The sequence below is a fragment of the Antechinus flavipes genome, chromosome 6 (assembly GCF_016432865.1).
Source record: "Antechinus flavipes isolate AdamAnt ecotype Samford, QLD, Australia chromosome 6, AdamAnt_v2, whole genome shotgun sequence".
NCBI classification, from domain to species: Eukaryota; Metazoa; Chordata; class Mammalia; order Dasyuromorphia; family Dasyuridae; genus Antechinus; species Antechinus flavipes.
This window is the reverse complement of record NC_067403.1, coordinates 16,933,517-17,059,169: the sequence shown is the minus strand read 5'-3', so window position 1 is coordinate 17,059,169 and position 125,653 is coordinate 16,933,517. Positions and strand designations below refer to the sequence as shown.

Here is a 125,653-nt window from a genome sequence, read left to right as displayed (position 1 = left end):
TGTGGTAGTATTTGTTTGTCCATGTTCTGTTAAAGGTAAACTAATCCACCCTTAGCAAAGTGACAATTCATCAAAATGTCCTACATCCTCCTCTTATATTTTTCCTGTCTTCAGACATTCAACATTTTCTCACTAACCTCTCTACACCCAAATAGAAAAGATTCTGAATATTAGTCATCTTCAAGCAGACATTTACACCAAAAGCTTCTCTAACTTGCTATTTAAATCAATTAACACTGGCAAAACTGAGGAAGAGGATGAAAGTGGACCTCTTAAGCAATTATATGTCTCCTGGACATATCAGATATTCTTCTCCATTTTTCCTGAAAAAAAGATTTTCTAGAAGCTAGAGTTACTTTGACTGGAAAAGTTTATGTTCTGCCCTGACTTTTCCTAGAGTCTAAGAATATGGAAGCTGCCATGACTTTGCACAAGCTCGGCAGACTTCCTCTCTCCAAGACTTTCCTTGAACCTTTTCTCACTTGAGTAGAGCTCAGGCTTCCCTCCTTGCCTTTGATTTTACCTCTTTGTTTTTTCTGCCCCTAAATTCTTAATGTTGCCATTATTTCAGGTGGTACTTAATGAAATCTCGGTATCATAACTCTTTTTGTGATGTCCTTAAACACATTTCCTTATGTCTTCAATATTTTTTTTTTGGAAATGAACTTTATGACAGCAGTTTCTATGCAAATAAGCATGTCCTCATCATTTCTTGGGCTGGAAATAACAGCGGGCAACACAGTCCGGATTCTTTCAAACAGTGTACCTCCTCCCTATAGCACAATAGGAAGATCACAGGATCAGAAGGTTAAGAGCTGGAAGGACTCCAGAAGATCATCTGATTCAATGCCATTCTACAGATGAGCTCCAGAAACTGGGCCAGTTATGCCCAATGAGAATATAGAAATGGACCAAGCTGGTCTCAAGCATCAGGGCTAAACCACTTTGATGGAGACTGGAAGATATAAGGCTATTGATAGGTTGGAGCTCATTTTCTCTAAAGGAAGAGTTTCTCATTAGATGGAACAGTAACTGTTTTGACCTGGAAGGAAACTGAGATTATGTGATTTGACAGCTGGAAGTAATCTTCTTCTAGATGTAGGACCCAATAGTGGAGAGGCAGCCATGGCAGAGATCACCAAGACAATAGAGATTTAGTCTAAATGAAGGATGCAAATGACCACAGTCCATATCCAATCCCAGTCACCTTCCCTGTACTCAAACCATAAGGATCCCTCTTCAGGGGCTCATCATTTATAACAGCCTCCTAGGATTTTTTTTTTTTTAATCTACCTCCCTTCAATCTGACAACCAATTAGCACTTACTAAGCACCTTCCAGGACCTAGGAATTATTAAACTCTGGTAATACAAATCTAAAAGTTAGAACTAGTAATAGAAATCTAAAAGTACCAACTCTTCTACAAGGAGAATATCAGGGAATAGTGTCTAGGGAAGGGAGCTCTGATCTACAGAATTATTGAGTAGAATAATAGAGTAGTAAATTGCTATGTTTTTTCCAGAAGCAATGTCAATATTTCTTTTTCTCTTAACAAAAGATAGAAAGGAGAGGGAAGTTTGTGCACAGTGGTACTGGAAATATACAAATAACAAATCAACAAGATTTGTCTTGAGACCCTGATATCTTGGTGGATGATGACTGGATGAAATAAAACAATCCGGGGCTGGTTAGATAGAGTGGAATAAGGAATGACTCCCTCAACCTCCAATCTAGGACTTCTTGTTCATCATTCCTGAAGAGGACTAATGGCACCAAGAGGATGTCTTGACAGGGATTCAAGGCAACACTACAACCACCTCCCACCCCAGTCACATCTCAAAATTGTGAGTTAACTCCATCATCCACACAGCTGCCATGACTATATCCTTCTCCTGCTCAAAAAATATCTAATGACTTTAGGATAAAATATAAACTCCACTGTTCTTTAAAATCCTGCAAAATCTGGTGGCCACCTATCTTTCTAAGATGATTCCACTTGACCTTGCCTCTTATAAACTATAATAAATGTTCTATAATTGTTTTCTGATGAAATGATTAACACCTCTAATGAGACTTGTGAAATTAAAGGATATCTGTTTTTTTTTTTTTTAACTTTACTTTTGTTCCACGTTAAAGAAATGGCAGATCTCTTTTTTGGGAGTTACAATAAAAATTCTATAATAAAATGTTCTAACTAAATCTGACTGATGTTCCCCACACACATCAGCCCTTGTCCTACTTTATGCCTTTACATCAGTTCTCTCTCTCCCCTCCCCCAACACTCCCATGACTACAATAATCTCATCTCTCTCCCCTCCTCCCCCCACCAAAAATCCCATGATTATTCTCATTCTTCACTTCTGTCCCCTGGAAATCTCCAGCTCACTTCAAGGCTCAGTTCACATGCCAACTATGTCAAGAAACCTTTCTTTTGATTCCCCCAATCTTCATTATCATCTTCAAGACCTGTGTACTGTTCCCTTGAAAATGCTGGCTTAGTGTCGGGAATGATCTCATTTTTGTATTGAAATCCCCAGCCTTTAACAGAATCCCTATCACATAATAGGATCATTTATTTTCCTTTTGTGGATGAAGCATCCGATGCCCTGAAATATTCAATATTCTCCCAAGGTCACACAACCGGTTAGGGGCAGAATTACACTAGATTCCCGAGTTTCTGCTATTAGTTCTGAACTTCTGGAGGATGGTAGGTGGCCTCTACAGGGATGGGGTCCATGAATTTAGTTTTTTTTAAAAATGATAATTGGATTTCAATAGAATTGGTTTCCTTTGTAATTCTACATATTCTGTTTTATGTAATTAAAAACCTTATTCCAACAAGTGGTCTACAGGCTTCACCAGTGCGCTGAAGGTCAAGAAAGCCTACTCTCAGAAACAAAGTCAGTGGTCATCCTAAAGACTAGCAACTTGAAGAAATGAGGAGATAAAAACACAAATCATCAAAAGTAGTACTTTTGAAAAAAGAGAATGAGGCGGGTATTTCGTACAGAGAGCTTTGACTTTAGAATTCTTGGGAGGAGATCAGCTTTGGGTGTAAAAACCATGATGGCACCACCTGATTACTCTGTCAGCTCCCAACTGGTGGGGTCTCAAAGGAACTAAGGCTGATAGACTTCATGAAAGATCAACCATAGCACTCGAGGAAACAGGAACAGAGACCATAGCATGGCCCAGCAGATAGACTGGATTTCAAATCCTGACTCATTTTACTAGCACCACTAAGAACTCAATTTTCTCATCTATATAATGAAGATGATAATAGTACCTACCTTCTAGGGTTGTTGTGTGGAGCAAAATCCCCAAAGTGCTATCATAGTCAAATGACGCACAACAAAATGAGCAGAATTGCACATTTACCACACGTATGAAGACTATTCCCAAAGTCTTAGTATGTGTTTAAGCTATTAAAAGTTTTAGGAAGTACTGAGATTTGGAGTACATTCTGTATTAAAATTATTAACAGAATAGGAAGAAAAATGGTATCAAAAATGGCAGAAATTCAGATAGTTCCAGATAAGGTTATGGGGAAGGAGGGGAGAAAGCATTCTTTTTTTGTTAATTTGGTTCTGATCTATAAAAGGCTAAGAATTTAGGGCAAGTCTCTCACATTTTATGGCTTTAAAAAAAAATGATGTTATTATGTCGTATTGCATTACTTGCCATCTAGGGGAGGGGGTGGGGGAAAAGGGGGTGGAAATTTGGAACACAAGGTTTTCCAAGGGTCAATGTTGAAAAATTATCCGTGCATATGTTTTGAAAACAAAAAGCTTTAATCAAAAAAATGAAAAATGATGTTACTCTATGCTTATAACAATTTTCTTGAAGAATCAACCACAAGTTTTGAATTTTCAAAATTTTTATCTTGGCAGATCAAATTTAGGGAATAGCAATATACAGCAAATATATATTTTTAGCCATAATGATCATACTTACCTGCTAATCCTTGGAACTGCTTCAGTGATGATAAACCTCATAAATCATCTTAAATAATTCACGCTTTACAAATAAACGACTCATTAATGATCTTTGGATATAATTTAATGAAATAGTAGGCAAGCTACAAAAAAGTGTACATCTATTCAGGGGCTGTTTTTTGATGAAATGATTAATCGCTCTAATTTGAGACTTAATTGTGAACCTAAGGGATATCTGTTTTTTACTTTGTTTATCTACTTTTGTTCCGTATTAAGAGAAATGGCAGATCTCTTATCTGGGGGTTAAAAACAAAAAATGCCTTTTCACATTCAACCACAATCAAAATGCACCTGCTTACACACTGCACGATTTTCTAGCTCTGAACAAAAGGACAACTTGCATGTACTTCTAGTTCTCTCGGTGGCTCCGCTCTGGACGTGAACATAGTTAGCTGAGACACCGCCAGAGTTAGCCATGCTCCTGGTTCTTTCATTCACTTGAGCGCACTCCTTGTGGAGCTCCAAGGCAGCAGAGTTTGGGCTAACTGACTACAGCAGCACCAAGTCTCCTGACCAGGATGAGGAAGACAAGAGAAGTACAAAAAAGGCACCTCATTTTCTCCAGAGATTTTTCAAATTGAATGAGGGAATGATATGGAGATTATCGTATTTGTCCTCTGACAGTGGAATTCTTTTAAGGGTGAAGTTAAATAGAGAAGGATCGATCAGACCCCCTTTAAAAAGAGAAGTTGATGAAAATATGGACAAAGAGTTAAAATTCTATTTTCATTTAAGGCAGTTTCCGATTCAAGTTTTTCTCTGGCTTTGAATGAAAGCCAATTCAAAAGACAAAATAATACATTATCTGGAGAAGAATCTTTAACCTGATGTAAGAGAATCATCATAGGAGCTACATTAGCTCTCACAGAGTTTATTACAGTATTTTCATTACTTATTGCATATACTGTTACATGCCCTCTACGGATCAGTATTTATATGTATTGATACATATATACATTATGCACACGTGAGCATCTCTCCATATTATCATGAAAATTCTTTCTCTTTTGATGAAATTCAGCAGCATGCAGTGCAACATTTGATGTGCAAAGCTATTGTTTTAGAAAGTGAAAAACTACTTGGGTTTAACTGCAAAGGGAACATGATCTTTATTGGTTGATATGCAGAGGTTAATTTTGGTTTTATGCAGAGATTTGCATAGTTCATGATTAGTTTCTAATGAAAAACTAGAGGTGTGTTGTCAGTGACCTGGGAGAAGATCAAGTGACAGTAGCAAAAAGGAAAATTTGAAGAAGAGGCATGACTTTTAAAGTGGAAAGATCAGCGAGCACGGCCTGAAACAAACAAAAAAGAAATGTCAAAGAGAAGCCTTTTAACCCCATGACAAAGAAGACAACGACAAATGCCGCAGCAGCGACGTAGCGGTGTCAATAATCATCCCAGATTGTCTTCTTAGCGCCCCGATTTTTAATTATATTTTTATTTTCAATTATTCATTTTATCATTTATGATTAATAATTTATTTTTAATCGAATCACTCCAGTTAAATGACTCTGTACTATTTTGATTTTTTCTTCTTACATTCTTCCATTTCAACGTGTATGCAAAAAGCTGAGACGCTGTCAGGAAGAGAGCTGGACTTTACCCCAACTTGAAATATACAAGATAGCAAGAGTTTATAAGAGGTCTAATATTTCAGTTTGTTTCTATAAATAAATGCTCATTATGAATCCTCATCCCGTTATACTGGTATAAGGAAGGGATGACTTTAAGTGAATCATTCTGAGGCAACAATAATATCTATTCAATTGTAAGACTCATATATATTCACTCCCTTTAACTAAAGGTAGAACGATAGCTAGTGGGAGGATAGAATTTATATTTCTATAAAATAATAGATTTAGTAACACTGTGACTCACAATTTCAAATCATATTGACATATAAAATATAGCAGAGGAAAACGCCATTAAATAATTGGCAGAGAATTTTTTTTAAATTGATGGAAAACAAGTATTACCTATGTGTGTATATACATCTATGTATATATAAATATACACATTCAATTCAATGCTATAGCCATAAAGTTGTTTACTCATCCCACGGATATAATGCACTCATATGAACGGCAACAACAACAACTGGAGGGTCAACAATGATATTAGGAGCCATATAATGCTTACGATATTATCACGTGACACTATCGCAAGAGGCCCTTAATCACGGAATGAAGAAGGCTTAAGTATTTAAATATGCTCTTGAGATCAGACCTTTCGGTTTTATGTAAATTTAAAAAATGAAACAGTAATAGCACACGCTTTATGCATCTGAAGCTGAAATTGCTCTGGTTGGCAGTATTTCAGAACGTATTTCTATCTGCTCTCGCCTAAGTGAAACTTATCCTTACTTCGGCCGCCGCCAGCGATGTCACCTCCATCAGGTTTACTGCTCGGAAAGCAAACACGGCAGCTGCCAGAACTGCAAAAGAATGCACAGGGTTTTCAACTGCTGACCTATTGATCAGTCCAACATATTTACCTCGATCAAGCATAGACTTGCCCTGTTTTTAAATGAGAAGACTTGACAATTTATTCAATCTAATTCCTATCAACTGTTTCTTTTTTTCCCAGAATTTTCTCTCCTCCACCCACTGCCCCCTTAAAAAAAGCTCATTAAAGTTAAATAGGAGAGTGTCATTTCTGAGAGTTCAGGTTCTCTCATATACCTCTCTCTTTCAATCAAATCATCTTTTTTCCATTTAAATGACTATCTCCATAAGGTCATCCTGGTTAATCTCTAAATATTAGAAACAAAACAGAGGAAGGTCTCTCCAGCGCCCAGGATGGATCCTCTATGGAAGATTTATTTAAAAGATGAGGAGATAGTTGCACAGAATGCAAATGAGTGGAGAGGTTCTGATTGGCACAGGTGGAGGGAGCGTTCATCCCAGTAAAGCTACACAGGAGGAAAATATTAACAAAAAAGAGAAACAGAACCAATAATTTCCCTAATAGGATTAAATTTTAAGATGCCCTCATGGCACTTATTTTTAAAATCTAAATGATCAAAAGCTTCTTTAATAAGCCCTTCAAAGTGTTACATACTTGCTATTTAATATTTAACTAATGAAAAACAAAGACATTTTTAAAAGCATACTATTTTTTCATTTTCTTTGTGTTTGTGTTTTCTTTTACAATATGATTGATATAGAAATTGTTTTGCATGATTGCACAAATATAACATGTATCAAATGCTTACCATCTCAGTGATGTTGGAGAGAAGGAAGGGGGCAGAGAATTTGGAACTCAAAAGGTTTTTTTTAAATGTTAAATCAAAACAAAAATTTGAAGAATGAAGGCGAGTGAACTAAGGCAAAAACAGGTATGTTTTGTATGTAAGGTATTTTAACTGATATAGACAGGTACAATCTTAGAAGAACATATTTATAAATATGTTGTAAAACAACATGAACTATGTGCTAGGATGAGGAAGACCGGTTGTTCTTATTCAGGGTAAAGGACAGTAAGAAAAAAACTGTTTTGTTTTAGAGTAGAAGGCATTTCTTGCTATTTTCAGACAAAAGGATAACCCAAAAGCAAAAGAATAGTTTTTAAACTTTAAGACTGTAGAAAGAATCATGGTTAGAAGTTGGGGACAGGCCCTGGAAAAAGAACTGAGCAATACTGCCAATTGAGGTATGGCGGAGAGCTTCTGGGTTCTAGAACTGACTCTGGTGAACTGATTATGAGCAGATCATTTCATTTTGGGGGAGCCTGAGTTTCTTCAGCTGGAAAGTAAGGGGACTGGACAAGATGACCTAAGTTCTCTTGAAGGTCTCATTTCTATGACTTCATGGCTAATGATATACCATGACTAGGATCTGAATGGCCCAATGAGAAAAACAACATCTTAAAGAGAGGGGAGCTATTGTTACTAAAGAGATCTGAGGATCACTCACAAGAATTAAGTTTCTAAAAGTGAGACACATCTCACAATGTTGGGGAGAAAGCCTTTTCGGTCTGACTTAGAGGGTCCAAGTCTGATGGAGAATAAAAGTGATCATCTGACAACACAATGGACATGTTACAATCAGTTTTTTAGCTTCAATATGCAAGAAACTACATTTTAAATTTCTGACAATTAGGAGCACAGATTCAAACACTACTGCCAATACTAATGAATTTTCTCTCCTCCTAGTTCCCTGCTTCAGAGCCTTGGGGGATCCTTCATCCTCTTCACTGCATCTCTGCATCTGTCCCGTCACCAACGTGGCCTCTCAATGGGCTCTGGGTCCCAGCTCTTTCCCTTGGACTTCTCTTCCACTTAATTAACAGAACAGACTTGCTGAAGCTTACAGACTACCCTGTCCACCCCTTTCAAGAACTCCCGGGGTTCTCTGCTGCCTTTGAAGCAGACAGACGGCCCTGCCCGATTCATTCTGTCCTCTTCACTTTATGAGGCTTCCTGCCTTTGCCTAAAGCTCAATATGCCATCTCCCACCTCCAAGCCCTTGTATATGCTGCTGCCCATGCTTGAAGTGTACTTCCTCCTCACCTCTGCCTCTCAAACCCTTAGCTTCCTTTGAGTCTCAGTTTGGGGGTCACCTCCTACTGGGGGCCTTCCCTGATCCCCTTAGTAGTGAGTGTTCTTTCCCTGTGCAGGATAACTAATAGAAAGTTCAAGTGAGCTATACTTAGTGTGATTAAAATAAATTGAGGAGAAAGACATTTTATAAACTGAAAAGAGAAGAAGTTAGACTTTAGAGCCACTGAGCACTATTATGCTTACAAAAATATCGAATTATTAACTTTCTAGGGTCAGTCTCCTGAATCCCATTTTTGGTCAGTGGAGCCCCAAGAGCACCAGGGAATGGGCCTACTGGGTTCTGTTCCTCTATTGTTGCTAAATGCCAGCCACAGAGGCTGGACTGGCCCATGAATTCCCTTTGTCAGAGCAGGAAGGGACTTTAAAGTGGAGGCAATTAACCTTTTTCCAAGGTAGGAAGGCAAAAAAAAAAAGCAAGGGCAGCTCCCCAAGTGACCTCAGGTCCCAAAATGCTTATGTGCTCACAATCTTTATTTATCTTGGTGTCACATCACAGAATTTCCTTTTGGTCGGCTGTAATGCTCGGACTTCCAGCCTTTCTTTGGAACAGCCCTGCCAGCCACAGGGCCAAGATACACAATTTCTCATATTTTTCTGAATATTTGTCAACCAAATGAAGGCCGGCCCTTATATGAGAGGGGTGATTCTCTTATTTCCTTTTGACTTTACAAACTACACTCATTCTTTTATCCCTAAATAACTATATCATTAACACTGTTTGGATACTTTTCTTTTAAGCTAATTCATACAAATCTTGGATTCTGAGAATATCAGACTCTTAGATGATCCAGTCCAATTATATCATCTAATTGGGGAAACTGAGGCACAAGGATTAAATGGCTTTCCGAAAGTCATATAGTGAGACAGCAGAGTGAAGGCTAGAACTCTATCTTCCAGACTTGTATTCAATGCCCTTTTTACTATAACACAAGAAAAGCTCTGGATAAAGTCTTCAAATTGAACCAGACTCCTAATATACTGCTATTTACTCAAGGGCTACACTATAATCAATAAGGGTTCACATTTATTTATTCATTAAAAACTTATATTAGAAGCAATACTAATCAGCACCATTTACCTAAAATAATTCATTCCCATGTATAGCTGAGATCTAACATGAGGATACTCTTGTTATTTTCAGTCCTCATTTTCAGAGCTCCCAAGAATTTTCCATCTCAATTTTTTGAAAAGCAAATGGGAAATTGGGATGGGAAAGGCAATGTTAAATTGGTTCCTTCTCTCCTTGGAAGTGAGAGATTATGTGTTCCAATCTCCTATACAACAGAATAATTCCTTCTACAAGATCTCTGATAAGTGGTTATCCAGCTTCTACACCAATGTTTCTCATTGGAGGGAATTTGTCACTTAATTCATTAAATTTATGAACAACTCTGATCATTAGAAAGGTCTTCCTTATATTGCAGCTTCCTTTGAACTAAGAACTTCAGAACCCATCTGGAGTATATCCAAAGAAGGAAAGGGATTAAGACAGGAATGGACAGAGGGGCCAAAGGAGAGCATAATGGCTATCTTTAACATTTAAAGAGCTGTCTTACCAAAAAACAAAACAAAACAAACAAACAAAAAACCAGCTTGTTTTCTATGGGAGAATCTATAGGGAGGGAGATTTTAGCTCAATATAAAAAGGAATTTTCAATGCCATGGATGAAATTCTTTTTCATTTTCAGATGTCTTAACAATCCATCTGTCTATCCATCCAGTGAGGCTGGATGATTTTGCACAGTTTTCCCTCATTTAAATCTAACCCACATGTCAAGAACGACACATCCATCCATTCATGTATATACATATCTATCCACACATGAATGTATATGCACATATATGTATATATATACATATATATGTATACAGACACATATAGATATATATTTATACATATACATATAAATGTGTATACACGTACTTATACAAAGGCCATCAGTAGTTTCAAAGCTGTGGTTGGTAAAGGAATACAGATAACTTACTCTTTGAAAAATTAATTTTACTACAACTCCTCCTATAAGAAACTGTAATTCAATAAAAACACTGTTGCCATTTTTTCCTATTTTTTCACGAGAAATGCTATCCATACATTGGAAGATGAAAGAAGAGAAAAAAATTTAAAAGTCTCAAGACTGCTTCCCAAAAGCTATTTATTTGGAGGCTTAGAATTTTTGGAAGAAAGGATGGGGTGAAAAAAAAAAATACATTCTTCATAGAACTATCAGATTTTAGAACTGGAAGAGACCTTAAAACTCACCCAGTCCATTCTTCTCATCCAGAGAGAAGCAGCGGGCCTGGCCTAATGGGCTTATTAACGGCAGAGCCAGCAATAGAATCACCTGCCCAAATTCCCCAAAGACCCAGATTTTTGTACTCTATTGTGTTCTTTGTGTGGTGGCTGTTGGGCACTTGATTTTCCTGATGATTCCAATTCCATCCCGTCCCAGATCTATTTAGCACAAGTGAAGCAGTGAAATCTAATTAACTGACTACCCTGTGATAAAGCTGTTTCTTCCTTCTCCTCTCAATTTCTCATGCTTGCATACATGATAACTTTGGGGTAATTATGCCAGTCCCTGACACATACACACATGAAACCCAAGATGTCGCATTAGTTTACTGTTAAATAAGGAATATCCATGAAAGACAGCAAGATTTTAGTGAGGAGGATAAATAAATACGCACCCAAAGCACCTGGGCAGTACAGACTGCACCATTAGAGAAAGAGAAAGAGTTTGTCAGTATAAACTAAATGCTGCAGAAAAGACATATTCCTCAGGAGAACAAGGGGGCCCAGCTTGGATGCTGGAGCCACAAACTCTCAGATAACCAGGGACAGCTGGGAAAGGAGGAATGGCAGAAGGGAGGGAGCCCTGGGCCTCAATACACCTGCTCCCACACTTATATGATTACTGGCAAGTCTTAACACCTCACTTTTCTCAACCATAAAATGGGGACAACAATATTTGCCTTATCTATCTTACATCATCGTGAAGAAGGCCCCTTGCAAAATTTAAAGTTCCATAAAATGTGGATTACTATTATTACCTGGATCCTAGTGGCAGGAGACCTCTCATATAACACAGAATCATAGAATCTCAAGCTTCCAAAGAGGCAATCTAGACCAATTTTTGCCTGAAGAGCAGTTTCTTATAGAACAAACCTGAAAATGGTTATATAGCTTCTACTTGAGGTCCCCCAAGGGTAGGAGAACACTACATTGCACGCTACCCCCAAACCCAGTTGTGCCTTTAAAGAGCTTATACTTAAATAGAGATATAGAAACATGATCTCAAATACAAGGTTAAGAGGAGAATACAAATAACTAGGGGAACCAAGGAACACTCCATGTTTAAAAGATCTGAGTTTCCTTGAAGGAAAAGAATTCTTAAGGGTTGAGATTGAATATTTCAGACATGGTGAACAGCTTCTGAGTCAGGAGATACAATGCAAATTTGAGGGAACATGGAAAGATAGGCTGGAAAAGACAATGGAGTATGTGCCAAGTGAAGATTTTTGGGTCAGGATACTGACATTATTCTGTCTGTGCAATCAGATTATTCAGCAATTACATGGAGGACAGTTGAGGAGATGAGAAGCATGGATACTGTGTAGAAAGCACTATGCCAGGAGAGAGATGGCAAGATCTTGTAGCTTAGTGAGTGAGGGATAAGGAGATGGTAAAAGAAATGTAATGGAGATAGAATGTCGAGTAATAAAACTGAGCAATTTCAGTTCTAAAATCTCTATTTTTTGATAGTTTAAGAAACTGGGCTGTCCATAAAGGGAGGCCCATTAGCCTAATAAAAAATGATAAATCCTTGACAACTACAATAAAATAATTCTCAATTAACTCAACAAGAGTGAATTGCTGTCACAATGAAATAGTAAGAGGAAATAAATAAGAGAACTACTTTTCTGAGGTACTGAGTTGACCTTTACCCTAAGCCCTGAATTCTTTGGTACAGGGAATGAATATTTTGCTTAAATGATGGAAATAATTAAAAACAAGCTCAGATATCATAGGTCAGAGAATCATAGAACTAGAATGTAAAAAAGCATGTTAAAGGTCATCAAATCCAACCTTCACCCAAAGTATAAATCATGCTTCTAGTGTTCTTGACAGATAGCTATATGTACCATACTTCTAGTGTCCTTGGAAGATAGCTATATGGACCATACTTCTAGTGTCCTTGACAGATAGCTATATGGGCCATGCTTCTAGTGTCCTTGACAGATAGCTATATGGATCATGCTTTTAGTGTCCTTGACAGATAGCTATATGGACCATGCTTCTAGTGTCCTTGGAAGATAGCTATATGGATCATGCTTCTAGTGTCCTTGGAAGATAGCTATATGGATCATGCTTCTAGTGTCCTTGGAAGATAGCTATATGGATCATATTTCTAATGTCCTTTGCAGATATGGCTGCTACTTGGATATGTTTAGTGAAGAACTACTTACTATTTTTCAGAGTAACCCATCACTCGAATAGCTCAAATTATTGGGAATTTTTTCTTTATGTTGTTAGGAAGTTGGAGTTTTTTTGAGGGGGGGAGGAATGAGGGGCAGATTTTATTTGAATATTGAATAAAAACCTGCTTTCCTATAATGAAGTTCTTAAAGGTTCTTTAAGAATGCCTTTCTCGTTAAAGTCACTGCCACTCTTGATCTTAGTTCTGTTCTCTGATTTTAAGTTGAACAAATCTAATCCTTAGTCCACATAATAACCCTTAAATATTTGAAGACATATTTATCCTAATTATTTTTTTCTCCAGGTTGCACATTTCTAGTCCTTTCAAACAAATAAGTTATCATTTGAAATTCTATCACCATTCTGGGTCACCCACTTGTGGATTCACTCTAAATCTGTGGTTTCCAGAAAGGAGTAAGACAATGCCTATGTGGTCTCACCAGTTGAGTGAGAATTGCATCTCTTTCCCTCAAGACACTCCGCTCTGAGATCTCATCATGGAGATATCTGGATTCTTGAAGGTTCTGTCATGAAAGTGTCAACTCTGGCAGGTACCATAAAACTGGAGAGTCTCCAAGAGCAAGATCAGATGTCTCTTTTCCCCAAGACCCGTCTCGCCAAGCTTAGAGAGGTTCATCAACAGACTGGCAGCAAAGTGATACATTTTTGGCCCCAGAAATGCTGGGAAACTTGTACTAAATTACCAGGTCAAGAAGGTAGCACTCACACAGTAAGGAAATCACAGATTTAAAAAAAAACATTTAAGAAAGAGAATGTGAACCTGCTTTCTATCAAAAGAGCCTTGATCTTTTACATACCGATTGTTTTATAGCCACATTTTTTTCTATCCTTTATCGTCTCATCTTCTTATGACATTTTCTACTTCTCCTATATACTTCTAAAGGTAATTTTTAAATGAAGTGAACAATTTTATCCCTATTCAATTTAATCTTAATATTTAATAATTTATTTTCAGTCAATTAAACAAATATTGATATCTACTCTCACTACGACAGATGAACAGAATTTTAAACCCAGAAGGGGCCTAAGAGATCACATAAGGCAAATTTGTTTTACAGAGGAAGAGAACGCAGGTTTGAAGATTGGCTCAGATTTGAAAAGACAATTAGGATCAAAGATGGAACTAGAATCTAGATTTCCTGCCTCTTCTGTTACAAATCTTTTTGTTATGCCATGATTCTGAATAAAATGCTGTAAATGTTTGCAGATGGGGACGTACTGTTGCAGTATTTACTCAACATAAAGAAAAGGATTATTCTTTTTTGGATACATATGTTTTACAAATAGACATTTCATATTACCAGCAAGAATTTCCAGAGAGTTGTATCCTAGGATTCTATCCCATAAAAGCAAAAGCTGGTCTGTAGCTAGGTAACCGGAGAATGCACGTACCATCCACTTAAATGATATACGAAGTCTGTAATGAAGAGGAAAAGGAACAAAGTGTCAACTCTATTTCTCTTCAAAAAAATTTAAATACTCAGAAAAAGACCAAATCATTCAATAGTTAGGAATATTCCTTGCAAATATATCTAGCAATTAAGAATGCAACTAATCTCTAGCAGACAGTAGAACTGCATAGTTGAAGAATTCCATACCATAGTATTATAATCTGCAGGATTACATTATTAGGAGGTTGAAAAGTACCAGCTAAGATTCCTGGGTCAGCCATGAGAAATTCTCCTTTTATTGTCTACTTTTTAGATTATACTGATTAACAAATGGAGGGTGAATAAAAAACGAAATGCTGGAGGCGAGCCATAATGAAATCAGATGCCATCTTGTCTGTGACTGTCTCGATTATTCCAATGATAAAGAGCCCTTCCTTCACCATGCCTTCAGTCATCCTGGGCTATAAACTCAACATCAGCTCTCACTCCTCAACCTCATTCATTAGCAGATCAAATCAATGGTCAAACCTTGTGATTTCTATTTCCACAATATGGTTTTCCTCTTCTTTTTTCCTTTCTTAACTTTCTTAACTTTCCCTACTCTTAACTTAGAACTCCCACTCCTAGTTGCTTGACATATTGCAAGTTTCTACCTAGTCTTCCCTGCTTCACTCCAGTCCATCATCTACAAGACTGTCAAAATAAACATTTCACCCTCCCCAGTTTCCCCCTTAATAAACTCTAATGGCTCCCTATAGTCCAAGGACCAATATAAACTCTGTTTTGCATTTAAAGCTCTTTACAATGTGGTTCTAAACGACTTCTCCAACCTAAGTAGACATAACTTCAGTTCATCTTCAGTCAAAATTTCCTCCTTCCTATTCCTCATGCATGACACCAGTTTCCATGACTTTCCATTGGTTGCTTCTTAGGTCTAAAAAACACATCCACCTAACTGCCACCTCTTAGTATACCTCATTTCCTTCCAGATTTAGTTCAAACTCATTTCCTGATTCTTCTCCACTTAGTAGAACTTTTTGTTAAAAAATGCTTTCCACTTTCTCAATTCTTCTCTCAGAGATATACTTATACATTTTACATATATATATTTGATCCATCCATCTGTCCATCCATCTATCCTTACATGTTATCTCCCTTATCTAAATTTTCTCCTTAGAGAAGGGATTGTTAGTACTAATTTTCTAACCCCAATTACTACCAGACTAAAAGCTTCTTGAGATCACAGATTGAAACATATCTTATCTTTGAATCTTCAAGACCTAATGAAGTACAGTGTGCTTAACGAACATTTGGTAAATGAAATAATCAATGTACTATTATTCAAACAATTTGAAGGAGTCAAACTATATCAAAATAGGGTGAATACATATTTCCTTTAATACATCATAACAAATTTTACTCTTCTTTAGCTTTGGTTAATCAGAATATCATAGTAATCTGAACATCACACTTATCATTCAGTATTTGTTTCCACAAAAGGTTTCCTCATTTATGGCAAATATCTTTCATCATGAAAAGAAAATATTTTATTGTTGTAACTCTGTTACTAGACAGGAAATTTCTGATAAAGAATGTATTAGATATGTATAAATCCTTCTATAAATTTTCAGAAGATTTTCAAGGTATACTTTATTATTGAATAGTTATTCCATTTAACTTAATGGTATATATTTCTATCTTGAAAGAGTTAAATCACCTCAAAGTATTTTCTTTTCCGAAAAACTCACCTTAAGCACCACTTCTGCATCAGACCTTTCCTAGTGCTCCCAGTGCCAGGACCTTCCCTACATGGTATCTATTTTATATAAATATTTAAAGTACACTTATAAATAAATGTACATATTGTCTCCCTCATTAGACGTAAGCTGTTTGAGAATGGGAATGGCTTTGCTTTTGCCTTTGTAGCCTAGCATAATGTCTTTCACAGAGTATATGTTTAATAAATATTTTTAATTGATAAAATGATTAATGTGGGAATGTTTCCCTATTACTAAGAGAAAAATACTCACGGTTGAGCTCCAATTTCCCGTAGATGGTAAAAGAGTTGTGGAAGATGAGTTTGAAGAAGTGTCTCAAACAGGAAACACAGTGAAACAATACCCTAATACAATAATAATCCATTAAAATATAGTTATAGTACTTGAATTATTTCAAGTTCACAATGAAAAAAATGAATATCAATGTAAATATCACTTAATATTCTTAATTTAAGCAGCAAAAATACAAATGGCAAATGTCAGTAAATCATTTAGCACATTGAACAAACATGAAATTTCATTCATCTTTTAAGTCTCTAAACAGCTTTTCTTATATGTCCCAGGATATCTCATTTTTGACACAAGGGTCTCTCTATTCAATTAGTTCTATACCACACAAATAGGAAAAACATGATTACACAGAACAAAACATTATTTGGCCCGACATGTAAGATTACTGAGGTCACAGAGAAATTAGTTTTTTTTTCTGGATACTTGCCAGTTTGTGGGCATTTCCCTGTTGCCTTCCCCACACCCTTTGCTGTCTCCCTCTATAATGGCTTTCCCCTTCTGTTGCCTCTCTTCTAGGGAAAAATATTTCCTGTTGCTTTTCCCACTCCTCCTATAATGTGCAACCTTCCCTTCTTTCCCTCCCTTACTCTGTCACCCCACCAGGAAAACTATTTGTTTGGTAGTCATTAAACATGCCTCTCTGAATAACCAATAAAAAAGAAGAAAGTAATATTGATATAGCATAAGCCACAACATAAAAGTGGATTCTTTAGGAAAAGTATATAAATAGATGCCTAGATCAAAACTCTGGCAGCTTAGCACTCTGACTGACTCTGCAGGGGAAATTTTGAGTTTCTACAGAAAAAGAGTTGTTCCAATTCCAAATTCAGAGGATTCACTGCAAGCTTGAAAAAAAGGCAACTCCCTGCAAATTCTCACCCTAGGGAAAAAGAATGGTTTGGACTCTGGATTCAGAAAAATTCTGAATTTTATAAAGTAGAAATGTGTTTAACACAAGAGTACACATGTCCGACCTATTTCAGAATGTTTGCTCTGTTGGGGAAGGGAAGGACAGGGAAAAGCGAATTTTAAAAACTATCTCTACATGTAATTGGGAAAAACAAATTCCATTGAACTGGGGAGAAGGGGCCAGAGAATGAGTGGGCCAAAGTAAGCTGAAATAGCCAAGTGACAGGAAATCTAAGAACTAGTCATTATCATTTTGGCGGGAGAGAAGGGGGTAGGTCCAAGGAAATAGTAATTACACAGGCTGCTTTGAACCCTGACATACAGAACTGTGCAGGGAAATAAGGGAAGAAAATTTCAGGCTGCCTCGAGGTAGAAGATAAGAAGAGAGATTTTATGAGTTTGACTTCCACTCCAGATAAAAGGAAGAAGAGCAAAATCAAGTGATCCAAATATTTTCTGTCCTAAGGTGCTGGGCAGAATTGCATTCTTTACAGCTATGCAATCCTAGAATCATTTCATAATTGAAAGCTTTAGTTTGGAATAAAACAGTCTAAGATTAAGATTGTATAAAGATATTTATTTAACTCCTCTCCTACCTCCCACAAGCCAAAATGCTTGTGATTAAAGGAAATGAATAAAGAGCAGATAATTCAATATAAACACCTTCCTCAGGTACCACGATGGCTCATTAAATCAAATAGAAAAATCTTTTTTTGGTCCCTCACATGTGAATTTTATTTAGCATTTCAACTGTATGGTCAAAACCACCTCTATAAGGGTTAAGGAAGCTCAAAAAAGATACATTTCAAAAATTAAACAAAAGGCCTGCTCATTCTAGTTGTTAGAAGAGACAGGGAGACAATAGTAATAAAGATAAGGCAAGGACCAAAAAAAATGGAGAGATTTTTTAAATGCTATGCTCTATTTACTTTTTACTTGTTTCTAAAACTTTAGCAAAGCTAAGGGAAAACATTTAAAATTATGTGGATAACTAGTCAAACTATGAAATCATGAACTTGGAAAACAAGTGACAAGTAATCATTTCTTTACCTATCAATAGTATAAAATGCTTCATTTTCTACAAAATCAAAAAGGCCAGTACACACGTGGCAAATAAAAGTGGCTACTTTTACATTAAAATGATTTTTTTACAGAACTTTGAATTTACTGTCACATTTCAATACATAAAAGATGATACTTCTCTAAATCTAACTGATGATTGTCATTTTTTCTAGTTATTCATAAAAACACTTACTTATATTTCTTTTTTCTTAAAACTACCCCATTGTCCTGATTTTTTTGCCAAAATTACTATAATCTGTTATTCAATATCACTACTATAATCTGTTATTCAATATCACAATTGAATGTGTAGTTTTATAATATTATTTGAATAAGTTTACATAAATTAAAAGACAATCTGCCACTACATAATCTTCTAATAAAAAATTACAGATATAAATTAATTTGACTCAATTTCTAATGAACTTACAGAATGATGAGAAGAGATGGAATGGAGTCTGAAGAAAAAACGCACATACATCTCACGGAATATCTGATACAATTTGGAAGGTTCATGGTACAGAAAACAAAGTGGAGCAACTGAAAGGATAAAAAAAATTAATTGACAACATTGCAAACTATTAAATTAGTTTAATGAATAAAAATGCATGATGAATGCAAGTAATACATATATTCCTAGTATCTACACTCATCAAGAAGTAACAATCATAAATATGTCTAATTATGACCTCTATTGTTTTAAATTTTAGACTCTACTATTTTAAATCCACTTGCTGGATCTGAAGCACATGTTAAAAGTACCCATCTTGGTCTGGCTATATTTGGGTTTTCTGCCATTAGGAGATTTTAAATTGAAAAAAAGCAGAAACAAGGCGTGAGCTAAATATGATCTAGACTTCTAAAATCATCACATCTAGACATTTTTTAGAGGACATTTTCAACTTCAAACAAACTCTTAAGGAACCACAACCACAACAACAAAAGATAAAAATAAAATCATCTATAACTTTGTATACAGGATGACTGAGAGCATCCTCATTGCTCTCTAAAGGAATCAGATTTGCCTTCTAGCATTTGAACCTTTTGAAAGAATAAAGAAAAAGTTCAAGATTTCAGAGGAAAGTGGCATAGGCCCATAGAGATTCAAAGATCCAAGTTCCTCTAATTATTGAGATAGGAGTTCCACAATAATAATACTTAGCATTTATGGAATATCTACTGTGTTCCAGGAACTGTGCTAAACTCTTTACAAATATCTCATTTGAACTTAAAAAATAAGACATGCTGGGAGACAGATGTCATTATTATCCCCATTTTTCAGTAAAGGAAACTGAGACTGAGAGAAATTCAATGCCTTGCCCTGGGCCACACATTCAATAAAGCGTCTGAGGCTGGATTTGAATTCAGGTTTTCCTAACTTCAGACTCAGCACTCTATCTGATATACCACATACCTACATACAGTATGAGAAGATTAAACCTAGTACATTTAAATTTTCATATAGATGATTTTTGCTAAGTTCTTAGAATTTTTAAAAACCTCAAAAAGATGATTTAAAAATAAATGTTTAAGAACTAGCTTAGTTTAGAGAACAGTACCAAGGTCAGAGAGCTGTTTTCAAACTTGCCTAACAACAAATCAATTGTCAAAAAGAAGCTGGAACTATTTAACAAAGAAAAATTGAATGTTTTTTCACCTAATATAAAATCACTGCACAAGGCAGAGAAAGGCATGGTAGACAGATATATGTGAGTTTAATTTTGTACCAGCACGTCAAGAAGTTGTAATTTTAGATGCTGGTAAGAAAAAAAAAATGTAACAAAATGATTTTTGAGATTTAAAAATCTTTCAAAGTGTCATAATAAAGATTTTGGGAATAAAAACAGTAATCATCTCGTGGCTCATGAATAAAAACTGAATTCAGAAGATTTACTAGCTTTAATAAAATAAAAATTACTCATATTGTCAATGATGTAAAATTGATTGGTAAGAAGCTCTAGAGCTAGTCACTAGTGGGTCATAGCTAAGAGCAGCAAGAGATGGAATGAGTTCATCAATCAGTCTCCTGCCTTTCTTGATTCTTTTCACTTTTAAAAAATGAAAGGGAAAAAATGATAAAATATAAAATGCTTAAAGCAGGTCAATTCCATCTCTCTGGAATTAAGAGTAATTTAGTCGGATGATTCTGTTTACCAAAACATCACAAGAAAACCAGTGTTAGTAACTGTCATTTTAAATTATCAGAAGGATTAGGAAAAATAAAGACAAACTAATTTTAGGGATAAATTTCTAATTGAAAATATAGTTATGGAGCTGATAAGCTACCCACCAAATTCATAAAAAAGTAAAGGATAAAAAAAGATGCTAATATATTCACTAGCTATTCTACTTCTATTTATTTTAGTCAAAATTAAGTACTATTTATTAAACATTTTTTAGGTGTGCTACATAAATTAGAAAAGATATGGTCGGTCCCATCCTCATGGACATCCTAATGTAAGGAAATAAGTTGAATGAAGCATATGTACATCAGATACATTAGGATGGAGCTCTGTATGTGCCTTTTTTTCTGTTTTGCTTTTTAAAGATTCAATTTCATTTCTGTAGTAAGCATCTAACTTCTTCAGATATTGACATTTAATCTTACGGTCTGAAAGTTTTTTGTTTGTTTGTGTGTTTTTTTGCTGAGTCAATTGGGGTTAAGTGACTTGCCCAGGGTCTCACATGGCTAGGAAGTGTTAAGTGTCTGAGGCCACATTTGAACTCAGGTCCTCCTGATTTCAGGGCTGGTATTCTATCCGCTGTACCAACTAGCTGCCTCATTTTGAATGTTTTTAAACTATCATTTAGTGAATAAATGCAGAAAAAGAATTTTATATGAAATTAGAAAAATGCAACTCCTTTCCAATATATGTAACAGAGGCTTAAGGGATCCACTTATGTCAATATTTAAAACAGGAGATTAATTTGTTTATGATTTATATGCTAACCTACTTCTAAAAAAGAATTTAAAGCAGCAAAAATAGTAGAACTGTATTATGTTTCATTAGGAACAGACATAGGAATAGAAACTGGACTTGTGTTTTCATTGCTCCAAAGGGAAACTGACATACATTATTTTTTCCCATCAGTTTTAAATTAATCCTTTCCTTTGGAAAGTGATTTTTAAAAAAAAATCTTAAAATTATTTCACTAATCTGCATAAAACAAAGGGAAGATGGGTTGGTAGAAATTAGGAAAAATTATGGATCATCATATTTAAAAAAAAAATTAATACAATTGTATTGTTTTCAGGTTCATAGTTTACCTAAAACTAATTGTAAAGTGGGCACTCTTTAGTATATGGTGTTTTTAAGAATGATAATATACATAATTAAAATAAATATACAGATAAATGGATTCTGCTAAATAGTTGTGGATATTAGAAGTTTTTCTTAAATGCTTTGAATATAATTTCCATTAACTTCTTTTTATATAATGACAAATTTTGAATTAATGGGGTATCATTTACTTTGGAAATACTTAGAATTATTTAATTTCATGGCATCAACCAGTGCCTTTATATCATCTAAATGAACAAAATCAAATGTTTCACTGTAAAAATATTTCAAATCAATTTTCATGATGCAGATTAACTTCATGCAACAGAATATTAATTTTAACTTTATGATTAAAGGACAAGAATATAGATTTAATCAAGACATATTATTGTCTTAATTTGTTTTTAGAAAATGGAAACACATTAGAATTTCTTTATAATTCTATCTGCTATGGAGTTGTGGTAAAAGACGGGTTCAAATGTCAATGCTGTAGCACCACAAATTATTATGCAGCTTTACTATTCATTCCTGAGACCAGAGAAGACAACAATAACAAATTGCCTCTGTGTGTAACTTGAATGTTATCTGCTATCTATTGAAACATTAGTTTTAAATGCTTTATATTTACATTATCAACCTAGATTTTAATTTTAATTTTATTTAATTTTCCTACTTTAGCCGGTTTTATTTTGAGGGGGGAATAAAATTATTAAGATGTATTTATTTTAATAAATTTAAGCCATACCACATGCAGAAGGAACACAGATCATGGAAATTAACTGGTTGTTGATCAAGCTAGATTTTTTAAAATATTGAGCACTATTGAAAGTAAAGTAAAATATTCAATGATTTATGAATTTTTTTTTGCCAGAACCTATGAAATTCTCAGACAGATGATTAAAACCACCCCTTAGAATGTATTAGTCATGATGAATTCCAAATTTTAAAACTCCATGCCAGAAGCACCTGACAGGCTTCCTCAAACTGTCCCGTTTGTCGCTCCAAACAGGGCCCAAAGCTCATTAGCTCCTCATTCATCATCTGCTGGCTTGGGGTGACAGAGTGGCCCTCCAGCCTCTCTTCACACGTACTTGAGGCTGACTGCATACGTCAGTGTGACAGATGTAGCACATACCAACAGCCTAGGCAAATCAGGAGGTCAAACCTGATGCTCTATTTTCCATTTAATGCTTCCTGGTTCATTTATATTTTTAAAATTTCCTGGTGTGAATGGCTCTCAAACTCCAGAATCTTGAGTCATATTATTCACTGTGTATTAAAACTAAATCTTAACATTACACACATACTATTTCTACTAACAGAATTCAAAGTAAATGTTAATTTGCTAGACAACTAGTATAGCTTCTGTATATATAAAACTATATATATATATGTATACAACTTTTATATATATAAAATAAACAGTTGTACATACTTAATATATAACAAAGAAAATGAACCGTTAGTTTATTTTTTAATGAAACACACAAACAAACATGAAATTGAAGATTTAAAACCTATGTAGCATGATTAACTAGCCAACTATATAAGGTGGGGAGAATAAATATGTTGGTAAAAGCAACATATAAATCATTCATTTAAAGCCCAACTTACCATACATTGAAAATCCATGGAAAGGGATTACACCTATAAAATAAAAATGACAGTCAGTTTAATAACAATGCTTTCATGATAAATCTCTATTAGATCCCATCCTAAAAATATAATGGCATGTTGTATATTAATAATAAAAATAATAAATTTTAAGTCATTAAGTAGGGGCTGCTAAGTGGCACAGTGGATAGAGTCCTGGGCATGCATGGAGTGAAAAAGACACTTAGTAATTGTGTGATCCTGCCTCAGTTTCCTCATCTGTAAAATGAACTGGAGAAGTAACAAAGTATTTCAGGATCTTTGCCAAGAAAAGCCCAAATAGGATCACAAAGAATAAGAAATGATTGAAAGGAATGAACAAGAAGTCATTAAATACTGTAAAAGGTCCTAGAATAGGATCATATTTAGGAGATGTAATATCAGGATAATATCAAGAATACTGTTTTACAATACTTGCCCTAAAATTTAAAAAAAGGACTAAGTAATTTGAATCATAGAAAAAAATATAACACAAAAAGTATTTTGTACTAATTATGTAATAGAAGTGGTTTGGTCTAGTGGATAAATGGCTGGCCTAGAAGTTAATTAGGAGTTCAAATCCCCTTTTGATACATAATGACTGTGGAGAAGTCACTCATTCTCACAGATCCATAACATATGGACTTCTTGGTCTACTGAGGCTAAAAACAAATGATCACCTACTCGACCCTGCCCATTTTTGGTTGCAGCCTTTTTACAGTTTCCACCAAGTTGTCAACATGCCCCTGATTTTTCACCAATGTTTCTTTGGTCAACATTTCAAAATGGCGGCATGGTGAATTTTCCAATTTCTCTGCAGTCTTACTGACTTTAATCTCTCATCTGACTTGTGCCACCCCGTCCCTAAAACAGTATTCTGATATGGCAATTTGCAATCTTTTCAGCATCTCTTGTCTATAAAGCTCTCTGGCTTATATCTTATACCTGGTGATTTTTTAAAAAGCTTTTTATTTTCAAAATATATGTAAAGCTTCAATATTCACCCCTGCAAAAGCTTATATTCCAAATTTTTCTCCCTTTCTTTTCCCACCATTCCCCTAGACTGCAAGTAACGCAACGTATGGTAAATATGTGCAATTCTTCTAAACCTATTTCCACATTTATTGTGCTGTACAAGAAAAATCAAAAAAGGAAAAAAATGAAGAAAAAAGCAAACAACAACAAAAAAGGTAAAAATACTATATTGTGACCCAAATTCAATTTCTGTAATTCTCTTTCTGGATGCAGGTGGCTCTCTCATCACAAGTCTATTGGAACTGGTTTGAATCACCTCACTGTTGAGAAGAGCCACATCCATCAGAATTGATCACTGCATAATCTTGTTACTGTGTACAATGATCTCCTGATTCTGCTCATCTCACTCAGCATCAGTTCATGCAAGTCTCTCCAAGCCTTTCTGAAATCACCCTGCCTATTGTTTCTTATAGAATAATAATATTCCATAACATTCACATCTGGTGAATTTTTTTACCCTGCATTATTTCAAAATAATTAAAATTTTAAAAAAATTTCTCCTTTTGAAAAATAATTTTATTTAGAATATAATCTAACAGTGCTTGAACTTTGGTTTTATACAACCATTACCTTTTTTTCTCTCTCAATCATACATACATATGCTTGTATATGTACATATCTACATATATACATGTATAAGTACTTATAATTTTTGTTCTAGTTCAAAGGATGGTTGCTTTTTAAAATTAATACATTTTGAGTATTTTAGTTATATTAATGGTGTTTGATATCACTAAGTCATATCTGCTTATATAGATTGTATTTTATAGTATTTTTATATGTGTGTCTATGTATATTACACAGAGTAAAGAATAATTAAACTTAACAGGGAGAAAAACGGGGCTAAAAATTAAGAGATAGAGCTAGGGTAAAATACAGATAGTAAATAGGGAAAGCTGGCTTTCTTTTCCTTTTTAGTAATAGAGAAAAAGACTAGGAGAAGTAGATATAAGGAAAGTTTAGTGAAATAAGGACAAATTAGGATCAAGCATAATAAGAGGGTTACAATATAGGTTGGGAAAGCTTATTTTAGAATTTTAAAAGTAAAATTTTGAAGTCTTAAAACTAGATTTTTAATAGGATAGCTATATGGCATAGAGAATAAAGTGCTAGAATCAGGAGATCATTATATACCTCAACAACAATACTGTATGAGGATGTATACTGATGGAAGTGGATCTCTTCGATAAAGAGAGCTAATTCAGTTTCAATTGATCAAGGATGGACAGAAGCAGCTACACCCAAAGAAAGAACACTGGGAAATGAATATAAACTGTTTGCATTTTTGTTTTTCTTCCCAGGTTATTTCTACCTTCTGAATCCAATTCTCCCTGTGCAACAAGAAAACTGTTCGGTTCTGCACATACATAACATATTGTATCTAGGATATACTGTAACCTATTCAACATGTAAAGGACTGCTTGCCATCTGGGGGAGGGGAAAAATCGGAACAGAAGTGAATGCAAGGGATAATGCTGTAAAAAATTACCCTGGCATAGGTTCTATCAATAAAAAGTTATTAAAGAGAGAGAGAGAGAGAGAGAGAGAGAGAGAGAGAGAGAGAGACCTGGAGTCAGACTTATCTTCCTAAGTTCAAAGTTCAGACAGTTGCTTGGACAAGTCACTTCACCCCATTTGCCTTGGTTTCCTCATCTATTAAATAAGCTTGAGAAGGAAATGGCAAATCACCCCAGTATCCTTGCCAAGAAAATCCCAAATAGGGTCACAAAGAGTCGGATATGATTGAAATGACTGAACAACAAAGACTTTTAATATGAGACTGGCTCTTGAGTAATGGCATTTCAACTTGCATAAAATGAAGTAAATCAGGTTTGTGAGTGAATTACAAAGATAAAACTTAATAACAGAGAAGATGAGAGGATGATTTAGTAAGAAAGATATTTTATGTGGTATTTTCTAATTTTGAATTTCATCTACTTTAAGATTTCTTTTTTGATAAGTAATACTTTTGTAGCTTTTATCAAAAGAATCTCGATTACAAGGAATCAAATTCATATTCATCCTAACATATTTAGGAGTTTTGCCTTTCTTCAGATGTATGGAGGAGAACAGTATCTCAAAATAAGTGTCTACACCAAACATATAAAACTTAAGGCAAGATTGGTCGGAAGATACTGAATACAAGAAAAAATAATTCAAGAACATTAGTGTCCATTAGGAAAAAACCTTTCTGGATGAAGGCCAGGTAACTGAAATTTAACTCTTAGATAACTGAAAGTATGAGAAGCAGAGAAAAAGTTTTTTAAAAACTGCTTAGGACTATGACTATATCTGAAATAAAAGAAATCATATGCCAAAAATAATTAGGTGGTGTGCAATTTAAGGATTCAATGAATTCTTTGCTCATAATAAGGTGTTTAGATCAAGGAGAAATCTGTGGCCATTAAAAGAAATTGTTGTAAAAACAACAACCCTGTAATTTGCTATTCCTAATATCCTTTCAACTACATCCCCTAAGTCCTTTGACATTATATGAATTTTGAAGCAAAGCACAGAAAATCCTTTGTATTTTTGGTTTTAATCTTCTCAGGCTTAATTCTGTGAGTTTCTGGTATTTGACTTAGGAAAAATAGACGCCTTTTTAGATGACTAATAGCTAGCATTCATATAAGGTTTGCACAGCACTTTACATAGGTTATCTCGTATAATCCTCCCAAGTCTGGGAGGTAGATCTTATTACTATTCTCATTTTTCAGATGAGGAAACTTAAGTCAGATAATGTCCAAGATCAGCGAGGCACGTCCAAGAAATGTCCAAAGTCTTCCGGGGTCCAGATGAAGGGCTCTGTCCCCCGGATCCCATAGCCGCCTCCTTCAGAATATTTTAAAGTGTGTTATGCACTTTCCCGTCTTCTTACACAGAGAACACTAAACAGAATTTAGCTTTTTTCCACATCATGCAGTCAGTTTCATCAGGCGGGGAGCCGTGGACTACTTTCATCATCGTAGGCTTTTTCAACTTTTGTTCGGATCTGGAGGCAGAAGCTGGGGGTCCACTTACTGTGACCTTGGACAGGGGTTTTCATCAGTCTCCCCAAGGGGATGAGGAGAGACTTTATTTGGGGAAGTCCCCGGCACTCTCGGAACCCTTTCCTGCCGGGGTGCCCAGGATGAGAACCCTTTTCCCTTTCTATTCTGCTCAGTTTGGAAACTAAATAAAGGAGCTTTGGGGAACCCTACAGAGTGAGCAGGCTCTCTTCCTGAGAACAGTTCTCTCTAAACTCTCTAAAAATGTGGATGAGAGCGAACTGTTTATTCCCTTTCTCAGCCACATTTTCAATATGGCCCCAGAACTTTGGAAGCCAGATGTCAAAGGTCATTCAATATTGACACTCCAATACTTTACGGAGGTCAGCTCCTCCCCCTTAAACATTAATTCCCTTAGTGTACAGTGGTGACGTACTTATTTTTACATTGTCTTTTGCGCCTCTGTCATTGTCACTTCCGACCCCATCCCTTCCCTTCCTCAGGTTGTCTCTTTGGTAACAAGGAAAGGCAGAAGCAGTGGAGCCCGGAGCGTGGCTGTGCCAAGGAGACACGGGCTTCCCGTTTCCTTCCTTTGCCCTTCCCATCCCGCTTCCCAAACTCGGTCCCGCTCCGGGAGGGCCCCCCTTTCCCCCCCCACGACCCTCAAGCCTTCTCCAGCCCGGGTCTTTGGTCAGTAACCGAGCTCCATTCATCCACGATCTCAAGTGCACCACGGCGCCCCCTAGCGCTGCCGGCACATGGAAGTCTGCCTGCCTGCCTGCCTACCCGTCTGTCCACTCTCTGCACGGTATGGCGCCCCGCAAGCGGCGGGCAGCACTTGGAGGCCTGCCTGCTCACTCTTTGCATGTAGAGTGTCCCCTAGCTGCGGCCAGCACACAGAGGCCTGCCCGCCCTGTATGTAGTATGGCGCCCCCTAGCAGCTGCTGGTACGTGAAGGCCTTCCTGCTCTCTGCTCAGCGTCGCGCCCCCTAGCGGCTGCTGACATATGGAGGCCAGCCTGCCCACTCTTTTCGCAGTACGGCCTCCCCCTCGAAGCAGCCAGCACATGGAAACCTACTCGCCCTACACACACCACAGCGCCCCTTAGTGGCTGCCATTGCAGGGTGCCTCTATGCACCCAGCTCTCTACGCAGTACGGGGCCCCCTAGCAGCTGCCAGCATGAGGGCCGCCTGCGCTCTAGATTACAGCGCTCCCTAGCATCCAGCTCCAGCGTGCTTGCCCGCTCTCTGCGCACTGGCGTGCTTCCTAGCGGCTGTGGGCACATGGAGGCCTGCACGCTCATCTTCTCTGTGATATGGCGCCCCCCCTAGCGGCGACCAGCACATGAGCCCTGCCCACCCTCTGCACATCATCTCACCCCTTGCATCTATAGGCACACTGAAGGCCTAAGCCGCCAGCCCATGGAGGTCTACTATCCCTCTGTACACCACGGTGCCCCCTAGTGGCTGCCAGCTCTAGGATGCCTCTATGCACCCAGCTCTCTACGCAGTACGGGGCCCCCTAGCAGCTGCCAGCATGAGGGCCGCCTGCGCTCTAGATTACAGCGCTCCCTAGCATCCAGCTCCAGGGTACTTGCTGCCCTCTGCGCACTGGCGTGCTTCCTAGCGTCTGTGGGCACATGGAGGCCTGCACGCTCATCTTCTCTGTGATATGGCGCCCCCTAGCGGCGACCAGTACATGAGCCCTGCCCACCCTCTGCACATCACCTCACCCCTTGCAGCTATAGGCACACTGAAGGCCTAAGCCGCCAGCCCATGGTGGTCTACTATCCCTCTGTACACCACGGTGCCCCCTAGTGGCTGCCAGCTCTAGGATGCCTCTATGCACCCAGCTCTCTACGCAGTATGGGGCCCCCTAGCAGCTGCCAGCATGAGGGCCGCCTGCGCTCTAGATTACAGCGCTCCTAGCATCCAGCCCCAGGGTGCTTGCCCGCCCTCTGCGCACTGGCGTGCTTCCTAGCGGCTGTGGGCACATGGAGGCCTGCACGCTCATCTTCTCTGTAATATGGCGCCCCCTAGCGGCGACCAGCACATGAGCCCTGCCCACCCTCTGCACATCACCTCGCCCCTTGCATCTATAGGCACACTGAAGGCCTAAGCCGCCAGCCCATGGTGGTCTACTATCCCTCTGTACACCACGGTGCCCCCTAGTGGCTGCCAGCTCTAGGATGCCTCTATGCACCCAGCTCTCTACGCAGTATGGGGCCCCCTAGCAGCTGCCAGCATGAGGGCCGCCTGCGCTCTAGATTACAGCGCTCCCTAGCATCCAGCCCCAGGGTGCTTGCTGCCCTCTGCGCACTGGCGTGCTTCCTAGCGTCTGTGGGCACATGGAGGCCTGCACGCTCATCTTCTCTGTGATATGGCGCCCCCTAGCGGCGACCAGTACATGAGCCCTGCCCACCCTCTGCACATCACCTCACCCCTTGCAGCTATAGGCACACTGAAGGCCTAAGCCGCCAGCCCATGGTGGTCTACTATCCCTCTGTACACCACGGTGCCCCCTAGTGGCTGCCAGCTCTAGGATGCCTCTATGCACCCAGCTCTCTACGCAGTATGGGGCCCCCTAGCAGCTGCCAGCATGAGGCCGCCTGCGCTCTAGATTACAGCGCTCCCTAGCATCCAGCCCCAGGGTGCTTGCCCGCCCTCTGCGCACTGGCGTGCTTCCTAGCGGCTGTGGGCACATGGAGGCCTGCACGCTCATCTTCTCTGTAATATGGCGCCCCCTAGCGGCGACCAGCACATGAGCCCTGCCCACCCTCTGCACATCACCTCGCCCCTTGCATCTATAGGCACATTGAAGGCCTAAGCCGCCAGCCCATGGTGGTCTACTATCCCTCTGTACACCACGGTGCCCCCTAGTGGCTGCCAGCTCTAGGATGCCTCTATGCACCCAGCTCTCTACGCAGTATGGGGCCCCCTAGCAGCTGCCAGCATGAGGGCCGCCTGCGCTCTAGATTACAGCGCTCCCTAGCATCCAGCCCCAGGGTGCTTGCCCGCCCTCTGCGCACTGGCGTGCTTCCTAGCGGCTGTGGGCACATGGAGGCCTGCACGCTCATCTTCTCTGTGATATGGCGCCCCCCTAGCGGCGACCAGCACATGAGCCCTGCCCACCCTCTGCACATCACCTCGCCCCTCGCAGCTATAGGCATATGAAGGCCTCATACCCACTCTTTGCGCAGTACAGCGCCCTTAGTAGTGGCCAGCCCATGGAGGTCTACTATCCCTCTGTACACCACAGTCACGGTGCCCCCGAGTGGCTGCCAGTTCTCTACGCAGTACGGCGCCCCCTAGCGGCTGCCACTATATCTGACCTGCTTGCCCTCTGCCCACAATGGCGCCCCCTAACGGCGGCAGTGCCAGGGTGAGCTTGGAGCAGTCCCGACTCACTCTAAATCACTTGGCGATCCATGGAGAGGGTCTGGGTCTTAGGTTTGCATTAATAAAAGGGCGGAATCAGAATGGGGGGGGCGAGGCTCCTTATAGAAGCAGAGGAGCAGGCGCCCCTCTCTTTATAGGGCAGGGCCTGAGGGGTGAGGGCCTGAGGGGTGGGGCCCGTCCAATTCCTCTCTAAATAATGAGTGTGTGTGTTTCTTGTCCGGCCTCCGTTTCTTTTGTTTGTGCAAAAAGCTTCTCATTTCCACACAGACATCTACGCGCCTTCTGTGCCCTCTTGTAACCGGGTCTGGCTAAGTCCTCCCTGCATGTACGCAAAGCTGTACAGGGGCTCGTTTCCCCTTTTTTTTGGGGGGGGAGAGGGGGACTGATGTTTTATATTCAGATCAAGTCCCCATTCAGACCTCGGGACATGCAGTGTAAGTTGTTGCTCAAAACTTATTTTCTGTCAAACTTTTTCTAGTTTTCCCGGGTTTTGCCAACCAGGGAGTGTTTCTCCCCGCCATGGATGTTTTCCAGCTAAACAAAGGACTATTTAGTGTGACGGTGTCAGAGTCCGGGCTGTCGCCCTGCGCACCTGGCCGGGGCCACCGGGAGGAGAAGGAGCTCCCTCCCACCCCAGCCCGCGGCCCGAGGCAGTTTGTTTAGCTTCTGACCGATCTTCAGACTAAGCTGCCGATGGGTGAGCGCGGGTCCCAGAGCCGCACGGTCCCGTTTCACTTCCTATTCAACTTTCTACTCCAGCTCTGGGGCCTCCGCCAGCCACAGCACGTTTTCTACCTCGGCTCTGGGAAGAATCAACAGAATCATCCTTTTCGTTATTCCCGGAAAAGGGCTGAGGGAGGAATTGGCCACAACGTGGGCTCGCTGGGACACCACTTCCATGGCCTACGATGCCATATACTTCCACACTTACATCCATCCACGTATCCATATCCATACATCCACATGCATGCGGGCACCTCCCCTGTGGGAACTTTGGAAACTCTTTGACCACCAAGACTGCCTCATTTTATAACTGGAGTTCCAGCCCTTAACATGGTGTCTGGCACAGAATAAGCACTTTATAGATATAAGTGTTCATTCACGGTAATTTGATGGATAGAGCAGATTTTCAAATTGTTTTGTGTTACTATGATTTTCACTACATAGGTGTGATTCAACCATGCCCAATAACATCGCTGCAATTCATTTCTTTAAAAGAGTGTTGTATGATAAGATTTATATGTCTCCAGCAGGTCTGGATCTCAGAGCGGCTTCTCTGGACAGGATCTGTCCTCTCTTTTCTCCTTCTCTCCTGGATGGAAGATTTTCATCTAGACCACGCCCACTAATTATGGGTGCCCAGGGTTCTATCCCAGGCCCTCTTCTCTCCTCCTTTTACTTGTCTCCCTTGGTGATCTCATTAGTGCCCATGGTTTCAAAGACTATCTCTATACAGAAGGATCTCAACTGCATCTTTCTCCCAAGTTCTAATCTTTCATCATTAACTGCCTTTTGAACATCCGACAGGCATCTCAAATGCTCGGTGACCCAAACAGACTATCTTTCCCCACAAACGCTTGCCTCTCTCCAACTTCCCTATTATGCCCCCCATTATCCAGCTTTCCAAGCTCAGTGATTACAGCTCCTTCATAGTCAATGTGTTGATAGATCTCATTGAGTTTACCCTCACAGACTCTTTTGTGTATGTCCCCTTTTCTCTTATTCATGGAACTATCACCCTCGTAGAGATTCTTCTCACTGATGCAACTGCGGAAGCCATCTCTTCTTTCAGACAATCTTTCATTTCTGTCTCCTCGTCATTTTACAGTCATGTCCAGCTCTTCATGACTCCCCTTGGAGTTTTCTTACAAAGATGCTGGAGTAGTTCGCCATTTCCAATGAGAAAACTGAGGCAAGCAGGGTGAAGTCTTGGGCAGAATCATCCAACGAGTAAGTGTCTGAAGTCAGGCTGGGATGCAGGAAGATGAGAATTTCAGAGCTAGCTGGCCCAAGTCAGTCAATCACCTAAAGTGCTAAGTACTGGGCTAAGGGTTGGGATACCAGGCAGACAAAACCAAACCCCAAAGCAAAGCAACAATGATTACAAACAAAACAAGCACGGTCCCTTTGCCCTAATGCCGGCCCACACAAAGGCATCCATTCATAGAACTCAGTCAGTGGGAGGTAGTTGTCCCTAGCTTTCAGCTCATCATCTCTGGCAATGTTGTCTCTGCAAATGATTGGAAAGAAGGGATGGCTTTTACAGCCCTTGGGTCAGACATTCTTCACCCACGTTCTAAAAGACCTCACGGTCTAATGGAGGACGCAAAATGAGAATAACTACTTAGGAGCCATGTATAAGATAAATTGAGAATAGTTCCAGAGGGAAGACAAGGTTTAGAAGGCCTAGGGAAAGCTTACTGCGGAGATTGGGACCATAATGGAGGCAAGAAGCCAGCCAGGGAACCAAGAAGCTGAGGTGCCAACAGCAGGGCTACAGATGGGAGACAACCAGTGAATATGTTGGGAGTCAGGAGATAAGGACCTCCGTCAAAGAGTACATGTGAGGGCTGTGCCAGGGCTGAAAATGCAGGAAGGGTGAAAGGCTTTAAAAGACAAACCAAAGATTTTGTGTCTGACTGGAGGCAACCAAGATGCTGTTGTGTATTAAATGGCGAGTCACAGAAGCTGGACTGGGGCAGAGAAACCAACCATGACGCTACAGAAATAACGAACAGGTAAAGAGGGTCTTCTCCCCAGGGCGTTCCAAGTTAGAAGGAAAGAAGGTCAGGACCTGAGTTTTGTCATGGCGGGGATGAGAGGGTAAGAGTGAGGAGAACATCCCGCTCTAGCTGCATGCTCTCTGGGAACTCCACAGGCCCTCATTTGCCTTTGTTTTTAAATATTGGATTCATTTAGCTGCTCTAGAGGCCATAGTTCCCTTTTGTTGTTAAGATCTTCCCTATTGGTTTATTTTAGGCTCAAGGTCCTTAACTGCATTTTCTTCTTCCCAAGATCCTGGGTAATTTCAAGTGTTTCCCTTTTATATTACTCTGGTGTTCATTTTCTATTCTTATCACTTTGATTATGATTTCTCTGGACTTTGAAGCCATTCAGCCTCCTAGAGCTGTAGTGCTCCCTGCCTTGACTGATTTCAAGGCTGGGCAGGGATCGGAAATGACAGAGCTGATGTTGGGACGGGGGCTTCAGGCAGAGCTGGGAGATCCATGTGCAACTGGAGCACTGTCCTGTGCCCTCTGTTCCACGACTATAGCACCGAGCACTTCCATGCTGTCTCCTGGGCAGAACATAAGCTTCTGTTTTGGGGTTAGAATTGATTTCTCTTGCAAGCTGTGGATCTCCTTGTGAAGCCTTGCCCAAACATAGTGGGGCTGGGAGGGCAGGTGCCACAATGAGTACAGGGAGAGTTGGGGATGAGCTGTCTCTGCTGTTAGCTCATCAGATGGGTTCCTTGCTAAATTTCTTAGTATCCTAGACCAAGGCTTATTAAACTTTTTTCTGCTTGTGATCCCTTTTCACCGGAGAAATTTTTACACAATCCCACATAGATAGATACATAAAACAGATATGTAAGTCAAATGTTTTCCGATAATAAATAATTTCACAATCCCCACATTCAGTTACATGACCTCATCTGGGATCACAATCCACAGTATAGGAAGCTTTCTCCTAGACTTGGAGATATCTGAAACTGCTTTATGTCTTGTGTATAATTCCTATTTTGGAGAGCTCTGATGTCAGAAAAATTGCCTAGTCCTTTATTTTGTTGGTCATGTGACCAGGAAATCAGCAACAGATTTCTAAGGAGTCTTTCTGCCTCAGGTCTCTCTCAACTCAGCTGCCAAAGTGATTTTCCTGATGAGCAAAATTCTCCAAAGCTCTCTACTACTGGATATAGTAGAAGGACAGTTATTCCTCTGCTTTGGAAACTAAAAATTCCCTACAACCTTCAGGATTAAAAACAAACAAACAAACAACAAAAAAAACCCTATGCTTGGCATTAAATCACTTAATAAACTGACTCCTACCTACCTTTACAATCTCCCTCTATTCTATAATCCAGTCACATTGGTCCATGTGCTGTTTTCTATCCTTTACTGACTGGTGACCATATCTGGAATGCTCCTCCCCCTCCTTACTTCTGTGGATCTTCCCTGGCTTCCTTCAAAACTAAGATTGAATCCCACTATTTTTTTCTGCCAGTGTTTCCCAGGCCCACTCCATCTTGCCATGTTTCCTTCTAGAATTATTTTCCATTTATACTCTATATGTTATATTTTGTGGAAGACTTTCTGAAATAATTTTATTGAAATAATTATGAGATTGGGACATTTTTGTTTATATAATTAATTGTTTTCCCAATGCTGAGTTATTCTTGCAAACTTGGTACAAATCCAACTTGGTTAGAGTTGTGAATTGTTTGGATCTGTTGCTCTAATTTTTCTGCTAGGATTTCATTTGAAATATTTGTCTCAGTATTCCTTAGTGACAATGGTCTATAATGATCTTTCTTGGATTTTGCCTTCTCTGCTTTAGGTGATAGAACCATATGAGTCCTACAAAAAGAATCTGATATTATGTTTTATTTCTCAACTTTAAAGAATAATTGCAATAATACAGTTTTGGTTTTCTAATAATTTGATAGAATTCACTGGTAAATCCATCTAGATCACTGGGTTTTTTTTAATTTATGAGTTTCTTTATGACTACTTTTGATTTCAGTCTTCAAAGTGAGTTTAATATTTCCAAATCAGGATCTCTTTATTTAGGCATTTTATATTTTAATAGGCGGTACTCAATTTAAGAAAAAATCTCTAAGTTGCGCTATCATACCTTATGTATCATAGAAGTGCTAATTAAATATGCCTTGCCAAACTAAAAACTTCGGATTACTCCCTCCCTCCCATTTTCTTTGCTCATATATGTGAGGCTGAATTATCCAGAAAAAAAAAAATGAAACTGTAATTAATTAACGAATCTGCTACAAATTTACGTAACATAATATCAACCACATCCTTATTCAGCAATGTAATCTTTTATTACTTCGTGACAGATTCTCTTTCCAAGTCACTATGGCAGCTTTTCTAAATTTTGTCATCTTTTCTCAAACCTCTCAATGTCCCTAATCTTCCCCTTTGATAAGATCTCACTTTGTTACCAAATTAAAGCAGTTCACAATTTTTTGTCTTTTCCTCATTTATGCACATCACATCTCACTGACCCTCCCGGCCCTACTATATTCTACCCCTCCAGTCTCCAAAGAGATGCTTCTTCTCATTGCCTGAACAATTGTCCCCTCTAAGAGAAGTCCAACTTTTCCTGACATTCTCAACAAACTCTCCTCATTATCATCTCCATTTTAGGTACTGCTCCTTTCCTGCTACTTGCAAATATGCCCATTATTTCCTCCCTTAAAAAAAAACCCTTGCTTGATCTGATCTACTAGCTATCATATCCCCTAAACATCTGTTTTCAACTAAACTCCTGAAGTTGTCTCTAACCTGTGCTCCTACTTCTGCTCCTCTCTCCCTTTTCTAAATCCTTCACAATCTGGCTTCCAAGCTTACCATTCGATTTCTGTCTCTGTGTATGTCTGTCTTTCTGTCTCTTGCTCGACTGTCTCTTTTTCTTTCCCTCTCATTACCAAGGAGCTCATGATTGATAAGTTCTGACCTTTTCTCAGTCCCAACTCTACTTTGCAGCATTTGTCACTATTATCCCCTCCTCCTAGATACTTTCTCCTCTCTAGGTTTTAGTATTACTGTTTTCTCTTGGCTCCTCTCTGACTCCAGAACTCCTTCACAATCTCCTTTGCTGGAGATTCAGGAGTATTCTGTCCTTTTGTCCTGGGTCTTCTCATCTCTCTCAATCAACAATCTCATCAGATCCTTTGGGTTCAATGACCTTATCCATGAAAATGTCTTCAGAACTCTATACTCACCCTTAGTCTTCCTCCAGAATTCCACTTCATCATTAGCTATCTTTTGGATACTTTGGATACTAGAAGAATGTCCTTCTAGGCTTTTAAAATCCAACAACTGCAAATAAAAATTTATCTTTCCTCCAAAATTCTCCACTCTTCTGAGTTGAACTAATACTGTTGAAGGCACCAACATCCTTCCAAATGTCTCAAAATCTAGGAGTCAAGTTCAAGTCCTCACTAGCACTCATCCCATATCAGTTTCCAAATCTTGGAAGTTTGCATCACAATATTTCTAGTGTTAAGTCCCTTCCCTTTCCTCTAGATTACAATGATAACCTTCTAATTGGTCTCCTGGCATTTCAATCCAGCCTCTACAAAGATGCCCAACTTATTTTCTGACATGAAACATGTCTCTCCACTCACCATACCCAGATACTCGGTAAACTTCATGGATTTCTATTATCTCTAGGATAAAATTATGGAGTATTTTGTTTAGAATTTAAAGCTCTGTACAATCTGGCTCCTTCCCCCTTTTTTAGATGTACATTTTACAACTTTCTCAGAGTGTTATTTTCTAATGTACTATTCTTCCTCCTTATTACCCTGATGAAAATCAATACAAAGTCCTGGTAGAGAAGATAAACATCCTCATATTCTTTTCTAGATAATTGTATTTATTAACTGTACTTACATTTCTATTATTTGAGGTATCTGAAAATTAATTTGTTGCTCACTTTTGATTTTGTTTGTAAGCATGCTTTAAATGTTTTTGCATTAAAAGTCCATCCTTTTCTTTGGTAATTTGATTCAGGTTTTCAGGATAAATTCATTGTAGCTTAAGCTCCTTTGCTTTTCATTTTTTAATTCATTTTCCTGAATTATTGTGTTTGTAGAATAATCTTATTTGATTGTAATTGTCTTTCTTTTATATTTAAAATCTTTCATCTGGCTCCTCACAAATTGTTTTTGTTTGTTATTGAAGTAGTAAATTTTCCTTTTCTTGTGGAAGTCTGTGATTCTAATAATCAATGATTTATTGTCCAAATCGAAAGCTTTGGACAACTTTATTGAAAATTATTTCGTGAAACATGGCATTCAGGTTTTTTATTTGCTTTGTTCTTCTGAAAGACCTACAGTGCTTAAAAGTTAGCTTCATTTATCGTGATATTAAGATTAATAACTTTGGCTTCTCAAGAATCTAGATTTTTTTTTTAACATTGTTAGCTTCTGTTCCTTTTCTGCCAAATTTACTTCCACCTCAATATTTGGTCTTCCTGAATTCTCTATTTTGTAAAAATTTTTCATTGTGTACACAATTCTTTTTGTGTTTTGTTTCCTCTTAAAATTCTGCAATATGTTTTGAATAGTGATTTAAATTATTTTCTAATTTTTTTTAAAAAAGTTTTATTTCTGTCTATCTTTGATTTGGACTTGTTATTTCATTACACAGGACACTTTGGGCCAATGAAAATCAGTACATATGCTAATAGGTCGGAGAGAACTGACCGGAGCCACTGAGCTGCTAAAATGCTTTCCTAAGGCCAAGAAGGCAGTAGGTATCAATGGCAGAATTTAAATCTAAGTCTTCTTGATATTAAGATCATTTTCTCTTTCCTCTGCTAGGTAGCCTCCTTTTGTTTCTTTTCTGGAACTTATGTTATTCAATTATTTCTGGGCAGTTCTCAGCGTTTTCTTTGCTTCTCAGGTAATATGACTTCATTTGCCTTCATACTGCAATAACTATTCAATATACTTCGTGATCCTCTCCTGAATTCTCTGCTTGTCAGTGAGGATTTGTTTCAGATTTTTTCCCTTGAACTTCTGGTCTTTCAACTTTGGGTTATTCTTGCCATTTGTGTCTGGTTTCCTTTCTGACTCCTCAGCCCCTTCCCTTACACTTGGTTTCAGCCACTGGTAGTCTTTAGTTTCTCCATATCTAGGGATGTCAGGATAAGTCAAACTTGGATCCTTACCCAGGGAAAATTTAGGGGGGGGAGACAAAAGGTAAAAGGGAGCACAGAAAGGATCTGTTTTTGCTTTGTTCTCAACCCCCTCTTTCTTTCTTTCCCTTCAGGCTCTGCCTGAGTGTTATAATTTGATGATATATTGTTTTGGATTTTTCCTAATAAGCTTATCTTTAGAAGTCCAAGTAGTACTTTGGAATAATCTGATTAGCTCACAAAGTAAATATTTAATTTCTAAAGAGGACTACATTTAATATGTCACTATTGCTATATTTGATCCTGTCTAAATTGAAGTTTTTATAATTACTAGCTTAAATCTAAGTCCCCCCCCCCCAATTAGAATAAAGGCAAAGAACATCAAATAGCAATTGAATATGATAATTAGAGCATGACGTTAATGAAGCCAAGGTCATGAATCTTATGCACCAGTAGCTTTCCAGAAAGAAAAGATTTTATTTCATGGATATAGACTACATTTAATTTTTATCTCACAGATAGACGTTCTTGTCAAATGCAGAAAAAATGAATAGGTCAATATAAACCTCTTACACTAATTGAAAAATCAATTGTACTCTATTATGTCATAGACAGTGAGGTAGAAACATAATCTTGATATAAGGCTACACTTTTTAAAAGAAGTATAAATCAGCATAATCATCTTTTTCATTATAAAACATTGTAATATTTCTTTCTTCCACTAGAGGAAGCAATAGTATAACTCTTACCATTTGGTGGATAAAAGACAGCATAATCTTCCATTCCTAGTTTTCCTATAAAAAGACCACAAAGATATTTATACAATTAAATGGGGAGGAAAGGTACCTATTTGATTCACATGTTTTGTTAATGTTGTTACAATAAAACTGCATTATTTAGCACTTGGGAAATCTTTTGTACAAAGATATAGAAAACTTTTTTTTTTTAATGAAGTCTGAATAAACACTAGAAGAAGTGTTAAAAATAATTAAAACAAATGCTTTTTTTTTACTATCAGCTACTTAAGAAATATAATATATATATAGTCAACAAACTTGTTACATATCATTTTCATCAATTTAATAAAGTTTCTCAATTATGAATTCTTTCAAGCAATATTTCTTGTTTAATTTGATTCTGGTGTAATGTACTTTAATATAATAAAGCTATATTTCCTTAAAATATTCTCTAATTAAGATTTCTGCCAATACCAAGTAAGATTCCTCCCAAATTATTAGAGATTAGGAAGTTTAGCTGTAAACTTAGACCCTATAAAAATTAATACTTTAAAGTTCTTTTTACTCAAAATCTTAAAATATTACCTCTCTTGACAATGATAACAGAGCCCCAATACCCATAAAATAGTTGGTGGTAGTTGGAAATAAGTCAACAAGTATTGCTTAAGTACTTCCTATGTGTTTAAGACCTAATAAAAACTATAGAGAACAGAAACATAACAAAATGTGATCCTTGCCTTAAAGATGCTTCAAGAGATAGACATAATACATAAGAAATGTAAGAGATTAACAATACATTATACAATTAATATTTCAAGGAATTGACGGTGTCACTGATGTAGATATTCCCTCCATTGGTGCAAACTGTATCCTTTTCCAATCCTTTCATTCTTATCCATGCCCTCCCATAACTTCTCCATAAGGGAGTATCCCACTGTCCCAAAGATTATTCCCGAGAGTTTTTCATATTTCATGGATGTTAACAGTCATTAAGACTCTCTACCTGCTATCCTTCACCCCTGCTAGAAGATTTTTTCTGATCACACTTTTCCAGGATGTTATCTTTTAGGCCATTTCCTATGGAAAAGTCGTCGATGATCTGTTGATGTCTACTTACATGAATCATGTATTTCTCCCCTGTCTTTCGAGTCACTTGCAATTGATTTTTTTGAGGTCATGGTGTCACCACAAAAACAACACCAGCAAAAATCATGATGATCAGATTACTTTTCCTCCCTGAGACTATGATTGCAGGGAGGAGCAAAAGCCAATGGAAGGAACACAGTCCCAAATGTGGACATTTTGGCTGAAGGAGAGGCCCAGAAATAAGAGTGAACAGAATGTGTTTGAAGAACAATGAGCAGGCCCTAGTTTAACATGGAAGGGGAGTATGACTTATGGAAGACCTTGAACACCGGGATTATCTTGGATTTAAGACGTTTATATATAGCAATCTATTATCAATTTTTGAAGAAAGGAGTGACATGAAGAAAAGGGTAATTTGGAAGAAAACAGTCAAAGTTTAAGCACTTGCTACATGCCAAACATTGTGCTAGGCATTTTACAAATACTATCTCATTGATTATTACAAGTCTGGGAAGTAGGTCCTATTATTATTTCCATTTTACAGTTGAGGAAACGGAGGCAGACATGGGATAAATGACCTGGTCAGGGTCGCACAGCTAGTCTGAGATCAGATTTAAACACAAGTTGCTACAGGGCTACTGCTCTATCCACTGTACTCCCTAGCTACATCTAAGTATTTGCTTAAAAGCAGGATATTTATATCTAAGAGGCGTAAGTGGTGAGGGAGACAGTAATCCCTATGTGAGGGGATGTCGGTCTGATCATACAAAACAAATACCAAGCAATGCTGGTGGGGCCGGCTTTGGCAGCTGCGGGGACCAAGGAGAGCTAGCAAGAAGGACTGACAAAAAGAATTAAGATGCTCTTTATGGGAAGGGAGAAGGAAACAGCTTGCCCACAATTTCTGAGATAATAAGGATTAGATAGCAAGACTACATATACATATACATGTGTGCCCTGTGGACAGTTGGGCATACAGGTCAGAGGTCAAAATGAGACACAGACTGAACGGTCATTAAAATGCAGGGTGTGATTTAAATCATGATGGAGGTAGAGCTATTTAAAAAAAGAAAAACAAAAAGACAACGTATTGAGCTTAGAGATATCATTGCAATTAAGAGAAAGAAGAGTTAGAAAGGGGAATAAGAATCTAATACCAAATATGGAGGGTTTTAAGAAATGGGATCGATGCTCTCAAATGCAGCAGAGAAAGCTGAGACGTCACATTCCCTCTTGTTGGAAGGCTGAACCGTGAGAAGTGTGATACTCAGGGCTGAGAATGTTACAGGGGAGATTTCTTTCAGGTAGAGGTCATACTGGATAACCACTAAGTTCCCCTTCTGGGTCAAATTCTGTGAATCTGTGAGAGGAAATGTAGCCTGATAAACTGGCCCCAGGTTTTAAACCACAGTTTCCTTTATTCCATTTAGGACTTAAATTCTTCAAGCCGATTTTTTGACGAGAAATAGTAAAAGGGACATTAAAAAGGAAACACAAGAAAATTAATTTTTAAATTTTAACAGGAAATAAAGCTTCTGTGTTTTTTAAGGTATTTCAAAGGCAGAGACTTAATTAAGAGTAAGAAAATGAATCCATATAATTCTAACTATTCTATTAAAAGCTAAATAAGAACTTTAACCACAGTAAAAATTTCTGATAAAACTAGAAATCTGCAAAAAACACAATTTTTGATAAATCAGTACAAGATGAACCATAATTTTTTAAGCCATTAAAGCTTAAGTCTTTTAAAATTTTCTCTTTATGTCAATTACATTTTTACCTCTTATGTATGACTTTGGTGGTGAAGCACTATTGTAGGCAAAGTGTCCTAATACAGATGTATCCCGGGAGAAACATAGTAATACCTGTGGAGAATATTGGAAAAGGAACAAGTTAATCCTGTATGTTATTACTGGAAATCATATTTGTGAAAACAGAATCCTTGCCCTGTACTGCAATACTTGTAGTAGTTTCCAATGGTTGGGTATGGAAGTGGTCAGGAGCCAAAACCAGTTGCTGTTGTTGTTGTTGTTGTTTTAAATAATTCACAGAATTGTTTTATTTTTAAAGTTGGACTTTTTTTGGATATATTTGTTTTTATGTGACTTTCCTTTTTTAAATCATTCTTCCAATTTCCCTACTCAGAAAGATATTCCTTGTAACAAAAAATTAAAAACAACCAACACATCAACCAGGTCTGAGATTATACGTAATGTGATACCCAGAGTCTCCCACTTCTTCAAAGAAATGAGGGAAGTAATTTTTTCCCCCTTATCTCTTCTTGGAAACCAAGTTTGGTTATTATAATTGCACAGTATTCAATTTTGGATCTTTTTTGCCATTTTTCTCATTTATATTAATTATTGCATATACACTTGCTTTCTTGATTCTGTTTTATTCTACCCTGTATCAGTTGTAGATATTTTCTAGGCTTGGTTGAATAATTCACAGAATTTTAAAGCTGAAGGGGACCTTAGAGATTTTTCACCGCACACCATCAATTTCATATGACTTCAGTTTTATCATCTATAAAATTAAGAGTTTAGGTTGGAGAATCTCTAAAGCTCCTTCCAGCTTGAATATTTTGTGATTCTTTCCTACCCACCACTTTAATAATGGCAAACACCCCACAGGCTGGTAATAATTCATCACCAGATTAAGTAATTTACTCGATCCTAAACATTTTACTTGTAGATAAAACTTGAGAAGACAGTAGTTGCAAAAAAAAAAAAAGTGAAAATGGATAGCAAACTTCAGAAATAATTGAAAAAAATGCTTCAAATAAATGCACTTCAAATAATCCCACAAAATCCCACAAAAATTAGCCAGTTCTACCCCCAATAAAGAAAAGATCAGCCACGATATTCTACTGTCTTTTCAATTGGTATTACTGAATTACTAAATTAAAAAATCCAAATACACTTGGTAATCAACAATAATAAGCAGAATGAAAACAAGTTAGTGGAAATGACAATTATTCTAACTTTCAGTTAAAACCATCAAAACAATCTTTCCCTAAACAGTCATTTATCAGAGGAACTCAGAAGTACTGGTTGTTCCACATTAAATTCTCTGCAGATTATCAGTTCTGATTAGTTTGATAAAAAAATTACTGTAGGTACTGTTTTTTAGAACTTCTTTCCCTATATGTAACTAAAGTCATATGAAAAGAAAATAAAAAAGGATTACAAAGGAGAAGGGAAATATAATGGATTTCTTTTATATACAAAGCTTTTGAATTTTTTTGAGATTTCTATCTGCCCTGACTTCTTTTAGACTATTTCCTTGGCTACCAACTCTGGAGTCACCATTCCACTATCACATAGAAGAATTCAGTGGTAAAGTACTTGGCAAACCTCCAAGTTCTATGTAAATCTTAGCTATAATTTGGGATAGGATTAGACCATTTAATAAATAATCTTGGTGTAACATAAAAGTGTTAAGTCAAGAGTCAGTCTGGGAGGTGGAAGCCAATTCTCAAACTTTGGAGCATATCATTTAACTTCATTAAACTCTGATTTCTTAATTTGTAAAAATAAAAACCTTCCTGTCTTATGAGATTGCCATAATAAGGCATTGTACATGAGTGACTATTAACACTGACAAAAAACTTTACGTATTTGATTAGTTGTTCATGCACCTTTCATATCCTCTGAACTAATTAAAAGATCTCTGAGATCAAAGACTTTATTTCTCCATCTTTTTACTCTGTATTTCCCTAATACAGTGCTCTGCACAAAGGCATACACAGTAAATGAATTCTACCAAAGAAAGAATCAGTGAATGAAATACAATTTTAAAAAATCATAGACATTCTAAGTGAAAAAAGATCAGAATTAAAATCAGAAGATTTGGCTCTGAAATTTATCAACTATATAACCATGATTGATTACTTTAAGTTTTCTAGTCCCTAAAGCCTTCTTTATAATGAAGATAATAATATTTATATTGCCTACCTTACACAAAGATGGATATCCTTTATAAACCATAAAGCACTAGAGAGATGTAAGCTATTACTACTATCCTTCCTGTACCTCTCTCCTCCTAAGAATCTGTAATGCAATAATACTTAGTGGTTCAAGTCCATCTTTTTCATTCTGGCATTCAAAGCTTTTATTCTGGGTTCCCAATTAATCTAATCATATTTCCTACTCTTCTGCCAAATGGCAGAGTCTCAAAGAAATTATTATTTTTCACTAACACTTTCAATCCTACTTGCATCTTTCCTTGTGCTATCTTTTGATAAGTCACTAGCCTCTTAGGTCATTTATGCAGAGTCTACACCCATCTTTCAGGACTTAGAAGCTCTGCTTTTCCAAAAATTTCATTCCACACCGATTTCTTTCTTTCAATATTTCCCTTCATATTTAAGGTCCAACAAGGCACATTCCTTAGAAACAAGGGTTCTTAAGCTTTTTGTGTCATTAATACTTAGACAGTCTAAGTTCTAATAACCTTTTCTTAGACTGTTTTTAAATGTATAAAATACATATGATTATGAAGGAAATAAATTATAATGAAATAGTTATCTTAATTTTAAGTTTATGGACCACAGTTTCAATAACTCTGCTTAGAATATAAGCAGTTGGTGGGGCGGGGGGGAGGGTAAGCCAATTAGTTCTAAGAGTCAAAAGATTTTTAGAACCAAGTCTGGACAAATAGGAGGGTAATCATGTATTGCTTTTGAAATAAAGTCTTTGATCTCAGGGAACATTCAGTTAGTTCAATTACTTCATCTCAGGGGATATGAAAGAGGCACAAGTGACTATTTAAATACATAAAGTTTGTGGTCAATGTTACTAGCCACTCATGTATAATATCTTATCATGACAGTCTCAAAAGACAGGAAAGCATTATTACTTTTATTTTTATAAATGAAGAAAATCAAAGGTTAATCAAGTTAAATGAAACCAATTTGAAAAATGGCCATTGGATCACAGTAGGCCTATAGAATAATTATGTTGTTATTTTTGTGTAGTTTTAAAACTGGCTCTGAAGGAACTTCCAAATGCATAGTTCAAAAAAAAAATGGGCAATGGCCATATCTTTGAAAACATGTGTAGACTATTGACAAGAGAAATGAAAATTAAAACAATTCTGAGGTACCCCTTCACATCTATCAGAATGGCTAAGATGACAGGAAAAGATGATGATAAATGGTGGAGGGGATGTGGAAAAAGGAAAACATTATTGGTGGAGTGATGAATTGATCCAGCTAATCTGGAGAACAATTTGGAACTGTCCAAAGTGCTATAAAACTTTGCATTCTTTTGAGCCAGCAGTGTCACTCCTGGTGAGATCATAAGAGAAAAAGAATCTTCAGACCAAAATATATATATATATATATATATATATATATTTGTAGCAGCTTTTTTGGTGGTGGTAAGGAATTGGAAATTAAAAGGATGTCCATCAATCGGAGAATGGCTGGATGTGAAGGTAATGGAATATTATTGTCTTATAAAAAATGATAAGCAGGCAGCTTTCAGAAAGGGCTCAAGAGATTTACATGAACTGATACTAAGTGAAGTGAGCAGAACCAGGAGAATAAGGTACACAGCAACAGCAAGATTATGTGATCATCAACTCTGATTAAGACTTATCTCTAGACTGTATCAATAGACTTAGGATGAGAAATGACATCCACATCCAGAGAAAGAACTGTGGAGACTGACTGCATACTGAATGCAGACTGAAATTTACTATTTTTTCCCTTTTTTTGGATTTGTTTTTTTCCCTTTTGTTCTGATTTTTCTTTCACATCATGAGCAATATGGAAGACTGTACATGTGTAATCTCTATCAGATTACTGACTGTCTTGGAAGGGGGAGATAGAGGGAGAAAAAAATTGAAACTCAAAATCTTACAAAAGTGAATGTTGAAAACTATCTTTACATGTAATTGGAAAAAATATTATTGAGAAAAAAGTCTAGATTTTAGAAGAAAATTACTTTAAAAGTCAATGTTCAATTCAATAAATTTCTTAAGAATACTATGTTAGGAAGTCTCTACTTTTACATCCAAATGGAACAGGATAATGGAAGATGGAGGGTGCTATGATATGTAACAATTTTGATTTCTAATGGAGTTAGCATAAAGAGAAAAGTGTACAAAACAGATCCTTGGAGATCATCCATGTTTAATGAGTGGAAGATAGATGATAATCCAGCAAAGAAAACTGAGGTTTAGTCAGATGTGTGGGAGGAAAACTACAAAGAAGTAATATCACAGAATCAAAAAAGGCGGGGGGGGGGGGGGGGGGGGGGGAGGGAGGGGGAGATGGTTAATGAAAGCCGAACTGAAAGATGACCATTAGATCAAATATTAATAACCTTACAGAAAGTAGTTTGGATATAGGGGTGAAGTGGATTTCAGAAGAACGCAAGGAACTGAGAAATAACATTTAAAGAAACGGGAGCAATGAACGTCAACAATCTTTTTGAGGAGTTTTATTACAAAAGGCAAAATAGGTACAAGGATGATAATTTGAAGGAAGTGGCAGGATCAAGAGTGTATATGAAGGATAAAAGCAGCTTTGCATTTTGGAAAACAGAAGTAAAGGAGAAAATAGAGAAACAAAGATTGAAGATGGGAGAGAAGGGGAATGACCAATAGGATCTTAGGCATCTTATATCCCAAACCTTATCCCAATGGGACAAAAGATTATTTACACAAAATCTGTAGTTTTCATTGATATATTATTTTTGTTTGCACGAAATACTTCCTGAACTAAGAAATTAAGGATTTATCCTTTTACCTTTAGATATGGTATTATAGGATGTTCATTCTCCCAAAAACAGTATATAAATCTTCTCTGCATGACTTTTGGACACTCCTATATAATAGTGGACAACTGGCTTATCAAATCAAGGTTAGGCTCCTACTCGTGAATCTTCCTGATACTGTACTGATTTTTAATAAGTTAGGAATATTGTTTATCATAAATTAAGTGTATATACCAACCAAAGGATTTTTGATTACCTATTCTTTTCTTAACTAAGTACAAATAAAGAGACTTTTGCTTTAACTCATTTATAATCCTCTGAAGAAGAGGAATAACTTGAAAGTGCTCCCAGAATCTAGTAGTCAAACTCCTTCATTGTATAGATGAAATGAAGCCCCCCACCCACCCAATTTAAGTGACTTGTCCCAGATTACAAGGCTAATTAATAGCAATGAGGACTAGAGCCACTCTCTCCTGTCTCCCAATTCAATGTGCTTTTTGCAGTAGTACTCAAATATTAATTTGTATATGTGTATTTTGATACTTTTTTAAAAGTTAGCTGACATTTTATTTATATTTATTACTTATATACTTATTTAATCTTATATTATTAGTGCATCTCACATACTATCATTTGTTTTTTAGCATTTGATTGTGGTCTACCTTATGTTTTTTTTTTCTGAAGTAATTTCATGTTTAGTTTTATCTCTTCAATAATACTATGGCATTGTTTAGAATAAGAACACACAACCAAATCTCATTTATTTAGGTATCAGAATTTGGACAATATTAACAATCTACAATACAAACCTAGAAGGGGAAAACATGGTACCTTAACTTGGAGGAAAATAATTGCTACAACCAATGGTGCAAAAACATCTCTTAAGAACGACAATTCTTTAAGAGTGGCTGAGGAGACCCTGAAGGACAGCAAGAAGTGAAAAAATGGCAGTGGAGGGAAGGTGAAGAGATAAGTGATAAAAAGAATAAAGTTTACATATATGTATGTATGTATGTATGTACATGTGGAAAGAGGCAGACAGAGACAGAAAGAAAAGCAAAAGCAGTTTGATATTGTATATTATCAGTCTCAATTGTCCACATACCCATCATTATCTTAGAATCACAGAATGGCAATGCACGAGGAACCCTCGAGATTATTCAGTCCATTGGCCTTATTTTATAAATGAGAAAATAGTCCAGAAAAGGTCATGTACCTTGTCTGAGATCATATAACTATGAGTTAGAGGTGCACTTATACTAAATCCAGTGATTCTACTATAGGACCCAGCTTTCTTTCCAGTGCTCTGTACCACATACCATTTCCTGCCTCCATGCCTTTGCACAGGGAGTCCCCACACGCCTGGGATGTACTTTCTCTTTACCTCCACATCTTGGAAAACCTAGAATCCTTAAAAATGTAGATCTAGGGCCATTTATGAGGGCTTTTCTGATTCCCCAATTAGCAGAACCTTTTTACTTGATATATCTTTTGCATATACTGATATATCAGTGCCTATTTTATGCAATACAGAACATAAGCTTCTTCAGGGGGATGTAATGGGCTGAGGCGCAGGTTGATGCACTGAGGTCCCAAGCACATGAGGCTAAATAGTAATTGGACCACACTCTATTAATATATAAGCTTGGAGAAAGAATGGCCCCCACCCACTCTTTGTGCAAGTCCTGATGTGTTGTATAGGAAATGACGATTTTGGTGGGTGGAAGCAGGGGAATGGAAAAGGAAGGGGAAGGAGAGACTGCTAGCATTGCAATTGCGACGGCTTTTTAGCTCAGATCTCTCTCTCTGCTAACTGGTTTCCTGTCGCAGCTGCCCATATTGCTATCGCAATCCTTCTTGCCCATATTGCTATCGCAATCTTTTTTCACCTCTTCACTTCAATAAAGATTGAAGATTTTTCCCTTAACCTGAATTCCTGACTCAGGCTGATTTTAAATACGCGGTCATTACAGGGGGAGACCTTCATTTTTGTTTTTGTATTTCTAGCACTTAGCACCTAATGGGTGCATAATAAATGCTGAGAGTTTGATGTTCATGATGATATCCCTGAGTCATTAAGGTTAAATTAAGCTAACTGCTATTTAATATCAATAGAATGTATGATACATTTTAGAGACTGCCAAAATTTTAAAAATATCTGTGTATGTCATTAAAATAACAAGCTTCTGTTGTCTAAATAATTTACTCATGTTTGACAATTCATTTTGAATGAAGAACAAATGAGGCATTCATATTTGGAGATTATAAATTTAGAGCTGGAATGGACTTTAAATATCCTCTAGTTTCACTTCCTCATTTTCCAAATTAGTAAACTGAGGTCTCTGCAATCTACTCACCCTAAACATAACTTATAAAATCCTAGACATACAGCAGGGTCTTAAAGAATATGAGATTCAATTTAGTGTTTTAGAGAGCAAACTATAAGGGAGGAAAGTGAAAAAATAAAAGCAAAAAAAAAGGAATTGAGAAATTAAAACAGGATCAAATAAAAAATGGAAACAAATATTAGGCAAGAGACGTGGTGATGTTTCTCCTGAAGAGAAAAATGTCAAGACTGGAAGTGTAGAATACAGAAAGAAAAACTCTGAATAAATGCTATAATACAAAACCATGAAATCTAGCAAACTGATTTATTTGTCTTTGGGTAGCCCGGATTTTCCTTTATGCTGCAAACAAAGGTCTATTAGGATGACCCTGACTTACTGTACTGTCATAAGATGCAGCAGAGCACTTCAGAACAATTTCTGTGACAAATATCAGCTTTCAAATGAGCAAGATCATGGGAAGGGGCAACAAATAGAACCAGAGGAATTTTGTTTCTGATCTTGAAAGAGTAAGTACTGACACTGTGAGCAGTGTTGAATGTTCAAATTAATACACATCAGTGAAAATTTGGAAATCTAAATCATTGATGAGAATTTAGATTCATTCAGAGTATGAAATTATACTTTTGTTTTAAACAGCCTCCAATGTCTTAGTATAGAGGAATTCCTTAACTTAATAGTGATTTCCTTTCATCATTGACTAAACTACATAGAAAACAGCATATATCAAATTGCTACTAATTAAAAGACCAACATATTGGGCATAAAAAGTATTTAAAGAGCAAGGTGTGGAATACAATTTTTTTTAAAAATATTTTTTTAAAAAAGATTATAAAAAGTAATTCTGGGCTCTGGAGGCCATAGAGATAGTAAGGCTATCAAGGAATCATACCCTATGCAGCTTGCTGCCCTCATTCAAGATCCCCGAGAGCAAAAATCTGTCTTTTTCTCTTTGCATCCCAGGGCTTGGCACGCGTTAAAACATTTCACAAATGCTTTTGCTTTCATTCATTCAATTTATCTTCCAGAACATTTATATACATTTCTCATTTCTTACTAGTATTAAAAGAGTCTTTCTTTATTCCCTTTCGTCTACTGTTAAACAACTGAAATAATCGATTAATACTCATTCTCATTCCTCATTCTCTTAAACTCTGACAGAATCCGTGCCATTCTCCAGAAACTGTTCTCAGATCACCAGCAACACCTTCCTTGACACCTTTTTCAGGGCTGCTGACTATTCTTTCTGCTGCACACCTGCTCTCAGCCACATCGTACCCTACGCCTTCCTCATTTCCTTTATTGACTCTTCATCCTTTTCCTTCCCTAAAGATCCATCCTCACTTCTAACCTTATGTTCCCTTTGCTTTGGCACTGACATTCCCTTCCATGATGTGACCTACAACATCTATGTCAATGATTTCTAAATCTTTTGAGCTTCCAACTTTTTATCCTCTATCTTTTAGCATGATCACTCTACATGGAGAGGCCATCACCGCCTCAAATCTGTACCTCCTCTACTAACCTTATCTTTTCCTTCTAAATCTCATTTCCTTTTTCACTCTTTCTGCCAGTAGAATTATCATTGAGAAGATTCTTATGTTTGTAACCTTTCCTCAGCCTCCCTTCCCAAGTTCCTGTATCTCCAGCCTTCACTTCCTCTTAATTCACATTATAATCACCACACAGCCCCCACACTTCAATTCAGTTCACTTGCACATCACGCCATTACCTCTCTGATGTCCTGGTCAAGAATGAGGGACAGAAATCCACGACTGACTAAGAACCTATTTTTATGCACTTTTTACTAGCAAGATTGCTACTGGCTTTTGCTTCTCACTCCTCACTGAGACAATCTGTCTTTCATACCACAGAGTAAAAAAAAAGTTGGTTTGTTTTTGTTTTTGTTTTTTCACTCAGAGATAAAATCATTGAGAGAGAAAGTAGCCAAATACGTTGAGGTCTGGATCTAATATCAGAAAGACAAAGATACAAATTCTATTTCAAACTTTTAAAAATCAAGAAGGCACACGACTTTGTTGAATCTCAGCTTTGATGTCCTCATCTGTAAAATAGAGATAATCACAGCACATCTCAAAGGACCAAATAAAACAATGTCTGAAAAATGATTTGTAATTTTAGAGGACGTCAATAATTATGATTATCATTTTCATGTCACCACTTGCCAAGAAGTCTTTAGTGAAGTCTTAATTACCTACTGAAAGAAGTTCAAACTCCATGCCTGCAGTCTGATAGCACTCTGCTTTTTTGCCCTCACATCATGTCCACCAAGGGGGGATGTGTGTATAAGTCTCTGCTCTGAACCCACATTATGCTTTTATGTCTCTTGGCCTTTGTTCATGTCACCACCTCTGCTTGGAATGGCCCCTCTTCCTTTTCTTCATCTGGATGAATTTCTTTCAAATCTGCTACCATATCTAAGAAGTTCTTCTTGATTCTCCTGAAGATTTCATTTTGAAATTCTCTAATTAATTTATTAAATATCCCTTATTATAGCATATATCAATCGACCATCACCTAAATTTCGTACCTACTCAACTGACTAGCATAGTGCTTGCACACAATAGGTATTTAAGAAATATATCTGCATTACAGGTTTTCTAGAGTGTTTTGCTTGAGAAAAAGAGAAATATGTTACCTAGAGGGACAACTCAGTGATAAACCTAATCTGCCAGTATTTCTATTGTCCCAAAGTCAAAGCAGGGAGGATGGTAATGATAAAACCCAGCTTCTTAAAACTATGGATCACAAACCTTTATAGGGTTCTCATAACTGAATATGGGGGGTTTGCAAAATTATGAATTATCATCAGTAAAATGTTTAATTTGTATACTTATTTTACAGTGTCATGCTCACTGTCATGCAAAAATTTCTCAGAGGAAAGGAGCCATGAGTGGAAAAATTTTAAGAAAACCTTTGATAAAGGGCTAGTCCACAAGTGATCTATCAGGTAATTTGAGTATGCTGTGTTCTGGCATGAATAACAAGATTATTAATCATTGCTGTATTGAACAAAAGCCCAATTATTTTACTTGTAAAGATAAAATTATAGCTCTAGTATAAATTTGTAGGAAAAATAATTGCCAATAACATACATATCTACTTTTGTCAAGAGAAATTTTCTTTAATCATTTACCAATTAAGCAAAGATTATTCTTTAGTTCAGTATTAGTTATTTATAGGTGAAAATTTCCTTAATTTTTAACTGGAGCACTTCAGAATTATAAGACATTTAGTATGGAAAGAGAAAATACTGTACATATAGCATAAATACACTTAAAACTTCTCTATTTTGCTAACTGAACTACATTTTCTTCACTAAAATATAGTAGGAGAAAGTAAAAATTATTTAAATAATAAAGGTCATATAAATGTGAAATGAAAAAAAAAGACCTAATTAACTTCTTCATTAGTAGAGAACTTATTCTACATCTTTTATTTTCTAGATTTCCAAACATATTTGGAAAATGGTCAAAGGACTGGTTGTCAGGAATGGTCCCCTGCTCACCTCCTCCCCCAATACTCAGCACACTTTTTGTTGCTATTGTTGCAAAGTTCACAAAGTCCAGTGCTTTGGGTTAAACAGAACATTTAACGCTATTGATGGCAGTGTCAGTACTCCCACCTGCAAACTCAGGGGAATATTGGAAACAAAATCCAGAAACAAGAGACTTCTGCTGGTTCCTACTTCTTGCCTGATTTAGTATTCGATCATCTCTTATCAATGCACCTGTAAGAAAGAAAAAGAGGCGCCAGAGCTAGGATGCATTTGGACCTCTGTCAGTCTATGTTCATGGTCATTGAAATACTCACAAGGCCTCCCTCCTCTCATGTGTGGAAGAGCAACAAGAACACAAAACTGGGCACACAAAAACTCCCCATGTCACTTCCTCTAATTTTTTTTCTCAAGACATTAATTCCTTCCAAAAATAGTTTACAAACTTTAGACAGCGCTCCTACAGGATCTTGGAGCCATTTAGCTTCTGGACAAGCATTCACTAGAAACCTGAAAATGCTAATGTATAAACTACCTAATTTTCTTTTTGAATGAAGGGCACCAAGAGGAGCTATGTCAACAAGTTTTAAAACTGAGCTTCAATATAAAAACATCTGATGAAATTCAGTACTGTATTTATGTCACGTCAATTACTTATAAGCAAAAATGAAATATGACTCATTAAAACTCAAAACCTATCAAATTAAAGATTACTCAACATTAAACAATTGAAAAAATAAATTAGTTTGATAAAACAACAATACTTGATTATATTGAATATGTATCTTCTAACTTCACTATTTCCAAAGATATGTGCTTTCAATGACGTTGGTACTCCTTCCATTACCAGAGCTCTTCATGCCATTATATATGGTTTCATTGGCCTTTGTGGCCAAAAGTTTGAACACATGTGGCCACATATTTTTGTCATGAGCCACTTGGGATTTAGGATAGCTCTTCATTTAACAGTTGGACCTATATTTATTTAAAATCCTAAATATCACATGACAGTTTATCTTAAATGTTTTCTATGTGCGTACAAGGAAATTATTAATTTCCTTATTAGAAAGAAAACATAATAAAATTGTTAAATTTGTCAAAATGTTAACAAAGAAGTAATATTAAAAGGCACATATGAAGAATTATTAATATACATGCATGTATTAATGTATATAAAACTACATATTATTATAATATAATTTTACTCCTCACCCATGGACTGGACAGGAAACATTCTGAATCGACATTTTATTTCATATGAAATATAAACCATATGAAAGTTCAGAGGAGTGATGTGGTCCCCATCACAGTAAGGAAAATCATTATTGATTTTTCATATTGATAATTTCATATTCAGAAGTATATTAACAGGTATGACTTTTCAAGAGGGAGCCTGTAAATGGTAAATAACAAGCTTTCTTCTGCCTTATCAGTTATATTAAATTTCAAATTAAAAAAAGAATAGGCATTACCTAATGGTAAACATCTGGTTTTCAATGTATAAGTTTTTTTTCTGAGTGAACGAGGCTAAATACTAACTAAATAATGAATAGATGTAATGATAGAAAAGTGATTTCTTTAGTAAGCATTCATAGTTCTACAAAGTTCATAGAGGGTAAAATCAGCATATTTGAATCAACTTTCATTTTAGATTAATTCCTCAGGATTAGATTCCACACTAATATTTATTTAGGGGCCATTCAACCAAGAAAATCAATATATACGTGGGCACTAAAGTCTGAAAGCTTTAAGGAATAAGTAGCATGATGCAATGGAAAAGGTGTGGAACTTGGAATCTAGGCCTTAAATGTAAATCCCAAATCTATCCTTCACTACCCATGAGACCAACCCTCAGCAAATCATGTCACCACTTGGAACCTCAATTTTCTTAATTATAAAATAAACAGCTTAAATTCAAGAATGTCCAAATTCCCTTCTCATTCTAAATTTATTATCCTAGGATAAGTGCAAAAAATATAAACTAAGGCACACTTCTATAGCACTTATTGTCAATTATACAAATCTGTTGCTTCATTGCTTCATCTGTTTCTGTTACCTATTTTAGTACATATTCTATCTTCTCAGTTGGATTGCCTGAGCTCCACAGCAAGGGCCATATTTAGACTTCTTCGCATCTCTGGTACCCAGTGCACTGTATTTGTAACACATGTGGCACTGCAAGCACTAGCCAAGTACTTATTTTACAATATTCTACTATTCTATTTATTAGGTACCTTCTGTGTGATAGGCACCGAAGACATAAAAACACGAGAAGAGTCTCTGATCTCAGTGAGTTCACAGTATATGGGAGGAACAACATAAAACAACGATGTACAAAGTTCGCACAGCATAAACTGGGGAAGAGTATGGGAAGCAAGAGACTCACTTTACCAAGATTTCTTTGCTTGAAGAAAGTCAAGGAAAGAGTCAGAGACAAGGAGGGAGAGTGTCCCAGGAGTGGCAGGAGAGGGACACCCCATGAGATTGTGTGTCCTGTAGGTGACTGGCTTGGGGCTGAAGTGCTGGCTCATAGAGCACATACAGGGGAATTGGGGGAAGGACTCGGGAAGGTTGGAGAGAGACACAGTTACAGAAGACCAAAGGCCAAACTTTTATACCTGATTCAAGAGGAATTTACTGAACAGAAGAGGGACAGGGTCAGATCACCAGGGAGATCTGTTTGACAGAAGGCTGGGAGTGGTCCTGAGACAGGGACCCCCGGCACAAACCTAGGAATGGCACAGGATCTGTGCCGGGTGGTGGAAGGGCCAGGGAGAGAAAGGGGGGCAATTATGAGATGCTGCTGTTGTTGTTTGTCCTCGTCTCCTGCCTCACTTTCCCCTCCAGAGCCAGATTTAGATCAGGAGGATGGATATGGCCCTGGATGCAGGGGAAGACCTTGGCCTTCTGATAGTCTTTAACGGATCTCAGTTTGACTGAGGAAATATCCTCAGGTAGTTAAGGCCAGGGAGCAACCGAGGCAAAAAATGGCCTCTTTCACCTTGTCCAAAAAAGGAAAAAATAACTAAATAAACCTGGAAGGGGAAGGCCCTCAAAGCTTCTGGCCAAAACAGAAATGATGCTATTTACATTCCCTCTAAGTCAATCAGGTCCCAAATGGTGGGGCCCAAGTGGGGTGTGGCCTGGGGCCTACTGTTGGCCAATCTGAGAACCAGAGTGCAAGGTCACCTGCTTCACTTTCCGCGTCAGAGCCATGTGGGCCACTGGCTAGGTACAGATTACAATGGAAGACGCATGCGTGGATATGATATGTGGACAGAAGGAAGGAGAGGTAGGGAAGGAGGGAAGGAGATGTAGCAAAGGTAGTGCTGACAAGATGGGGCAGCTGACTGGATATGGGCAGGGAAAGAGAATGAGGAGTCAGGAATAACAACTTAATTACAAACTACTAGCTTTTTGTTTGAATTGTTCATTGCAACCCTTACCCACCACAAATCAAAAAAGGCTTATTTATGTGCTCTTTTTTTTCTATTTTCATAGTTACTACTCAACTGCAATACTCCTTGAAAGAATAATCCTAATTATCTTAGTAAGTGGTGTCACTTATATAGTGCTTTATAAACAACAGGTGTTTAATAAATATTTGTTTGACTGAAATAACATAACTTCATAATCCTGGTGCTTCCAGACCTAACTGGAAAGAGTTCATCAATTTCAAACTTTTACAGCTACACAACGAAGACAGAGTTGGGGATGGCACAACACGCCATTATTGCTTACAGGCTAACGTTTTAATTTTTTTCCAATTAATTCATTTATCAGTCAACAAGTATTTATTAAATATTGACAATGGGCCTCGATACTATGCTGGACTTGAGATACAATAATGAAAACCAGACAGTCCCTGCTCTTGATAAGCTTATGTTCTTTTGGGGAAGATATCCCCAAATCCCCAAATTTTGATATCAAAAAATTTTCCATCACCAAAATACCATTACTAATGTTGGAACAAGAAAATCTTTCATGTTGATTTTCGTAGATTTCTGAGGCTATATTACATGTTAATTTTATATAATATTGTGCTATAATAGATTATTTTTATTAATACTTGATTTATAAAATACCCTATCATATTTAAAATTTTTCATAAGGGGACAAATGGGACTCAGGAAAACAATAGTAAAGCCATTGTAAATCAGCATTCATCAATCATCCTATTTTTGAGTATAGTCTGTAAACCTTGAGAACTAAAGCCAGCAAAGATTGAATTATACAATCAAAAAATAAGCTAAAATGCTTCCCTTAAATACCCCAAATATGCAACTACTTAGACATTAATTAAAAGGTAAATGCTACCAGAAATTATCACAGAAAGTGTTAATCTTACCCTCACGGTTTTAAGAAAAGATGTTCATATCACTCTATCTTTTTCTTGCTAATTAAGAGGGGGGGAAAGCCGCTTTGTTCTGAGGAAAAGGTATATGGATCTTTCATGAGGGAAACACAATCATCCTATAAATGTATAGAAAATTATTGTGAAGCCCATTTTGGTCTTGTTGAGTTTTTTTGCAACCGGCATCCATAAACGGGCTCGATCTTGGTTCATTTAGTCAGCAAACATTTATTATGTGCCTACTAGATGCAGTACACTATACACCAGAGTATAAGGGGAAAGGACATACAAAGAAGCCCACAGACTAATAGGAAATTAAAGATTATGTAAAAAATTATAATATGATAGGGTAGACAACAATTCGATGGCTATGATGATAAGAGCGATCACTTCTAGTTAGGGAGAAAACGTTAAGTTTCACAGAGCGAGATGGCATTTGAGCTGAGTCTTGAATGGGCAAGAATATCGTCAGGTAGAATCATACAGTAAATGTGTGGAGATGGGAAAAGGTACCCACAGAAGGTACCCGCCACACAAAGTAGCTAAGATATTACTGTTTGATATGACATCATGTGAATCACTGACAAACACTAACTCCATCAGAAAGTGTACAAGGTACAAATTCAGGAAAATTTCCTTTATCTGATATCTTTAGTAGAAATTTTTTCTTGTTCTAAAAGGATAAGGAGAAATAAAATATACACATAAAAGAATAGGCAAACAAAAGTTGCTAAGAAGCAGTATCTTATGATGAATGCCCACTAGTACTAAGACATCCCTTGATCAAAGGAATGAAGTATAAAATGTAAGAGCTTAAGCATAAATATGAGTGATATTAAATTGACTTTAGAAAGAAAAAAGTAGCTTCTTCTATTGGGAAAATCATAAGTATTTCAAAAATATAAACCTACTAAGCAATCATTATTGGGAAAGAAGAAATATTAACTTCAAGAGTGTTTTTTTTTCTTAATAGCTAATAATCTGTGATCAGTATATCCAATCCGTTATTTTGCCTTTATCTCATGAAATAGCATCTTTACTTCTGATATATGATGACAAAGAAAGGAACAATTGGGTTTTTAGGGCCTGAGAGGTTACAAACAATGAATTTTTAAAGAAAAAATATTTTATTTTATATTAAAATCATATGAGAAAATAAGTGAAACAAAAGATTTTTATTTCTTACTGAGATTTAAAAGATACTCAGTGATATGCAGGAGCATCCTAATTAAATAAAAATTGTTTCCAAGTTTTTTTTTTCTTTCTACCTGCAAATAGTATTTACTTTTCAAATTTCATCTCCTGTAGGATACTAGTAATTACATCTTTCTGAAAGATTCTGATTTAGCATCCTTTTCTTCTTAAAAGAAAAAAAAGACACACCTTCCCTAACATCTGTAACTAATTTACATCTAATCAAGCAAAAATTGCCATGTGTATTCTACATTACTTCCATGACATTTAGGCTGACATCCCAATCAAATTCCCATTAGTAAATTTGCATATCTAATCTACTTCTACTTTAAAAGAAAAAATCCATAATCTAGGTAATTCCACATAAAATTAATTTCTCATCTATGATAAAATATTTCAGCAAAGATGAAAATGACCTAGAGATAACCAGTTACAATATCTTGGCTTGCATAATCAGGTGGTAATGATGTTTTGCAAGCATTTAAGGACATTTATCTATTCTATTACTCAGTGAGATATTTTCATGCAGCAATTTCTTTGAAAAGGTTCCTCCAGTCATAAAATAAATGTTCCCTCTGAATTTTGATATTCATTTTAATCACTTGTACCTAATCACATTGTAACAATGATTAATATGTTGACAGTTTCTACCTCCAAGTTCTATTTTGCAATACAAAAAAAAAAATAATAAAAAATTCACTTGTCTGGAGACTTTTTTTTTCCTCCAACTAGTCCTTTACTATGAGCAAAAAATTAAAACATTCCATATTGATAACATTTTATTTGATTATTAAAAAACAAGTTTGGATTTTAGAACTGCAAAATGTTAATGATAACTATCTTTTGAAATGGTACAATTTAAATGCTAGTTGCAACCTGTAAAAGAAAACATTGATTCTTTCTAACTTACCTGATACAAATAATCTTCAAATACAAAATAGTAATCGTCATTGCTAGCTGTCAGCTTCACGTCCTAGAATTAAAGACAGAATGTCCTGAAAAAGCCATAGATCATGTATTTTTTTCTAAATAGGAAAATCATAGAACGAAAACATCACCACAACAGATATACATATTCAAAGGGTATCTCATTTCATTTATTGAAGAAACTGCTAATGAGTTAATCCCCTCTAGCCATTCAGGCAAGCATCTACTCCATAATTTATTGAGAAGCAAAATATCCAAATCACACAGTACCTGGGTTTAGAAGATGAAATTTGAAATCAAGTCTTACAGACTTTAAGGCAAAGGTTTTAAGAGATAGTTATAGCTCATTAATACCTAACACAGTCCTTCTACTTATTTTTGTGTCACTTACAATTTCTAGTCTTTACAGACTGTGAGATTTTAGAATTTGAAACCATATAGCATCCTGTAAAAATATTGAGAAAAAGTAGATAGGTCTTTGCTTTAGGAAATGAGCTAGGGATTATTTGAAATACTATGTAACTTCTTTCAGACTGCTCTCTTAATCCTACTCAAGAATCCTACTCATCAATGTCTGTCCAGTACATAGGAAGTCGTTTAATCAAATGTCCAGTCAACCAACACATGATAATTTAAATTACAAGCATCCTTCTTTATAGAATGAGGTTTAGAGTGGTTGTAGATCTTACTTAAGAAGTTCTGTGGCATTCTAGGGCCTGATGTAAACATGATGTCACCTAAAATTAAGAGGAAATGGAAGATTTCATCATCTATACTGTGAATAGTGAAGACGAATATTGATAAATCTACTTGAAGGTCTAATCGATTTTAGTTTCTATTCCACAGTATGAGATGTAATCCCCCATTTAGAGTTTCCTATTTCTGTCAGAAGTTTTACTCATATTTCAGAAAAAATTTACATTAAAATAGTTATCATAACTTGCTGATGTAAAATATTCCATTAAGCAGGTAATATCTTTCATAATATCTCAGTCAATAAAAGAAAAAAGTCTGTTGTTTATGATTGGGAAAACAGATTAGTTACTTAGTTTCTGACTATCGGTTTTTTACTTTTAATCGAGGCCAATCAGAAATTGCTAATGCTCATGATAATTATAATCTTTTTTGTTCCTCCTTACTGATTATAAAAAAAAAAGCTTTATTACTCATCATTTGGCATCCTTGGTTTCTAAGGAGCCTTAAGATCTCATTTACTGGCAATTGCTAGGCTTGCTAATCAATTGATGTGCTTGGATTTTACTGCCTTAAACAATGAATTGATTTTAAAAGTGACAATATGGCATTTCTCTTCCATCTGGCCATGTAACATCTTCCACGGTAAAGGCCAATAACTTTATTAGGTGTCTTTGTCTATTATCATGCTTGATATTGAAGATCAACTATCAGAAGATACTTGATTATATTACCCTTCAATCAGAGGAACAATAAAGTTATTGCTATGATTATACCTGCCAAGAAATCGAGTGTGACTTACAGCCGTATTAATATATTTGCAGAATAAAACTTAATGAAAGATAATGTTGAATGCTGAATTTTGCTCCCCCGAATTAAATAACTTTTTTATGCTCAACAAACAAAGTGTCTGAAATTCTGTCATTCGCATAACTCTGAAGAGATGGTCATTTAAAAGCTTGATAATTTCCTTCCATGTTTTCATTAAAGATACCCCTCCATGTAGTATTACATAAATGTTTATTGTTTTAAATATTTCAAGACATTAGTCTCACTATATCCAGCTAGAGTCTTTGTTTCCTATCTTTATGCTTGATGCATCTTGCTTGGAGGAGCTCAAAGTATGGATAGACTTTTCTTCCACTCGTCGTTTAATGTGACTTCTGGATTCAAGTAGGATGTTTCAAATAGAGAACAATTTTCCATGTAGACATCAGCTATTTTAGAGTTCTCATAACACTTGAAACTATTTCATATATTTTCAGTACCTGAATGTGAAACTGAGTCAAAGACTTTGTGATCATGAATAAAAGCAGTAAAAATATTAGGTGGCCTTGGGCAGCTTACTCAATAATTATCCAATCAATAATTATGTTCTTTAATGCTTGTGACTTGTTGGTATAAGGTGTTTGTTTCTCAATCAATATAGTGGGGGCTTGGGGAAACTTTTTTTAAGTGATACCAGGTACAAATTCTTTGAATAAAGAAAATAAAAATATAATTGGTTGATAATTGTCATTGTTGTGCTCAATTCTGTGGTATTTGATATATGATGCTTTCTAAAAGAAAGGTGGAATTAGTTTATAATCTGAAGGAGGCTGGTAAAGTCTATCATCGATATTTTTCTTTTTCCTTTTTCCTTCCATCTCCTATTTTTTCCACACCAAGAGCATGGTTATTTAGGTTGGATTTGAATCGCACGCTGCAGCTTCTCATCTTTATCTTTTCTTCTAATTAGGTATTGATTTTGATTTTGGTTCAACAAGTCAAGGTGACAGCACTCAGCTTATCACAACAGGATTCCCCTCAAAATAACTGGTTGTTTCCTGACTGAAGAAAAATCAAATCCCCTTAGATTACTGTTTGCCATGCCCAGCATCTGGCAGTCTTTAAAGTCTCTCCAGTTATTTCTTTTTTTCCCCAAATGCACAGCAAGGCGAAATGACCGAGGGTCTCATGAAAAACAGTGACAGTCAGAGGACCCCTGGTTTCAGACACTTCTTCAGACACTTCCTGTGACCCGGGCAGCTCACGCAACCACTAAAGCCTAATATATGGCATTATTGCTGCTTTTGTCACTACAACTACTTATATTACCCCTGTCTCCCATGAAGAAGGTGCTTTGCAAACCATAAGTGATATACAAATGCAATTTGCTCCCATTATGATTTTAATCCATATCCTATCATCTAGCTTCATATCAAAAATCATGCCTTTCAATTGATCAAGAATGAACCACAGACCACACAGACACAGACAAAAGTCAACAATTTACCTTCCTTTCAATATAAGAGTGAATATCAACATGCCACTAGCTGCTACAGCAGACACAAAATAACAATTAAGTTATTTACATCACAACTGTATCTTTCTCATCTTCCCATTAGACAGTAAATTATTTGTAGATAGAGAATCAGAATTTCCCAGCCATCACATTCAAGTAGTTATCATAAGAAAAAAACATAAATTAAAAATGTCTTTATTCAAAGAGAATAATAAAATCAGGTGCCAAAACATAAAATGAAGGCAACGTTCTGCCTGTTATTGATCCTATGCAGTTAAACATTTTCACCAGAAACTTGAATGAAAGTATAGATGGCTTTTTGCCAGAATGATTCAGCAGTTACCTGATAACCCAGATATCTAAGGCAATTTCAATTTGCCCTAAAAGAGGCCAAAGTCATGGCTTGGGAGTTAATAGCTACGATGGTCTTCTCTGATCAGACCATATTTAACTGTGTTAGTTCTGAGCATTGCATTTTAGGAAGAGTGTTGAGAAGCAGAAGAGTTTCTAATTAATCAAGCAAATAAGTAAGCATTTATTAAGAGTCTATGAAGCACTAAGAATTACTCCAGGTACCAGGAATACAAGTACAAAGAATCAAACAATCCTCCCTCCCAAGGACTTTCGATTCTCTTGGGGGAGATACACCTATGTTTACAAAGCATACACAGAAAATGAATATATAAATATTTACAAAGTAATGAAACACAAAGGCGTTCAGGAGTGAGGGCACTAGGGTAGATCAGAAAAAGATTCATGCAGTGGCTGGTGAAGGGTGCTGAGGTTCAGGCATATGTGAGAACCACCAGGAAGACGTGATAGTTATTCCCAAGGTCTGTCACCTGGAAGAAGACGACATTAATCCTGCCAACCAAAACCTTAATGGATTTTTTAAAAGGTTTTATAAGACTGATCTAACCCATAGCATGCTAATATATGTCATTTATTCTGTGGATCCTCAGTAATGAATGTTTAACGATATTAATGAAATGAGAAATAAAATGATTCACTACCACACTTCCTTACCTTATAAATGAGGCTATCCACCAAAAGGTCATGCTGAATCACATTAGATTTGAGCTGCTCATAATACAATAGGTCCTAAAATAAAAGAAACAATTTTGAAATCCAAACAATTCTTTTTTAAGCAGGATCAAACCTTTTGGTAAAACACAAAATTACAAATTATTTATTCAAGCTATCTGACCAAAGTAGAAAAACAATATAGACTGTTGACTCTGAAATTTTGTTTACTTACCTGCGTATAAGTTATATTTCTCCAATTGGACATAAGTTCTCGGAGGGCAGGAACTATTTTCATTTTTCACTTTGCTAACACAGAGCCTTGCACAGAGATACTTAAGTATTTGTTGATTTATATACAAATACTCCAAATCAAGTCCCCCAAAAGTTCCAAATTTGTTCTTTGGGGATTGGGGTATCTGGTCACTTCTCAGGATGGAAAATTAACAGAGAATATTATAGAAGCAGACTGAAAGCACAGCTCTTGTTTAAGATCTGAGGTTTACAACTAGTACTCCTGAAGAAAACAAGAGCTTTAGGTTTTACAAGCCCTAGCCTAAGAAAAACAAAATAGGATAAAGGACAGGACCTGGAGGTACTTAATATTCTTCATCAGGATCCTGTTCCACGGGTTACATGGCAGTCCACAATACTCATGCTCATGTTGAGGATATTTTGAGACCAAATACTAAACTAATGTTAATGGACAGATAATTTTAGAGTAAAATGCGAGATATTAATTATCTCCAGTCTCTGAAATTATTCCTTTTAATGTAGAACAGAGTATTTAAAGGACAGGTAAAGTCTCCTCTAAAGGAACTTTTTATATCTGCCCACAAGGTACAATTCAGATGCCAGAGACAAATACAAGACTGGAAAGGAAGCAAAACACAGTTGGGCCTAGTAGATACTCCATACTCTAGCATGTTCTATCACCGGATCTTCAGCAGAAGATGGGACAAGGAATGATAATATTTTATTTTCAAATCTCAAAACCTTTCTTTTTTTTAATGTTTCCGAAATCACCTCCAACTATGGTAGACGCACATTTAACTAAATAACAAAACGAGTGCTTTTCTACTCCTCATTGCCCCTCCCATCCTTATTTCTTGACTAAATTATTTTATTTTAAAAAGTGCATTGGGCTATAATTCATGTGGAAAAGTCATTTATGAGATATGAAAAATCTGTTTAACAAAAGAAATAGTCTTTGTATTCATGGACAGGACAAGTCAAAATATAATGGTAAGATGGGAGAGGATATTGCTTTTTATAATAAAGAGAAATAGAGTGAAAGATTATTAGATAGATTAATAAGTAACAGGACAACTGAAGTCACAAATACAGAAATCTAAGCGTTTTCATGAATAAATATTGAAGAATTTGCATTAATTTTAAACAGTAATATACAGATTAAATCTAACCAATAAAAGCAACTGAAGGTGCTTCTAGAACAGGGATTCTTAACTTAGGTCTATAATTTGGCTGCTTTTTTTTTTAACTCTCCCATCACTGTATTTTAATATAATTAGTTTCCTTTGTAATCCTGTGTATTTTATTGTATACATTTAAAAGCCTTATTCCGAGAAGGGAGCCATAGCCTTTACCAGACAGCCACCAGATTTCCATGACACAAAAAGAGTTAAAAATACCTGCTCCAGAACAAACTTTTAATAAAAATAGAGGTTCTGAAATAATCATTACCTAGATTGAGAATAAATTTATTTGTTTCAATAAGTATTAATTGTGCTCTATGTTGTGTAGTCTACATAGAAAAACAAGAGTCTCTCTCTTAAGAAATCTACGACCTAATGGAGAAATTTGGGGGAGAGAAGCTTAATTGGAAACTCCTTCTTCCTATAATTCTATAGGTAATCATTCTATAATTTATGGTACTAATGAGTTTCCTGGGAGCACTACAAAGTTAAATTATTTGTTCAGGGTCACACAGGACTTAAAAATGCAAAGAGAGCTCTCTATCAATCATGATACACTGCCTCTCATAGGGGAGATGTGCAATATTTGACATTTGAAATATTTTTTAAAATATAAAAGTAGTAGTAGAGTCACTAGATAGTATCGGAAATTCTTAATTTTTTCACATAGTGTAGTTGCTATACTTCACATCACAAATGAAAGGCTGTACAGCACAATGAAGAGAGTACTGAAGTTGGAAGCTGGAAGACCTATATTCGAATCCTGCCTCAGACACTTACCAGCTGTGTGACCCTAGCCAAGTCATTTAACCCCTCTCAGCTTCAGTTTTCTTATCTGTAAAATGAGGAAATAATAGCAACTACTTCATAGAGTTCTGAAAAATCAAATATATGAAAACGTAAGTAAATGTTTATCATCATTATTAATATCATTAATGTGTATACATTACGGTCTATAGATGGAAAACAGACCATTTACAGATGGAGGAAATCTATAAAAAAGCTGACTCGTCCTAGCCCCAAATGATGAAACCTGAAGAGTTATTCAAAACCATTAGTGCAATTAATTCTGATACTTTAGTAAGCACACTTTTCTTTTTCTTTTTTAACAGTACAATGAAAAACTTTTTCTTGAACTTATTTATAAGTTATCATCTGGAGCAACTATGTGATAAAGACTAATCTTCATAAGTTCAAATTCAACCTCAATCACATACTAACTGTGTGACCTTGAGTAGGTCACTTAACCTGATTTGCCTCAGTTTTCTCCTCTGTAAAAAAGAGCTAGAAAAGGAAATGGCAAACCACTCTAGAATCTTTACCAAGAAAACTACTAAATGGATTCATGAGGAGTTGGACACAACAGAAAAATAACTGAACAACAATACATTCAAAATCCTTACGTGGTTAAAAAAATTAGCCATATGATAAAATTAGCAACTTTGGTTTCTAAACAACTCAAATAATATTAAAAATTAAGATTTTATATACACATGTATATATAATAATATGTATGTATATATATAAGTGTATGTCTATTCTTGATTATAAAAAATAATGTTTGTAAGACTTCTTAAAAAGTGAATAGAAAAGGCACAAATATATATGATTCTTCTCAAATAATAATTTTGATACACTAGTTAAGACTAAAATACAACAATGTAATTTTCCTATAGATAATACACTATAAAGTATCATTCAAGTTAATTGGAGTATCTCTATCCATAGAGAATTTTATTTTGTTTTTCAAAACAATAATCTGTCCCTGCATTTGCAATGCTCCTTTGGTTTGAAATTAATAATAAAGATCACTTTATTAGTTACTTGAAGATCACTGCTAGGAGAGTAACAATTTAACAACAAATCATAAAAATTCTAATCTAGGTGCAAAATGCTTCTCTACTGAATCAACGTTGTAAATGTTTGTAGTGAATTCTATACCATACCTACCTCCTGAGTTCCTATTCATGTGAGGCTGAATGAGAGGCAGGGAGTCACAGACTGCACTGCTATCTGACATCACGGGGCCCTCACAGTGGCCAGACACTCAAGCCTTTCTATCCACTGTCCCAGGCTCCAAAGCAACTATAAAGTCTCCTTTGCCCTCCCAAAGCTCCCCTCCCATAGTACACATCCTCTTCTCTCCCTTCATACCGCTCTGGTCCTACTGCCAATTCTCACCTCGACCATGGTGCTAGCTGTCTTTTAACTGGTCACCTCCCTCAAGCCTCTTGCTCCCATCCATCTGTGGCTGACCGGTGTGAGATGCTCCCAGAGCACAGCTGCTGCCCAGGGACCTAGTTCCCCTCTGTCACTTTGAGATCCAACACAAATTCTACCATTTAAAGCTCCCTTTCTACCTTTCCCGCTTTAGGTATGTCCTATCCCTTAGACAGATGCATTCTACCTCTGGCCAAGCCCATGATTCCTAGACTTTGAGTCCTCATGTGCAAATACAGACCCTACTCTCAGATCCCCTTTTCTTAGTAGCCTCTTCCTTCCTTTGTCTAAGGAACCCATGACTTCAACAAAGAGCAGCAGTGATCAGAATGTGAACTTTGGGGGGATTTTATGGAGGATTTCATTATCCCCAGCATGTCTCCTAACAAAAGCAGAGATCATCAATCCTGATGGTTTGAAGGGTTTCATCACATTCCGGACAAATGTCCTAGGAAGACAACTGTCTTCCCACATGGACACATGATCTGGGAAGATTTCTCTACTGTTATTCAGTCAGACAAATCCCAGCTGCCACCACTCATTTCTTCTTTATCAAACACTTCATGACTGCTCTCCTCCTGACCCCTGTAGATCCCCAAGTCCTGCCCCGGAGGGTATGGTGCTGGATCCTCCTCAGAGTCCACTAGTTCCCTACAGGGCAAGAAGCTCCTTTCTGTTAATGAGCTCCAGTCTCTGGTGGCCCTTCCTCCCTTTCTACTCAGCATCTTATTCTGTCTTTCACAGCCTGGGCCGGGATTTCCTTCTGTTTCTACGGATCCACTGTCTTTGCTTTTACCTTGACATCCTTCTTCAATGTCCAAAGGACAAAGGTGTTCTCTCCAATACTCTGAAGAAGGATGCCCTTGGCCTTTGGGGGGTTGGTTTCTTCCTTAAGGAGAGTTTAGCCTATTCTGTGGCTGTGGACAGCAATGGACATGCATTCTACACGTAACTCAATATGCAGCTTTCTTCTCTGTATCTGGGGTTCTTAAACATGTTTGTATAGTGGGTCTTTTAGCCTATGGAAACCTATGGAACCATCCTCAGAAAAATGTTTTTAAATATATGAGATAAAATTCACAGGATTACAAAGGCTACCAATTGTAATAAAATATAATTATACAAAAAAAAAAAAAATTCACAGATCCCAGGCTAAAAATTCTTGGCTCTATCTTCTTCCCTCATGATCTAGTTCAAGCACTCCTTTCTACAAGAAGCCTTTTTTCTAATTAATTACTGTGTATTTAACAACTTGGTATTTATTCACTTTCTGCACAAAGTTCTACTGCATGTACAAATAAGATAATATTTGAAAAGTGCTTAGCATGATGCCTGATATATAGCAGGAACTTAATATTTGTACCCCTCTGTCTTTTCTTTCCCATTGTTCTTTAGGTATTATTTAATTTTTATATTTGTTTCCCTAGCACTTTTTACGGTGTTTCATACATAGCAGGTATTCAATAAATGCTTATAGACTGATTTTTTGTGTGTGTTTGCCATCCATATTGCCAATTTCCCTTGGGGTTCAGTTATTATGGCTCCTCATCGGTTTAATAAAATATATAGCTATTCTACAACTCTGAGAAATAAATTATCCACTCTAAGAAAAAAACTTTAAGCATAACAACTTTAGCATTGTAATTTTCAGTTTGTGGCAACAGTTTGTCATGCGATTGTAACTATGAACAATTTTATTTTCTAAAAAGTGAAGGTTTTTTTTTTTTTAAGAATTACACACATTGTTTTTTGTGAGAGATACTGACAACTTTTCTTTTTTATTTACTTGAAAGATTATTGGAATATTTACATTTACAAATCATTTGTGTTATTTAGAGACAAGCATTTTAAATATGAAAAACCCTCAAGGTATCTTTACAAGTAAATAACATAATGTAATTAATTTTCTTTTATTCTCTTCCATTTCACTGATATTTTCCTTAATATGAAGGAAAATATTTCCTACATATGAAATATTCTCATTCAAAAGTTTATTCTACACATATGTTCCCATAGGACTTAGCTGCTTTGTTTTGTTTTGTTTTGATTGCTACATGTTTATGCTATTCAAGTTTTTTGAGCACTTTTTTTTTATTTCCTTCAAGAACTATCCCAGCATGTAACTTCCTGCTTCCCCAATTGCTGGTACCATTTCTTAGCAGTTACCTTCCATGTGATCTAGATTCATCCTGCAGATTTTGAATGACTTAATATCACTTCATAATGTTTATTAATTGACTAGAAAATACAACTAATGGTAAATTCCTTGGGTATAAGGACTATCTTAATTTTCATATTGCAGCACTTTATACATATTAGGCATTTAATAAATATTTGTTATAGCAGAATTTTAATATAATTGAAGTATAACAATGTTCAAATTATACATTTATCTTGTTTCAAAATTTCTAAAAGTAACACAACTTAAAACGTTGAAAAAAAATTCTCTCAGAATCAAATAACCAAATATTCCTATTTCCCACAATTGAGCCTTTATAAAATATGTATGTAAAATGAAAAGATAGACTCGTGGTTTTTTCCTACTTACCTCAGGTTGATTAGAAACATTCAAAATAAGGGCCCACAATTCGGCTCGGAGTGCAGTTGGGCTACCTTGTCTGACATACTGTTGAGCAGCAGCACTATCTTGTTCAGCTAAAACTGCCAAAAGAAAAAGAAAATACCATATTAGGATTTCATTAAAAATGCAAAAGTTGATAAATCATTTTGAAATAGATTCTAAATTATCTGGTTAAATAGAAAAGGTTCAAGTGATAAGTGGATTACTTATTGTTATGCCCTAGTTTGGTCTTCTTAATTCAAGAGCTGCTTATTCTTAAAACTGTGTGTATTCCTAAGATCCTATTATCAACACAGTGTAGCTTATGACTTTTTCATCTGAGGGGTTTCCAGTGTGATGAATAATACCCTCCTCATAGCACTCCTACTGTCAAGTTTTTAATTGTTCTGGAGTTCCTATCTTTTATTCTAAATTTTGGTTGTAATAATATTCTCTGCCTAAGGCCCATTCCACTTCTGCAACAATTTAAGGGACTAATATTCAATGAGGAGAGTTTTTAGAGACACAAAGTCAAATCCAATCACGTTCTTTCATCCTTCCTTAAATCAAGTTCCTTTACATTCATGAATTAGAATTCTCTCTTATTTTTTCCTCTTAAGCAATAGTTACCTGCCATTCCCCTTTATCATTTAACTTTGTCAAAAATGTAATCTTATTGCCTTGTTGTTTTCAATGCATTCAATTTCTTTCTGAATATTTCTGGCTCTTTCCCCAACCCACTGCCAGACGTAAGTGAATGGAAATTTCTAAAAGCTACACCAATGAGCAGAAACGATTTAAAGAAGGAACTTTCTCATGACTCAGACTACTACTCAGAATATCTATTTTTTACCCCATGAATAAAATTTTATTAAAAATTAAATTCCTTTCATCTTTAAATTTTTTTTCAAGTTAAGAGTTTTCCAGCTATTGAGAAAAAGTAATAATAACAGATGAAGATACAAGCATATCATTAATTTTATCTAAGAGTACCCATTTCATAGGACAACATAATGCAGTGTAAGGATCTCAACCTTTTTTGGTATCATGAGGGAGACTGAGAAAGCCTATGGAACTGTTCTCAGAATAAGTATTTTAATGTATAAAATGAAATACACAAAATCACAAATGAAACCAGTACTGAGGTACAATTATCAAACTATTGAAAAAAAATTAAGGTTAATGACTGCTAGTTAAAAAAAAAAAATAGAAAAAACTTAGCATAGTGGAAATAGCTCTAAATTCCAAGGCACCACTGATGGCTTATCCAGGTGAGCAGAGGCATGTGAAAAGCTTCTCAAGTCTCAGTTTCCTCATATGCAAAATGGGAATCTACCTCACAGGGTTACTTTGATCAAATTATGATCAAATTGTATATATCTGTTGTTGTTCTAAAATGTCTGCAAATACTAAATTGTTATGTGAATTTTAGCAATCATCATTATTATATTGTACAGAATTAATAAAAGCTATCCTGCTAATAAAAAAGAAAAAAGGTTGATATGCCAAAAAAAACCCAAAAGCCTGTTGACCTCTAATTAAAAAAATTAATGCTAACAAACATGTACAAGATCATCTTCTATTTTGTGTTTATGGCAAAAGTTCTCCAGGATGAAAATGAAATCCTATAAATTAGGTTTTTTTATATTGCTACATTTGGATTTAGGATATAGTATAATATTATTAAATATCTACATTTGGATTTAGGGCTCAATGTAATATTATAAAGTACCTACATTGACATCCCAGATGGTCGTGCTTTAAAAGAAAAATCAGCTACATTAAAATCAGGGAAATGTTCATTAAACAAAGGGGAAAATATTTCAAAAGACACTAATAGCTGAATCAGTTGTTGAGTCTTACATCTGAGAAAAATCATCTGTAACTATTTATGGTTATATCTTCCCCAGATGCATGTGCATAATTTCTATTAACACTAATGAAATGTGTGTGTATCCAAAATAAAACAGGCTTCTTTGATTTTAAAATAAAATTCAAAGGTAGCACGGGTGAAATTATCATCCTGGAGATATGTGTCTGTGCTTTCTATTTCTTTTTTAGTGTTCTAGTTAGGGAGCTTTTCAGCTGTTATTTTTTAACTAAAGCTAAAATAAAAGAATAGCTCTTTTTGTTTATACCCATTTTCATTATTATTTTATTGGCTACAGTTGTATGTGATTATTTTTTTAGATTTTTAAAGGGAACAGGTTGTTTGGTAATGGTGTTGAATAAAACATTTCTTTAGAGAATGCTATATTCTTAAGAATTTAGGAAAATTAGAAATATAACTTACCTTTTTGTCCAAGTCTCACATGTTCATTTTCAAAAAGCTCTGAGTTTGGAGAGAAAATAACATTATGAGATAAAAAATGCCCTAGAGCACTAAGATGTATAATTTCCACCACCCCTTTTAGGCGTTTACAAATGTGGATGCTATATACAGTGGGCTATATTAAAACATTGATCTCTAGTGACAATGACCATATTTTTCTATACAGAAAATTCCTTTTCCTAAGTTGTCTAAATTTATATAAAGTTAGGGTCTCATCTAAACAACCTCTAAAAATACATGAAAAAAAAAGAATAAGTCCACTTTCCTCTCCTTCTACTAAAATACTTATTGATCCTAATGAAAAGAGGAAGCAAAAAATATCATTAAAAGTAGAATTGTCTGCTGATTGTATATTTTCACCCAAATATACTTTTGATAATAAACAATGATTCATGAAATCATAAAATTTATTATCAAGCACTGATCATTGATAGTACTTTCTTCCACTGAAAACTTTAAGATGGTGGTAATGTACAAACTCACCAGAATTCTAATATAACAAATATTATTATTCCAGTGATTTGGCTATCCTGAGGATATCCCTCAAAATCATAAAGAAGAAGAAAGATTGATTCTGAAAACATTATTAGCCCTGTTCTCCAATGCTGGTGCCATGACAAATGTGTCTAAGAACAAAACATATGTGAGTTTGTAGACATAAAATATGACCCATAGAGAGAAAAAAAAATCAAATTAAGTTTTTTTTAATTATCAGATATATATTTTGAATTTAAACAATACAGTTTTTCCTAATTATATTTATAAATGAACTTAAAATTATGATCAGAATAAAATATGAATAAAAATAATAAAATAATTAATACATGGATTGATTTAAAGAATTTACAAGACAGTCCACATTCAGCAACAATTTAAACTTATAAATGAAACTTGTTTAAAAACGTCAATCAGCAACATTTTTTAATTTTCAGAATTATATTTCAATTTAACTACAGTCATAAGGCCTAAAACATTTAAGTCAAGTAGCACTTATAAGTTAAAAAATAAGTTTGTGATCTCCTTCTTTATCCCAAGTATTAACACCAAGGCAAATAGTAGCAAAAGCAATATTAGTAAATGAGTGGCAATTTAATTCATCTGCAACAGTCATTTCTTGTGAATAAGAGATAACAAAAACAATCATAACAACTAAGTGCTATCAAAGTGATATTGAAAAATAAAATGTATTTTCAATAGTCATATGAAAATTATCTTTAAGCACTCTCAGAGGATCAAAGAAAAGGGGAAAATTAAAAACAACGACTACGTAAAATAAAATCTCACCTACTGCATGGCAATGAAAATGTGGCCAAGAAAAAAGATACTATATATGTTCTTAGGATAAAATAAAGTTTAAGTCAAAATGAAGTACTGGGTACATAGGGATTTGAACATACTTAACTACTCCTTATGGTACCTTTGTAAGATAGTTGATATTTATAGTGGGGCTTTGAAACTATATCTATTTAGGAAAGAGAATTTAAAAGTTGAGGAAATTATCTACATATTTAGATTTATATAAATATTATTTTTTCCCTTACTTTAAGCAGATATCACTGTTTTATCTAACAATCACATTAATGACAGTACAAATGGATAGTAATGACTAGGAGGGGAGAATTGGAGTGCAAATGACACAGATTTTGCCTCCAAAAATTAAGTTTGCAAGCCTAATGACTTTTAAAACCACAATCTCTATCACTAATAACTTTTGAAAGATGGTTTCTAAATAAAATGAATTTATAAAATCATAATTCTAAACAATAGTAATTCTTAACAATATAATGATCAGAAAAAGCATTTTGATTTTTAAAGAAAATGTTAAGAGGTTAATTTGAAATAAACTTATCTTTTAAAAGAAGGCCATTAGTCATGATTATTATATTATATTTAGCAGATAAATACTAACCAGGAGGCACTTGTGTAGCATCATCAATACCCAGCTGTCCTGTATTTAAGCTCAATTCAATAAAGTAATCTTTCTGGAAAATAAAAATAAAAAATGAATAAAGACTAATCACAATATTATTTAACACTAACTTTTAAAATAAAGAACAAGGATAATACAAAGACAATATGATACACTACTGTCCTATAATAGCAGTCTCTTTTGTGCCAATAATTCACATTTTAAAGGATGAAAGAAATTCACACAGGTTTCTCTGAATAGTCCTTCCTCCCCACCTATATGATTTTTCTCTCTTACTCATTCTATTTAAAACAGCCACAACAACAACTTTTAATTGCCTTCCTATTAACAAGTATTTTTCCCAGTTAACTTTTCTGATAGTGATTTTTAATGTCTACCATGAATATAATAAAGTGGAATCCAGAGAGAAAATAAATAACAATCCCTAAATAATCAAATCCTTTCCCCAGATTTTCCTTTTCTTAATAAATCCTATTTTTATAGTTCTATGGTTTAAAAAAAAAATCCTATTTTAGCCACAATCTTTTGAAATAGAGAGCATAAGTATTATTATTCTCAGTTTGCAGGTTAAAAAAATGGAAGCTCCAAGCAGTTGAATGCCCTCTCCCATGGTCAAATACCTAGCAGGTAGTGGAGGCAGGTGTTGAACTCTGGTCTTCTAACTCATTTCTACACTTCTTGATTTAATTACTAAAGATGATTATTGTAAAGAACTGCTATGTTCTGTTCTCTTAATTGTTGTGGAAATGTTCATATGAGGAGTGCATTATCACTTTCTACATCATGGTTTGGGTTATTTCTCTTTAACCACACAGGCTCAAAGTATAATTTTTAAATGACAAGTAATTAATTAGATACTTTTAATATCTAAAACTACATAAATTATTTTTCCAGCTGAAATTAAATCAAATGTATTAGGAAAATAAAGACAAAGAACATTTACACCCTAGACATTTTTTAATAATTTTTATAATTCATGAAAAAAGAAGTAATCACAAGTGTCTAGAATAATTATTCTTTTGAAATCCTTAAACTATGATCAGAATCCACACAATTTTATTATATTCCAGTTTTACAGATTATTTTTACCTGCTATTTTAAAAAAATATTTTTTCATAGCTATAAATCTTAGAACACTAAGATATCAGAAAATTCAAAGATGCATGGTGGACATAAAAAGGCTGGAATATATTAGCAGACCATTAGCAATGATGGCTTCCATAGCAAAAGCTGCAACAAAATGTGGCAGCAAAGACATGCACGGCTAGAACAGGGCAAAGCTGATCCTTAGCACAAGTGAAGACTGACAGTGCTAGGACGGACCATTAGTCCTGATTATTATATTATATATATATATATATAATATAGTGTGCTAGGACGGAATCTTTTCTGGGCTTGAATCTCATTTCAAACATTCTCTAATTGGGTCACTGTGAGATAGGACCCCAGGCTTCTGCATGTCTGACACTCAGTAGCTTCATCTATAAAACGAGATAATAATGGCAGCTAATTTTCATGGCTACGGAGTTCAAAGTGGTAGTTTCATTTGTAGGCAGAAGTGCTAAATGAAAAATTCCTTCTTCCAGTGCTGGTCAGTTCCTTTTCTTCACCCTGGAGTCTTAAAGACATTTGCCCAGACAATGGTGTTAAACTCAATACAAAAATGACAAAATAACAACCAAAACCCAGATCTCTGACTGCAGTACTTCTCTTCCTGTAGCACTTAGAAAACCACAACTTAACATTATCTATGTTGCACTATATATTTTTTTAAACTCTGCTAAATACTTTCTAATTACATTTTAATCCGATTCCGGTACCACTATTAGGATACAGCCCCGCCAGTGAGATGCCTCTAGTCTGGAATACTAGGGGGGTTAAGCTTCTAGGTTATGGAAGGCATCTAGCTAAATGCTTAAAAAAAAAAATCAAAGAGCAGTTCTTACCCTCAAAGGATCATAACTAACAGGATACAACGTGCAAATATAACTATGTTCAAATAAAGTATATACAGGAAAAATCAGCAATAATGTCAGAGGAAAAGCAAATGAGACTCAGGTATTTCACACCTTTTTATGGCATACAGTTGATTGAGTTTGTATCAATAAGTACCTACTATGCGCCAAGGACTGTGCCAAGTGCTAAGAAGACAGATGAGAAAAAGACAGTCCCTTAAGGAGCTTACAATTCTAATGAAGCAAGACAAGAAAGAAAACTGAAAAATGGACTGGGAAGAAATAGCTGGCTCAAGGGTATGATGTCCCGGGAGCCAAACCCACTCAGAGCCACTGATGGAAAGTGAAGAGTTACCTAGAAAGTTTTGAGCCCTGTAAAAAGTAAGGCTATGAAGTAAGGCTACGGGAGAGTTTGTGGCTCTACTCTCCAGCTCTCCACTCCGAGGGAAGAAGTGATTGAAGGTGCTGAGTGAATCTACATAGTGATAAGATTTCAGGAGAACCATTTATTCTGAGGTTAGGGAGTCAAAGCTAAGCAGAGCAGGCTAATGGAAAATGAAGAGTTACCCAGAAAGTTCTGAGTCCTCTCTAAAGAAAGACTTTGGGAGGAGTTTAATTGCTCTGCCCCTCGACCCTTCTAAGGAAGATAATTTGATTCCATTCATGTATCTTAGCACTTTCATAGATTCCTTATTTATTTTATTGTACTGATGGTCTGTATTAAATAAAGAACAATTTTCAATGCAAACATCAGAAGTTTCAGAGTTCTAATAATATCTGGCCTATTTATTTTGCATTTACAATTCATGAATCAGCCAAGAGTGCAGAACTCTATAAAAAGTTTTGCTATGATCAATAAAAGTAACAAAAATGGTATGACATTTATGGGTGACTGACTCAGCAAACACTATATCAATAGTGAGTTATTCTTTATATCCTGCAACTTTTTGTTATACTCTTTTTTATTCCTTAGTTAATATATTGTTTTCTTTCAAATGTTTATGTATTTTAGAATGATTCTTGATATGAATGCTTTTTATAAAGCATATATAAAAGTTATACTCAAAAAACCTTCGATCCACTCATTTCACTGGTTTTCTTGAAGTTTGAAATATATTATGGACACAAATATTTAGCTTAAAAATTTGCACTTTTAACAGTTATTTTTAAATGGCTTTACTTACCAATTCAGAGATATATTTCACTTTCAGAGGAACCTGGATTAAACCCAAATGAGTTCTTAAATTAAGATGATCACCATTTTCATAATTTGGGTTGCGAAGATTAATTAACACCTTTAAAAAACAAACAACAAATTAGTCATTATCTATATGAATTATTAGACTTTAAATGCAACTAAACCTACAGCATAGAATTACTAAGTGACTAGGCTATTAGAATAAGCAGAAAATCTAATCACCAAAACTTTAAGATATAAATAACCACATATTAAAACACACTTAAAAGTTTTTACTTTTTGTCCCAAAACATAGGAGCTTAGTAATAAATAGGAATGTCTTAACTGTAGAGATAATGAATTATAAGAACAGATTTCCAAGGAAAGGGATTTTCCTCCATCTTTCTCAAGAATTTTAAGATTGACCACCAGTTACTTAGAAAGGTAAGAGTGAACTGTTAGAAGCAATTTCACTAATTTTAATAATATAAAAATTAATATACAGGGTGTTAGGAACCTAATTCTTAAATATGTGATACTAAAAGCTTCTTTTTAAGAACCATACATCATATATGTATACATTCTGTAATATATTTATTCTACAATATAATAGCACATAATTGGCACTCAATAAATACTGAACAAAATCAAACTGGTGGAAAAATAAAGCTACAAATATATAAAAATCAAGAAAAAAAAATCCCGAGTTTATTTCATTTCTTAACTTAGAGATACTAAGACGTTGTGAAAATTACCTAGTCAAAGAATGATGGTTAATTGCCTATGTATTAGGAATACAATATTGGGAATATAAAGACAAAATTAAATGGTCATTGCCATCACGGGGCTCATACGATTGGAAAAAACAACACATAGGTAAGTAAATACATTGAAAATCAAATGGAGACAATGACAAGTGAAGAGGCCCAATGAAGAAGGGGGCACTTCAGCGAGTAATGATAAAAGGCAGAAGCCAGGAAGGAACCAATTCCAGGCTTAGGGAACAGCCTATGCAAGGACACAAAGAGAGGAGATGAAATGTCATCTATGAGACACAGCAGGAAGGCCATTTAGTGCATATAACAATGGAAACCCTCAAAGATGGGTAAGAGCCAGAATGTGAAGGACTTTGGCAAAGAGAAGAATATGAATTTGTTCCAAGAGATAGTGAGAAGCCAAAGAATCGCTGAACAGGGAGCAATGGGGTAAGCTGTTCTTTAGTCAGTCAGTCAATAAAAATGCACAAAATGTCTACTCTGTGTCAGGTACTGTGCTGAGTGCTGGGGACACAAGAAAAGCCAAAGCCAGTCCCTGCCCTCAGCAGGTTCACAGCCTCATGGAGGGGGCCACACGAAGGTGGCCATCGATGCAAGGACAAACTGGAGATAATCAACAGAGGGAAGGGCTAAGAGGTAAGGAGGCCTGGGCAAGCTTTGTAGAAGGTGGGAGCAAGCCAAGGAAGGCTAGAGGCAGATACAAAGGAGCACAGACAAGAGGCATTACCAAGGTCAAATCCACCGGACCTGGCATCAGATTGGAGATAGGGTAAGGAGAGAGGAGCAATCCCAGAGGGCTTGTAGTGTTCTGGTTGGTACAGAGTTCTGGCCCATAACAAGGGCTGAGAAGGGTGAGACGAGGGGAGTCCGGAGGAAGAGAGGTTTGGGGGAACCTCTTTGAGTTAAGGTCTGGGACACGCTGAGTTAAGATGTCTACAGGACATACAGCACAAGATGGCCGAGAAGCAGTTAGGGGGAATCAGGAAAGCATTCATTAACAACATTATGTCCAACAAATACCTTGAAGAGAGGATCCCAAGAGGTAAAGGGGAGTCCGTGTCAAACATGGGGGTAAGGTCAGTAGCAGCCAGGAGGTGCAGTGTGAGCACAATGAGACAGTTTGTCTGAATCACAGAATACAAGTTGGGGTATTAGGTTGGAGCTAGGTGATACAGGGTTTCAAAGCTAAACAAGGGGTTTAAATTCTGTCCGAGAAATTACTCAGAAATCACTGACATTGATTGGATAGGAGAAATCATATATGAGATCTGCATCTGAGAAACATCATTTTGGCAGCTGTATGGAACATGGAGTAGGGAGAGACTTGAGACACGGAGAACAAACAGGAGGCTGCTGCAATGATTTGGGTGAAGGCTGATAAGGGCTTGCACTACAGGAGGGCTAGGGATTGTGTGAGAAAAGAGAAGAGATATGCTGGAGGCATTTTTAATGAGGTAACAAATATGCATACATCTTCTAGAGCATCTTGGCAAAAAGCAGAACTGGAGATGCTACAATTGTCTTAAAAATAACTTTATTCTTCAATAGATAAAAGACCTGATGAGAATTACTGTTTTGAACTTTACTCTGACCAAGAGAGAAGAACTAATGCTGAAACAGAACTTGTCAAGTGACACTGCTATTTTAGAATATATACCATAGTGAGTTTTGGAAAGATGGAGAAATGAACTTTCTCAAAGACTTCAGCTTCTCAGCCTCTCCACTTTCATAGGAAGAAAAGTTTCTCCAAAAATTATCTTTTTAAAAAAAATAAGATTTGCAGAAAGAGAGAAAAATTGAATACACCATAGACTATTCTATTCAACAAAATTAAGAATTATATACAAAGAGTAAATAAAATGATGCCCATATGTATATTCAAGCCTTTTTGAAACAAAAGATTCCAGGAACTCCAAGCAAGACTAAGTGGGTAGGGAAATCTGACATACAAAATAATTAAATTCCATATAAAAGTTATTCAGCATCTGAAAAACTACAGTGAGGGTGACCTGATACTGTTTCAAGGAATTTGGAATTAGGGGAAGTAGAAGTGTCTGGAAGAAATATGATCTCCAATGATCTGGGGAAGGGAAGAATTATATATATAATTTAGGTATATATATACACATATAATTTAGGGATATATATATATACATACATACACATATAATTTATATATATGTATATATATATGTGTGTGTGTGTGTGTGTTTGTGTGTGTGTGTGTGTGTGTGTGTATGTATATTTATATATAATTTAGGTAGTCCTTCTGATTACCTAAATCACTTGTTACTTTACCCTGGCAATGGTGAGATTTTCTCAGAAAAGATAAACCATTATTAGTTTAAAAAACCAGCATTATTATTTTCTCAATAGATTTATATTTTCAACCCCTTTCCAATTTTCAATATTTTTTCCTCTTCACCAGTGTTAATATGTATGGAGATTTTCCAGCAATATTAGCATATCTCTAATCCACATTATTTTTTTTTTTTTAAATCCATTTAGCAGTGTTTACCTCAAGAAAATCTTTAGGAGCATAAACAGGTCTGAAAAGGCTCAAATCTAGAATGAAAAAGATTGAAAGAAAACTTCATTTAAAACCTTATTATTGAGCATTTAAATAATAAACTACATGAATTTGATTAATATTTTTATAATGTTACTATGGAAACAGTTGACAAAAGTCTTATGTTATAACCAAAAAATTACTTTTTTTTATTATAAATTTGTAAATACCCATTTAACTATATCTTGACAGAATATCAAATTAGGAAAATACAAAAAATATAACTTTAAATAAGGGTAATGTGTTTTCTGTTTTGTTAATTAATGCTTCTCAAAATAGTCACAAAACCTTCTACATAAATTTGTTTTAAGTAACAATAACAATTGCTCACAGTTAAATAGCTTTTTAATGTTCATAAAGAGATTTCCTCATGATAACTTTGTGAGGCAGGTACTTCATTTTACACATAAAAAAATGAGATGTAAAGAGAGATTATGGGACTTGCCCATGGTTACACAGTGAATAAGTGGCAGAGTCCAGACATAAACTAGGATTTGTAATGACTTCAAATCCATTGCTCTTTTCACTGTTCCATAATATTCTTAAAAAAAAAAAAAAACAGCTTGGAAAATTCCAATTCATATTGTATTATTTAATATCTTTAAAACATTAATTGAATATGGGAAATATTCAGTTTAAATACATATATTTGTATATGGTTCTAGAAGTAAGCAGAGTTAAAAACAAGAACATTAAAAGACTAATTTTAAGGTTAAATGATGCAAATTGTCTTCAATATTGATTAGGAAAAGAGGTCAATCTAGTTGGAATTATTTAAAGATGGAATAAAAAGTTAAACAAATTATATAATAGATATAGATATAATTTAATTATATAAACTTACTGGGGATAAAAAATAAGCTACTAAATTTCCTGAACAATTGTCACATAGGCTAATTTAGATTCATAATTGTGGACTAGATAATTTTGTATTACTCTTTACACTAGGAAAAAAAATGTAATTTGACATACCTGGTTCATCTGTTCCCATTTCATTCCACTTATTGAGAAGTTCCTTTTGCTCTACAACGGGTCTCTACCAAAAAAAAAAAAAAAGGTTATTCTTCAATTTTTAAAAATTTTATGAACTTTAGCCATGTCTTTGAAAACAAATATTTTCTAAAATTGTATGCTGTTCTATACATAGTAACAGCAGTACTGTGTGACAATCAACTATGACAGACATGGCTCTTCTCAGCAATACAATGATCCAAGACAATCCCAAAACACTCATGATGGAAAATGCTCTCCACCTCCAGAAAAATAAGTGATGGAAACTAAATGAAAGCTGAAACATACTGTTTTCATTTTTTTCTTTTTTCCCCCTTTTGTTCTGTTTCTTTTTTTTTTTCACAACATAATTAATATGGAAATAGGTTTTACATGATTGAACATTTATCACCTAGATCATACTGCTTACCATGTCAGGGAGGGGGGAGGGCAAGAAGGAAGAAAGGAAGAAAATTTGGAATTCAAAATTTTACAGGAAATAAATATTAAAAGTTGTCTTTACATATAACTGGAAAAAATAAAACAGTATTTTTAAAAATAAAAAATAAATATTATCCTAACATGAGAAAGAATTGTATTACAGATGGTGACTTAGCTAATAAACTTCAGAGGCTTGTTATTTCCTTGCACTCTTTATCTCTGCTCAACAAGATTCTACCAAGCCAAAATTCATTAAATGGACTAGCAAGTTAGTATCATATAAAAACCAGCTCCTTGTCAGAAAATCAATTTCTGCAAATTATGTTGTTTATGTTGATTAGCTATTTTCAGATTCCTCACACTCCTTAAAAGGCTTATAATTCCCACTGGAGCTCTACCTACTGGAGAGGGAATATCTCTGATACTTTCACTACATTAAGACATTCTCATGATGCTTAATTTTTTCACACTTGAGCAATAGACAAGTAAGCACCAAGGGATACCAGGCTTAAGACTTGAAAATGAGAAGGAGAAAAATAAGAAGTACATAAGATAGTACATTTTTAGAGAAACTGCCTTATGTTTAAACAACTGGATTTTCTCCAATAATAGAGAACAACTTATCAGTTATTACTCTTCAGGGGTCCTCAAACTACGGCCCGAGGGCCAGATGCAGCAGCTGAGGACGATTATCCCCCTCACCCAGAGCTATGAAGTTTCTTTATTTAAAGGCCCACAAAACAAAGTTTTTGTTTTTACTATAGTCCGGCTCTCCAACAGTCTGAGGGACAGTGAACTGGTCCCCTATTTAAAAAGTTTGAGGACTCCTTCAGATGATTAAGGAATTGAAGAAGCAGTGAAATTGTATAAACTACTAGAAACAGTCACCATGGAATTTCCAAGCTAAATTCTGAATTGTAGCTCTGATTCGTTATTTCTAAGTAAATCATAATTCTAGGAAGAAGGGGGAAAATGAAGAAAAGAAGGAAGGGAAAGAGGATGGGAGAAAAGGAAAGAAGGAAGGGAGGGAGTGTGGGAGGGAAGGAAGGAAGAGAAGAAAAGAGGGTGGGAGAGAAGGAAGGAAGGAAGGAAGGAGGGAGGGAGGGAAGGAAGGAAGGAAGAAAGGAAAGAAGACCAAACTACCAGAAAGTTCTGCCAGATCAAGATGGAAAGGTTCAAGGAGATTCGCTGGTTTACATAGAATTTATGTTGAAGGCAAAAAAAGCTACTGGTGTTGATTGAAGCCTTTGAGTCTCTATAATTAATATTCTGGTTAACTTTTTTAATGTAATGGTTATTTAACTAGTCTTTATTTCTGATTAAAGGAATCAAAAATGAAAATGAAATTGCTAAAAGCCACACACACACACACACACACACACACACACACACATTTATAATAATTATTCATATTAATATTGTAGTAGATAAGCTTCAAGTGTTTGTGATTTGATTAACTAATCCCTGAAAAAAACATGAATGAAATATATGTTTGCATTTAAGAAACTATTCTTGGAAACAAAGGTATGTCATAGTACCCACAGAGGACTGAATTGACATTCATTATGGAAAATGCATATAACCTTCTCAAAAGAGATTATCATACTATGTAAACAATACAGAGAAACATGAATTACTTCTGGCTAAACTGTAACTATTTCTCATAGCACCTTCCACGAGTATTAACTTCACTTTAAAATACATAAACAATAAAAATGTTAACAGTACCTTCCGTGCCAATGGGATACTTAATTCAGTACACATACTATTTAGACTCTTCAAAATTCTTTTCTCCCAACTTCCCTGAAACATATATAAAACCAGTAAATTTTTCCTTTAATTCATGTTTAAAATTGGTTAACATAAAAATTTTACATAAAATTAATACAGAATAAAAACATTTTTAATGGTGGTTAGTAATCTTAATTTTTGTTAATAAGATGTATTGGTAGTTGGAAGAACATTAAATTAATTTTAAGCATTTTTGAAATGATTATAAAAGTTGAGATTATAGAATCATTAGCAATATTTTGTTATTTCAATACCAATAGCAAATTATGTGATTTTATTATTCACATAGCATGTTATGTCATTCTTTGAAATTACATAAGCCGCCATCACAAAATATATTTGCCATATCATTAAAATATGCCTAGATAGTAACAACAGATTATGGTACCTAATCCACAGAGACAGAATAAAATCAGATTAAAAGAAATAACAAAGTGAGAAGTGAGAAACTGAGGAGTCAAAAATGTTAACTTGATTGAAAGCCTGAATTAATTATGATGGAAGAACTATACTACCATTCAAAGTAATAGAGAAATTGGTGAGAGGAGAGAATTTAGTGGAAAAAGGAAATAAATTCGAATCTGGATATATTGAGTTTAAGACTTTATGGAACATCCCATTGAGATCTCCAATTAGCATTTAGGGACATAAGACTGGAAGCCAGAATAAGGTTAGAGCTAGATAAGCAGACCTGAGATATGTCTGCACAGAGATAAAAACTAAAACAATAGGAGCTGATGAGGTCTTGTTCCCCTGATAAGGGTGTACAGGGAGAAGAGAAGAGGACAGAGGACAGAACCCTGAGGAGGTCATTCATATGGAGATAACATGGAGAAAGATCATAAAGATTATCTGGATGGGAAAAAAAAAAAAAAAAACAAGAGTTTTCCTGAGGTTTGTTATTGCCTGCAGTGCCAACTTTTCATACAGCCAGGAAACTGATGAATGCTTGGTGAAAGAAGGAAACAAGAAATGAGAGAAGTAGAGATTAAAAAACACATTCATGAATTTTTACAGATCCATATTTGTAATTAGAAAAACAAAGACCCTGGGAAAAGCAATCCCCTGTTTAAAAAAAAAAAAAAAAAAACCTGCTTCCTTTCTCACTAATGCAAATTTATTATGACTTGATTTTTTTCTCCCTTTCTTCAAGGTAGTTCCTTTTTATACCTACTTGGTCGATATTAAAAATTATAATAGCGTTTTCTAGTTTTCCTAGAAATTCAGCAGTTACTGTGACTTTTGTATGGCTATTATTTTTTCCACTTGCTCACTTTTCTTTCTCTCAGGGCTGTTATGTGGGACAACTTTCATAGGAGGAGAGAAAGGTTCTTCTTTGATTACTGCTGCCCTCCTAACCTCAAAATCTAATGATATCATTCTCAATAGTCCTTATTATCTATGGAGAGGAAAGATAAAACCTCCAAAAACTTTAAAAGGATGTTGGGAAATTTTAATAATGTTAGATAGTAAGATTTTAATACAAATGCTCATTTATTATCTGTTATATACAAGCCAAAAAAAAAAAAAAGAGTAATAAGTAAATTGTTTATTAGACACTGAGAAAAATAAGCTTTTTAAGTTTAGAACAGTGAATATTAGTACAAAATGTAGACTTGCAAAATAAATAAAAGCTTTGAACATTGATTAAAAGGAAAATGAACAGTGACTTCCTTTTTTACATTCTAAAATTTTAATATAGGAAGACATTACCTTTTATTGTAAACTACTTCCTGAATGAAATTACTATCCACTTACATTCACTTTCCATTACAAGTGATATCTACAGTACTGACTCAAAGGATTTCAAACAGCTTCATATGTATTATCTACACCATGAATATTAAAAAGTTTATTACTAAAAAAGGCCAGTGAATCAATAAGATTTTTAAAATTATTTTTGGCAGCATCACACCAATTTTTAATATGCTTAAGACAATTGAATAAGAATTTTTTTTTAATTTCAACAATCTGTTTCTATTATACTTAACATGTAAAAAGGCCCTTTGGAGCTTTAGATGTTACAAATGCTTCTTTCTCAAAACAACAATGTTACATAGGAAAAAAAGCAGGTTTTAAGACAATATCTTAGTATCTGATGGCTAAATAAAACTGTTAACATTCTAAAAAATAATAATAAATTCAAACTAAAACCTTGATCAACATAAAGCCCAGGAAGTCATATTTTCCTACAAAATAATAATATAAAACTGGGTACTTTTCTTTTTGTATGTATTTACAGTAAATATTAAAAAAATGATAATACTAACTGGAAATTCTACCATATCTCAAACTCCTTTTTCTGTTGTAAGACAGCACTCTGCCATTCCTCATTTGTAGAATGAAATGGATGAAGAAAATAAATTGTTAGGGGCCTTTTAACTGTAACATTTAATGATTTTGTGGCCATAAATGCTTTTACAATCCATATGTCAAGGAACTAATTGGTAATTAGTTCTCTCTTCCCCTCTTGACTCAAAAAGCTCTATTTCACTTCTAGAAATTCTATACATCCTAAAAGTCAAAGAAGAAAATTTTAATATAATTGAAGTTGATTTGACCTTTTCTAAGAATCTGTTAAAATATAAATATTAATGAAGTCAAATAAAAAATATAATAATGCTGAGACTTCAAGAGATTGTAAGCTCAACAATGTGGGTATTCCTGTGAATAATAATAATAAAAAAATAGCTAGAATATATATAGTGCTTTAAGATTTGCAAAGTGCTTCACAAATAATATTTAGTTTTATCCTCATCATACTCTGGGAGGTTAAGTGCTATTATTATTCCCATTTTACAGATGAGGAAACTGAGATAGACAAAGGTTAACATGCTCTGAGTCACCTGGTTCATGTCTGAGGCAACATTTGAACGCAAGTCTTCCCGACCCGAAGTGAATTATGCAATGTACCATTTAGTTGCTATGTGTATTCACCCTATCTGACTCTCACTCATGCCCTCCCACAAATTCCCCAAATACAGTCCTCCCACATACTTGGGATCTTCCTTTAATATTCAGTCAATTAATTGGTCCATTATCTTTCATTAAGCATCTACTATTTGCCTGGCATTGTGCTGGATGCTAGAGATAGAAAAACAAAGCTTATTCCTGGTATCAAGGCCCTTAATTTCTACGGAGAAAACAAGAGAAGTAACTTTGGAGAGGGGATCACTGGGGGGAAGGGGAGGGTGAGCATCACAAAAGGTCTCAGGCAGGAGTTAGCCACTGAGTTGAATTTGGAAAGTACCTCAGGGTTCTAAAGGGCAGAAGTGATTCCAGGCCCAGAAGCAGGATATGGGATGCTCTGTGTGTGTGTGATGTGTAGGGGAGGAATCAGGAAATATGAAGGACAGGAATATATAATAACTCTAGAAAGATGAGCTACAACAAGGTTCCAATGCTTCAAAGACTCTGTCCTGGGTCATTCTTCATCCATCTTGCTCTTTCTGTCTCTCTCCCTGTCTCTTTTTATCTGTCTGTGTCTGTCTTTCTCTCTCCATTTTTTGTCATATTTAATATTTCGGGACAATATGGGATGAGATTTTTTTTTCTTCCTCTTTTCTCCAGTGGTTGCTATAATTATTGGCTCTGATGTTTTGATTAGAATTGCTAAACAGATTCAAAAAAAATTTTTTTGCTATATTTCTCATGCCTCAATAGTTGTTCATAGCCGCTTTTACCAAGGTTTCATATAATGAATAAATACTTATAAGATTAGTAAAGGTTTTTCAGTTAGTGGTAGGAAAATATATATCTATATATACATATTTATACAAATGAATAATATCCAACCTGTGCTTTTCTCATGTATACCAAAGGTTCTTTTAGATGTTCAGGGGGTGCTGCAGGATGCCTAGGTAAAGGAAACCTGGAAAAATACATAAAAATACATAATAAATACATTAAAAAATCATAAAAGGAGATTGAAGGTTTACATTATATGTAACAATTTGTGGGTTCTGTGAGTATGTTTTAATTAAAGTATTCTTATTTCTACAGCACACATTATTAATGAAATAGCATGGTTATCCACAGTCCTAAGACCAACCTGTAAAGACTTATTTTTACTTCTTATCTCAATAACAGTAACTGGAATTTACAAAGCATACTGAAAAATTCTAAAAGCCGTACGCTTTGTATAAAATGTGTAATTTATAAATTTACATAATTTGAAGTGTACAATGTAAATCATTCACTTTTAACTATTTTCAAATTAAATCACTTCTTTTTCAGAAACTTGTGAACATTTATAAGTGTTTTAAGTAATAATATAATTATTTCAAACCACTGTGAAATCAGAAAACTTTAACCAAATGCAGATATGGAAGGGATACATCTTGTACTTTACTAAAAATGCAGATTAGAAGGTCAGAGGCTGTGAGGACTCCTATTTTCTGCAGGAAAAGTCTAAAGGAGATGCTTGAACCCAAGAAAATATAGAAAGAAGCAACAAAGTATTATACAGCTATCTGTAACTCAACATCAAATTTGCTCTTCAAAAATAAGCTTGATAAATATGGAAATATGTATAGAAGAATTGCTCATGTTTAATATATATTGGATTACTTGCTGTCTGTGGTGGGGAAAGGGAGAAAAATTTGGAATACAAGGCTTTGCAAAGTGAATACTGCAAACTATCTTTGAATGTATTTTGAAAATAAAAAAAGCCAATATCATCAAAAACAAGAAGTATAAACTATTAATAACAGTTTTGTTCAAGGAGATCTGGTTATATTTTAAATGCTTTAGTAGTCTGCTTCTACCTTCCCCTCTAAGTTTTACATTTCCAGCTTTCCTTGAACAACACATCAGAGTAAAGAAGAGAATGTCCAGAAGTCCCAGTCATGAATCTTTAGTGTTGTTGCTGTTGCTGTTCAGCCATGTCCGACTCTTCACGATCCATGGACTACACTTTTCATAGAGTTTTCGTGGCAAATACCGGAATGGCTTGAAATTTCCTTCTCAAGTGGATTAAGGCAAATAGTGTTAAGAGACTTGTATAAATGTCTGAGTCCTGATCTGAATTCAGGTTTTCCTGACTCCAGGCCCTGTGCTCTATCTAATAAAAGACATTATAATACTGGTACTGGTAGAGAAGGAAGGCCATATGGTCACCATTATTTGGTGTTATAGTAAAAATAGGCACTATACATTACTAAGTGCATAAGAAAGTATTATGCTGATGATAAGAGTTAAATCTTTTTATGAGTCTTATTCTATTTCTTACTTCAATGTCTTAATAGATCTGTAATTTTACTAGGTAAGGGTAGGTACACTCATCGAAGGTGAAGCACTCAACTCCATGCCATCTTACCCTGTTAAACCTTGATCTCATCATTTCCTAAAATTCTATAGAGGAACTACTGAATGCTATCCAGAGCAAAGCTAAGAACCAGAAATTGAACCTATAACAATAAAAGTCAAAAAGATTTACACAAAATTAGTGAATTTCTACAGTAAGGTAGGGGTAATAATATTTCAACACTAATATCTTAAATAAAATATCAATTGTACCAAGAAGATATACACAGCACCTCTTCTAAGACCTCCAAGTATTTTCACATCGATTATTTCATCTATCTTCACAACATCTTTATGTGATAGTTAAGGACAGGAAATGAGAAAAATATCATGCATGCAGTATGACAGAGAAATATAAAAACAGGTGGAAAAACTCACACAGTCAGTTCACTATAAACAGCATTCTGAAGTTTCTTCTCCCAACCTGTAAAAATAAAACATTTTCAATATATAGGTTTCAATGAAAAATTATATGTCATTATTAATTATATAATGTGAAACTATGTTATATTGATTTTCATTCCCTAAAATTCTCCTACACATACACCAAGTCCCATTAGCTAACAATGGGTACCTGAGTCAATTATCCTTGATAAAACAGCACCATTTTCTTGGGCTAGGAGTACCATTTAACCCTATTTTCTTTTGTCAGGATACACAATATTTCTGGGTGCTATGTACAGTGGTAAAAAAAATAATAATTTTATTATATATTTATATGTAATTATATATAATTTATTTATTATCTATTTATTATATATAATAGTAAAAAGATTAGTAATAAAAGGATCTAATACTTGGCATGTCAAAGTCTTGCTGGGGCTTAGCTATTAAAGTAATTTGGACAAGGTGAGTTTTTAAGGTCTTTCCCTATATCTCTGCCCTTCAGGTATGTGCATGTATAAGCATGTATACACACACACACACACATACACACACACACTTTAATTTGCTATTTTATCTCTTCTTTTTCAGTTGGGAAAAACAGATGAGGGATATGAAGAAAGGAGGAATACAAAAGAAAAAATAAATGGAAAATCACAAGCTAAAAGTAAACAAAAGTAAACAAATCATGTTTGTTAGACTCATTATATGTTATATACATTATGCTTAATATATTTTTCATCTGGAATAGAGTCATTTATATTCATTAATGTAATCAGTCATTTACCCAGCATTTACAGAGTTTTCAGAAATTCTCTCTACACAACTAGAAACCCCTTCACTCTTTGAATTTACTACTCATTCTTTTCCACAAAGAGACCAGATCAGGTGGGGTGGAGGTGGAGGTGGAGAGGTAAAGTCTTTGAGTATAACAAAAAATTAAAAAGAGTTAAATTTACAAACCTGTTATTCTAAAGAACTCCTTAATATCTTCTTTGAGTGATTCAAGTTTAATCTCAGGTTTCTGAAGACTAACCTGTTATGGTAAAAAAAAAAAAAATTGTCAAAGCTTTTTTGGTTAATATTGATTCCAGTTCAACCCAAGAGAGATATGGTAAATGTATATATACACTGCAAAGAAACTCTATTTCTCTGTCGCAACATCATAAAACATCTATCTTTTGGAAAGCCTAAGGAAGGACTTTATCACTTCTTCCTAAAACAGGAGGATCATGGATGATAGTTTGTAATCCACTCAAAATATAGAGCCTTGTAGTTTATGCATATTTAGCTTTTTTACATATAAACCTCAATAGTGAAGCAATAGATCTAAATTCTTCTATACATCTCTATGATGTGTAAAGACTGACTGTTCTTTAGAAGTTAACCCTTTAGATAAATTTTTATAAAAGTACTGAGAGATATTTGTATGTGATTTTTTTTAACTTTCTCTAAATTTGCACTAAATAAACATAGGATCACTCATTCCTCATACAGATACCTTCCTTAACTTCATCGAGCTTTTCATTCAAATTGTACTTTTTATTTTAATTTTCTCCCCAAACAGAAGACAGTATGATATAGAAAAAAGTTTTCAATTCAGAGTTAGATAAGTTGTGCTTAACTCCTAGCCCCAACCACATACTACTTGTATAACTCATGCTCTGAACATGAAGAAGGATACTGGGCAAGGAATGGATCGGGATGGGAGTGGCAGGGGAAGAAAAATGAATTTTGTTGTGGACATACTGAGTTTGAGATCCTTATAGGATACAGGCATTAAAGTGGGGCAGGAGAAGTGATGTATGAGTTGGCTGTGGGTTTTGAGAAGTTCACCAAGGGAGAGTGAGAAACAGAAGAAGCAGGTCCAGGCCAGGCCCTTGAAAAACATCTGCAGTCAGAAGATGTGACAAAGAAGAACTGGCAAAGTGGCAGCCACACAGAGGAAGTCATAGAAGAAGAAAGAAAAGGAGAGAGAGAGAGAGGAAGAGGAAGAAAGAGGGGGGAAGAGAAGAAGGGAGGGAGGGAGAACAAAAACAGAGAGACACACAGAGATAGAAGCAGAAGGAGAGAGAAGGAACTGAGAGAGAGGGAAAGAAGGAATCAAAAGACAGAGAAAAGGAACTGAATGACTGTAATGGGCTGAGGCTTGAGTTGATGCACTGAGGTCCCAAGCACATGAGGAAAAATAGTAATTGGACCATACTCTATTAATATATAAGCTTGGAGAAAGAATGGCCCCCACCCACTCTTTGTGCAAGTCCTGATGTGTTGTATAGGAAATGACGATTTTGGTGGGTGGAGGCAGGGGAGTGGAAATGAATCGGACCTCAGTGCATCAACTCAAGCCTCAGCCCATTACAAATGACAGAGACAGATAGAGAAGGAACCAAAAGACAGAGACAGATACACAAAGATAGAGACAGACACATACACACACACATACATACAGAGAGAGAAAGACAGACAGAGAAGGAACCAAAAGACAGAGACAGATACACAAAGACAGAGACAGACAGACAGACACACACATACACATACAGAGAGAGAGAAAGAGAGAGAGAGAGAGAGAAATTCAGATTCACAAAAGCCTTTGTTCTGTAGGAGAATGTAGTAAATTAATAGTGTCAAATGTTGCATAGGTAAAAAAGGAAAAGGCCTGGAAAGGGTCATGAAATTTATCTGTTAAGCAGTCATTGCTGAGTATCCAACAAGATGGAGGGTTTCCTTCAAGCTTCATGATCTCTCTCACACTCTTCAAAATAAGAATTAAGTTTAAGAAATAAGGTGATTTCAACTGTCTCCATAGTATGGGACATCAAGAAACCAAAGAGGGCAAAAACACAAAGAATTAGCAATATAGAAAAAATCCCTCATCCCCGCTCCATTCACTCAGTCACTCTTCCCCTACAACCCACCCCGTGCCCAGAAGCAGGGTCACCAAAGTCAACCCATAGGGTCTATCCCCGACCTTTGACTTCCCAGTGTGCACATCTCCAAATGCAAGAAATTTGCTCAGCCTGCAATAGCAGCACAATCCCAGTGGAGCTTAGGTGGAGAACAGAAAACCAGGAAGAAAAAAGCCAGCTGCCTATGGGTAAGGCTGCAGAGCACTCAAGAAGTCTGGGCCAAGGGCCAGGGCCAGCCATCTGGGTCAGTTCGGGTTCCCTTAGAAGCCCCTTGGGCAGATAAGAAAGCCAGTATCTCATGAATTGCTACCTTAGAAAGGAGGCTGAGAGAACCCCGAGCTGCAGCCTCCAAGGAACCTGTCATCAAAAAGGAGGGGGAAAGAGTGCATTAGAGGAAAGTAAGGGGAAAAATTGAAATCACCAAAGATCTCAAGGGGAAGAAAACTCAAGACTTTGAGCACAAACATAGAAGACAAAGGGAAGATGTTAAAGTTGAAAGGGAAATAAACTCTGATGATGAGAGTTACAGGACCTTGGAGAGGGAGAAAATCATCTGAGATAGCTCCCTGGAATTTTAAAATCCTCTAATAACTGCACTTGAGGAAATGGCTGAAGCTGGCTGTTTTTCCATCTAACTTTGCATTTTAGGAGCTAACTGATATTTATGTCACATGGATGTTGCTTTGATTTTTCCTGGCAAAACAACTAGGGGGTTTGAGGGTGGGAACCACTTGGAAGGGACAGTGCTTAATTTTGCCTACAGCCCAGTAAGCTTCCTGAGATTGGGGGTATGGACAAATAACAACTATCCCCCAATTTATTTGCTGAGGAGAGGCAGAGAAGCACATCAGTTTTTAAAGTTTCCACGTTCTGAGCTCTAACTCCCAAATTTTCACTAAGGCACTCCTGAAGAGCTCAGAGGCTATCAATCTAGCAGAAATGGCTCCTGCTTACACAAAGTAGAGAGAACATTAAGTACCAGTCTAATTTTTTGTTTTGTTTTTGTTTGTTTTGTTTTGTTTTTTAGTGTGTTATTACTCCTTGAGTAGAAGTGGATATTTCTGGTCTTAGTGACATCTTTCCTCATTGAGAGGCAACTGTCAACAGAAGGAATTTCCTGCACTAAACAAGATGACCACTGACAGGATCCCAAAGTTTGGCATCATTGGGAGTTTTCTGAGCCAACTTGGGAGTTCCTGATTGTATTCAGTAGGGGAGACCAGCTGAAGCAGTGACATTTGAGCTGGCAGGACCTACCTCTAGCATAGGAAGGCAAAGCCAGACTTTAGAAGAGCACTCAGAAATGCTCCTACTGAGCACTCAAGGCCAGGGGCAGCAAGAAAGCATTTCCCCCCCAAAAAAGGCCCACAGCCCACTTATTTAGGAAGGAAGAATCAAGAGGCAGAAAGTGAAATGCTCAGAGTTTTTCAGTTAATCCCAGGCAATTAAAACTTAGGTCTTCGAGATTTAAACCCAGAGTGCTAACCATGAAATTATGCTATTCATAAAGCAATCTAGATGTTTGGGGGAATCAAAATCAAATTTGCTGGTATATAGTGCTACAATCCGCTCTCCTAAAATTTTCAAAACTAGGGCAATACTTTCTTTCCTCTGGTTCTATGTCACCTCTCCTGTTCTCCACCATCTTCCAGAAATCACTGACTGTGGTTCAGTAATATCATCTGTCAGTTTTCTCAATATCCTAGTATATAGTTTATGTGGGCTCATCAAAAGAAACCATGCTCACATACTGTCTCTCTGGTTTTGACTTAAACTTCCTTTTGGCCATTTTTGTTCTGTCCTTTCAAAAGCAAAGATCATTCTTCTAATCCAAAAAATCAGCAAAGTAATAGTTTGGTATGTTCCTTGGCCCTACATCCAACAGCTGTTATAATAGTCCCATCCACCATGGGCTGTAATACTCTCTTTTTTTGATTATCCTCTTTTCTCTAAAATTGTTAAAATACAAAACAAAAGCATCTTTTTTATAACCTTGACTTTTCTAGCCACCTTCAGCTCATTTTGAACTTCACACACATATATGCATATGTATATGTGTGTATACACACACACACACACACACACACACACACACACACCTTTTACATAAGAATGGAGGTTCCTGAACCTGGGAGAGTTAAGTGACTTGCCTTTGGTGACATAGCTAGTAAGTTTCAGAGATAGAATCTGAATCCACATAATCTTGCTAGCTAACTTTATCCACTGTGTTATACTACTAACAAATAGATATTTTACTTAAAATGAGTCATAAAAAGTACCTAATATACAGAAATACTCATAATTGTATAAATACTTGTAGATATATCTGTAATAACAAATAGTGTAAATAAACATGTCCAAAAGTTAAGACATATTAATATAGTAATGTAATGATACCTAAAATAAGAAATTATGAACATAAAAACATATGAAGAGATCAATATGAAGCAATACAAAATGAAATTAACAGAACCAGAAACAGCATACACATTACAACTCCACATTTTTTAAAAAAGACAATTAAAAAAAAAAAACAAGCAAAAAGTAACCAATCTTTCTCATGGATTTGGAGGTGAATACACATTCTCTAGATTTTCTGCTAATCCATTTGACTCTAAACCTAGATTATAAGGCTTTGTGTAAGATTCTACTCTTTATTTTATACATTTACTTGGTTGTTTTTGATGATGGGTTTTAAGTTTGTGATAAATTTTAAGAAGTTTAAGATGGTCAGTGAGAAGCATTAGAGGCTTCTTCATGTTGTCCCTGGATTCACTCGTTTTATCCTTTTCCTCTCAGTCCTCCATATTAATATTCCTAAATCTCAGGTCTGAACCCATTACTCCCCTTTCAAGATGTCACACAACCTTTCCATTGTCTTTAGATTAAAATAAAACTCCTAAATTTGGCATTTAAAATGCAAAATCATTTGGATCAAGCTACAGTTTTGGAATGACTATATAAACATTTCTTCTTTCTAATACAACTTTCTAGTCAGCTTGTGTTTCTTATCCACAGCATTTCATTGACAAGAATATTAAGTAACCAAAATAATTAAGCACCTACTGATTGACTTCAGGGGTCTGGAAATAAAAAAAGAAACAGTTTCGGTCTAAAACAAACTCACATAGTATTGAAGTGGGATACAAAGTCACACAGAGAAGTAAATACAACATATTTACAAAGTACATGGAAAGTAAATTAGGGGAAAAGGAAACAATAACAAGTGCTGGAGGTGGGGGAAAGTCTAGTGTGGGAAATAAATCTTGAGCTAAGAGAAGTTCCAAGAATTGTAGATGAGGGAGAAGCAGATGGAACCCTGAACAAGAAGAATAAGCAGGGTTCCCTGTGCAGAGAGCAACATGAAACAAGCCTGGAGAGACCGACACATCCAAGGCCAGTACAATCTTTATCCAATCAGAAAACTGAATTTTATCATCGAGGTAACAGGAAGACAGACGTTTCTTGAGCAGCAGAAAAGCATGAGCAGACCCATGCTTCAGGAAGACTATTCTGACAGATAGTGGAGAGACAAGGTGAAGGTAGAGAAGCCACTCAGACAATACTTGTGATTCTCTAGATGAGAGATTAGGAGAAGTGGATGGATGCAAAGAATATCATGTAATTAAAACTGTCAGGACTGAGCAAACAATTGTATAGGAATAGGGAGAGTGAATATGTCAAATCAAGGATGATTCTAACATTGCAAAGGTGGATGACTAGAAGGGTGATGGTATTCTTGAACCAAAATGAAAAATTAAGGAGGAAAGCAAGCAGGCGATGATACAAAAATAGAAGATGGAGGACTAAATATGTCTATTTGGAAATATCTAAATTGATGATCATAGGGCAGGTAGATGGTGCAGTAGATACAGCACTGGCCCTGAAGTCAGGAGGAGCTGGATTCAAATTCAGACTCAGAAATTTAATTAACACTTATCTACTTATTAGTAGAATGGGAGAAGATAAAATCCCTCAGAAACATGAAGAGAAAAGAGAAGACTCAAGACATCATCCAGGTGATTTCAATCCTGCAAAGGAGATTGGGAAGGAAAAGCTACACAAGGAGAATGAAGATCAGAAGAACAATATTATGAAAGCTTAGGAAGAGAAAGATATCCAGGAAAAAAAGTTGTCAATAGTGTCAAAAGGATTTCATTTAGGTGTCATATAAGACAGAGTTTGGTTGGCTGATGAGCTTCAGTTATGCCCAGTGGGGCTCATACAAAACCAGTTATCTAGTTCACATTCGCATGTCTGGAAACTTAGTTGTAAAAGACCAATTCCTTTGAGAAGGACTTAGTGGGAAGAGGGAGAAAAAGATAAAAGGGGGGTCTTGTGAACTTTGGAGGGCCAAAACCTTTTTTTTTCCATCTCTCCTAGCAATATTCCCGACAACCATCAGTCAATAAGCATTTCTTAAGCACCTATTATGTGCTGATTATGAGGAAAGCAAAAAGGCAAAAGATAGTCTCTGTCCCCAGAGAGCTCATAATAGAATAGGAGAGCCAGCATGAAAACAAGTGATGTACAAATAAGGCATATACAGAAAGAAAAAAGGAAATTATCAACAAAAGGAAAACTCTAAATTGAAGAGGATGATGGAAAGATTAAGAGCATGAACAATCTCTTCTAATTTGCTCAGAGTAACTGAGCAATGGAAGAACTGAGAAGTTCGGGTGTTTGAGGCAAGATCTTTCCTCTAGGATGAAGGCAGGAATTGTTGTAGACTGTGAACCAAGCAAGGAACTTATTAAAGAAAGAAGAAAAGTGTCCTGGGAGACAGTAGATAATAGCAACAAGATTCTTGTGTGGGTGACAAATTTGGATTGAATGAAGCACAGAGAACAGGTTCCTGAGCCTTCACTGGGACTCAGGGACAAAGTAGACACACTCCCTAGAAGAAAAGTCCAGAACTCTACAAAAAAGTCTGGCAGAAAGCTGCAGCATCCTTGGAAGGGACTTCATGTACAGCCCCTGATAGGGAGAAGAAAGTCAGCAACTAGGAACTGTGTACACTCCTTTGCCATTTGGCATTCTAAACTTGAGCTAAATTTTAAAAAAACTTTAAAAAAATTAAAATTTAAAAAGCCAACTAATTGATATCAACTGATAATCATGGGGAAGGGGACACAAGTGGGGTCTTGTGAGCTAAAGCCTTAGAAAAACACCCTCCATCTATCCATGTTTTGCCTAGAATTCTTAGGGCACACATAGCCCTCTGAAGTGCTGGAGAAGGAAAAAATAAGCACAAAATGCTACAAAAAGAGGGAGATAGCATCACATTAGATGTGTTCCTCCAGAATGTGTAGAAGACACTCAGTCTCCAATAACTAGACAGGGGGCCTTGGAGACAAACACTGTGGGTGATTCATGGAAAATCATATAACCTCTGACTACTTCAGGCTCTTTCTAAGATTATCCTAGTGAAGTGATGAAAGATAAAGAGAGGAAGGACATAGATAATTATAATATCCAATATTTTTTAATAAAGGTCACATAGCATAATGAATAGAGAGAACCTTACAGGTCACCAAGACCTGGATTCAAGTCCCAACTCTAACAGACTTTGGCTAGGTGATTCTGAGAATGTCATATAATCTCTTGCCCCAGACAACCCTCTGAGACTGTATATTGCAGAGAAGGTAACTATGAGATTCATTGATAAGAGAAAGTTTCCACCACCAACAAAATCACAGGCTCTTTCTAAAAAGAAAAAAAAAATGAACGATGGATTACGGGATTGAAGGAAGGGGAAAAGAGAAGCAGGAAACTCTGTTAGAAGACAAATAATGATAAGGGAATTACAACACTGATGGCACTTGGAAAGCAGAAGATAAAATCATCAAAGGATGCACATTTAGGATTTTTTCTTGGTGACATTTTTTCCACTTAACTTCCTACAATAGATTAACAATTTTAATGAGATTACCATAAGTAAAAATTAGGGAGAGAAAATGTTATTTTAATTGTCATTACCATATTTTCTTTAAACAATTGTTTTATGAAACTAAGATCTTAAAACTTAGAACGGTTAATAATTGATGGAATCCTAATTTTGGAAAAAGAGAAAATCAAGACAATTTCTCTGTAAACCAGAGAAAGGTTTTTAGGTGTAAAGAAGCAGAATATATAGGGATACATAACTAATAGATGTGATAACACAAACACACAAACTAAAAAACCTATTAAACAGCTTTGTAGCATTTAAAAAACTAAATAATAGGTGCTGAAGTTATCCTATCTTTTTAACCCAGATACTAAAAACTGAAATGATGCTACAGCGAACAGTCTTATATTAAATTTCAAATCATGAAAAGAACCTCACTTCCAAAACAAACCCAAAGCTCAAGACTTAAGACGGGCTAGCAAAAATGCTCAGAAGGTAACAGATGTTTTATCCTGCACCCGGGATGAAAAAAGAATAAATTAGGAACTAAGGTTAGATTTAATAGGAGGAGTCTGGGGATCCCAACAGAGGAGGAAATCAAAGTCCCAATAATGTTCAGCCTTCCTCCCGCACTTACTGAAGCCTGAAATCCCAACTGAGTGCTCAACCTGGAGCCTCGGAGCTTCTGGACAATGTGGGCAATAATAACAGACAGATCGGTCTCTTCCTGCAGCATGTTCCCTTGGCGCTGAGGAAAAGTAGCAAGTGGGGGAAACCAATGGGTCCCGGAGAAGAAACGTTAGCCTCAACTGGACTAAAACTTCTCCAGGACCCTTTTAACAAAGGGACGCTTCCGCGTTACCAAGCAACTGCAGACGCTGCCGGTGCGTCCTTCTCCGAGGTCCGCAGTGAGCCCAGAGCTTCTCATCCCAATGGTTCCGCGACAGGAAGGACCCCAGGAAGGCCACAAAGGAGGCGCCTCAAGCCCTCGCCCAGCCCAGACTAAAGGGGGTGCCCATTCTGTCTTGCAATTGTCTCATAGTCTGACATAATCTTCCACATGTGCAGCAGGAAAATAGCAGCTTTTACAGTCATGAAACAGTCATGAAAACGGAAATAAATTTTCAAAATTCAATCTGTACTTCAATAGTGCCTGGGTAGAAAACCACTGATTTGCCAGGTCCCAGACCTGGTGGCCTCTTCTCAAAGCAGTATGACTGGAAGTACTATAGAGTTGGAAAATGGCTGTCCCGAAAGTCATGGTGCACTTTTAAGTTAGTAAAACGTAAAACTTTAAGGTTCCAAAGCTTGAAACTACATGACTAACAGGGGACATCCTGTTATCTACCTCTTACATGAAATACCAAATAAAGGATTTCCCATATTCCGGTGGATCCTAGTCTTCTAATTATCAGTCCTCCCCTGAAAAGCTGTTTTTACTTAATTTCCAAGAGATTTTCTTTTTTTTTTTTCCTACAGTCTTAGTTTGTTTTTTAATTTAAAAGGAATTGAGTCTCAGCTATTAACCAGTCACATCCAATATCTTTTTTTTAAAGTAAATTTTTAAAAATAGAAACAAAAAAAAAAATTCAAACAAACTTAACAGCCAGGATTTTCTCCCTTCTCATTTTTGCCTCCCGGCTTCCTTCAAGTCCCAGCTAAAATCCGATCTTCTACAGGAAGCCTTTCCCAAAGTTAACCTGTGGAAACTCATTTATATAGAAAATAGTTGTTTTCATATAGTTTTCCCCATTTCCCTGTGAGGTCCCTGAGAACAGGGTCAGGTTTTTGTCTTTCTCTGTATGCCCAAGGCTTAGCCCAGTGCCCCGCACGTAGCAGGCCAAAGCTTAATATTCTTAAGCCACTTAATAAATGAGTCAGTTTTTTGACTGAGCGACACACATAAATAAACACGCGTCTATACGGCACAAGCGAATGAATGGCACGGCACTCCTGCCTGCTTGCAAGCTCAAGTACTTTTCAAAGACCAGAATGCAATTCTCAATTCCACAACAAAATTGGGGATTTGGTGAAGGTTCAGAGGAGGGCCAGAACTGCAAATATTCCAAGAGCAGACAGATAATTATCTAGAGAGAGTTGAGCAAAAGCTCCATGACCTTGCCTCTCCGAGGCATCTGTTCCCAAGCTCATGGCCCGCAAGCTGCACGTGCAGATGCAAACCCACCTGTCACTCTCTGAGTTTTAAATCAAAGAGCGGTGTAGGTGTGGGTGCAAGATCGTGGTGGGGCCTGAGTGCAGGAGCGGGTGCTGCTGCTGGGGAGAGGGAGAGAGGGAGAAGGGCCGTAGGGGGGCCGCCCGCCTCCTTCCCGGCCCAGACCCGGAGGCTCCGCGGTCCCGAGCCCTCAGCTGTCAGGGTCCGCCACGCCGCCGGCGAGCAGCCCACCAAGGCGCGGCCGCCGCTTCGGAAGCCCTGGAGGCACCCCGCGGAGCCCGGGAGGACATTCCCGGCAAAGCCCCGGGAGACACTCCCCCGCACAGCCCCCCCGCCCCCGAGACCCGCCCCGACCCGGAGACACCCTCTCTCCGCAGAGCCCCAGAAGACAGCCCTCTCCCCGCCGCGGAGCCCACGGAGCTCCCTCCTCCCCCTCGCGGAGCACTGAGAGACATCCCTCTCAGTGACCCGGGAGCCCCCTCCCCACCGAGTCCCTCCCGCACAGCCCCCCGCCCCAGGATCCCCGCGGAGCCGGGCCGGGCGCGGCCTCCCTCACCCAGGCCTGGCGCTCCAGCTGCGAGTAGAGCCGGGAGCCTTTGAGCTTCTGGACGATATGGGCGATGGTCAGGGACAGGTCCTCCTCCTCCTGCAGCATGGTCCCCGCGGGGCCGGCCAGGGCGCAGGTCGAGGCGAGGCCGAGCCGCGGCGGCACCGAGAGGGGACCCCGGGTCCGAGGTACCGGCGGGGACGCCAGCCCGGCTGGACGCTACACCGGGACTCTGCGGGCGTTACCAGGCAACTGCAGGGCCGGCCGGTCCGTCCCCCTTAGCGCTCCCCAAAGCCCAAAGACCCCGACACAAACGTTCCTGGATCGGCGAAGGACCTGCGCGGAGAGCCTAGCGAAGGAGAGGAAAAGAGGGAGGGAGAGGAAAGAGAGGGAGGGAGGAGAGAAGACAGAGAGGGAGGGACTGGGGAGAGACAAAGGGAGGGAGGAAGGAAGGGAAGAAAAAGGAGGGAAAAGGGGGAAGGGAGAGGGAGACAGACAGAGACAGAGAAGGAAAGAAGAATCCACTTTCTTTCTGAGTTGCTCCACACCTGAGCACCCCAGAAAACCCAGAGGCCTCTTTTCTTCCAAATGAAACAGCAAAATTGAGCCATAAACACACACAAGTCCACTAAGCCCCTTCCAAAAGGAACCCGAATTCAGCAACATACACACTATACAATCCACACTCTCAAGGGCCTTCTGAAGAATTGATTGTTCGACATGGGGGCCCCTGACAAGGGACTGCCCAGCATGGCGTGCCTGAATCATAGAAGGTTCTGTGTTCTGTGAGGGAAGCAGAACTGCAGGAGCTCAAAAGAAATGGGCCATGTGTACATTTAGAGACATGGCAACTCTTAATGTTCACGTGGACTATTTGTGTCTGATCCATGGTGGAACCTTCCAAGCTTGCCCCGGTCAGATCCACTGTACCTCGACTCCAAAGCGGCGGTATCATTGTGGTCCTCTTCAGGAAGGAAAGAACAACTAACCAACTTTATATGGAGTGAGATAATTCATGATACGTACAATCAACGCACACTCTTGAACGTGTCACCATTTTTCAATCTATTTGAAAAAGTATAACTATTTTTTCTTCTTCCTCTTAAAAAACAACAACTTTGTTTTAAAAAGTCAGTCTTTGGGAAGAAATAGGCGGAAGGATACAGAGAGGAATCCAAGAATTTAAAGACAAAAAAAAAAAAAAAGGATAAATTGAAACTGATATCACCACTGTCAGTCAATATTGTATTAGAAAGGCTAGCTGTAGCAGTAAGGAGAGGGAAAATAAGTGGAATTTTAAAAAGCAATGAGAAAAAATACTATCACACTTTGCAGATAATATACGTCGAGAACGCTAGAGAATCAGCTAACTAGTTGAACCAATTAACAAATAATTACAACAAATAACGATAGCAATCTAACAAAGTTGCAGGATATAAAATAAACCGACATAAATTATTAGCATTTTTATATATTACCAATAAATCCCATCAGGAAGAGAGAGAGAGAAAAATTCTATTTAATTTCAGACAATCTAAAATACTTGGGAGACTATGAGCACAGACAAAACTCAAGGACTATATGAATACAATTACAAAACATGATACTTCTGTGTGTGTGTGTGTGTATATATATACATATATATATAATACTTGCTTTTATGTTGACTTTAAACAGCACCTTTCCTGTAAGGCAAGAAATTTCAGCCTTTCTTTATAACATTAAGAACATTAAGAGTTGAGATGTCTCAAAATTTATATATGGTCCATTTCTTTTGAGCTCCTGCAGTTCTGCTTCGTTCATAGAACACAGAACGTTCTTGGATTCAGGCACACCATACTGGGCAGTCCCTTGTCAATGGCTCCCATGTCAAACAATCAATTCCAAAATTCTTCACAAAGTCCTTGAGTGCTGTATTATATAGTGTGTATGTTGCTGAATTTGGATTCCTTTTTGGAAGGGGATTACACACAAAATCAGATCTAAACAATTGGAGAACTATTAATTGCTCATGGATAGCTAGTGCTAATATAATAAAAAGGACAATTCTATCTAAGTTAAGTTACTTTAAACTGTTAAAACAAATGATTAAAAAGATGGTTTCAGAGAAACCTGGGAAGATTTATATGAACTGATTCAAAGTGAAATGAGCAGAACCAGAACAAACAACATGGTAGCAGCAGTACTATAAGGATGGCCAATTGTAAAAAGATTTAACTATTCTAACAAGATATGCTCCAAGACAATTCCAAAATACACATCATGAAAAATGCCATCTCCCTCCAGAGAGAACTGATGAACCGAGTGTAGATTGAATCCTATATTTTTAAACTTCATTTTCCTTATTTTTGACTATGTTTTCTCATGGATAATATGAATATATGTTTTACATGATTTCATATGTATAATCAATATATCACTTGCCTTCTCAAGGGATGGGGAAAGAGTAGGAGGAAAGGCAAGTATTTGGAACTCAAATTAAAAAAAAAGGTAATTTCAACATAATTCAGAAATAGTTAATGAAATATAATATATTAATGAAAAAATGAAATAAAAACAAATTATCATAATAAAAATCGATTTTTTAAATACACAGAAGAGAGTAAGAAGGAAGTCTAGAAGAGAACACAGACCAACAAGACAATATCAGAACACTATGCTAAATTTCATATATATTTAAAAATCTAATTCCTTTCCTAGTCATTGTTCTTTTTTTATATATTCATCAATTCATTGTCATAATTTTTTTAAAAATCTAATAGAAAAGGGAAACAAGAATTCTAGTTGAGTACTTTCATTTCATAGCTGAACAAACTCTACTTCAGAGAATCCAAGTGACACAAAGAGACACAAAGGGAGTGCTTGATACCAAGCACTCTTCTCAATGAATCATGAAAAAGATGTTCTAGAATTCTCAACACATCCTTCCCCACTCCACTCCCCCAAAATCATTTAATTCAACAGCAATCCTTTTAGCACTGGATAAAATCAAGAGACAAGCTCTGGCATTAAGCAACTGTAATCTAGGAGTCATCAAATAGCCTGACCTTCAGTTTTTCTCATCTGTAAAATGGGGGTGAGCAATGGAAGAGGAAGTAGGCTCCGATGAGTTCTAAGTTCCCTTTTCATTCTAAGATTCTATGGTTCTAATATTCTAAACATTTAAAGAAACGTCAAATAGGAAGCTTGCTAAGGGAAAAGGAATGTTGGGAAAAGTAAAGACCATATAGGGTGGTTTAAATAAAGAAAGGCTGAAATTTCTTGCCTTACAGGAAAAGTGCTGTTTAAAGTCAACATAAAAGTGACCTAAAAAGGCCAGAATTTTTCTTTCTATTCAATGAAGTAAACTTTTAAAATTATGCAACTATGTTTTCTATGTCCTGACATTTCCTAATATCTTTTTCTACATCGTTAATCCTAATTAAAGATTCTATTCAATTCTAAGGCTGTAATCTTGAAAATTTTAAGAATTGTAGTTATTAAGTATAGGGTAGTTCTGAATGATCTAGCTGAATAACACTGTTTCAAACCATTCTTTTTGAAAAGTAATATTTTTTGAAAACTAATAAATGGTTGAACCTGAAGGTAAGAAAACACTATGACTCTTCAAAGCTAATAATCAAACTTAGGGAATTTGGCAAAGATATAATTTTTTATTGGAGAGCAATTATTTCTCCTAGAATCTAAGACTTTAAGTAGATTCATTTATTTCCAATACATCAAAGGCTTGCAGGGTTTAGCTGATACCTCAAAATTTGATTTGTTTCATTTTTTCCCTTTAAACAATTAAGAGACCTAGTCAGAGTGAATCTAGACATTATGTGTAAAAAAGCAAGATTATAAGGATCCTACTGGTTTCTGCTGCTGTGATTTCAAAGGAGTTCATACAAGAACCAGATGAATCGTCAATATTGCAGGCATTTTTTGTTTGTGGTTTCATCTAATGTGACGTTTCTAACCTAGAAAGTTCTAGATACAATAATTATAATAATTATTATTATTTAATGTTTACAAAATATGTACATTATCTCATTTGATCTTCACAATAACACTGTGAGGTAAATTTTATTATCTCCACTTTACTGATGAGGAAACTAACACTGGGAGGAAGGTTAAATGACTTGTCCAGAGCGTCACAATTAAATGTATGTTTGTTGAATGGTTTGAACACTCTATTCTCTGGGCCAATAGCTGTCTTAGATACTTACTGAGATACTGGGGAGGAGGTCCAGAAAAAGAGCAGGAGAAAAGGAATACCAAGCAAGAGGAGAAATATGGATTGGGCAGTATCAGTCTGTTTGATAGCAACAGACTAGGACCAAACCACCTAGAGGATTTTCCAAACTACAATAGCTCCTAATGTAAATTAACTTTGCTTATTTTACTTTTTATTTTGATTTGTTTATAATGATACTAGTTTTATTCACGTACCCTCTAAAGAGGTGTAGTAATGTATAAACAACTTTGCATTTTTAGCACTGGATAAAATCAAGAGACAAGCTCTGGCATTAAGCAACTGTAATCTAGGAGTCATCAAATAGCCTGACCTTCAGTTTTTCTCATCTGTAAAATGGGGGTGAGCAATGGAAGAGGAAGTAGGCTCCGATGAGTTCTAAGTTCCCTTTTCATTCTAAGATTCTATGGTTCTAATATTCTAAACATTTAAATAAACGTCAAATAGGAAGCTTGTTAAGGGAAAAGGAATGAGACCAATCGCACAATTCCTAATTTCCTATCCCAGAAGTCAGTGTAATTGCAATCTAAACCTGAGGCTACAAGGTCCAAAATGAGGAATGCCTCAGAAAAGGGAAAGGATTACACTTAAAACTGGAATAGTCTTTGGAGATCTTGCCTGACTTAGGATAGAAAACTAGTTAAAATTATGGAACTAAACTCCATTCATCCCATGGAATATATTCAAAGCTAAACATCTTAAAACCTGAAACAAGCAGTATAAAACAAGACAAGTTCAGTTGATGAAGAGAAGTCAAGATAACATGAAATGAATGGAGTATGGGAAGTGAGGCAAGGGTAGGGAGCAGCTCTCCTGGGGTGTAAGCAAGAGAAGTGGTCATTTGATATCTTCTTATTTTAATTTGTTGTTCTTGATAACTGGGTGATAAGCTTTACTATTTCTATTGCTGCTGAAGACTGCAAGTACTTTAAATTCCTTCTAAATTTTGGCACCCTGAGACAAAATACCAGTCATTCCACCCTAGTTACTGCCCTGACTTAACCATATGCACAGCAACACATTCAGCGTGTGATTAATCAGTCAAAAATACTTTTGGAACGAAGAGATATGACTTCACTGAGTGGTAAAAAAGAATGATCTGTCACATATATGTGTGTATGTATATATTCACATACATATATATGTTGGTGTGCCATTGGATTTCTCAAACATAAAGATTACTTACCATCATATGAATTCTGAAACAGCTAAAATCCAAAAATTAAAAAAAAAAATCCTTAATGAGAGACAGTTGGCTGGACTTAAACAACAATATTTCAATTAAGGAACATTGAATTATAAAAGCAAAAAAAAAAACTGAAAGATTAGGGACCAAAAACAATTCCAGAGAACTCATGATGAAACATGCTACCTAATTTGTTATTACAAAATATGATGATCTCAGAGTATATACACACACACACACACACACACAAACACACACACACACACAGCCAATATGGGGATTTTTTTCCTCCATCATACATATTTATAATAGGTTTGTAACAAGGATTTTTGTTTTTCTTGTTTTTTAATAGTGAGGGAAGAAAAGGTAGATTTTTACTGACTAAAAAAAAGCACTGAAGGAAGTCTGAAGATAAGGTCATTGCTACCAAAAGTTTCAGAAGGGTTATCTATAAGGAGTCCAGATTAATGATCCATGTAACTAATGCAATGAAATTATAGAAACTACATAGCACATGCCAGAAGGCTGTAAAAATTTAGTACCTACCCAAAATCTTGAAGCTAGGTAGCTAGAATTATATATCAGAAGGTGACTATTTTTTGTGGACTTACAGATTATAAATCCTGAAAAAAAAATGAATTCAGACCTCAAAATATCCTAAAGAACTTGCAAACAATAAACTGTGCTGAAGTGTATCATTACTAGAGAACAAAATGTTACCAAGATGAAATCACTTAGAGAAAACATTGATCCATAACACCATAAGAACACTTTTTAAATGGATGTTACCATAGCAAATTCTCAGGGACAAAAAAAAAAAAAGCTTTGAAATACAGAATGCTAATGCAGGAGAACAAACTGGTACAGGAACAGGATGAAGTGCATAGAGTTCCTGTTGCTTTGTCTGCCATCAGACTTTTAGCAAGAATACTTTCAGTTAGGTAGACGGGCAAGCAATAAGAATGAATTAAGAATTTACAATGCACCAGGCATGGTGCTAAGCGCTGAGGACACAAACATAATTTATGTGTACTGGGTAAGATAATGCGTTCCATTTTGGGACATATTCACTTTAAAATGTCTACAAGCAAAAAGAAACAATTCTTGCCTTCAGTAAGTTGGCATCCTAATGGGGAGGACAACACAGAAAAGAGATAGGCGAGAATAAAAGTAATCTGAGTCAGAAGTCCAGCTAGAAGCTTGGCTGTACTGGGCCACCCCCCCAAATGGAGACCCCTTGCATGTCATAGGAACTCTCCTCTCCATAGGAACTTTGGGAGTAGAGACTGGCAGGATCGAGGGCAGGAAGACAACTGAGTCACAGTGGTGGAAGTCTGGGAAAGTCTACTGAGAAGTAATTATTTTATTGACTTGATAAAATGTCCATCCAGATTTATCTTGGGTCCAGTAAATCAGGCAAAAATATTTATGAAGCCCCTACTAGTTTACAAGTACTGTGCTAAGTGCTGGGAATACGAAGAAAGGCAAAAGACAATTCCATCTCTCCAGGAGCTTACAGTCTAATGGGAAAGGCAACATGTAAACAACTATGTACAAACAAGCTAAATATAAGATAAATAGAAAATAGTCAATACAGGGAAGGCACTAAAATTAGGAGGGATTAGAAACCACTTTCTGTGTAATTTGAGTTTTTAACTTGGATGTGAAAGACGCCAGGGAAGGTAGTTAGGAGACAGAGATGGGGAAGCAGACAATGTTAAGTATGGGGTCCAGAGTTGGGAAGTTGAAGGTCTTGTTTGAGGAATTCTAGAAGGAGGATGGTGTTGGGGAGAGGGGAGGGGAGCAGGAGGTTGTTGGTATCAGATGCAAGACCAATAGAAAGGCATGGCATGCTGGGGATGGAAATTGTAAAGGCCTTTGGATAACAGTAGATTTTATATTTGATTTATATTTTATACTTATATATTATATTTAGTTTATATTTATGTTTATATTTTAAAAATCTCATATTTAATTAAGATAAACTTAAGTAGGAAAGTACTTGAGGCAACTCAACCAAGAGGCTATTGCAATCATTCGGGTGTGAATGTTAAGGGAAAGTGAGCGTAGAGTGGAAGGCAATCAGTGTCTGAAGATAGAAAGGTACACATTTGGGAGAAGTTATGAAGATAAAATCTAAAGACTTTGGACATAGAGTGTCAAAGAAAGTGAGCAGAATTCAAGGATGGTCTCTAGACTGTGAACCTGGAGACTGGGAAGATGGTGGTATATTTGGCAGTAACAGGGACATTGGGGGAGGAGTTACAGGGTAAGAGAATGGGTTCTGTTTGGAACATGTTGATTTTAAGATGTTCATAAGGCATCCATCTTGAGAGGGCCTTTATAATGTTAGAAACTTGAGACGAGAGATCAGCAGTAAGTGGATTGGAGAATCTTCAGCACAGAAATGATTGGTCATTCAAACCATGGGAGCTGATGAGATCACCAAGTGAAATAGTATCAAGGGAGAATATAAGAAGGCCCAGGACAGAACCCAGGATGGGACAATCACAGTTATCAGTCACATTCTAACTACCCATCCAACAAAGGAGATTGATGATATCAGATAGGTAGGAGGAGAATCAGAAGAGAAAGGTGTCCTGAACAGCTAGAAAAAAGACATCATTAAAAAGAAAGAGAATGATTAATAGCTCCAAAAACTGTAGAGAGATCAAGAAAGGTGAGGGAATTGAATCAATCCCAAAGATTGGCAGTACAGCAGAGTATTCAAGATGTGGAAAACCAGAACAAATGTCTTATATGGAGAAGACCAAAGAGACTAGTCATGATGACTACTGAGGATCTGACACTGATGATTTACTATGAAAGTCCAGCATTTATGAATTGGAGATTTCTATGATAATAACAGCAATATTTTTGAATGAAAAAAGTTTCATCATTAATAACTTCATATGAATGATGTCAGAAGCCACCCTGTAGGGACTTAAGGATAGAGTGAGGGATTCGTTGTAGACATTCTTCTCAAGGGTTTTAGCTACAAAAGGGAAACTAGATATGGAAAAATGGCTAGCAGGGATGGATGTGTCAAGTGAGAGCTTTATCGGGATGAGGGAATCATGGGCATAGATGAGCTAGTAGAGCAGGAGATTGAAAATAAGTGAGAGAGAGTAGAAATGAAAGAGGGGGGAATTTGCTAACAAAGACACACTAGAATGGGATCATTTATGTGAGGGGTAGCAGGGTTTGCCTTGGTAAGGAGAACTACTTGTTCATGTGAGACACAAGTGAAAGAAACAGTGACAGAACACATTTGTATGATATGAGATGAAGAGGAAAGAAAAGGAGGGAACTCTCAGAAAAGAGTCTCCATGTTTTTAGTGAAATATGAGGCTTCTCAGCAAGGAGCCATGGGAGTTTTAAGGAGGAGTGAAAAGGTTTGGAATGCTGCTGTGGGGAATGGGGTAGTGAGTTAATTAGAGAGTTTTTAAAGTATCCCTTTGCAGCACTAAAGATGCAGAGGAGGTTATGTAACATTAATTTGGACTGGAGTTAGTCATCACAAATTGGTTAATTTTTCTTCCTTCAACAATACATGTATAAGATTAAAGGTAGGAATAATTCAAGTCTGAGGCTTGGCAGGGCAAGATTGACGATGGGATAAGAAGGTGAGGAACTTAAGAGAAGAGGGCCTCGTAGTTAAACTTGTTTACCATCAAGATGGGGAAAGGAAAAGAACATAACTAGTGCAGAAATGATGGACTGGGAGACAACAGAGGGATGGGAGGATGGGAAGTTGTGGTGGAGACTAAGACAGTCCTATTGATTCATAGCATATTTTTAACAACTCATTTTACATTTCTGAGCTTCTATTTCCTCATCTGTAAAATGATTATTGGACTAAATAATCTCTAATAATTTTTACTGTTCCTCCTTATTCTAACATTCTGGGTCCAGTTTCTGTCATGTAGACAGATTCATGGATGATATCTATCTCCTATACTGAGGATCTGCTATGGAAGGAGATGGGGGAAATGTGTTTCATAATGGCAATTAAAGACATTACATTTTTCTTGTCTCCTTTTGATAAGCAGTACAAAGGAAGGCCAAAAAAGAAGAATTATGGGAAATTTTCCTGTGTTACTCCCAGAAGAACTTGTCCAAGGCGATAGCTTATGCTAGAATCCAAAAAAAGGGGGGAAATATGCACAACCTACACAGACCATTGGATTATTAATAATATCGAGTATCTTTATCTTCTGAATACTTCACATACATTAAGATTGTAGCTACAGTTTGGGAGAACAGGACAAAAAATGCTATAGTGCTTGGTTATAAGTTAGAAGAGTCACTTGGAATTAGATAATCTGAAATCTGGATAAATACTGAATTTTTTGGTTGGAAATAGATTCTTCTTATATATGGGGAAAAATACACATTCAAGATTTTTTTTTTACCATTTTCTGAGTCCCGGGACCACATCCACTGAACCAACAGGGACTAAATTCACATCAAACCTTCCCAGCTATGTGACTCTGTATGTATGTGTGTACTGTTCTTATTCCTAATCAATGGTACCCAGGGCAGAATTCTGTACAGTGCAAATGATTTTAAATGAGCTCTTACCTCCCAAATAAAACTGATTATTTTATCAATATGCAAAATTTTGATGAAAAGTTCCAGCTGAAGTGTTTCTATCCTCTCTCTTGAATGTCATATTTCCCCCCACCATTAATTTTTGATCATGTATGCTGTCCTCTCTCACACACAGCTAAATTTTCTTTATTCATTAAATTAGTAGTCATCACACTTTTTTGTTTAAAATAGCAAATAGAGCCTGATGGAAGCAAATTGTTTAACAAGTCTATAAAATGGAATCTCCCTGTGCCTTATTGCAAACTTCAGGGAAAGTAGAAATTTCAGTCAATCAGATGATGTTTCTAAATATCCACACCTGGTACCATGAAGACAAACAATTTAGGCAACTCGCTGGTTTTTTTTTTTAATTTAATACAGTCATATTAGTGTCATTATCATAGAAATCTCAAATTCCCAAATCCTGTATTTTCACAGTGATTTGTAAACTTGTCAAATCATCAGTAGGCACGATGACTGGTCTCTTTGGCTTTTTCCCATCTCATTCTGGTTTCTCACCTCTCTAGAATGCTCTCCTTTATTTGCAACTGTTAGCATTGCTACTTCTCTTCAAAGCTCAGCTCAAATGCCTCTCAGTAACATAAAGGTTTTTCTGATTTACCCTCCTCAGGTTCCAGTACTCTATTTCTCCACTCCATTACTGAAATAACTTTGTATTTATTATTTCATATACATGTTATCCCCTCCATTTGATGATACAATGTAAAGAGAACAAAAATGGATTTGTTTTTGACTTTACCTAAGTCAGATCCTTGAAGATTTGGAGGGCTGGGGTGGGGAGAGAGAGGTCAAGACCAATAACTTGATTGGTGTGGAATTCCCAAGGTAGAAACTCCATCCACCAATACAGACCAGTGGTTTGTCTTTAACTTTAAATATTAGAGTTTTCTAGAGGAATTGAAGGATTGGGATTTACATGCATCTATCATGTTTCAGAATCAAAACTTGAATTCAGGTCTTGATTTTTCACTCTCTGCCTTCATGACTGCTTTTTAGACTGGTTATCATGCTAACCAGATATGTTATAAATTCAACATCAATGAGGCCCCCATCGTAGCAAAGCATTGCACTTCAGGCCATTGCCTGTACCACCAGAGTAAAAGTAAGGCTCACAGATACCCCCTTCCCCCCCCACACACACATCTCCTTGATTGTTTGTTTAGGGATTTGAGGAAGCAATTGGGATTAAGTGCCTTGTCCGAGGTCACACAAACAGCAAGTGTCAAGTACTAAGACTGGATTTGAACTTAGGTGCTCCTGACTTTAGGACAGTGTTCTATCCATTGCTCCACCAATCTGTGCTGCTATTCTCCCCTCAAAAATGTGGTAGATCAAACAGTGGATTAAAGGATTTCAAGCTTCCCTAGTGCATTAGATATTTTATAGGCAAGGAAACTGAGGCTTCAAGAGGTTGGGAGATTTGGCCAAGGTGATACAAATAGTAAACCCTGAGTTCAAATTCAGGGATTTTTGACTTCCAATCTAGTGCTCTAACCAAATCTTCTGGCTCTGCACCCAGTCATGCCTCTTTCCCAGCCTTCTCAACCCTAAGTCCTCTTTTCAAGAACACAATAGCTTACAGGATCTTCAATCCATGTGATTGAACTATTAGTGATCTTTCGTTGAGAAATACATTAAATCAACATTTATCATGTACGAGGAGCCAGACACTGCAGATACAAAGATGAAATGAAACAATCTCTTCCCTTAAGGAACATTCCATAAAAGTGGAGCAGAATGGAGAACATGGTCACAGAAAAATGTATAGAAGATATAAATGGAGTGGCTGGTGGTCTGTCCAGTAATCTAGCCCCTTATACAGAGCACATTCCTTCACTCACTCTATGACTTGGATCACTTAACCTGATCTGCCTCACAGCAATAGATCTGGATACTCCCCCTCGCCATTTTGGTACGACTTTTAATTTCTCAAAGGTAAATCAGGGGAGAAGGAGAAAAGGGGAATATAGTCCTTCTATTCACAGTGGTAACTACCAAGCCCCTACCAGCATCCTTTCCGCCAAAGCAAAATCAGTCACCATGATGATACAATTAACTCTTAAACATAAAACATTTACTTAATAATATGGAAAAATTCAAAGGTAATATACCACAGTTACCCAATATTACACAAGACAATGTATTACTCATTCATCACAGTTAACTCATAAATTTGATTATGACTTCCCACCAAATCACACAATATCTCTGGGAAAGAGTGAGCAAATAATTACATAAACCTAGCGGGGAAAGGAGACAATGAGTGAAGAACAATGTCCTCAAGGTAACTCACAATTCTGGAATCCAGGTGTTGATTTATTTGATTCTATCATGAATTACTTGGATCACAAGAAGCCATTTGTGGGTCAACTGCCCTTCTGCTGGGCAAATCTGCTCTTCCACCCTTGAACAAGCTCTTTGAACTCTCAAATACCCTGAAAAGGAAACTGAGAAAGATTACTAGTCAACAAGTCAACAAACATTTATTAAGGGTTTATTATGTGGCAGGTACTAAATGCTGGGGATACCAGTGCAAGAAAGAAGAAGGAGTCCCTGTGCGCAGGGAGCTTACATTGTAATGGGAAAAGATCAGGAAGCTGAAAAACAGGGAGAAGAGATAAGTATTCTCATGGAATGACAGGGTGACAAAGTTCAGAGAATGAAGGCTGGCTGGTCTGGGACTTTCCTCAAAATAGACATCCTAGAAGGAACTTACCAATGGGAGAAGGGAGATACAAGAGCAGAGGGAGAAGACAAATTATGGTGATAAAATGAAGTATGGCTGATCTGAGTTCTTCAAGTTGGAGATTCTGGGAGAAATTGCCAGTGGGAGAGGTAGAACCCAAGGTCAGAGGAATAGTGTAAATATAGCGGTTTCCATAAGACATAGAACTGCCTATTTCCTCGGGTTAGCTAGCCCTGCTAATGCTATATTCAAGTAGATGGCCGATCAGCTTTTCCTAAGGGGAAAGCTTAGTTCAAAGGGAAACTCTGCACTGAAAACTTGCTTAGCCAGGATCATCCAACTGGCTTCAACTTTATCTTTTAACAATGAAGAAATAAATCCTGTTTTTCCTGATTACTTTTCCCTTTCAAGCCAGAGGGTGGCCACAAAGAGCAACCAGGCACTTTGGAGAAGTTTCACCTTTCTCAAATTATAGGTGGTGTGCATGGCCGATAGGTTAGATTGAGCTGGCTTCCAATAATCTGCAGCATTTCTCAAACCCATCAGCAGCTTTCCTGCTGTCAAATTAACCATTTCTTTTGCTCCTTGTCTTGCTCCTGTTCCTGCTGGGTTCTTCAGTCTCCTCAGTGGCTCAGATCAGAGCCTTCTGATATTTAGTTACTCCCTTAGGAGCTAAAATTCTTGAAAATCCAGATTTCTATTAGTCTGAATACACAGTCTTTATTGAATCATCCCATAGTGATTCTCATATATATATACAGACACACACACACACACACACACACACACACACACACACACACCCCAAAAATGGTCATCTTGTCATTATGCATAGCTTTCTATTAGTCTTAACACAACAAATCTTTATTGAAACATCCCACAGTGACTTCTTGTTATTTAATTTACCACTTAGTGAATTTTAAATTCTCAAACTTTAAAAAATAGTTACTTGCCAATGCAAAGGAGCTGAAGGAACAAAATGCCCTGCAGCTTCGATCACCTCTGCCCTTAAATAGTGCCTTCAAATTCTCTATTCAGTCCTTTTAGCAATCTCCTTTCATGCTTTGAAAAACAGTGTTTCTTTAGATGCAGATTTTTAACAGTCTTTGTGTACAAAAGTTATTTTTTTGCCCATTTCAACCACCAACTGTTCACCTACAAAAGGAAAAGTGTCATTTTTCATGGGTTAATTTAATCCTTTTCTTTATTCAGAAATTCACTTTATACCTCCCTAGTCCATTTTCTTCTGTACCTTTTAAAAACCAGCCTGTTAAAATTTCAAAGGGACACTAACTTTCATATGCACAGTATATACAAATTAATTCTGGAATGAGGGGAGAGCCCTGACAACTAGAAAGGACAGGAAAGGGCCTATATAAGAAATAGGCCTTCAAGTCTTTGAGCTGTTTTCTTTTTGAGGGAATTAGGGATTGGGAGAAGCAAACATAAGAGAAGAGAAGCAGGGAAGATAACTTGTGGAAATGAATGGAGTCAGGAGTGGAGGTACTCTATCTCTTTGGATATTGCAGAGATAATTGAAGTTGTGGGGCATTTTGTTCCTTCAGTTCCTTTGCAATGGCAAGTAACTATTTTTTAGCTCTTGAGAGTTTAAAATTCACTAAGTGGTATATTAAACAAGAAGAAGTCATCACTCTGGGATGATTCAATAAAGACCTTTGTATTCAGACTAATAGAAAGTGATGTGATGACAAGATGACCACTCATGGTGTATTTGTATATTTGTATGTACACATATGAATATACACACACATATATACACATATATGAATATTAGACTCATGCGAGAACTACATTTGTCTGCAGCCCATAAGTTTAGAAAATGTGTGCAAAGAACAAAGTACAGATGGAGAGTTGCTATGTAACATGTGCTCCTCCCTACATGATTCATTCCAAAGGAATCATGATGGTTCACATTCTCTCAATTTTAAGTGTCACAAGGGGTTGTCATCATGCATTATTTCCAGGAAGGCAAAAAGAGACATCTTTAGCATCTCCTCCCCCAACCTTTCTCTAAGGGGTCCTTAATTCCTGCCAGGAGGGAAAATAGGAGGGTGGATCAGAAGTCAGCCCTTCTGCTCTCCTCAGAGAGAGAATTATATTTATTTACTCCCTTGGATATTATTACTCTAGGTCAGAGCTTCTTAAACTTTTCCCACTTGTGATCCCTTTTCTCCCAAGGAATTTTTACATGACCCCAGGTATATAGATATATAAAATAGGTATGCAAATCAAACCTTTACTAATAATAAGTCATAATTTTTTAACTCCTATATTCAACTGAATGGGATCACAACTCACGATTTAAGAAGCTTGAATCTAAGGAATATGATTTTTAAAATTTAAACTAAGTTCCTAATTACTTTTCATTAATAGGAAAAGGAGGACTTCAAGCTTTCTATGAAAGACTCATCTCCCATTCCACCAAATGCCAGTTCCACAATGAACACGCAAATAGCAAAAAAGCCAACCAAACAAATAAAAAAAAAAAACCTCTTTCTTTATGCACATAAATAGCAAAAGAGAAATCACAGAAAGTATACATATGAAAATGTATGTCAGATAATATATACCAAAGGAACTGTACCATTGGGAAAGAAGTAATCTAGCTCAACCAAGAGAGAGTTCTACATCTCACTCTAAGGAAAATTAGCATAGCAAGCTGGGAATGGGGACATGATTAAAATTCAGCATATCAACTTCTTCCCAGAGTCATTCTCTCTTTGTGGCCTTGAACAAAAACTAAGAATCCCCTTCATTTTCTCTCTTGTTGCTAGAAGACCCAAAGAAACTGAAGAGACAAGATGTCTTTTACCAGCTGCAGCCCAACTCTCATGTAAGTGGGAAATTGATTGTCCATCAATGAAGACAGAGTCTGATGACAATGGATTTGGGAGGTTGGGTTATATAAAGATGTAGAAAATTCTGACAAAATACTCTAATTATATATTCAAGTTAATTGTCAGAAAATCTACAAATCAACCCTTTCGGTGATTGAGTATAACCTGAGTTCATTGAGCAATCCTAAGGTCTAGTTGAAAAAAAAAAATGGAGCTTAAATATCAAGAGTCTGTGCCACTAGCTAGTTATACAGGTTTCAATCCATCTCTAAACTTCTCAAGTCCCTGTTTACTGACATTATGTGAGAAAGCTGGATTAGATGTTATCAAAGAAAGTTCCTTTGAGTTTTAAGATTTTTATGACATATATTGTATTTAACATATACTTTAACATAGTTAACATGTATTGGACTACCTACCATCTAGGGGAAGGGATGGGAGGAAGGAGTGGAAAAGTTGGAAGAGAAGGTTTTGCAAGGGTCAATGTTGAAAACTTATCCATGCATAAGTTTTGTAAATAAAAAGCTATAATAAAAAAAAAAGATTTTATGATAGCACAAGGCCGACTGAGATTGAGATCAGAATTTACTCCGTTATACATTTATACGAGAGGGAAATTTGAACAGTATAATTAAGGACAAGGTAGTATAGAATTTCTCAATTATGTGACTTACTTTTAATGTTTGAAAATATGTCCAGAAAAGTAAAGTCAAAGATGGTCTTTAGGAAATTAGGAGAACAAGGAATAGAATTTATGAACAAACAAGATAGAGAGCATTACAAAATATAAAATATACTTATGATTATATTAAATTAAAAGGGATTTTGCACACACAAAAACCCCCAATGTAATCAAAATTAGAAAGTAGAAAACCAGGAAACAGTCTTGATAGCAAGTGCCTCTGATAAAAGTCTCATTTCTCAAATATATAGAAAACGAAGTCAAATTTAAAATAATACGAGTCATTCCCCAACAGATAATGATCAAAGGATATGAAGGTGGTTTTCAGATTATAAAATTAAAGCTATATATAGTTATATAGAAAAATTCAATTTAAAACAACTCTAAGGTGCCACCTCACACCTATCAGATTGGCTAATAATTTGGGGAGGATATGAGAAAATTGGAACATTAATGCACAACAATAATGCTGATGTTGTGAACTGATCCAACTATTCTGGAGGCTAATTTGGAACTTTGCCTGCATACCCTTTGCTCCACTGATACACTACTAAATCTGTATCCCAAAGAGATCACAAAAAACAGAAAAGGACCTTCAGGTACAAAAACATTTATAGCAGCTCTTCTGGTAGGGGCAAAGAACTGGAAACTGAGAGAATGACTATCAAATGGAGAACAGCTGAACAATTTGTGGTAAATGAATGTAATGGAAAATTATTGTGCTATAAGAAATAATGAGCAGGCAGATTTCAGAAAAACCTGGAAAGGCTTACATGAACTGATGCAAAATGAAGTAACAAGAACCAAGAGAACCTTGTACACAGCATCAGCAACCTTGTGCTGTAATCAACTACTTGACTCTTCTTAGCAATACAATTCCAAAATATTCATGATAGAAAATGCCGTTCATATGCAAAGAAAGAACTGATGGACTCTGAATACAGATTGAAGTACCCTACTTTCACTTTCTTTATTTTTTTCCTGATTCTTTTCTGTTGGCCTGTTTCTTCTTTCATAACATTCAACTTTCACAACATGGAAATATATTTTACATGATTGCACATATATAAACCATATTGAATTGCTAACCATTTTAGGGAGGAAGTGAAAAAGAAGAGAGGGAGATAGCTTGGAAATTAAATTTTTAAAAAAGAATATTATAAAATGTCATTACATGTAATTGGAAGAAATAATATTCTATTTAAAAAGATAGGCTTTACTATCTATAATAATATGGAAAAAATGCTCTGAATTACTATTGATTAGAGAAATGCACATTAAAACAACTCTGAGATACCACTTCACGTCTCTTAGATTGGCTAAAATAACAGGAAAAGATAAAGATAAATCTTGGAGGGGATGTGGGAAAACTGGGACACTAATGCATTGTTGGTGAAGATGTGAAATGATCTAGCCATTCTGAAGAGCAACCTGGAACTATGCCCAAAGGGCTATAAAACTGTGCATATCCTTTGACCCAGCAGTGCTACTACTGAGTCTGTATCCCAAGGAAATCATAAAGAAAGGGAAAGAACCCACATGTATAAACATGTTTGTAGCAGCTCTTTTTGTGGTAGCAAAGAATTGGAAAAGGAGTAGATGCTCATTGATTGGGGAATGGCTAAACAAGTTGTGGTACATGAAAGTAATAGAATATTAGTGTTCTATAAAAAATGATGAACAGGCTGATTTTAGAAAGTCCTGGAATGATTTACATGAACTGATGCAGAGAGAAACAAGCAGAACCAGGAATACGTTGTAACTAATAAACAGCAAGAATGTGCAAGGAGCAGGTATGAAAGACTTGGTTCTTCTCAATTTTTTAGTAATCCAAAGCAATCCCGATAGACTTTGGACAGAAAATACCATCTGCATCAAGAATAAGAACTAAGGAGATTAAAGGTAAATCAATATGTGGTAGGTTCACTTTTTTTAATCTTTCCCATGGTTTTTCTCTTTTTGCTCTGATCTTTCTCTCCCAACATGATTCATAAAACATTATGTGCTATCTATATATATGTGTGTGTGTGTATGTATGTATATATATATGTGTGTGTGTGTGTGTGTGTGTGTGCATATATATATATATGAAACAATTTTTGTTTAAGATAGGCTTAAGGAACACTATAGGAAAGATGTGACAGTCAGAAAATCTTTTTTAAAATTGATAAATGATTATAATAAAGATCAGGAGTAGCTCTTACTGTTCCGATGTAATTGAATCACATCTATGAAACAAAGCCCACATGGTGGTTGATTCCATGCTACCAAACTATCCTGATAAAAAGCAAAGATTTGTATCCATCATCAGGATTTGGGGCATTCAATCTGAAAGCATCTGGTTTCTGAAGGGTTTAATTGTATAAATTACTTTGATTATTTTTTCATATTTAAAGTCAACAAACAGCAAATAAGAAAATCATTTCCATATTTAGAGCAAAACAGAATAAAGAGATTGTGCATGTAGCTGCAATGCTGTGTCATGTATACCACTTGTCCTTCCAAGACTACAGTGAATTCACACATTATTTTCAAAGCTATCCTGCTTGTCTTTGTTTATTCCTGGCCTTCCCTTTGCTCTCGTCTGTGCACCAAAAAATGTCCAATGAACATTTTTCTTACTTTTTAAACACAAATTACAATCTACATGGGTCCTTTATTTAGTGCACAAATTTATTAAATTAAAAGTATGAAAAAGACCCCAACTTGGATATAGCATTCAAGTATTTTGCACAGTTTAGCCTATGGGCTGTGCAGTTCCAGAAAACAGACACAATAGCAAAGACTATTCACTATTCTCATTCCTTCCCAGTTCCACCACCATTTCCCTCACAAGGAATTCTATTGGTGTTTGAAATTTCAATAAAAAATAACTTTTTTAGGGAACCTGCTACGTGCTAGGCACTTGATAATTACCATCTCATTGGATCCTCAAAATAACTCTGGAAGGTAGATGATATTATTATTCTCACTTTACAGATAAAAACAAACAAACTGAGACACATAGAGGTTATTACTTACCCAGAGTCACACAGCTAGCAAGTATCTATGTTCAGATTTGAAGTCGTCTTCCTAACTCCAGACCTATCATTCTACCTACTGTATCATTGAGTTGCCTTAAACATTAATTCCTTCTTTTCTAAGATGTTATCTTTGGTTAAAATGCAAACCTCTTGAAATGTTTATACATTATTATCATTTATACTTTAGTATAAATGAAAGCTTAAAAGAGTTAAAGGAAAAGGGAGACTTATATAATAGGCCTAGAATCTTTAAATCTCATGAAAGAAAGTAAAATTCCACATTCAAAATTAATAACTTACAACACTTGATTAGGCAAGAATTTTGAGCCACTGAGCAAAATGTTCAGTTAGATAGTTTCATTTATGCTTTATTAATTGTGAAATGAATAGAAATCCAACTTCCTTACACTATAAAATATACTTGCTACTTCTATATCTCCTCAAAGTATGACACTCCCAAAGATTTGGGTAGTTAATTCTTTTCTTTTCTTACTTTTCCTTTTCTTTCCCCTTCTCTTCTCTTCTTCTTCTTTCCTTTTCTTTGCTTTTTTTGTGACTAAGTTGGTCAGGATCTTTTCTGAGAGGAGATTTGTATATGTTGAACAGGAAATTTGTATAAGTTGAACAGGATAGAGAACATGAAGCTCTTGCTGTTGGGAAGGATAGGGCCACTAATGGAAAAAAGAATTCAAAAAAGGAAAGCTGAATAACCTCTTGTGTTTATGTGACATTTGACAAACTTCAATGTTGTTTCGCATTTGAATCTCATTTTGTCACTAATTTTGTGAGATAGGTAATACAGGCATTATTATTTCCATTTCACAGAAGTAGAGCCTGAAGGTCAGGAAAGTTAAATGATCGATCCAAAGTCACAAGGGCAGCAAATGACAGAGCTGAGACTAGAACCCTGTTCTCCTGCCTCTTTCCATTTTACCCAATTACTTCCATTTTTTTTTCTTGGAACTGGCTCGGCTTCAGAGTTTCTGTGCCTATTGATTCATCACTATTTTTCTAAGAATAGCTGCTGCTGGACAGAGTAGAACAAAGAGAAATGTACTCTTGAATATATGAGTAAGATGTTTAATAGTTCATTCATTTGTTTTTTCCACTTCCTAAATAGAAAGGTGAAAAAACTGTTACAAGAAAAAACTGCTTACTGCCTAAATGTATTACTTTAGGGTTTTTTGGGAGGGGGAGGAAAGGATCTCCAGATAATGGGAAAGACAATCATTCTATTGGCATAGGAAACTATAGAGGAACCGCTCCTTCATAATTCAATCTTGGAAAGTTGTCGAAGGTACTATTGCCCATGGGTACACAGTTGGTATCTGTCAGAGGCAGGACTTGAACTTGGGCATTTGTGATTCCAAGATTCAATCCACTCCATCACCATTGCCTACCAGTAATTATACAAAATGCACTAGTTCTGGTGTGGCTGGGAAAACACCATCTTGGGAAGACGTACTATTTTATGAGAAATGATAAAGGGGATGACTCCTGAAAATCTGGGAACACTTATATGAACTGATGCAAATTGAACATTGTATACAGGAACAGCAATGATGTAACAATAATAAACTGTTAAGCTATTCTGATCAATGCAATGTCCATGACAGCTCGAAAAACTCTTGCAAAAAAAGTAGCATCAAGTTCAAGAGAGAACAGACAGACTTTGAATGAAGAATAGAGCACAGTATTTATTGATTGGCTAATGGATTGATTTTTCTTACTTTTTTCTCCCATCATGGCTAATATTTGCATAATTTCATATGTCTAAAATGGGTACGGGTATTTCTTGCCTTCTTGATAGGTGGAAAAAGTCATGGAAAGAGGGAGAGAATTTGGAACTGAAAATAAAAGTTTTGAATTCTTTTTTTTTAAGAAAGAACACTGTTTTGAGTTGGAAGGCTTGGTTTCAAATCTTTCCTCTAACTCAACTTACCTGTATGATTTTGAATAAATCTTTTCATTTCACTGGACTTCAGATTTTTTTATCAGCACATAAATTGAGGAGGGTGGATTAGATGAGCTCTGAGGTGCTGACTTATAGCTATGTTCCTATGGTTACTGAAAAATCATTACTTCAGGGACTTTGTCCTTGAATAAGTAGATTTGGGGAGAGGGTCAATTTTCAAGGTCCTTCCTACTGAAAATTGTAATATTCAACTGAATTTTTTTAAATGGATAGTTCTATACATATCAACAGTCACATCTTCACATACTCATGTTACAGCAAAACACAAAAGTGTCTTATTTTTATCGATATATAATATAATTTTTTCCTGTCTCCATTTGAATTTTTAATTCTGTTTAATTTTTTATAATAATAGCTTTTTATTTTTCAAAATATATGCAAAGATAGCTTTCAACATTCACCCCCACAAACCCTTGTGTTCTAAAATTTTCTCCCTCCCTCCCCCGCCCCAAATCCCTGCATCCTGCTCTAGATAGCAAGTAATCCAATATAGGTTAAACATGTGCAGTGTTTCTGAACATATTCCACATATATCATGCTGCACAAGAAAAATCAGATCAAAAAGGGAAAAAAAATAGAAGAAAAAAAGAGGCAAGCAAACAACAACAAAAGGTGAATATACTATATTGTGATCTCCATTCAATCCTCATAGTCCTCTCTTTCTGGATACAGGTGACTCTCTCCACAAATCTATTGGAATTGGACTGAATCATCTCATTGTTGAAAAGATCTTACATCCATCATAGTTGATTATCGTAAAATCTTATTATAGCTAGAAACAGTGTTCTCTTGGTTCTACTCACTTCACTAGGTTTAATTTTTTAAATGAGCAAAAATCTATTTCCCCTCTCTTACACCTCTCGCTCCATTAAAAAAGAAAAAGAAAACCCTTGTAATATATACGGTGAAATAAAACAAACTCCCACACTGTCTATGTTCCAAAAATGTGTCTCACTCAGCACCCTGACATTATCGACTATCTGGCAGGAGAGAGGTTACAAACATCACCATCTGTCCTCTGGAATCATTCTTGGTCATTGTGTTGATCAGAGTTCTTTAGTCTTTCAAAGCTGTTTATTTTTACAATACTGTTGTATTTGTGGAAATCAATTCCTCAATTTAAATCGGATGACTATTTCTTAACTATATTAAGAACCTTCTACTGCGTGTGAAAATCTGTGGGTTTCTGGGGATAGAAACAAAGATGAAAGGATGATATAGTCCCTGACTGCCATAAAAAGAAGATAAGAAATCCACTGGAAAGGTACAGGACGAAGGTGGATGAAAGACCATTAGATGTGGCAATAAGGTGGCAACCGATCATGTTCAAATGAGCAGTTTCAGGAGCATGATGAGGATAGTAGAAAAATCAATGAATATTTCCTGACTTAATTTTTGTGAAACTATCTAGATGATCCTAGTTCCCTTCTCTAAAGTCTGCTCTGTTTCACTGATTTCACAATAGTGAGGAAGAAATGGGAGGCAGCATGGACCAGGTAAGTTGAACCACCACCACCATTTTGACCACATTTTCCTCTTGGATGCTGATGGAGAGAGGAGGAAGCTATACTCAAGACCCTAGGGAATATCAGGGTCTCCCAAAGCAACAGACTAATTAATTTCAGCCTATTCTTTGAAGCCACTGTTGAGGAGAGAAATCATCATAGCAAAAGGGTTCATCTCGCTCAACAACTGCTGACCATCTGTCATCTTCCAAATGTCAATCTGTTTCCCGTCCAGCCCTGGGGAAGTTACTCTTATGGAGATGGCTGCAGCGATCCTCACCACGCAGTAATCAAAGGTAGGTGCTGGGCAGGCAAATTAGGCTAGCTAAGCAGGAAGGTACTCTGAGGGAGACACAGGAGGCAGTATGTGCCAGCAAAGTCAAAGCACTGGGACCACCTTGAGTGCCATTTCTCCTAAGATCCCAATGAAAACCATCCAGAACTTGAACCTTAGAGCCTTGAGAACAGCAGCACTGACAGATCAGTGTTTCCAGGCATTCTTCTGGGCAGTATTTCTGGGATGAGGCAGCCGAGCAACTACACTTTTAGGCAGCTACATCTATTGCAGACCCAGAAAGAAAGTGCTTTGCCGTCAAAGTCTTTGGCTCTGTCAAATGGTCCAGTTACCATACACTGAGATGATTTTATCAATGAATAGACAGAAGTCATTAGCTTTGCCCAGATTCCCTCTTCCTCCCAACTATCCTATTGTTGTTGGGCACAACGCGCCCCCAGTCAAACAGACTTCCAGCTTTAGTGTCGTCACCGACTCTTCATTCACCCACAAATCCAATCTGTTGCCACTTCTTGTTTCTGCCTTTATTCCATATTTTGAATACATCTTCTCACCACTCACAGATCCACCAGCCTGGTGCAGGTCTTCACCATTTCATGGCAGAGCTACTTGCCTTTTCCCACTCCAGTCCATTCTCATTTCAGTTCCCAAAAGGATCTCCCTAGAGCACAGTTTGGACTATGTCACATTTCCTCCTTACTGAACTCCAATTCACTATGTCACTAGAGACTCCCTTTTCCTTTTAGAAATAAATAGAAAATTCTCTGCCTTTAAAATCTCTTCAGAACCTCATTCTGCCCTCCCTTTTTCAGTCTTCTCATGTTTATTCAAGGCACTGCCCAATTTGGTGCCCTGGGCTTTATTGTTGTTTCTGGCATATAACAGCATCTTTCATCTCTATACCTTTTCATGGTGCTCCCCCAGGCTTGGAAGGCTCTCTCCCTTTGCCTCTACTCCCTCTCCTTCCCCTCCCCCAACTTCCCTGGCTTTTACCCAAAGAGTTAGACTGCACCTTCTGTAATCAGTCTTTCTAGTTCCCAGCATTACCTCTGAGATTGCCTTCTGTTTACACTCTACATTTGTTTTCAACATGAGCTCCTTGGAAGTTGGGTCTCTTTTTGCCTTTCATGCATAGTTCAGTGACCGGCTCACATCAAGCCCTTACTAAATACTTATTGGTGGACTTTTCTCCCTCATCAGAAGCATTTTATTTCATTAGAATGTGATCCTTGAGGGAATCTCAATCCCTTTTTGCCTGTCTTCCTTGTAAAGAAGGCTGACATTTCTAGATCCTTTCAAGGCTTACAAAGAGCTTTGCATATATTACCCATTTGTTCTTCACAAAAACCATTTGAATTAAGGAATACACACTTTCCAGATAAAAACCGCAAAGAAAGTCCTCACTTTCCAGACCAAAAACAGATACCCAAGGAAGTTAAGTAATGTGACTATTGTCACAGAACAAGTCAATTTTAGTCTCAGGATTTGAATGCAGGTCTTCCTGACTCCGAGACCAGTTCTCCTTCCACTGAATCACACAAACTTCTCTTCTAGGTCGGGGCTTTGAAACTTTTCCCACTCACAACCTCTTTTCATCTGAAAAATTGTTATGTGACTTCAT

General features: G+C 36.3%; 1 protein-coding gene across 2 annotated transcripts; it reads right to left on the bottom strand.

The window, feature by feature from the left end:
• Positions 1-4,040: 4,040 nt before the first annotated feature.
• On the bottom strand, positions 4,041-101,317 carry TBC1D19 (TBC1 domain family member 19). Of its 2 annotated transcripts, none has more exons than XM_051964595.1 (21): positions 100,984-101,317; positions 90,419-90,491; positions 89,450-89,495; positions 87,563-87,638; positions 83,705-83,779; positions 81,518-81,581; positions 80,495-80,541; positions 77,208-77,318; positions 74,048-74,120; positions 72,100-72,138; positions 69,795-69,907; positions 63,594-63,668; positions 59,574-59,636; positions 42,309-42,393; positions 39,455-39,499; positions 23,383-23,415; positions 18,918-19,027; positions 16,478-16,569; positions 14,358-14,473; positions 6,361-6,431; positions 4,041-5,289 (listed from the first exon to the last, which is right to left on the bottom strand). In XM_051964595.1, the coding sequence occupies exons 1-21, from the start codon at positions 101,080-101,082 to the stop codon at positions 5,215-5,217; spliced, it is 1,581 nt and encodes a 526-aa protein (XP_051820555.1). In that variant the 5' UTR covers positions 101,083-101,317; the 3' UTR covers positions 4,041-5,214. The 2 variants fall into 2 exon arrangements, with proteins under 2 accessions (XP_051820555.1, XP_051820556.1); XM_051964596.1 differs by lacking the exon at positions 100,984-101,317 and adding an exon at positions 98,892-99,064.
• Between the last annotated feature and the right edge of the window lie 24,336 nt (positions 101,318-125,653).

Excerpts from the sequence above, each read along its gene's own strand:
- TBC1D19 (XM_051964595.1), bottom strand. The coding sequence starts at position 101,082 with ATGCTGCAGGAGGAGGAGGACCTGTCCCTGACCATCGCCCATATCGTC. Across the intron at positions 83,780-87,562 it reads TATACATGAGAAAAGCACAG|GGAAGTTGGGAGAAAAGAAT; the intron begins GTTGGATATTAT and ends TATATGTTTCAG. Across the intron at positions 72,139-74,047 it reads TGCTACACAAGTGCCTCCTG|AGCTTTTTGAAAATGAACAT; the intron begins GTTAGTATTTAT and ends CTCCAAACTCAG.